Below are 144,179 nucleotides of genomic sequence, written 5' to 3'. Positions count from 1 at the left end.
AGACCAGGCAGTGATCTTTGTCATGCCCCTGACTTTTGCATTTTAGGCACCAAACTTCTTCATGCACCTCTGACAGAATTGTTCTATCATTCTTCTGACTCTAGAATTCTAGGCAAAGATTATGCAACTACATGTGAATCTGCTGAACTCCTAAATTAACATCTCGCATCAGTGTCTCATGCAATCTCATTGCATTCTCCAGGGCTTCCTCCTGGGTCCCAATCTTTTCATGTGATAATGCAACCCTTAGATGAGGTAGGAGCGAAGCTACAAACCATTCGCAGTGCTACCCATCGATAAGATTCATGTTAGCTTCACGGATCGTACATTTCAATCTCTGATCCAAGTCCTAGGCCATCTCGCCAGGCTTCATCATGATCTCTTTGAATCCCACAATTGATTATGCTTCAGACTTGGGCCTACTGAATTCCTTGTTCAACGCAGTCTGAATATCTGTTAACGCAGCTGTCGAGTTATCAATGCAGTACTTATTGTACCATGTTAGCGCGCATTCCTGCAAATCACTAACCAACGTTGCTTTCTTCATCTGATCATCTGTAATACCATGAGCTTCCCGTACAACCTTCGCGATGAACCAAAACTAGTCTGGATCCTCATTTCCCAAACCCTTGAACACAGGTAGCTTCACTGAGTTCACCATACTAAACAGTGGCAGTGGTGTAGGCGAAGGTGTATGCAGTGAAGGTGAAGATGGAGGTGGTGTGGGTGGATGGGGTATTCATGGGAACCCTTGTCTTATCAATTGAACAATGCTCTGTGGAGAAGCCTATGCTGCTTCCTCGTTGTCACTCAGAGGAGGTCCAATCAACGGGCTATATTCAGGGCCTATTTTCCCTCTATCCTTGAAGATCTTTCCACTTCGCGTAGCTCCAAACATCAAGGTAACTGCATAACCCACTTTTCACACAAGAGCATCTTAATCCAAGTATTTAAAGACCTTAAATACTTACCTCGTGGTCCCTTGAAGAAGCGACGCTCTGCTTTACTATAACTAACCGAAGTATCGACCATGAACTCTGTCACAAATCCTCCTATGATACGATCGAGCCAATGATCGACAATGCGTGCGATCTTATCTTCAGAGGCTTCTAGTCTCCGCACTAATTCTGGGGTCCATATTATCAGACCGTCAAGTCTCCACCTTCCTTGGTCGTATGTCAATTTCACGATCCACTCGTATAATTCAACCGGGAAGGAACAAAAGAAGATTTCGTGTCTCTGTGTACAGATATCTGTCCAACCACTGTTCTTTCATCAATCACAGATTCTTGTTCTCTTGCATCGCGAATTCGTGGATCTTTCTATCCATCCAGTCTTCAATCTCCTTCTTGGTTGGATTCCAGTGATGTGACATCACACATCTCTTTATGCAGATCCCGGTCCTGGCAATAGAACCATTTGTTGGCTTGATGGGCCCTAAACTAGGTTCAGCATTAGTTAGCCAAGAAAATCCCTACACTACTGGCCCTTTTGGCATCAATCCGTGGAGCACGAACTGAAGTCTCACCTGAAGCATTATGGGGGGATGCAAGAAACAAATTTTCACACCCTGAGATGGTAGTGATGTCGTTTTATACCTTAAACTACCTTCGCGCAGATCGATAAGCCTTTTAGGGCTTATCGATATACTTCTCTTAGTGTACCTCTAGACCTTCGCGAAGGTCTATGACTGGCCTTCATATACCCTAAATAGGCGAATCAACCACTTACACGCCTCTTTAATTACTCTTACTTCTATGTTTACCCAGATTAGATTAAGTATTTGATAACTTCAACATGCATTAAGATGATCTTCGCGTAATTAGATATTCTTACTTGTGTTCACATAATAAGGTAAAACATGTAGTTTCACACATCAATACAGTATTAAAACATAAATCCAATATTCATCATACATAACCGCATGCATTTATAACATAAGTAAAATAGATCATACACCGATACTTTTCAGAATAACTCTCTTTATTGATGCTTCAGATCCTCTTTACAGACTGTAGCTACCCTACACACATAACTGCAAGGGTCCGCACACTTAACTGCGGACTTCTACCCTAGGCCTCTGCGCACACAGCTACAGAGCCTCTTTCCTACACTAAGACTCTTCGCCTTTAGCTCTGACAGACCCATTACATTCATCAATGATTCATGACTATCTATCAACTGCCCTAGACTCTTCCAAGAATTCCTTTTTATATAATCCCATGATTCGCGGAAGATGGGTAGATCTTATAAATCTGACATGAATTACATAAACGAAGGGCAGAAACCCTTTATGAATCTTTACATCTTCATGCTCCATGACCAAAAAATGTGGAGACTTTACATTTTTTATACAAAAACTTTGGCTTTTAACCCCAAAATTAACTCCAGGGGATCCATTCCCAACTGTGCAACTACAGAGGAGTTATGGAGAAGTTGACTGATCACTTCCTCATACCACTGTAAAAGATGATTTTTGAGGAAGATACACCTTACATGTCCCAAGAGGCAATGGAAGAAGTAGCGGAACTTGTTGACTGGTTTGCCTCACCGGATGGCACTTACCTTAGGGTGTTTGGTGGATAGAAGTCTTCACATTTGTTTCCTAGGTATGCCACTAAAAAATTATTCATGCAAGAGGTAGCTTATCATCTTTCCATAGGTCTATCAGGAGTCTTCAAAAGGAAGAAGAAAGCACCTTGGCCCACTCTTCCATTGCAAATTGGATCATATGAGATTAAAAATCTAAAGGTTGCAGAGATCGAGGGAAAGGAGTTAGGAAAATTTAAGTTCGGTCTTATGGAATACCACCCATACGATCCTAGGAGTGTTTGCAAGCATCACTGTGAAAATATACATTTCAAGTGGCCAAGTGAGAATTTTTCAAGACCGGAGGAGGAAAAGATCAAGAATTGTTATAATGCCTCCAAGCCCCATGCCCCATTCAACTTTGTAGGTAAATTGCAGGTTACTCCTCAACAGAAAACCACTCTAGAAGCAAAACAATTAAGGTGCAACCTAGTGCGCAAAAAGGGTAAGAGGAAGGTTGTGTATAGTCCAACATAAGAACATATATGCAAATTTAAAGCAGATCCAATCATCTTGAAAGGAACTATAGCAACATAAAAGAGAAGGAAGAAGAAAAAGTAGGAGGAAGAATCAAGGAAGAAGGAAGAACTAGATAAAAAAAACTAGAAGAGAGGCGAAGACAAGAAGAAGAAAGTCGGAAGAAAGAAGAGGAACAAACAACACTGAAGCAAGTTGAAGAAGAAGAACATAATCAACTACTTGAAGAAGAAAGAAAGAAACTGCAAGATAAATAACTCTCTCGGGAAATCAAAGACTTGATAGTGATCCAAGACATGGAGGTAGAACTAGAGCAGGAAAATCAGGATGTTGATCTCATGCATTGTATGCAGCAGATCATCACTTAGTCTCCCCCTCCTCCTACAAAAGGGAAATCTTTAGGCAAGGAAGAGGAAATTTCTCCTCTTGATGAAGGTTTGGTAATGGATATCTACAGTTTAACTTTTGATGAGTTGAAGAAGAAGATTGTACATGCAAGAAAGAAACACTTCTCGGATGACCTCACACATCCTACTTTTATCAAAGAAAAGCTGATCATGATGGACACCAAGAATAATCCATAAGCTATTGCCACAACCAACTTGGCCTTTGCAGGAGCCTCCAAGTCTAACACAAAGTATTTGATGGCTGAGAACAAACAAATGGCAAAGAACATAGAGGCTACAAGGAAACAAATTGAGCAACTCTAGGAAGACGTTTAGAAATCATCTCCCGCACATGTGTATTTAGAAGAACTCAAGGCCTGCATACTTAATGAAGTATCAAAATTGGGAGAAACCATGAGGAACCTCTATGAGGAGCTAGTCACCATGCACAAAGTAGTTTTCTGCTTGCACATAATGAAACATAAATGTAAAGAGAATGCTAAAGCTCTAAAGGTTGTTCATATAGCCATCATTGCCGTGCATGAGTGGGGATCACAGTATAGAGGTGCACCACCTGAGTTGGTAAAGAAGACAAGGAAACAAGTTGAGTTGGAGAAAGTTGAAGTTCAAATGCTTATCCAAAGCAACAAACAACTCAACTCTTTCATCACCAACATTCAGTCCTCTTATGCACGATTATATAATAGTGTGGATTTCATGGTAAAGTCACATAGTATCCATTCAATATGCACACTCGCCGAAGTTAAAGGAAAAAATAAGGTCAGATAAGAAGTTGATGAATACTTGGACTAATTCATGCAGATTGCTACGAAGGGAGATCTAGAGGTTAACAAACATGATATGTAGAAGTACATTGACGACCTTGCCAAGATCAACACCATGCTTTTCTTGTTGAAGAAGGAAATAAAAACTGGCTCCAAGACCGTGTACCTAGTATGTGACCAAAAAGCTACAAGTTTAAGTGGTTGAGCTAGGGTTTCCCCAAACTCAAGCTTAGCATGATGTTTGTCTTATTAGGCTTGTTTAGTTGACTCTACCAAATTTTGTCTTATATGGGTATTTGTAATGTAAAAAAAGTCAAAGAGTCATGAGGGAAGTCAAAGATTCACAAAGGAATATAGATAGTCATCTCATGTGTTATAAATAGACTCTCATAGCTCATGTAAAGGGAATTTGGCCTAGGATTGAAAGCTATGGAGTTTTGTTGAGAGCCTACACTTCTCCTTTAGCATAGAAGGATTGTCTTTCTTTGGAGGACCAAGTGTTGGCTTCATGTTCCACTATTGGGGCTAGTGGTTGTCAATTGTATATGTATGTTTGGAACTTTTGCTTTAATAAAAGCTCAGAGCCAACACATCTTCATGCATATGTCGTGGATGCAGTAAGATTATTCTTGTTATGTTTGCGATATATGTTATTTAATTTACGCTAATGCTTATGAACTATTTCATTTGCCTTAGTATGAATATTGTTGAATGTGTGTTGTTATTTTATTTCGATCAGGGTTATCCTGTGAACTATTTTGTAGGTTAACTTATGGTTATTTTACCACTCATGTGTCTCTTTCAAGCTAAGTACTATTACAGGCTTCCAAGGGGAACACTCCCTTTTTCTTCAGTGTGATAGAACTTCTCATGCTTTGCATATGACACTCCACAAACACCATACACTTGTTTCCACCAAAGTTATGTATACATCATTTTATGCGGTTATTGTAGCTAATGCACACCCTTAAAACCTATTACTTCAGAAACCGGTCGTATTTCGGTTGGGGCTCCTACTCCAAACGGTGTGGGGTCTAATTGGGACTTCACATCGGGGAGACCCCCTACACCCGTTGGCGGTTTTCAACACCGTCAACAGTTTGCAACAAAATAAAGTTGAGACAATTAAGACCCTAAGTGTTTCATAACCACTAACCATTCCAAGTCAATTTTGGGAGGAGCTCTCAATGGATTTGATCATAAGTCTACCCAAGTCCAAAGGAAAGGGTTTCATCATGGTGGTAGTTGATAGAACTACCAAGTATGCACACTTTTGTCTACTATCTCATCCTTTCAAAGCCAATATAGTTGCTACTACATTTTTGGAAACATTTCAAAAGATACAGGGAAACCCAAAGATTATTGTAAGTGACAAAGGTCCCATTTGACTATAAATTTTTGGATAGAATTATTTTCTTGCCTTGGTGCTCAACTAACTGATAGTTCAACTTATCATCCTCAATTTGATGGGAAAACTAAGATAGTGAAGAGATGTTTGGAAGGATATCTTTGCTGCTATGTATCTAATAAACAAACACAATGGGTCAAGTGGTTACCTCGAGTAGAATGATGGTATAACATTTCCTGAAAAAAATGACCCCATTTATGGCGCTTTATGGATATCATCCACTGTCCATCACATCGTCTTTAAGAGACAATTCTAAGGTTCAAGCAGTGGAAGATCACATTGAGCATCAACAACAAGTTCTCCAACTCTTAAAGGATAACCTGACTCTGGTGTAAAATCGAATGAAACAATAGTCAAATAACATCGCAATGAAAGAAGTTTGATGTGGGCGACTGGGTATTTTTACGACAACAATCAGACAAACAAGTGTCCCTCAAGCAAGTTAAGAAGGATAATAAATCATCACCCATGTACTATGGCCCATACAAGGTGTTGTAAAAGATTTTTACTATAGCCTACAAGTTGGAGTTGCTTGCATCTTCACGAGTATACTTGGTTTGTGACGTAAATATGTACCACCTTCTTTCTTCCATACTTCAATACCCAAGAAATAATGCTACTCACTAAGATATGTCATTTTCAATTCTGCAATCATATGTTACATAAACCTTTGAAACAATCCAAAATTATTCCCTATATATATCATATCATCAACATAAAGTGCAACAATAAGATTTTTTTATCCCGAATGAAGTATATAAAGATTATGTTCAGATGAACTCTTGAATAAACTATGACCTGGGAAATACTTATCTATTCTTGAATACCAAGCCCTTGGTGCTTGCTTTAGCCCATACAAATATTTTTTTAATCTATACAAACGATCTTCTTTTCCTGAAATTTCAAAACCTTAAGGCTGATCTATATAGATTTCTTCATCTACATAACCATTTAAGAATGTTGATTTAATATCCAATTGGAAAATTATCCACTTATACAATGAAACCAACACAAGAACCATCTTGATTGTATCCATGTTGGCTACTAGAGCAAATGTCTTTATATGATCAATCCCTTCTTTTTGAGCACACCCTTTGGAAACTTAGTCTTATACACCTATTTAGTACTAATTATGTATTTTCCTTTGGGTAATTTAACTAAGTCCCAAGTATTATTCTTCACCAAAGCATTGAAATATAATTTCATGGCTTCATTCCATTCATTTTAGTGTGATGCTTTTGTGTAAATATCTAGATCATCTATCTTCAATACTTTAGTCATAAGTGGAAAATTTACATTTGAAGTTTGTGATCTAGTCATTCTTTTTTCAAGTTTTTCTCCGACATATCAATTTCAAAATGACATATAACTATCCAATTAGGATTCTTCTTATCATTGTCTTCCTTAACATTATATTCGTTACCACTTTCGACGTCATGTTTATTTGATTCTATTTGTAAATATTATAGTTGATGAAATCATTCCTCATCAAAGACAACATATTGACTTAATATGATTGTTTTGCTTGAGGATCAAGTAAACTATAGCTTTTTGTTTTAGTATTATACCCAATAAAGATATACTTCACACTTTTATCATCCAATTTTCTCTTCTTTTCCTTAGGCACATGTGCATATGTTGTGCAACCAAATATTTTCATATGTGCTACACTTGGTTTATATCTTGACCAAGCTTCTTCTAGAGTCAAATTCAACACTGCTCTCATAGGACATCTTTGCACTACTTCAACCCATAACTAATTTCCAAGAGACTAAGTGTTTAATTTTCTTCGAGCCATTTCAACTAAGGTCCTATTTTTTCTTTTGCAACTACATTTTGTTGAGGAGAGTATGAACCGATAAACTCTCGCTTTATTCCATTTCTTCTGCAGTAGTTGATAAAGTCATTTGATTTGTACTCTCTCCAATTATCTATCTTAGGGTAAGAATTTTTAAATCACTCTACTTTTCTACCATTTCCTTAAACTCAAGGAAATAAGAAAACACTCCATATTTATCCTGCAAAAAATACACCCATGTCTTCCTGGAATAATCATCAATGAAAATAAGAAACTAACGTGCCTTTCAAAAATACATTATCTCCATTGAGCCACATAAATATGAATTTATCAATGCTAGACGTTCTCTAGTCTTCCATGTTATGTTTGAAAATATTTCCCTATGTTGCTTTCCAAATATGCATCCTTCACATACTTCATCATCCAATTTGATATAAGGAAGACCATTCACCATGTTATTCTTCCTTAACAAAATCAAACTTTGAAAATTCAAGTGTTCCAACCTTAAATATTAAAAATTATTAAGCCTTTTGGGGAATCTAAATTTGTGATGGCCTTAAAAATGTGGTGTTATGTGTTAGGAGGTTCGAGGTTCAAATCCCTCGATTCCCCAAAAGTTTAAACCCCAAGGGTTAGCTAGTTGTGTTGATGATGGGTTCAACTTTCTTAGATTCCCTTGGGGAAAGGCCCCAATAATTAGGGTTGATGGTGTACCCGGTTTTCCTTCCATGAAATGTGGGGAAGTACTTCGAGGTTTCCAATGCTTTCATTCCAAGTAAAAAAAAGGCCTACTATTCACTCCCTCTATAACATTCAAACTATGTGAATTGCTTGAACCAAAAGAGATATTGAAAATTCTATATTTAGTTATCTCTCCTCTTCTTCTTGAAGTGAATTCACTTCCCTATGAATTTTGTTGATTTCTAAAAACCTTGATTAAAAAAGCATCCTCTACTTCTTCTTCCCCTATACTTTGTGGATAATGCATTTCCATGTGCTAACTTGAATAACTCTCTTTAATAACTAGCAAATATCCATTTAATTCATTAATCCTCATTACATTGAGATATTTCAAAACCATGATACTTGTGATGACTATTTCAAATTTTGGCACTAAACTCCTTAAGATCTTCTCAGTCATTCTTCTTTATGGAATTTCTTCACCCAATATCCTCATATGATTCACAAGATCCCAAGTATTTGTAGTATAATCATTCAACGATTCATTACTTTCCATATTTGTATTCTCAATCTTAGTCCTTAATGTTTGTATTTTAGTGATTGTTTCTCCTTCATATGAGTTTTTTTAATTTAGACCATGCATGATTAGACTTTTGTGCTACACAAATTCTCAAAAAAAAATTGATTCATCAATTACACAACCAATTAAGAAAAATCATATTTATTTATAATCTCCCTTAGTTTTTGTTTTCCATCGATATCTATTACTTTATATTCGACATCAAAAGGAATATCATAACCATCAAATACCAATTCCCATAGATATTTGTTGATAAAAATTGGTTGCATTCTTTTGCTCTTGTAAAAGTAATTAATACTTGTGAGTTTCAGACGTGGTATATTGCAAGTCACCATTGTAGAAATTGAATAGGATGCCAAAATAAGAAAAGAAAACACACATAATGTCCCACTTCAATTTGGGACGAGAACAATTATCCCAAAAATGAGATTCGAGCACCACCACCAAAAAAATATTTTTATTAATTTTGAATACAAAGATGGTGCTACATCTTCACACTTATAATTGATTTCTCTTTTCAAGAAAGAGAAATACAATCCAATATAGAGATGTGCACAATGTTAAAAAGGGTGCATTGGGGGTTAAGCCTGCCACTCTATGATGTGATGCGAATTAATGAGCAGGATCCGTGGCCCGCCCCCATCATGCATTTGCATGCTGACCCCCAACTCGTTGTTTATGTCTATATATTCTTGTATCTCACTGGTGTTCATGAATTTTTGGTGGAGGCTTGAAGCAAAGGCGAGGTCAAGGAGCTAACCTCCCTGTTGTTGGTGGATGCTTGAGAGGGTAAGGCCGCTAAGTTGTTTATTTGGGCACTAGGTTTTGCAGCGGAGTGGTGTGTGCATTGCATGGTGCAAGTGAAGTGGAGTTTGGAGGGATTTTTGCTCCGACGTGCAATATTCTCTCAATCAGCTCTAGATATTGCATGTCCCAGATAGCAAAGGCCCTTCTCCTATTGTTCAGGTATGGTGGTTTAGGTCGTTTCTCTATTGCTCCCACATTGTTTACTATTAGCTCTGTTTGGTGACTCAATTATAATATGTGGTTATTTGTTTGTGATTATTACTAGGTAAAGAGCGAGAGTTTGTATGGTTAATTTTCATCCTAGTTATTTCCATGTGGTGTCTAAGAAGTTGAGGGGTTTTCTAAGTTTGTGTTTGTCTCACCGCATTTCTACCTGGTGGTCTTTCATGATGAGTATATACAACTGGGTAAAGCTTTCTTGCCCTCCTGGCCTATTTTGGGTCTGTGTAAATTTGGTCACATTGAGCTTTTAGTTGGTTTGTGTCTTTGTACCAAGTTGAATTTTATAGGGATGGGGGTTTCTAGTCCAAGTGGAGCGGGCTATGGGTTGTCTGAGTGTGGGGCTCTCTCGCATAGTGTGGTATGACATATGTGGTATAGTGAATATTTTGTTTCATGTTGTCTGGTTCATACTAGTCCATTGTTTGTTCTATTCTCTTACTCATTTCCAGGTCGAGGATGATTCACTTATTGTTATAGGTGTGACCCCTACTTGGAAGCCATGCCTCCCATGCAATGAATGCATTGTAGGAGGGACGACCGGGGCAACAACCCACAAGGCCAACAAAGGGCCAAAGTCTTCACCCAGGACTCTGCTGCCACCTATTTTAATGATGTTCCTCTGGAGATATGAAGGGAAATTTGAAAATTGGAAACATAGGCAAGGGTCGAAAGATAGTCCTACTAAGTAGCAAAGATTATGGATGAGGTTTCTATTTGGGTTTTGGGTCTTGGTCATACCAAGGGACATAAAAAGAAATACCTAACCTTAGTAGCCATTCATTGACAAATGAAGACACTGCTCGACATGGTCCCGAAGGACAAATAGGTGGAGCGATATAATGCGATTGCTTCTCTAGAGGACATGAAGAGGATGTTGAGGAACAAACAATTTAGTTTGGACATGCGGGACACAAGATTGGCACATGTGGAGGGACATATTCATTGTGATTCAGTCACTGTTGCACCCCCTGGATCGAGTGTCAGGGACCCTGCTCTCATCTCCTCTGATCTGACATTATGTCTATTCTTTCTAGTGTTCTTGTCACTCTAATATGTTATTCTTATGCTTTAGTTTCCCATCCGAAAGGGCTTATTGTAATTTGGAATAGTTAAATCTGGTCTGTGTTTTTTGTTTTTGTTTTTGTTTTTGTTTTTTTTTTTTTATATATATCTTTGGCGTTAACAAAGAATTTTGGGCTATGGGTACTCTTGGTTTTATTGGGGATAACATAAATCCACTTAGTTGGATAGATGTAACAACCATGTATCTCTAGGATATTTTGATATTATAAAAACTTTAATTTACATAAGAAGAGAGAAAACACACAAGTTAATCCCTTAATGGACCTCCAACTTTTGAATCTCTTACAAACCCCTTTAAACCCTCTTACAAAACTCTTTGTAACTAGAATATTTTAATAAAACATAAAAGATAATACTTCACTTGATAACTACAAAATCATGAAAATAATTTAAAATGCAATAACAAAAGAATTAAACAAATCCAAATTACATTACCTTTCACTTCCTATCATGTGCCATATTGTAAAAAATTAATACATAATATTGTGTATTAAATTATTTCTCTTATCTCTAAAAAATAGGCCAGTCGCAATGTAAATGTTTGTAAACATTTACATGTGGGGTCACTTACAAAATAATAAAAGGTTAAAAGTAATATAGAGCCCAATATGGGGGAGATGTTGTATTGTCCCTAAATGAATGTAAACATTTTGATGTTGACTCAACTAATAGTAAAAAGTTAAAAGTAATAAAAATAATATAAATCAATTAGTTGGGTGTCTCGAGCCCAATGGTAAAGATGTAATGTAATGTTTAACATTTTCACTAAGCCAAATAACATAAAAATAAATAAATAAATAAATAAATAAAAATTAAACTAAATAAAAAAATAATGTAATGTAATGTAAACCTTTTAAATATGGAAAAAATAAAATAAAAATAAAGTAAAAATAAAAATAAAAATAGAAATAAAAATGGCCCATGGTATTCATGTGGAATATAGCCTATTTAAAGAGGGAAATTAAGTCAACTTAGATCTATCTACCAAGTTCGGGAAATTAAGTCAACGTAGATCTATCTACCAAGTTGAGGGATCAAATCTCTTTTTCACTCTAAAAGAGGTTTACATCTTAAGAGATTTGATCTCTCTCCATGCTTGGTAGATCCGAAGTTAAAATAGATCTAGGTTGATTATATAATAATTTTATTTTTATAAATAAAATTATGAATTTTTTTATAGAGAAAATAAAATCATAATATATATATATCGCATTAAAATATATCATATAAATAATATCTATGAATTAATATCCATTTTACCATATAAATTAAAATAATGATTTTGTAACCATGTTTAAATTTAATTAATAAGCACATAAAAGCTTAATACTTACAATAAACTTACAATATAACAAAAATTTTAACCATGTATATTCGACCCCACTTTGCCATGTATGCTACTAATTTGTAAATAGAATTTGTTACAATACCATGGACCAGTGCCATGGCTTAATAATACCACATGCCCAAAAATCATAACTCATTTCACTATCAAAATATTTTATAAATATTTTATTTTATTTTAATTACGTCGTAAGGTGTTCCCTCTCAGAACAACTCCAAACCTCATGCCCCTGTGTGGTTGTGCGCCATTGATTGAAATAGCCATTAGATTGAAGACTGATCTTACAGTTACAATTCAGAATAAATTATCATGAGATGATCGAAGAACAAAACCTAGTGCAACAAACTAGAGCCCCTCCGCGTTTATCATTTGTTGTGAAATTTCTCTGTTGCTCATTCCCTGTAGCACACACGAACCTCTTCCTTGCAAGGGTTGTTATCCTTCAAATTATTTAGAATTAACACAAGCTTGTTGGCATCAAATTCAGAAAAGGAGGAAATAAATTAGAAGCTTATTCTCCACTGTGCATAGAGAAAGCGACAATAATCTTTTTGTTGATGTTTCGTTGTCGTTGCAAGGAGAGGAAAGAGGATAAGCTCGATGAAGAGGATATGGTCGGCGCTGTTCTTTGGGTCCTTATTTCCATTACGCGGTGATCAATCTTTTTGTTGATGTTCTGTTGTCTTTGAAAGGAGAGGAAAGAGGATAAGCTCGACGAGGAGGATATGATTTTCGGGTCCTTATTTCCATTCTCTGCTCACTGTATTGCACTTATATTAGAATTGAAAATTAAGTGGGTCTTGATGTAGTCGCTTGCATTTGGGGAGGGACATTAACTAACTTTGGGGTTTTGTTTGAGCATGATCAATAATGTTGTTTATGAAATGGATGTAAGGTAGAATAAACAACTATCGAGAATAGGAGAGAGATATAAGTTTCTTGTAGCTGTGTTGTTGACAAGAGCTCAAGCAACGAACTATTGCATTTCTCCCTTGTAAATATTTTCCTTTGGGTTTAATGGAAATGAGCATGATTGTTCTGTATTTTATGTCGTATGTGACCTAAAGGATCTAGAAAGGATATCATGGTCCACGCCCAAAATTGTAGTTACACACTTTTGCGAATGCAGTGTTCTATTTCTTTTGGGTATATGATTAATTCTTTTGGCGTTGAATTAATTTTAAGGGAGGAATTAAAGTGACAAGATTGAGTGGGTTTTCATCAAATCCGTGCACATGGTCGTTACCAATCAAGAATGGAAAGATCAACAAAATGCTTTGAGATCATCACTACATACGTTAGCATTGACTCTTTGCTAGAGAAAACTCCCATAACCACACAATGCCGTGGAAACACCTGGTCTTGAGTCAAAGTGTAAATGGACTGTGTAGCGATCTCAGGGCAATGGTATTGATAAAGGGCGAAAGATAAAAAGTGTCAATATTGTTCGTAGAGTCAGGGTGATAACGAGCTCTAGCTGGAGAAAGCACTCGGACTAAAGCCCGCAATTGGTTATGATTCCTGTTAAATTATCCCATGAAACATCGAGTCGGGATCCATGGTTGTTTCACAAACATATATATGTGATAGGAAACCGATATCCGATTGAGATTATTAGCCACAGTCGGTATAGGCCAACCTTAAGTCGATTGCAGATTCTTCGAATATTTGGGAATCCAATAGACATGGGTGCGGTCAATTTTTTGCCCGTGCCCATGTTCGTCAGATTCCCAAATATTCAGGGAATCTGCAATTGACTTAAGCTCACCGGTCGGTATAGATGGGCTACCACCAAACTAACATGGATGCGAGTGGGCCATAGGTGACCAAAATTAGTCGGAGTTCGAAAGAAAGAAAGAATATTCAAACATGATAAAAGAGATCCCTTAGCTTCATTAGATTTTCTCCATGGCTATTGTTTTCAATTCAAAATTGACATTTAATTTGCAATCAATCTTACTAATAAGCTCCCATCCTCATACATCAACAACCAAACTAATAACATTATAGCAAGTCTTATAGGAAAAAATAACAAAGAAAATGACATTTATGATATTTGTGAAATTCAAAAACATGAAAGATATAAACTAAATACAATACAGTTCCCATATTGACGAAATGAACAATGCTCATATGAAAACTTATATGAATTCCCGTATTGACAAAATGAACAATGCTCATATGAAAACTTAGACAACGCTTTTAAGCTTTCATCAAATGAAACAAAAAAATTGTTCATACACCAACATATTGGTAAAATATTTATCTAAATGTGAGCAATATTTATAATGTGATGTGAGAGTACCAAAATAAATAAGAACTAATTAAAATAAAAATTATTTTAGTGTTTAAATATTAAATTAATGTATGGGTGATCAACCAATATTAATTAACAATCCAATATTAATATTTTTTTTCTCCGTAAAACTAATTCTATTAAGAGGACGTATGGTACAATATGAAGTTACAACCAAGAGAAGCAAGAAAACGGGCAGCTGGAAAGGATATACTATCCACCTCAGCCCCTAAGAGAAAACAAGAAGAGAGCAGTGCTAAGTAAGAAGTAACAAGAAGAACAGAGTAACAAGAGCAGAACAAAGGATTCTACCCAACGTGGGTAGAATCAACTATTCGACATTTTTTTCCTTTATTTTTACCAACTTTGACCCAACCCAGATGACTCTGCTGAGCTGGCATGATTTGCAAACTGAGCTGGGCTGACGGAGAGGTCTCCTTGTCTTAATCCGAGGGAGAGGACTCATGAGTTCTTTTCTGTGAGTTTGGTGGGACAGTATATTCCTCAGCACCAGTCGAGGGCGGATCCTGTGCCAGCTTTACGTCCATTCCTTCCGCATCCCCTTCCTCTTCATCTGAGTTGGAATCAAAATCATCCATGGGGGGAGGATCATGAGGTTTCCAGCTTTTGGATTTCGGCTTAGGATTGGCTTTCTTCTTTTGGGCAGGCATCAAGGGACAAGAGCTCTGAAGGTGCCCTGTGTGATGGCAATTTCGGCAGCGAAAGGCTGTGTTCTCATAATCCAGGGTCTGAGTCCAATGGAAGTCTCCAATTTTGAGATTAATCTGATCAGGTAGACCTTTGCTCATGTCTATTTCTGCACAGATTCTGGCGAAGGTGTATATGCCCTTTTCCCCTCTAGAGGTGTCTGTGGCTAGAAAGCGGCCTAGAGTATTGCCGATCCCTTGGAATACAACAAAGTGCCATAGATATGCCAGAAGATTAGGAAGTCTGACCCAGATGGGGAGCTTGGTGATGATAGCTGTAGAGGGATCGAAATCTGGGAACCAAGGGGTGAGGAATAAACTTGCTGAGCCCCAAAACCACGGGCCTTCAGTTAATGCTTTTTGGTAGTCCTCACTGAAAGCAAACACTACAATGAAGAAACCCTTTGAGCAGAAAAGAACCTTGCAATTGTTGGTCCAGTTAGAGTGAATCCATTGGTAGAGATCTGCTGTGCGTGGCCATAGCCCATTAAACCTGCAAATAATGGCATGCTCTGCATACTTTTGGATTTGCTCATCCAGCGTTGGATGCATTATTTCAATGGAGGGGGTTTCCTCCAGTTTGTCCACCAAAAAAGGTTTGGGAGTCTGAGATGGTGGAGCTGTTTTCTTGGGCATCTGAGCATGGACAACATCTTTGTATGAAAAAGCCGCAGCTGAAGATGACTGTCCAACAGCTCCCCCTCTCAAACGAAGGGTAAAAATGATGGAGGCATTTCTCTTAATGCTGTAAAAAGAAAGGGGATAAAGATCCTCAAGTTGTTTACCTTCGTGGAGGAGTCGTTGAGATGCAAAGGGAATCCCCAGCCTAAATTCCAGGATTTGCTTGAGGTCCTGCACTAGATCCGAAGAGCTCACCCATTGTAGCAGAGTTTTGCCAGAAAGGAGCACGATCTGGATCTGGAACGAGGCAGAGTGATCAGACTTCTGCTTTCCTCTGCAAATCTGAGACGAGAGGAAGCTGGTGCTTTGGTGGGCCACCTTTTCCTGAACTTGCCGCAGGGGCTTGTGAGAAGATGTGGTGAGAGTCCAATGGTCATTGAGTTTGTCATTTCTTTCCACCCAAAAGAGCTCCCAGGTGCTCCGTCCAGGCAAATCCAGGAAGCTGAAAGAATTCTGAATATGAAATACAGAGTATCGACTATTCTGGGGAGGCAGAAGGTGCAGGGGCTGGCTAGAAAAATCGCAGCCTTGCTCCATGACAGATATTGCGCGTGGGTTCCTGGCGATGTCGTGCTGGATCCATAAGCTATTGGGATGCAGGGTTAATCTGGAACCCTCGAAGTTTGATTTGTTTCCTGTCAAAGCATCCAAAATCTTGGCGGCCTGCAGAAGTCCCTTGAGGCCGGGCGCCGTCCTCATCCTCACTGCGAAGCTGCCAACGACCTGCAGACCGCCATATCTGCTGTAGTGCATGCGCAGCTTGCTGAGAGCCCAACCCGTGCATGTTTCTCTTTTTTCTTCGCAGGGCTGCACGCGATCTTATTCGCTGGGTTTGGCTTGAATGGAGTCGGGGCCCCTCTGAAGCTCGCGTCGCCATCTTCTGCAGGGCCGAGCAAAGGCCAGACGGCGACTGAAGGAAGGGAGGCGACGACAAAGAGATTAGGGTTCATCTTCGGTGCTCTCAGACTGATATATCGAATCAATCCAATATTAATATTAAAGACAATGATGAGGTTATTAGAAATCTATTTTTTAAAAATATTTTATGATATTTATTACAAAGATAAATTTAAAAAATATATATTTTCAAAATATTTTTTAAATGATTTTTATTGTATCTAGAAGCTTTTTCTAATCCAGTATGGTAGAGATATTGTAATATAATGTCTTGTTTAACATTTTAACTCACTCAAATTATATATATATATATAACATTTCGTTTCAGTCAAATTACATAAAAAAAGAATAATAAAATAAAATAAATATTTATAATAATAATTATTAATAAAACCAGATTAGATTCATCTTAACTCTAGATTTACTAATATAGAGGGATCAAATCTCAATCTCTTGAGGTACAAACATTTTTTAGAGAAAAGATATTTAATCTTTCTAGACATATCTAAAATTAAGATGGACCTAGTTTTATATATTTAAAAAATATTTTTGACAGCTTCCTAATCTCAATCTCAATCTCTTGAGGTACAAACATTTTTTAGAGAAAAAAGAGAAAAACGATTTAATCCTTCTAGACACTAGATAGATCTAAAATTAATATGGATCTAGTTTTATATATTTAAAGCCTTGAAAAAAAGTTGGAAAAAAATATTTTTGATAGCTCCCTAATAAATTTTTTCTTGAAAATGATAAAAATGCTACGAATTTGTCTCCTCGTGATTTGTCTTTTTTTTTCAAATCTTCCTTCAGGTTTTTAAATTTATTAGTATTGCACCAATGTGTACTTGGAGGATCCAACTCACCAACATGTAATGTTACATTTTTGAAAATTTTGGTACTCATTTATAAAATTTACAAGTGTGTAGATTTTGGAATAGTGTTTCTATAATAAATTTAATTATTAATAATTATTAGATGGAAGGTAGACATTTAACCTCCAAAGAATATTCTAAAATATTTTTAGTAATATACACAAACCAAAGGTTAATATTTGTCTCTAAAATAGTTATGTACTTTGTAAGTAATGCCAAAGAATGAAAACCAAAAAGTGGAGCAAAGAATGCTCTTCTCAATATTCAAAATAGCTAAATAGATTACATTGTAAACATCAATAATAAATGATTGGAGTAGAACAAAATAACTAAATAGATTACATTGTAAACATCAATAATAAATGACTGGAGTAGAACTTGACACCTATGGAGTAGAACTAAAGTAAAACTGAGTTATCTATGACACCTAGCAAACAACATAATCAAATGCGATAACATCTAAGAGACAATGAGACTAATATCTCAACATCTCTTCCTAATCTCAAATGTTACAAGTGGAGGCACTTACAATGCCTAATTTCTCTCTTTGAAATTCAAATACATTCTTGTCCAATGGATTTGTGAAAATATCTGCAAGCTGATCTATGGAACCATAAAAAGAAAATATTATGTCCCCATCATTGACAAGCTCACGGATGAAATGAAAACATGTGTCAACGTGCTTGCTCTTTTTGTGGAAAACATGAATTTTTTATAAGGAAATTTCTGAATTGTTATCACAGTAAATTGGAGTTGGCTCTTTCTGAACATTTGAAATATATTTCAATAATCTTCTCAACCACACTGCTTGACAAGTTGCTGAATTTGCTGCTACATATTCTACCTCTGCAGAAGATATTGAAACGATTAAATGTTTCTTGGATGCCCATGAAAATCATATTGGTTCCAAGACGATAATCATACCCTGAGGTGCTTTTGAAATCATCTAAACTCCCTACATAATTTTTGTTTATATAACCTAAAAAGTGAACAATTTTCAGAATGTGTATAGAATAAACTATAACCTATGGTCCTTGCAATATACCTTAAGATCCTTTTTGCAACCTTATAATGAGAAATCTTAGGTGATTGCATAAACCTCGAGACAAAACTTGTTGCAAACATGATATCATGTCAGTTGCAATGAGATAAAATAAACTACCAACTAGATTTTTATACAATGTGGGATCAATTGGTGGTGCTACATCTTCTTTGCTCAGCTTGGTGCCTTGAACAATTGGTATATCAACATGTTTTCAACTGGTCATTCTGAACTTTTGGATGATGTCAGTGACATATTTTTGTTAACCAACAAAAATTCCATTAGCAGATTGGTGAATTTGAATGCTTAAGAAGTATTTCATGACCCCTAGATATGTCATATCAAACATTGTTTGCATTTCAACTTTGAAGTCTTCTAACATCATATTTCCAGTATAAAGAATATCATCTACATAAAGGCATACAATAAGAATTTTACCTCATGAGATTTGGTATACAAGGTTGGCTCATGGTTGCTTATGAAGAAACCATGTTTGGTGAAATAGGCGTCGATGTGACTGTACCAAGCTCTTGGAGCTTGTTTCAAACCATACAAATATTTCTTCAATATGTATACCTTATGCTCTTGCCTTGGAACTTCAAAACGAGGAGATTGCTCTACATAAACTTCTTTTTGCAATATACCATTTAGGAAGACAAATTTTATATCAAGATGATAGACTTTCCATTTGTGTTGAGCTGTTGTGGATAAAATGGTTATGATAGTGTCTAACCTTGCTATTGGAGCAAAGGTTTCACCATAGTCGACACCAAATTGTTGAGAGAATCCTTTGGAAACCAACCTTTCCTTATGTTTCTCAATCTCTCCTTTTTCATTCAGCTTGGTCTTATATACCCATTTTACACCAATCCCAGTGTTGTCTCTTGGGAGATCAATGAATTCCCAAGTCTAGTTCTTCTCTATGGAAGCAATTTCTTGGTTCATTACACCAAACCAATGATTTTCTTTAACCACTTCTTTAAAATGAGTTGGTTGAGATGAAAGAAATGAAATCATATTCTGCTGGTAAAACTCATGTTCATGCTCATATATTTCTCTGATGCTTCTTGTTTTATGACTATCTTTTGAAGACATTGAATCACTGGTGGATTCACTACTTGGAGATGTACCATTTTCAAAATGGTATGTCTCTTATTCAACCTGCAATCTTGGTGGTTGTGGTGGATAAAAAATTGATTTGAAGCTCCATCAACATGATCAGACCAAGAATTATTTTCAAATAATTTTACATCTCTGCTTAAAACAAACTTCTTGGTAACTGGATTGTAAATTTTGTAGGCCTTTGACTGCTCACTATAGCCTACGAAAATACATATTTATCTCCTATCATCAAGCTTCTTTCTTAACTGCTCATGTACATGTGAAAATGCTACTTATCCAAAAATTCTAAAATGAGATACATTTACCTTTTTACCATCTGATGCTTCTTGGAGATTGGTTGTTGGAGATCTGTCGAGAATATACACTATTATCAAAACTACTTCAGCCCAATAGTTATTTGACAACTTTTCCTCACGAAGCATACATCTGGCCATGTTCATGGTTGATTGATTTTCCTTTTCTGCTACTCCATTCTGCTGTGGAGTATATTTTTTTGTGTTCTACATTATGATTCCTTGCTATTGACAATAAACTTTGAAGTCATTGGAGCTTTACTCTCCTCCTCTGTCAGATCTGAGTACTTTCAAGGGATTTCCACTTTGTTTTTATGCCTCTGCAACCCTGTACTCTTGAGGGGGAAATGCAAAACACTAAAATAGTTTGTTGCTAGTGTAAATACAATTCAAAATGTTTCTTTACAATTTCAGAGATTACGTTCTCATGAAACACTAGAGATATTGAACATCATCAACTGCAATGCACTAGAGTTTCCCATCAAAGTTGTAGATTTTACACCAAATTACACTAAAAGTTATGAATAACTGGGAGATGATGTCTAGCTCATTTTCATCTAATATGTGATAATATCTGAAATTTGTAAGGTTGTGATGCAAATTTAGATTTGGAAAGATAGCCATCATATTGTTCATGAATTAATATTATTTTATTTAACTTATCTAATGTCATCTACTACCTGTATTTTTTCAAAATATATCAAATATTTTCTATTGGAACTTGAAATACCATCTTTGAAGATTAATAGGCAATCTATGTTGGAAAGGTTATAGAATCTGTCATTTTGGCATAATTTAAGTGATTTCTCCTTATCTTCTAACTGTTGGACACATATTGTCATTGATGTCAATATGGCAATATTCGAGGAGCAAATGGAGCCAAGAGGAGCAGAACTCAAATATATGCCAAAATAGAGCTATCGGAGCTACAAAGGAGCCATATATGTATATGTCATATATATATATGCCAAATAAGGGGAGCACACAGAGCAAATAGAGGAAGAAGAGAAACAGGGTCATCGGAGAGCTTATATGCATGCAATTAACAGGGTCATCGGGAGCCATCGGAGGAGCAATGGAGGAGAAATGAAGGAAGCAGATGGATGTAAGATGTGTATATATATGTATTTACCCATCGGAAAAACCATATGTATATGCATCTAACGCAAACGGAGGTAGAAAGACTTGGGTATATATGCTTTAACACTATTGGCGGGCAAAACTATGCATATACAGGCAAATACACTATCGGAGGCGGATTACGGACTTGAAACCTTATACACGGGAGCGCTGAGACATATCGGGTCCGGTACCTCATATCGCATCGCTATAAAGGAGTGGTCTACGTTAAGGTCTAGACCTGGACCTTTGCGATGTGCGATCGCCGATAGCGATATCGCATCGGACCTCCACCAAGGGCAACCCCCGATTGCGATGAACGCATGCGGACCCGCCCCTACATTACAATATGACTTAATCTATGATCGCATCTGTCGCATATTGCAAGCCGTAAAGCCTTTCCACATTGGAAGCGCCGACTGCGATAGGCTGTGGACCCGACAGGCATATTAATTATGGTTTAATACCATATTGCATCCGGTCTATTGGAGCAGTGGATGATCGGCCATCGGCCATCGGCGGAGTCATGGGTCCGATATATAAAGGACCCCCGAGAGTCACGAATCACCGATTGCGATTTAAGCGCGGACCCGATACAGGAATAGAAGGCTGAATGTTAGTTAACAGGGGTGAATCATGGCGATTATGATTGCGATCGGGATGAAACATCTCCGTTTAACTGAAAGAACTCTGTGTATGCCCACAATCATTTCCAAAAGGAGCATTGTTATGGTAAACCGGGAAGATGTGTTCTTCGTGGATCGTTTGGACCTGTCTAATGAATCTACGTGTCCCCAGAGAGTCAGTGAACTTGCACAACACAGAGGAAGCCGCAGCGACCGAGGAGGAAGCCTAAGAGGCGGTGTAAGTGGAAACGAATGGACAGAGGCATGGGAATGAATAAAACAGTAAAAATAGAGAACTGTGGTAGGAGTCGTTGTGGTGAAGAACTAGAGTGTGAGGTAGCATAAGTAGCAGAGGCAGAAGAGGCAGCAGAAGCAGTGGAGGCTGTAGAGGCAGCAGAAGCAGCAGAGGTAGGAGAGTAGGAGTGAGAGAATCTCAGCTGAATAGAGTGTAGCAGCATACCAGTTTATACCAAGGTTGGGTTGGAGCCCAAGAGGTTGGAGCCTCAGAACTGAACAGGACTGAAGTCATTGGGGGTAGGTGCTCCTAAGTGCAGAACCATTGCAAAACAGAGTTGGTGCTCTGGAGGTTGGAGCCTCATTGAAGTCCAAGTTGGAGCTTGGCAACTATTCACAATCAGATATATACTTATATTGTATTTATTTCATTACACTGTCTTGAGTTTTAATAAAAGCATTAATTCCAGCTGTTGATTTCTGTGTTCTGTGTATACATATACATATCTATATATGCTTTTGGCAATCACTAGAACAATTAAAAAAAAGGGAAATACTGATTCACCCCCCTCTCAGTATTTCCAACAATTGGTATCAGAGCCGGCTTCTTCATACTAGCCTAACAGCTTGAAGAAGGATCCACAACCATGATGAGAAATCACGAAGCATCAGGAAGACCTCCTCTGTTCGATGGCACTAACTTTGGTTTCTAGAAAAAGAGAATGACCTACTACTTAATGTCCCTTGGACCTGAAGTCTAGCATTTTGTTCAAAATGAGTATCATATGCCTACCACTCTTCCAACAGATCAAGACGAGAGGAAAGCCTACATTGCAAATGCAAAGGCCTTAAACTCCATCACTAGTGGAATCACTGATTCCGAGTTCACAAAAGTCATGAACTGTGACTCTGCCAAAGAAATGTGGGACAAGCTAGTTGGCTTATACAATGGAGACTCAAAAGTCAAGAAGGCAAAGCTTCAAACTCACAAAAGACAATTTGAAAGCCCGAGGATGGAAGATGAAGAAGATATTGCAGCATACCTCCTCCGAGTAGCTGAAGTGGTCAACTCCCTTAAAGGATTGGATGAAAAAATTGAAGAAAGTACCATTGTTCAAAAAGTATTAAGATCTCTTCCAGACAGATTTGACTCCAAAATAAGCGCCATAGAAGAAGCAAAGGATCTAGATGCCCTCAAGATGGATGAACTCCATGGAATCCTCACTGCCTATGAGATGAGGAAAGGTGGCCCTAGCCCCAAAGATGCAACATTCAAGGCTTCAAAGTTAAAGAAGGGGAAAGAAAGGAATGACTGTAGTGATGAGTCCGATGTGGAATCTGAATTGGCTCAATTTGTACGAAAGCTTAAGAAAGGATCTAAGCTTAAAGGCAAGTACCCTCTTATCTGTTTTAAGTGTGGAAAAATAGGTCATTATGTAGCAAAATGTCCTCATAAACATGATAGTGATGATGAAGGAAATTCTAAAAGAATGGCACACAAAAAGAAAGGGTTCAATAAGAAGAACTTCTTCTCTAAGCAAGATGAGTCCGATGAGGATGAGTTTATGGTCATCAAAAAGAAATCAGATGTGGAAAGTGACCATGATGAAAGCCAAGAAACATTATTCATGGCATTCACAAATGATGATGACTCAGGGTTGGAAGGAAATATAGATGAACTGTTAATTAGTGCCATTGAAGAAAATGAAAAACTACGGAATAAAATCATCTCTCTCAAGGTGGAAAACGAGGAAACAAAAAGGAGAGAAGATCTCTTGGAAGCAAAGCTAAAAGAAAAAGAAGAGACTTGTGAAGAACGTGAGGCCGAAATAGTGTCTCTGAGAAAGGAGTTGGAGCAAATTAAAAAGGGTTGTAAAAGCTCTCAAATACTTGAGACTATTCTAAAAAGTCAAAAACCCCAACATGACAAGTCTGGAATAGGTTTCAAAGGAGAATCCTCAAGCACTAAGAATAGTGCAAAAAGTTATGCTGATGCACTTTCTTGCAATCCAAAAGAAGAAAAAGTATGTTATCAAAAGCCCATCCCAGATCCGAAGAATGAAGAGAGAATTACTCCAAAGAAGAATGTGGAGTCGAATCATGGATACTACAGCAAATACAAACCTGTACTCCACCAAGGGCCCATCTCAAATCCAAAGAATGAGGCAGGAGTAATTCCCAGGAAGAAAATTGACTCAAACCATGGCTACTTCAACAGGTACAAAACCATCTTTCTTGGACACTGTTTTCACTGTAAAAACTTCGGTCATCAAGCCAGACATTGCATGGCCCACAGAAGTGAAACGCCTAAGCTAAAGGACCGAATAATCAATTCATATGCCCCCAAAAGGCAGGGACAAATCAAAACCTTCAATTGATTTGATCCCTGGACCAAATTTGATCTGATTTGCTCTTTCTGCTACAATAATGGACACTATGAACAAGACTGCCCACTCAAAGGAAGAAAGACGAGTAGAAAGAACTCCAACATGGATAAATGCGGCTTGGCTCTATATGCTCAAAATAATGGAAACCACTGGTTTGTGGATAGTGGGTGCTCCAGACACATGATAGGAGACAGAAGGAAGTTTGTCTCAATGAGCAAAAAGGAAGGGAATGTGTCCTTTGGAAGCGGATCTGGCAGAATTGCAGGAAAAGGAATAGTTACTCTGATCAATGGAAAAAGAAAAGCTCAAGATGCTCTGCTAGTTGATGGACTCAAACACAATCTCTTGAGTGTCAACCAAATCTGTGATCAAGGACATAAGGTTGTCTTCAGCACCAAAGACTGTGAAATAAGGAACTATTCCTCAGGGGAACTTGTGGCGAAAGGGGTTAGAACACCAGACAACATTTAAATTCTGAACAAGATTCAGGAAAATAAATGCTACCTGAGTCAGACAGATGAAAGTTGGCTGTGGCACAGGCGGCTTGGACATACAAGCTTCGAAAATCTGGTCAATATCAACAATATTAGAGTTGTATGAGACATCCCAAGGCTATTCAAACCAAATCAAGGAGTATGTTTTCCATGTCAACATGGAAAGCAAACCAGAACTAACCACAAGACAAAGGAGCTCTCTACATCAAAGCCCTTGGAGATCATCCATGCTGATCTATGTGGACCAACTAGAAATCAGGCACTCCAAGGAGAAAGGTACTTTGTGTTATTTGTTGATGACTATACTAGAATGATGTGGATATATTTTATAAAGTATAAATCTAAAACTTTTGAATGTTTTAAGAATCTAAAAGCCCTTGTAGAAAATGAAAAAGATTCAAAAATTAAGTGCCTCAGAACAGACAGAGGGGGAGAATTCACATCAAACGAGTTTAGTAAGTTCTGTAATATTCATGGAATTAAAAGGGAATTCTCTGCTGCCAGAACACCTCAACAAAATGGGGTAGTTGAAAGAAGAAATTGAATAGTGCAAGAAATGGCAAGAACAATGTTACTAGCAGCAGACTTGCAGTCGAAATTCTGGAGAGAAGCAGTAGGGACGACTGTCTATACATTAAATCGAACTCAATTGAGACCAAACTGTGAAAAAACACCTTATGAGTTATGGAAAGGAAGACTAGCTTCAGTAAAGTACTTCAAGATCTTTGGAAGCAAGTGCTTCATAAAAATCAATGATGGCTCACCAGGAAAGTTTGATTCTCGGGTTGATGAAGGGATATTTCTTGGATACTCTACAAGGAGCAAGGCTTACAAGTGCTACAATTTTTGACTGAAGAAAATAGTGGAAAGCATTGATGTAAAGGTTGATGAAGGACTTCCAGAAAAAGAAATTGAAGAATATGAAGATGATTTTTTCATTGAAGAAGAAGGACCTAAAGAAGAAGAACCTGAAGAAGAAGAAATAGATGAGGAAGAAGAAGAGGAGAAAGAACCACCTCATACCCCTTCAAAGATGAAGTTTGTCCAAAGAGATCATCCAGAAGAGTAGATTATTGGCGACAGAGATGAAGGTGTGCAGACCCAAAGAAGGATAACAATTACACCCAAGAGAAAAGTCATTGCCCTTCTATCTATGATAGAACTAGAAACATTTGCAGAAGCAAGTAAGGATCCTCATTGGGTAAAAGCCATGGAAGAAGAAATGTCCCAAATTGAGAAGAACAAGACATGGGAGCTGGTACCTCGTCCAAAGGACAAAAACATAATAGGAACCAAATGGGTGTTTAAAAATAAAATGAATGAGGAAGGACAGGTTATCAGAAACAAGGCAAGGCTTGTCTGCAAAGGCTATTCACAAATTGAAGGAATTGATTTTGAAGAGACATTTGCACCAGTAGCCCGTATGGAAGCTATCAGGATGTTCTTGGCATTTGCTTGCTCAAAAGGATTCAAAATCTTTCAAATGGACGTGAAATCAACATTTCTAAATGGAGAACTCAAGGAAGAAGTCTACATGGAGCAGCCAGAAGGTTTTGATCTAACAGAAGGAAAGAACTTAGTCTGTAAGTTGAAAAAGGATTTATATGGGTTGAAACAAGCTCCTAGAGCTTGGTATGCAAGATTGGATCACTATCTACAACAACAAGGCTTCAAAAAGGGAGTGGTTGGAAGTAATCTATACATAAAGACAGATGAAGGTAAGTTATTAGTTACTCTTGTTTATGTCGATGATCTGATCTTTGCTAGCAATAATGATGAAATGAGCCATGAATTTTCTCAAAAAGAGTTTGAGATGTCAACGATAGGAGAGCTGTCTCACTTCCTTGGACTTCAAGTATCTCAAACTAGAGCAGGACTGTATATATCTCAAACCAAATATCTAAAAGACATGCTCAAAAGATATGGAATGGAGGACTGTGCACCCATGAGCACACCTATGACCACAAACTGCAAATTGAGAAAAGATGATGACTCCCCTCTAGTAGATGCAACTCATTACAGGTCAATGATTGGAGCCCTTCTATACTTAACAGCTACAAGACTAGACATAATGCAGGCAATAGAAATGGTGGGAAGATTTCAATCTCCTCCCAAACAATCCCATTTATTAGCTATAAAAAGAATTCTCAGATATTTGAAAGGAACTTCTGATTTCAGTCTTTGGTACCCAAAGAGCTCAACACTAATTGTAACTGCATACACTGATGCTGATTGGGCTAGAAGTATAGATGATCGGAAAAGTACTAGTGGAAATGCGTTCTTCCTAGGAGATTGTTTAGTATCCTGGCTCAGCAAAAAACAATCATCGATATCATTATCCACAGCCAAAGCCAAGTATATTGCTACAATAGACTATTGTACTCAGATACTATGGATGAAGGAAGCTCTAAAAGATGTCGACATATGTACAGATCAACCGATTACCGTCTATTGTGACAACACAAGTGCTATCAGTCTCAGCAAAAATCCAGTGATGCACTCAAGAACCAAACACATACCAATCAAGTATCATTTCCTCCGTGAGCAAGTAGCTGAACAAAACATCGTTCTGGAATATATCAGTACTAAGGAATAGATAGCTGATATTTTCACAAAACCTCTTCCTCGAGAAGCATTCGAACATTTGCGTCAAAATATGGGGGTTATCTCTTTATCATCCCTCAAGTTCATTCATAAAGATGTAGCAGGACAGGGGGAGTCCGTATGCATTCCTTTTCCATTGATGTCAAAGGGGGAGAGCAGAAGAATATTGCCATCAATAACAAAGGGGGAGATTGTTGGACACAGATTGTCATTGATGTCAATATGGAAATATTCGAGGAGCAAACGGAGCCAAGAGGAGCCAAGAGGAGCATAACTCAAATATATGCCAAAATAGAGCTATCAGAGCTACAGAGGAGCCATATATGTATATGTCATATATATATGCCAAAGAAGAGGAGCACACAGAGCAAACAGAGGAAGCAGAGAAACAGGGTCATCAGAGAGCTTATATGCATGCAATTAACAGGGTCATCGGGAGCCATCAGAGGAGCAATGGAGGAGAAATGAAGGAAGCAGATGGATGCAAGACATGTATATATATGTATTTACCCATCGAAAAAACCATATGTATATGCATCTAATGCAAACGGAGGCAGAAAGACTTGGGTATATATGCTTTAACACTATTGGCGGGCAAAACTATGCATATACAGGCAAATACACTATCGGAGGTGGATTGCAGACTTGAAACCTTATACATGGGAGTGCTGAGACATATCGGGTCCGGTACCTCATATCGCATCGCTATAAAGGAGTGGTCTATGTTAAGGTCTAGACCTGGACCTTTGCGATGTGCAATCGCCAATAGCGATATCGCATCAAACCTCCACCAAGGGCAACCCCCGATTGCGATGAACGCATGCGGACCCGCCGCTACATTACAATATGACTTAATATATGATCGCATCTGTCACATATTGCAAGTTGTAAAGCCTTGCCACGTTGGAAGCGCCGACTGCGATAGGCTGTGGACCCGACGAGCATATTAACTATGGTTTAATACCATATCGCATCCGGTCCATCGGAGTAGTGGAGGATCGGCCGTCGGCCATTGACGGAAGCATGGGTCCAATATATAAAGGACCCCCAGGAGTCATGAACCGCCGATTGCGATTTAAGCACGGACCTGATATAGGAATAGAAGGCTGAGCGTCAGTTAATAGGGGTGAATCATGGCGATTATGATTGCGATCGGGACGAAACCTCTTCGTTTAACTGAAAGAACTCCGTGTATGCCCACAATCATTGCCAAAAGGAGCACTGTTATGGTAAATCGGGAAGATGTGTTCTCCATGGATCGTTTGGACCTATCTAATGAATCTACGCGTCCCCAGAGAGTCAGTGAACTTGCACAGCGCAGAGGAAGCCGTAGCGACTGAGGAGGAAGCCTAAGAGGCGGTGTAAGCAGAAACAAATGGATAGAGGCATGGGAATGAATAAAATAGTAAAAACAGAGAACTGTGGTAGGAGTCGTTGTGGTGAAGAACCAAAGTGTGAGGTAGCATAAGCAACAGAGGCAGAAGAGGCAGTAGAAGCAACAGAGGCTATAGAGGCAGCAGAAGCAACAGAGGCAGGAGAGTAGGAGTGAGAGAACCTCAGCTGAATAGAGTGTAGCAGCATACCAGTTTATACCAAGGTTGGGTTGGAGCCCAAGAGGTTGGAGCCTCAGAACTGAACAGGACTGAAGTCATTGGGGGTAGGTGCTCCTAAGTGCAGAACCACTACAAAACAGAGTTGGTGCTTTGGAGGTTGGAGCCTCACTAAAGTCCAAGTTGGAGCTTGGCAACTATTCACAATCAGATATATACTTATATTGTATTTATTTCATTGCACTGTCTTGAGTTTTAATAAAAGCATTAATTCCAGCTGTTGATTTCTGTGTTCTGTGTATACATATACATATCTATATATGCTTTTGGCAATCACTAGAACAATTAAAAAAGAAGAAGGGAAATACTGATTCACCCCCCCTCAGTATTTCCAACACTAACTTTGAATGGAATTTTGTTTACTAATTTTTATCTTCAATGATTTTTTATATGTGATGATTCTTCTCGAATTTATGCCTTACGACTTTTCCTTTGCAACATCTGGTGCAATTGCTAGTTTTATAACATTTTTTTAGCTACATATCTTGAAGCACTGGAAGGGAACACAAAGAGGAAGAGGTTAAATTTTTATTATGATTAAATTATGATTATATGTGAATATATTGAATGTAAAATTTACAATTCATTTAAAATAAGTGTTGTAGGGCAACTTAATGACTACCACTCAAGTTAGGAATAATGCTCTAGAAAAAAATACATAAACCATTATAACTTGCATTGAGCAATATTAATTTAACAATGGTTAATAGGAAATAACATTTATGGCATACAATAGTCCATGGTTATCATATTCACTTGAAGACCCTGAATCAGAGACGACATGCTAGACTATATGAGATAGAAGAACATATTTATTCAACAATTATATCACAATACACTGCATGATATTAATATTTATATATTCACTTGAAGGCCCTAAATCAGAGATGACATGTCAGACTATATGAGATAGAAGAACAAATTTATTCAAAAATTATATCACAATATACTGCATGATATTAAGATTTATATTGAACATTTATTTCTCTGTATAATGCATGATATTACAATTATGACAAGCATTAATGTATTCCTTTTTTATATCCCTTATTTCTTATCATAAACACACCATAATAATTTCTAAAATCATAAAATCAGAATATCCATACCATAATCCTAACTCAATACCTTAACTCATAAGTATTTATTGGGGGGACTTCCTATTAAAAACACTTACAATACATATTACAATTTTACTAACATAGATCATTATAACTCAACAAACTAACACAACAAAAGTGTGAGAAACACGTTCTTTAAAATTATAGTTTTTCTTTGTAGTATTTTGCAATGTGGAACTTAAATTATATACATATATATAATAAAAACAAACGATATTTATAATTAAAATATCTTTCATCGATGATATGTGCACATACATCCAACTGCATTGGCCAATGCTACTGAAGCATATGCCAAAGCCACCATCTTGAGTGTTAGATTCTTGATAACTAAGAATGAGCGCATGGTGAAGGAGTTACAAGTGGCCAAGCAAGGAGGAGAACAGGTTACAACATCCGCCAGAGCAGAGTTGAGGAAAGTGATACTGGATGAAGTATCGTCTCTCGAGATAGTCATGCAGAAGTTGTACTTCAGATTCGTCACCGTGCATAAGTCAGTTGTCCATCTCAACGGTTGGTAGCAGCGTTGTGCTAGGAGAGCACGCATCTTGTTAGATCTACACACTGTTGTCGATCACATGAAAATATGGACAATGAGGTACAAGGGAGCCCCATTTCACTTGCCAAAGATGATGAAGCCAAAGGTGGTAGAGTTGAAGGCATGCATCCGGAGTCAGATCCAGAACTATGAGGAACTCTCGCAGTTCATCACTAGTTTGCAGGATTCACATGCATGGGTGTTCAGGAGCATGGATGTCATTGTGCGCACGCATGTGATCCCATCCATTGGCACACTCACCAAGGAAAAGTCAAAGAACCAAGTCCGACTGGAGTTGGACATGTACTTTGATCAGTTGATGCGCGTAGCCACCAGTGCAGACTTGCAGATGAGCGCAGACACCATGCATCAATATGTTGCTGGTCCGACTGCACTCAAGACTATGATGCACATGTTATCTGACGAGTTGGAAAGAGGTGCCAAATCAGTGTACCCAGATGAAACAGAGGAAAGAGTTCGCTTTCAGAAGGATGTCACCACAGAGTATGCGGACACCATAATAGACTACCAAGCTTGGCATCAGTTCGCCACCGTCGATCATCACGAGGATGTCGAAGAGTTAGTCTTCCCACAATTGTCCGAGTCTTAGTGATGTCTTGCATGGCTTACTCAAGCCTATTTTTGTCTCACATGGGTACATGTGCAGATTGTAATGTAAACATGTTGTAAAAGTGAAAGACCAAGTGTCAATAGTAGAATGTAACAGTCATGTAGTAGTTGAAGAGTCATGAGAGTAGGTGAAGAGTCACAAAGGGGAATGTCAAGGGTCACCCCACCCTTTGCTATTTATAGAACCTCATAACTCATTGTACAAGCTTTTGGGAGCCAAGCTTCCTATAGGTGTAACTTAGAGAAAGCTTGGAGTGTATTGTAACGAGCCTTTTGTTCTCCACAGTACAGAGCTAGTACATCTCTTTGGAGGAGCAGGAGGAAGTGACTGTAATGTTTTGACATCGGGGCTAGTGGAAGTCTTGGTTGTATGTATGATTGGATCTTTCAATTTTTTAATATAACAAAGTCAACACGTTTCATGCATAAGTTGTTTTTGTAGTTCAGTTATCCTGGTTTCTCTAATGATGTATGTAGTTGTTATTTATGCATGTATGTGTGGACTATTCCGTATGTGTTTGTATGAATCTTATCGAAGAGTGTTGTTGATATAACCCATCACTTTGGATCGTCGACTATCCTATTTTCCATCTCGTGATGTCTTTCTGCTTGAGTGTTCCCTTTCAATTTGTGTGCTATCAAAGGTTTCTAATTGGCGCACTCATCCCCCATTTCAGGTGTTAGAGCCTTTCATGCACCTTCCTTGACTTTTTGCAAGGTCACACCCTTGCTACCAACAAGGACATCTTACTTACCTCTGCGCACAACCGCAGTCAAGGCGATACCATACTACCCACTACTGGGACTCATACTCCAAACGGTCTGAGGTCTAGTTGGGACTTCTTATAGGTGAGATCCCCTGACATGTTGGTGGGTCCAACACCGTCAACAAATTCACTCATAAATAACTCATGCATGACAGAACTGAGAGTTACCCAGTTGAGATTGGAGTTCAAGGGAAATGTACTATCAGTTGTATAATCATCCAAATTGTACAGGTGTTGCATGTAGTCAGAGGAAGGCCTATGAGGATTTCAAAATTCCAATTGAGGAATTTCCCTAATTAATAGGGGCTAATTCCCAAGGAAACAACGCAAGGAAATAGGGACTTGGGCAAGTAGAAAGTTGGTTAAGTATTGACCTAGGCTTGTCTAGGAAGCTATGAGACATATAGAGATAGTGCAGAGGTTGCTCGGACTTGAGCAAAGCATTGTAATCTTCTCATATTTTCTGATTAATGTAATATACAGATAGCAAGGGTTTTTAGCTGTGACTTTCCCAAGGAAATCATTGTGTAATATGTTGATTGAATTCTTTCTCTTGTATGCTTCGTGATTTTGTGATTGTTTAATTGTTTCCGCTGATGGGTAAAGTAGATTCAAGTCTATTGTTTTAATAAATTACAATTAGCAGTTTGAATCTACAAGGAATTTCTACATGGTATCAGAGCAGAAATCACACTAGAAGAGGAGAATACGAGTTTGTCTTTGCAGGTGAAATCGAATTTTCAGGATTATTCTTTAGAGCCAGTAGGATGTCATTCTACAGATTGAGACTCGAATATTCCCTTGAGGGTAGTTCAAATTATATTGCTTGGATGGACATGATGGAGGCAGTGTTGAAAGACAATGGGCTGAAGGAATTCATAGACAATGATATTCCTAAGCCTCCAACAATAGATGCTCAAGATCTAGAAGAGTGGAAGAAATGTGTTGCAAAGGCAAGAATGATCATACTAGAAGGAGTTTGATATCATATTTCTTCGAACCTCCATGGGAAGGATACACCATGTGCAATGTGGAAAGCCTTGATTGACTTGTTTTAGAACAATAATGACCACAAGAAGCATGCAATCAAGGACAAGCTTCGAAACATCAAGATGGAGAAAGGTGACACAATACCTCAGTACTTGAGAAGGTTCACTCAATGTTGGGATGTGTTTGGGAGCGTTGGTATTATAGTTGCTAAAGATGATCTGGTTAGCCTAGCACTTCTAGGCCTTTCCAAGAGTTGGCACAACTACCAAGGTTGAAAAAATGAGAGAGAGCATTTACCAAAGTGGGAGCATTTGTGGTATGACTTGGTGCAATAGGAGATAAGGCAGAGCACTAGAGATGGAACATCATCCAAGCATGATGATTGTTGAATTTCCACGACCTTGGGTCTAGGTTAAAGTCTTAAAATAATTGACGCTACCAAACCAAGAATCTCAACCATAAACTACATTTCACCGTGGGAATACTATCCCAAACTTCGTTATATTAAACCAAATCAGAATAATACAACAATATATGGTATACAAGATACAATGACAAACTTCGTTGCAGCTTCTATGTCGTATCTTGTCCTGTCGGTCCCTCACTTCCGTACTGCTCACTAGTAGCGCCTTAGTCCATCAAGGCTACTACACATCGAGATTCCAGGAGGGCTGCCACCTAACAATGTTGCATGCCACTTCTACTACATGTACACGGGCTACATGTAGCCTCTTTCATCCATCAAAGAGCTACTCATAAGGCTGCAAACTTCACCCAATCACACAACAAACAATTTCCTTCTTGTATGCTGCTCTAGGGCTACTTTGGGTAGCCAACACACTTCTCTCCAATCATATTGATGGCACCCAACACAACCACTGTGGAATATGCACCAATGAAGTCACACGATCACCTAATCTCACCTCCAAATTGGCTCCCATAGGATGCACAAACAATCTGATCCAATTTGGTCAAAAAAATTTAACCCAACACCTCTCCAAAACAATGTTGTAATAATGTTTTCACCTTGTTGTTCGTGACACCTGGTTAGGGCACTTACTAAAACCCTAAATCCTCCCAACAATCACCAAATAGGCCCTTAAAGGGTTGCGACACACCTTAAGAGGCCTCCTCCTCACCCACGGTGCTTCTTTAGGGCATATGTCAACCCTTGAAAACCCTTAAACAAACCCAGCTATGTGCTATGGCCTGTGGCCTAGCACAACAACCCTCCAACAATGAGATAGTCCCCAAAACAGTGCCCAAACATACTCCAAAAAACAATGTTTTTCTCCTTAGGAAGTTAGCCTAATAGTCCGCCTCCTCGACCCTCATAAAAAAAACCTAGGCCCCTATTCCAGCCCAAAAAAATCCTCGACTTCCCTGTGGTGTCTTTCTCTTGCTGTGACTAGGGCTTCTTCTTGCGTCCTATTTTCAGAGCTCGTTTTCCTTGAGAAGATGTTGCACAATGGATTGCTAAAACAACATGACTTCACCCTTTATTTATATCCATTAAATGGGATCCACGAATTAGTGAATAGACACATCTATTGGACAAATTTTACTTCAAGCCTAGATGACTTGAAAACCAATAATTACTTGCCAACTTCAAAAATTCATAACTTCGTTTCTAGAGCTCTGATTTGAGTGATCTTTGGAGCGTTGGAATCAACTCGCCAAGCTCTATCACCTCAAATTTTCTCAAGCTAAAATTCATCATGGTTTTGACCCAAATCCTGAAGGGTGACAAACAACATCCTTGGGTTCCAAGCCCACAAGTGACCCTTGTGGCGCTTTACCCTCCAAACCCTGAACGCTAGGGCTTGGAGTACCTCCCAAGCTACACAAATCAACACTCCCTCTTAGCGAGGGAGGTACTTCTAAGACTAGGAAGTACTTCGTCATCATCATCATTTCTCGCAACACTTGCCCAACTCTTGACACTCACAATTGCAACAATCCCTGTACGGTGAACTACACCCTTCTCTGAAGTGTCGTTGTCACTGCTGGAAGCACCTTGCTTCTTCTTCTTATCTTGTTGTTGTACCTCTAAGATAATAATGGTCAGATATTATGCCAGATCATCTAAGATAATTGTTTTGGGGGTTTTGTTTTAATTTGGGAGACCAATGGATGAAACAGATATAGAACTAGAGTGCCTAACATTTTGAATAATATCAATATCTCAGGAGAGGGCTGCTATAAATATTTACACAGTGAAATAACTTTTATGATGATGAGCAAAAACATAAAAGTAATATGATTGCCACAGTTTTCAAATTGAAAGCTAAATAATCATAAGTATGAAAACCTTTAAACTATGTTTAAGGGTTTGAGAAAATACACATGAGCTTACAAAAGATGCTGATGATTTATTAATTTTGAGGGAATTAATTAAACAAATAGTCCATTAATTCATTCTCTTTATAGATTATCACTTCAGAAAGCTTATAGGAATAGATTGAAATACAATTATTCCTACCTAGTTATCTCTGCAAGACACAAGTATATGAAGAAAAAACATAATGAATGACATTGGAAAAATTTACAGGAAACACAAACTGTGCAAAACAGGATTCAGAATCCTTCACTTTGTATTAATGATACAGAAAGATTAAATACATCAGATGTCTAGAAATGCTTCTTCAAGGGTGCAATCCTTAATAACTCATGAAGAGAGTTATTTATACAACAGTAGGATGAAAAATATCCTAAACTGCTTTTACAAAAATAGATTATTTACACAATCAAAAATAAAACTGTCTAATGATCTGGCACTGCTTTGGTGCTACGCTGTTTGATGACTATCACTGAAAAAGTTGAAAAGTGGTTGAAGCTAGCTGACTGTTCCCTCAAAAACTGAATGCTATTCAATAATCCTTAATAAAGTAAATCTGTTAATTCTTCCCAGCATTTCTTATCTGGGATAGAAATCTTTGTTACCCTCTTGTAGATTTCATCCATCTCAGTATATTTAGTAAAAGTGGGTTTTACCAAAAATATATGCTTGATTTCATCCAGGATGAAGAAAGAATCCCCGAGTGTTTTTACTATGAGAGATGGTGTTGCTGATCCTTTGATATTGGCTACTGAAGCTGCATGGGTGCCCACCTCTGTTAAAATTTTGACATAATCCTCAATTGGCATCAATTTATCATTAATAACCATCATAGAAGGTAAACCTTTGCTGATCAAAGGTTCAATTTTGTTGAAGAATCTTTGAACCATGTTGTTAACATTGCTGCACTTTTCTTGTAGCTGAAGGTTGAGATTTCTCTTAGTGATAATCTTCTTTACTTCTAATATTGTTGCAATTTTGTCACTTATCCTTAACTCCTCAAGCTCATAGTCATCCTTGGAATTCAGAAATTTGATTATATCAGAGGCAGTCTCTGGCATATCCTCGAGCTGCCTAGTTATGGATTCCACTGCTTCCTGAGCTTTCTCCAAGAGATCTTTTTGATTGAATATTATCTTAATGGAGGGTCAAATCTCCTTGATTGCCTCTATGATTTCTTCCCACAGAATTTCTTTTGCTAAACCCAACTTGTTTCCTATGAAAGAATCCATGAGTTCTTTATTCAACATTTCCACTTGGCCTTTGAGTCTATTTGTTTCAATTGCGTGTGAACTGTTTGATATAGACTTCATAAGCCGTAACTCTTTGAGTTCATCCTTTAGTTTATTTATTTCTCCTGTCTGGATAGACAGGTTCTGAACAACTTCAGTAAGTTGTTCAGCTCCTTCTGCTATACCTGTTGCTGATGTAGTGGCTGTAGTAGAAACTGTAGTGATGGGAACTGCTGCAAGAGAGACTACATCCACTGAAGTTTGAATGTTCTTGATAGCTTCCTCCTTCTCCTTAACCAATTTCTCCATCTGCTCCTCCATTTGTTTTATTTGCAAATTCTGTTCTATGATGAGTTTCATCATATCTGACTTTTGAGTCTCTGTCTCCTCGATTTCTTTGGCCATTGGATCCTCAGATGCTGGTAGTTTCATTTGTTCCTTTAATGCTGCAACCTCAGTGTTCTTTTTCTTAATGAGCTCCTCTGTGACATTTATGTTTGAGGGATCATATCCCATCCTTAGCACTAGATTTTCCAAATACTGAATCTTGGTATCCTTTGCTAATGAGGAGACCTTCTCCAGCTTTAATTATGATTGAATGTTGGCCAATGTAACCTGCATCTTTGACAAACTCATAGCAGTGTTTGTCAAGGTTGAAGTAATCACCTGTCCAGTTTGTTTGTGCATCTCAATTTGATCAATTGAATGCACATCCTTAACATCAAATTCAAAATAAGTGTGTTTCTGGTATTGTGTTGCAGTCCTGGGCTGAGGAACTTGGGCCTGCAAGAAATCCATTTGCATCTTTCCCTTCTCAGAATCGAAGGCTGAAAGAAGCCTGGCTTGAGAACTGGAAGAATGCTTCCAGAACTGGGTGTCAGTATCCAACTTCAATTCGTCATTCTTTCTTTTTATTTCACTAAAGACATGGAAGATGTCTTCCTCTTTATTCTCTGGAGTGCTTCCAACAATTTGGACTATCTGCTATTCATGAGAAGTGGTAGATTGAGTTGGAGATTGTATAGACTGTTCACCAGACTGTGAATCAATATTCATAGAGACCCTTTGTTTCTTTTTCCTGTGAAAAACCTTGAAGCCTTGGCTTGTTGCCTCTATTACAGGTGAAGATTGTTCTTCCCTCCCTCTCTTGGTTGTCTTTTCCTGTGCAATTGGAGTTTGCATATTTGATGTAGAGATTGCCTGCTCCTCAACCTCTTGGAGGGTATTCTCTGTCCATTCCAACTGGTTCTTGAATTGTTCTATCTCAGGCCTAGCTGTATGATGATATGGTGTGAATTTATTTTCCACCCTGAGTTTGGAGATGACTCCCAATGGGTCATATGACCAAGAGAAACTGAGAGCAAATTTCATTTCCTTTAGCAGCTTATCAGCTTCCTCCCCTGCTTCCTTGGTATTACAAATGAAGGGACCAACTTGAGCTTTGAGCGTAAATTGCGATTTCTTTTTGGTAGCTACAAAATGTACTTCATCTGCATTTAGTCTTTGCCTCAAGTACTCCAGTGCAAAGATTCTAACAGAAAGGTACTTTGACAGTTTGTAGGGTGGAAGATCACAACCAAAAACCCTGATTTCTGTGTAGTTCTGGTATCAATACCAATCTCCTGTTGCAGCTTGATCTATGAACTGAAATTCTTTGACAATCTCTTCACCGATCGTCAGTAATGGAGTGCTGCTCATAAGGCTGAGGGCTAGATGAATAAACAGTTCTATGAACTACTTATATGTGAATTCTTCTTTCTCCTTCATCCCCATTGAAATCCAGAAAATCACTGACTTTGGCGATCCTTCTTCATCAAGTTTCTGCAAAGAAAATGGGAATTTGTCTCCCTGAAAATATATAAAAAGATATACAAGTACTGAAGCATACTTGAATACTTCTTTAGTGTTAAATTTGACAAACTGCTCATGTATGGTTTCAGCTATGAAATCACTGAAATCATAAATAATAGTAAGCTTAGAATCAGAAGAAAATATGGATAAGAAGCCAAGGATGGATTCATTGATAGACTAATCAGAGTGATAACCCAACAAATAGGACAGGATAGTAGTAATATGCCTGGTTCTATCAGGAAACATAGATGAATCATAAGGGGGATTTCTCTTTGGTAGAGGACTACCAATTGCTAAAAATAGTTCCAGGGTCTGGGATCTCTTGGTAAAGTCCAATTTGTTATAAGCTTCTATAAGGTTTTCATGAGAAAAAGGATGAGTTGGTGTAGTGGCAGGGGCCTGCAACATTTTCTCAATTGAATCAACGCTAATAGGACAAAGGATTTTTCCAGTAGGTGAGATAATGGCTCTCTAACAGGGATCATAGGATTCATGGCATTTTCTCAAGAAATCTGGAGCTCTGTGTATTTGTGGAAAAATATAGTGAGGTAATTGGGATTCCCAGAGCCCAATTTCATCACTCTGGTTAATTAGCTGCTCTTCCCACCAACAATAAATTTCAAATAAATCAAATTGAGAAGAAGTCTCAATGATTTTGCAATCCTTGTCAACTAATGGAGTATGGTGGAAATCAATCTGTGGTTGAATTAGAGGATTTGAAACTTCTGCAATTGCTTTTCCCTTGGGAGGCATTTTGTCAAATGAAACTACGGACTGTAAATGACAAAATGGTAAAAGGAGTTACCAGAGTGGAGACAGGTAACTGACAAGTGGACCTGGAAGATGTGCTTGCGAACAGGACAAGTGGTTGAGCTGTATGAGCAGGCGGGCTTGAAGAATAATCTTGGTCGCAGATGTTAACTGTGTAACCTTTGGAATGCATGACACAATGCTTATAAAGAGAAAAATGGAGTGGGAGGGTGGTGCCGAACGTTTAAAAATGCATTAATTATCCAGCGGGTTAATTAATGGACATTTGGTTATAAATGCGTGGGAGCGGAAATGAATGGGAAATGGATAGGTGGCAGATGATTGGACGAGAGACATGAAGTGAAACATGACATGGGGTGGCAGTAACGACTATGAAGGATACCGCGTTCGGGGGTAAGACAAAGCGGTTTGTGGTTTTGGGATTTTTAGTCCCGAAAGACTAAAAGGTACTTTTGTGGTTTATATAGGCGGTATTAAAGACTGCCCATTTCGGCCCCCCCCGCCCACCAATAAACTTCGGACGACGAATGAGGGCCGAAAGGGAGTGTGGGCCGTATGATTGCGGAGGAGTGTGCGGGATGAGAGGTGAGGTGGAGGGAGTTTAACGTGTGAGTGGGGAATGAATGGTGGGGTCGCGATATGATAGGCAGATGCGGCGGCTGTGGGTCTGGGTGTTTTAATGAATGAAGTGATAACATATGAATGAAATAACATAAAGTCTGAACTTTGGTTATTCGAAAAATGACGCAGGAGGTCAATTGAACAACAACTGAACAACAATTGAACAGCAACTGAACAACAATTGAATAGCAACCAGTCCCACGTTGACTTCCCTTTAGAACAACACTTCACTCTACGCCGTTGATCTCCTCTCTCTAGATCTAATGGTTGACAGTGACATCGCAAATCGCACTTTCTTCCGCCCAAGGTTCATTCACTCATGAATGATGCGATGCGATATTGATCCCACGGTCAGCAATCAACAGTCATCCAATGGTTGACAACGGTATCGCACAGGGAACTTGCGTGACGCTTACCCGCCTTCAATGTTTTGATCTTTAGGAAATAACCATTTCAGCATCTCAAACTTTCACATTTCTACCTACCCTTCTATTCCTAACATTTTTACTTATCCTTCCGGAGTTCATTTGAACTAACAACCCAATATTTTTTTTTTTTTTATTATTATTATTATTATTATTATTATTATTTATGAACAATCTATCTCTATACCTTATTTCTTCCATTGGCTGAGATTAAACCGTTGAGCCAATTTATTTTCTACCTATGAGAATTAATTTAAAACAAATACAATTATGATGCAACTGAATATTTGGATAAAATAACCTAGTGTGGCATCTAAACAAACTGAACACAACTATTATTTTTCAAACTGAATTTAGAACAAAGTAGTGGCATTTAGATTTGCAACACTTTCAGAGTTGATTTCTTTTTCTTTTTAGTCTAACCTAACATTTTTTTTTTCCTTCATTTTTTAGGGCATCTACCCTAAGATTTTCTTTGATATGGACATATTTATAAAAATATTTTCCTAACATTTTTTTATTCAATATTCTTTTTGTCCATATCCTATCTTAAAATTTTGTAAATACATTTTCATTTTTTGTTTAATTTATTCTAACTTATCAAAGCCAAAAAATGCTACAACATTGTCTCCAACTGGGGACTGCTTTCTCCTGTAGAATGCAGAGAACCTGTAGATCCATGTGCCTTCTCCTTGAGCTATGGAGTCTTTTGTTGTAAAAAATCTCACTGACAGCTTAAAAATTAAAAGAAACCAGAGTTTTTACAATGAAATGTATTCCAACTTCTCAGTATTGAATGAAAATTTTGAGAAACCTTCCATTTACATGATAAGTGGAATATAGTCCCTCAAGATTTTGTAGCACAAAAGTGTTGCTACCCTTTACTTCAGCAATTGCTAAAAGACCAAACCATAAGTTATCAAACTTACCATGCTTTCCCTTTTCCTCCCTCCTGGAGTCCCTGTAGAAATTTTGAATAATATGACACTTATTCACAGAGATTATCCCGATTATACACTATTGCGGAATACATGCATAATACATAAGCTCCTCTACGTTGATCATCAATTTAGCAGCACTAAAAAAACAATGAAACATCAATCGCATGAGCACATAGAAGCATCAATCGCACATATCAACACAGTATGTACCCGGGGAAAGCTTACAGTTGAAAACCCCCAACTATCTGTATATTATAATGATTGAGAACATGTAACAATACATAGTACAATACTCCTCACAAGTACTCATTACTATCTCCATCTGTTACACACAAAACTAGCTCAGATCCGAACAAGTCACAGGTTCAAATCTCCTCCGCTGCTTTGCCTGCCTCCACTGCACAATACAAAGTGAAAATCACGTGAGCACAAGCTACAATTACCTTGTTATTGGCCGACACTGCGCAATCCTCGTTGGGACAACTCAATCCCATTGATTGTGTAAGATCTCATGCACAACTATAGTCACAACTGATAGCAATCTCAACCTCTAACGCCTGTCTCCACTGAACTGTACATGCACTGAGTTAAATGATGTATTCTTCAGTTTCTTTATGAGTTAATAATTAGTGAATTAATTAATAATTAATTCACACAACTCATCACTAGTGTATTCTGCAGTTAGACTAAATACAACTAGTTCAACTGAACACAACTCCATCAACTCCACAATCAACTCCACCAAACTCAACCACATGAGTTCTAACTGAAGTCATGCATGCAATAGCTCAACTGACTCACAAGAAAAGCGTATTTCCTTCTGACAGCTGCATGTGCCACATCTGTAGCTCAAACTGAAGTGCTCCAAGAGGATAAGATAATGTTTATAGTCCAAATATTATTATGAGCTAATAATATTCGACTGTTTCTATTTTTAGCCCGACAGTCTAAAAATAGACTCCGCCCATATGTCTAAAAATAGAAGTCCATCTATTTTTACCAACATGACCAATCATCCATAAACAACATCCTGCAACTCATAGACCATGATCCATATGTCTAAAAATAGACATAGTCTAAAAATAGACTTTGCGCCAAAAATAGCCTGCGGGCTCACTTAGTGAAGGCAACTCCTTTTCACTAAGTTCCATCATCTTGTTGCATTTTCAACACTCCCTCTCAACAAGATATGGATTATCTGCAACCCCTATCCTGTAACTCTGTAATGTTCTGCATGCAACACATTTGCCGGGTCCACTTGCTCCAACAACACTTGGAACAAAAAACACTCCCAACTGACCACTCTGTTGGGCTAGGAACATACTCTGATGCTGAAGCTCTACCTGCTACTGACAAGTACTCCCTCTCTGACATCTGTGCTACTGCAACATCTCTATGCATCTCGCACCATTGCATACCTCTCAGTGCCACCTAGCACTGTGCAAAACACTTGTGCCTCTCGCATTGCTGCAGCCTGCTAGCTATGCGCTGTCCTGGGATTCCCTGCACTGTCGCTCTCTCTGCCTCTCCATCTGCATATGTCTCTACCCAATAAGTCAGTTCCTGCTACTCCACATCAGGGCTCCTGTAGCAAGGTCTCATCCAAGAGGTTGGGTACCTCAAGGATCGTGCCCCTCCTCCTTGGGACGATCACCCTATATAGCCCCACCTCCTACCTGGAGGTATAGATGCATGTGATCCCTCAGCCCACCTGGCTCGAAGTTTCCCCCTACTGGAGGTATCTGCATGAGTAGATGTCTCTACTCTATCTCCACTCAGCTTCCCTTGTTGTGGCTGCTCCACAACCTCCTGAAGCTGCTGCACCAATCGTGGCTCCTCCATAATCGTCTGAGACTTCTTCTGGCTCTGCATGTTGAGAAGTAATATATGCTCCCTCTCAACCACCAAGTCTCCATCAGTTGCCTCGCTGCTCAAGGCTTTGCATGCATCTTGAACCTCAAGAGCATACAGGTTCTTGACCCGTGAACCAATCTGCTTCACCTGTCTAGTGATGATGTGTCTAAGGAAAACCTTTCCCTTACTGAAGACTACATCATAGCCTCTGTCTTCTAGCATCGTGATCGACACCAAGTTTCTCTTTAGTCCTGGTACATGCTTGACATCGGTCAAGGTAAGGCGAGCTCCATGCTCCCTCTAAAAAATAATTGTGCCTACACCTGAGACACTATACTTCTCATCATTACCCATCCCTGTGAGTATCTGGAGATCTTTCTCCTCCAAAGTACTGAACAAACTTTTGTCACCAGTCATGTGGAAAGAAGCTCCACTGTCAAGAAACCAACTACTTCCCACCATGGATGAAACCATGCATGCGAAGAGTGTGAAATCCAACTCAAACTGTGAAGCAAGTGCCTCACCTTCAGATCCTTCCCCAGATCCCTTCTTGGATTTCTTCTTTGGGCAATTAGTAGCATAATGGCCCAACTCATGACAACGAAAGCATCTCACCTTCGACTTGTCAACCTTATTCCCATCATTGGAAGAACTGGATTTGGAAAGAGAACCCTTCTCCTTCCCCTTCTTCACCTTACTTGCTAAGGCACAGTTCTCCTCATCATGCATGGATGAAGAACTGTCTCTGGTGCTCCGTTTCATCTCCTCCTTGCACAGGATCCGACCAAAGTCTCTCCCATCCTGGAAATCTCTCCCGACCATTGACAGAGTCTTGATAGGAATGCCAACTCTTCAGAAGACCAAGGAGAGCCAAGCTCACCAACATCGACAGTCACCCCCACACTTCCCAGCTCATCCCGGTATTGGGTGAAATTCGTGAGATACTGGGGCATACTGTCTCCATTCTGACACTTAATGTTTCTGAGTTTTATCCTTGAGCGCCATTCCGCCAGCTCAAAACTCAATCGCTTCTGATCTAAAATTTGTCAGAACAAAGTATTTCTCGTACAGAGATTGACTGTATGGGCATTCACCAGATATCTCACCTTCCAAAAGAAGGATAAATCTAGAGGCTACCTAGCCCGATTATAGACTCTGCCTGAAGAAATAAAATGTAAACACTTTCTGAATAATAGATCTGATGATCAACAGCTACGATACCATGTAGAAATTTTGAATAATATGACACTTATTCATAGAGATTATCCCGATTATACACTATTGCGGAATACATGCATAATACATAAGCTCCTCTATGCTGATCATCAATTTAGCAGCATTAAAAAAACAATGAAACATCAATCGCATGAGCACATAGAAGCACCAATCACACATATCAACACAGTATGTACTCGAGGAAAGCTTACAGCTGAAAACCCCCAACTATCTGTATATTATAATGATTGAGAACATGTAACAATACATAGTACAATACTCCTCACAAGTACTCAGTACTATCTCCACCTGTTACACACAAAACTAGCTCAGATCCGAACAAGTCACAAGTTCAAATCTCCCCTGCCTCCACTGCACAATACAAAGTGAAAATCACATGAGCACAAGCTAAAATTGCCTTGTTATTGGCCCACACTGCGCAATCCTCATTGGCATAACTCAATCCCATTGATTGTGCAAGATCTCATGCACAACTATAGTCACAACTGATAGCAATCTCAACCTCTAACACCTGTCTCCACTGAACTGTACATGCACTGAGTTAACTGATGTATTCTTCAGTTTCTTTATGAGTTAATAATTAGTGAATTAATTAATAATTAATTCACACAACTCATCACTAGTGTATTCTGCAGTTAGACTAAATACAACTAGTTTAAATGAACACAACTCCATCAACTCCACAATCAACTCCACCAAACTCATCCACATGAGTTCTAACTGAAGTCATGCATGCAATAGCTCAACTGACTCACAAGAAAAGCGTATTTCCTTCTGACAGCTGCATGTGACAGCTTGAATTTCTTTCTTGTTTCTAGGTAAGGTTAATGTTTCAATGGAAGACACACGCTTGGGATAAATTACCACTCCTTCCTTTGAGATTATATGTCCCAATAGTTTTCCTTCTTTGATAGCAAACAAAGACTTTTTAGGGTTCAATGATATCCCAAATTTCCTACACCTGTCAAAAACCTTCATTAAGTGATTTAGATGTTTCTAATCAGATTCAAAAAAAACAGTGATGTCATCAAGATAAATAACCACAAATTTGTTTACCTGACCAATAAAAGCCACATCCATAGCTCTCTGAAATGTTGTTCCAGCATTTGATAAGCCAAATGGCATTCTAGCGTACATAAATGTACCCCAGGGTGTAGTGAAGGTTGTCTTTTCCCTATTTGCTAGATCAACATTCACTTGATTATAACCTGAAAAACCATCAAGCATAGAAAGTCTTTGTGCTCTTGAAACCATTTGAAGTAACTGATCCATTTTGGGCAAAGGGTAATTATCCTTTAATGATGCTTTGTTCAAATTTCTAAAGTCCACACAAAGTCTGATTTCTCCATTCTTTTTCCTGACAGGAACTAAATTTGCAACCCAATTAGAATATCTAAGAGGGAGAATGATCTGGGCATCTAGCATTTTCTTAATTTCCTTTTCGACAGTTGGTAGAAGGGCTGGATTAATCCTCCTAAGTTTTTGTTGATAAGGTACTGCTTCTGGCTTCAAAAGGATCTTATGCTGTATTAATGAAGTATCATAAGTTTTTAGATCAGCATAGGTCCAAGCAAAAACATCCTTATAATTTTGAAGTAACTTAAGATATTGAGTTTTAATCTCAGGGTCTAGAGATGCACAAATTTTGATGCTTTTGACATCATCATTTGTTCCAATGTTAATTTCTTCTATGTCCTCTTTCGAAGAAATGGACTGAGGATTTCAGAGGACATCATTTTGATCAAACAATTTTTCTAAAGGTATCAAGCCTTTGGGAATAAAATTGTTAGACAATTGAATAATATCATGATCAACAATTTTTGAACTGAAATCTGAAGTATCATTCTCACTTGTATTTTCATTTATTTCAGATCTATCTTCATCAATTTGTAGAACATAAAATTGATCTACAACTTGCAGAAAATATTTCAAGTGTTCATCATCTTCAAATATCTGCCAGTGTTTTAGATTGTCTGGGATAGATGGTCTATACTTGACTTGTATTTGGTAGAGTAAATTAGTCTGATCAGGAATTTTAAATGAACTAGCAGAAATATCTAAGGCATCTGCATGAATATTCTGATCTCTTGGAATATAAGTCAAGTTAAAAGCATCAAATTAGTTTTCAACTGAATCCCATACTTCATTTCGGTAAGACCTAAGTCTAGGGTGTTTAGTCTGGCAAATATTTCTCACTTGTTTGACAATAAGTTCTGAATCAGTAAAAACACTTAAGTTTTGAGCCTTTAAGCTTTTGGCTAATTGCAACCCCAAAAGGAAAGCTTCATATTCAACCACATTATTTGTAACTTTGAAGTCGAGCTTACATGATTGGGTAATGTTTTTTTGTTTTTTTTTTGTTTTGTTTTTTTTTTTGGTGATATTAAAACTACTCCAAATCCTGATCCATCTTTTATACAGGAGCCATCAAAGAATAATTTCCATATATCAGTTTGATTTGGTATTGGACTTTCAAATACATCTTCAATTTTAACTTGATTTTCATGCACTTGGTTTGAAGAGAGTTGAAAGCAACCAATATCTTGGTCAATTGCATAAATGGGATGGTTCCTTGGCTGGTCTATTTTGCAAACAGTGTGCACAAATCTCACCTCCCTATATAATCTTAGTTGTTCTCCCCCATAAATTGGAATAGTAGCATAAGACATTTCCATCTAAAGAGTTCCCCCTAATTTGGCACAACAAGACCTTGAAAGGAGCATTCCAAATTTGGGAGGGATATCTGTGACAACTATATCAAGTACTACACTTTTCACTGGAATTTGGGCAAAGGTGACTACTCAATCCTTAATCAATCCTAATCAATGCACCCTTTTAGAATCAAAGGTGTACAAGTCATGATAGGATCTAGTTATGTCAAGTTTCAAATGATCCATGATATTTTTTGGCATGAAGTTATGTGATGCTTCAGAATCAAGCATACAATTATACAACATGGAATCATTTGTCTTAAGAGTTACATAGAAAGGAGTCACTATTTCATCTATCATATCTGAGCTTGGGCCAAAGACAACTGCTGGTTTTTCATCTTGCAGACTGATGATATCACCTTCAACATCAACCGAGGTATTTTGTATCGATTTGGAGACCTGATTTTTATACCTAGGGTTTTTAGAAAGTTCTGAAAGAGGAATTGGGATTTTAACTCTTTCTAACTCTTTTTCAACATTAAATGTAGTCAATGCATTTTTGTCATTTTGAGGAGTATCAATTGATTGATCTAATGGTTGAATAAAAGTTGTTTGATTTTGAGGAGTTTTGGCACGAGGTTCAATTACTGGAGTTTCCTTAGGAGGTCTTCCAGGGCTAGGCCTAGGCCTAAGGTCATATCTTTTGTTCAAATCTGTAATTAAAAATTCAGAGAAGGCATGGTATTTAGAAACCTGTGAAGATTCTTGATCTTCTTGAACCTGATTTTGTTGTGTAAGAGGAATAATAACTGTTTGATCAGAGGAAGTATCCATATTATTTATATCTTCAGTGATGGTCATAGTATTATCATCAGGTTGCTGATCATATATCAACAAAGGAGTGGGAATCTACTGATCATTACTAGGTCTCTGAAGAATTTGTAATTGTGGATTTCTTTTATATTGACCTTGATTTTGATTTTGGGGTTTGGAAACTGTTTGTTGAATTGTCCTAGGTTGAGTCTCAATCTTGGAAATTCTATTAGATAGATTTCTAAGAAGAGAAGTTATTTCATCTATTTTAGAATCTTCAGTTTTAGTCTTAGAGGAACTAGAAGCCTCTGGTGTCGATTTGAGTTTTCTTTGGGCCTTTTCCTCTTTAGATTTCAAAGAAGTTGAAGTAGCCCTGTTTTCTTCTACCTCAATAGCATTTGTTTGCATATCTTCAAGATTTCTTGAAGTTCTCTCTCTCAGCATAACAACAAAATCATCATCAAAGGCTTTAGAAAATCTAGACTTTGCTGCTGCTACAGGGGGTTTACAATCAGGGGGAATTTTATGATAAAGCTTATTGAATCTTTTGATAAAGTCTGATACAGGTTCACCAAAATTTCTTTTAAGTTCATCAAACTTAGTGAGAAAGTAAAGAGGATATTTTTTCACACCCCACTGGTTTTTAAATATATTTGTAAGTTCTTCCCAATTTCTAATGGAATTTGCAGGTAACTGCCTAAACCAAATTCTTACATTTCCTTCAAGTGATTGTACAAACAACCTCATGTAAACATTTTCTTGTTCAATATTCATGTTATCTACAAAGTCTAAAAAGGCTTGAAGATGGTCTTCAACAGAAGGACCAGTTTCTCCATTATACCTGGGAAGGTATTTCAAGTATCCAGCTGGGAATGCATCGAGATTAGGAGGTAAGACTAAAGTTGCGTATCTAGCCTGTACAATAGGTCGGAAAGCCATAGTGGGAGGTGGTGTATGAGGTGTTTGTGTGGATGAAGAAGTTGAAGAAGTTGAAGAAGGGGTCGAAGAAGATGACTGAGGGGGTGAAGAACTAGTTGGAGGTGAAGAAGGAGGGGATCTCCTGAATGATTTCAAAGGAGTCTTAAGAACTAACTTCTGGACCTGTGGATGACTACCCTCCTTTGTTTCAAAGAGTGGATTTGAATACACAGAGAAGGTCTCTTCAGGATGTTCAGAAGTAGAAGCTTCAGGTTGTCCAGAAGTGGGGGGAAATGAATAAGTGGTAGGGGATATGAAATCTGTTGGTTTGTATTCTGGTAAATTAACACCCAAGTCAGACTCAGTTTTAGGTGATCCTGGTGGTAGTGAGGGTTTTGGATGAGATTCAAATGAATGAATGAGGAATGCTGATTTAAAATGAACTCCCCTGTTTAAGAGTTCAACAACCCTAGGTGATAGGTGGGAGTAATCTGGATTGGATGGAATGTTACTATAAGGATCAAATGATGCTAAATCTTCAGACTGCAAGACTGAAGAAGAAGAAGAAGAGGGTTGATGTCCCCTTTTAGAACTGGCTTTTCTCAGAATTTTTTCAGGGTCTGACAGAGGATCAACTAAGTCAGCCTCTGAATGAGATCTGGTGTGCTTAAAAGGTGTTAGTTTGGGAGAGTGGAGTTGCCAGGTGAAGGATTTTAACCTTTCTAGACCTTTAATCACCTTAAAGGAATAGAATACATATCGTTGCCCCAGGAAAACTTAATGAAATTCGAGTCCCCGGCAGTGGCGCCAGTTTGATGTTGTACCTTTGAGATAATAATGGTCAGCTATTATGCCAGAGCATCTAAGATAATTGTTTTGGGGGTTTTGTTTTAATTTGGGAGACCAATGGATGAAACAGATATAGAACTGATGTGCCTAACCTCTTGAATAATATCAATATCTCAGTAGAGGGCTGCTATAAATATTTACACAGTGAAATAGCTTTTATGATGATGAGCAGAAACAGAAAAGTAATATGATTGCCACAATTTTCAAATTGAAAGCTAAATAATCATAAGTATGAAAACCTTTAAACTATGTTTAAAGGTTTGAGAAAATACACATGAGCTTACAAAAGATGCTGATGATTTATTAATTTTGAGGGAATTAATTAAAAAAATAGTCCATTAATTCATTCTCTTTATATATTATCACATTAGAAAGCTTATAGGAATAGATTGAAATACAATTATTCCTACCTAGTTATCTCTGCAAGACACAAGTATGTGAAGAAAAAACATAATGAATGACACTGGAAAAGCTTACAGGAAACACAAACTGTGTAAAACAGGATTCAGAATCCTTCACTTTGTATTAATGATCCACAAAGATTAATTACATCAGATGTCTAGAAATGATTCTTCAAGGGTGTTAAGGGAATAAGTCCCCTAGGGCTTTGGGTCAGAACCCTATTAGAGCATGAGTAATCTATAGCAAGAAACAAGAATTCAACTCACGCAACATGCGTAAACAAACTAATGATCTTCAACTAATTCCTTCGTTTGGGTAGTTACAGCCAGGGTTCAAACCCTCTGCAACTCCTAATGATCTTCGAACCTGCAAATCAACCAATTCGAATACACATAACAACATATAGATAAAGCATTTTAGTGAAATCAACTTTATATCATATAAGTAGATGGTTAGTTATACATTGAAATAGTCATTCATATATAAACCATAACAATAACATCTGATGCATAAACAAAGTCGATATCAGGAACAAGACAACGTTTCTTTTTATTGTAGAAAACTATAATAAAACATGGAAAGAGTTCACCTGAGTCTTCCTCTTCCGGCTCCAAGCGGAACCGTCCTCCAGGTTCGTCCAGTCCCAGTCTTCAACAACCTCCTTCCATAACCAATACCATGATATCTCCAAGCATGTGAGAGAATATCAACACTCAAGGAAACAAGGGTTTCCTGAACTTGGGGAAGTGCTTGAAGCACATGGATACTTCAGACTTGATCAGGGGATAATCTCAGTATAGTAATTCTATCATTTCTCTCCTCCCTAAGGCCTTCCCATTGAAGTATTTTTATACTTTTCCCATATTAGTTTTTTAGTTGGGAAATAGTTGGGAACAGTTGGGCCACGGGCACTAGTAGGTAATCAACAGGTAAAACCCATGATCTCCGCCCATAATTAAGGAAATTTAATTTTTTAAAGTGTTTTAACACATATACGTGGGTTGGGTATAGACTGACTCGTGTGTACACACTTTTAACACAGGGAAAAGTAGTGTACAGGGAGTAAAACACTGTTTTTAAAATATTTGGACCAAGTCTAGAAGGAGGGGTTGCCCTAGGCCATAAACCAAGCATCACAAATACAAAGGGTGATATTTGGAGCTATAACAGATGCCCCCTAATATATGAGGTCAGAAGGGGTACATGATGGCCGAAATGTATTAAGTATATGGAAAGGAAACCTGTCAAAAACTGAGAAGGACTTCACCAGATTTCAGCCTGCCAAGCCAGCAAAAGAAGATTAGAAAGAAACAACTGTCTGAGGCGGGCATACCCATGCTCAGAGAAAGTAAAGCATGTCCGCATATCAAGTACAAGTGGATCCACTATGTATACAAGTATAAAGAACTGAAAGTACATAATGGATCATCTGATCATGATCGAACAAGTACATGTCTGAATATCACATATAAGAAGATGATCAATGAAGCTGATCACTGATGTCAAAAACTGATCCCAATAGTACCAAATGAACATGATGGAATAAGATGATACTACATCGCAACTCGGATGCTAGCATATAGGATGTTGCTGTGAAGGACTGCAACATATAATGTGGAATGGTGTCAACTAGCAGCAACAGGAGCAACTGACAAGTGAACCAAAGAATGCTGATGCAACCCGAGGTCTTCACCAACCGCCGTGGTACATTTCTACACAATGGGAATAAATGATCTGAAGTCGACCATGTGAGAAATCGTTTGATTACCGGTCATTGATGTATACCGTTAACAAACGCGAGACTACTCACTGATAATGATAATGAGAGTCAAGGTACCCAGTACAATCTAACAAGTGCGAATAGATGAGCTGAAGTCGAACACCTGGAAGAATCTATCAATTAAGAGACAATGATGGTTTCCCACTGTCGATAGCGAAGGATCTACCATTGATGACTGCAAACCCCAAGGTACTGCCAAATGGACTCTAGATCTTTGCCCTAGAGTAATGAGTCATAGTTGATAGGAAAAGATCTGCTAGAAGGAAGGCATTAAGGTATCCTTCATCAATCTAGCATGAGTGTAACCCATAGGCCAATAATGTGGAAGGAATCAGACGAAAAAAGATGTAGTAACCCGACCGAAGCACGTTTCCAGTGTACACAAGATGTAGCTAGCACACGATAGAAACCCTCTGAACCAACCAATAATGAAAGATGACACAGAGGCGAGGAATCCAACAATAGGGTCAAATGGAAACCAAGGCATTGCACGAATCCCAATGTGTGATAATGAAAGCTGATGTCGAACACAAGGGAAACCACTCAGTCAAAGACCCATGATACTGATTGATGCTGAGTACAAGGTGACCTATCAATAATGAAAATAGGGCCAGGGTGCGGCTCTAGGCTTGTCCTCAGAGCAATATGTCGTCTTCGATAAGGACAAGACCCGCCAGCAAGAAGTCAATGGAGACCTTCTCAAACCGACATGAGTAAAGGACCAATATAACTAATGTGATGACAAACAAGACACTGACAACCAGGGATGCCCAACTAAAAAATAGGTGAAGGGACACCGTAGAGAGGCTGCCTCAGGCTTACTTCCCTTGAACAAAAACACGACTCAATGATGACTATGTGGTAGCATATGATAACTCTGTATAAGTTCATCATGCAGGAGGCACGAACAAACTCTCCATATGATTGGAAGAGATAACCAATCAAAGGAGAACTGACTCAATAACAAGGTGAAGGCATACCTAAGTCAAACTAAATCCCGCCCAAATGGAGGAGAGACTTTCTTTTGAGTGCTTTGTTCAAGGGTGACATGACTCACTCTAGCTGCCAACAATATATGGAAATGTTGTCCCGTTCCTGCTCTTTTTGGAATATATAATTCTTTTGTCTTTTTCTTTAAGCTGGAAAAAGAATAAAAGAATGTTATAGTATAGTGGAAAGAACGAGTGTCAGTGAAACAGATGATCTAGTTCCTGGGATGGGAACATTCCTATGCTCAATGCAGGGAGGTGAAGCTGGTCAAGGACACTCAAAGGGATGTTCCTTCCACAGGTCTGAGGGTGTGTCAAGTTGCAGAAGCTAAGGGATTGCAAGTTTGAGTTTGCAGAAGACATGGTCAAAAAGTGGCTTAAACACGAGTCCAAGTGAAGCCGGCTCAAGGCCAAAAGGTGCAAATGGTCAAAATGCAATGTAGTAGTACAACTCAACACAAAGGAGCCTCTAGGGTATAAGGCCAGAACGAAGCGAAGAAGCAAAGAGGAATGAGTCTTCAACGCACAAGTCATGGCGGGACTAGAGAGGACTCCCGAGCCTACTCAATAAAACAACATGGGCAACCAATGTTAGTGAGGTGCTAACTACGATGCCCATGTAAAGGATGGCTCTACCATCGTGTCATGATTTAAAAATCGGTGAGTGAACATGGTTTACTAACCATAACACGATGGGATCGACCCTATGGAAAGTGTATCGACAAATGGAGGCTAGTATGAAAAATGCAACAGAAAAAATGGTTTCCCTAACCTATATTCCAGTGAGTAAACGATACCTGCCATGACGGGTCAGCAGTCATGGAACCACTGTGAAATTTCTGAAGAAGCGTCCAAAATGTCCTGAAAAAAACAACCTATTCCCGACAATCCAAGCTCACAAGTTAAAAGATTCATGAGACGAAAAAAATCAAGTTTTGAAAAAATTTGACATTTTCAAAGCTTATAAAATGACTTTTTGACTCACCATTTGTACCATTTGTGTTGAGAGCAAAAGCTGTGGAGAAAAAAGAGCAAACTTGCCCCCCAAAGAATTGGACCGTTCAAATTGGATCAAAATCATCAGGTAACCCCCAATTCAAGCTTGCATTACTTTATGATTGTTTTTAGAAATTTTAATTGAGATTTGACCGTAGGAATTTATGTTAAAAATTTCAATGCGGTGTATACGCGGGTTGGATATTATAAACCCGTGTACACGCAGGCCCTACATGCGACTGTGTATGAAAGGGACCCGCGTATACGCGGTTTGAAACTTAAACACAAAAATATAACGGTTGAAACTTAATTTTCTTTCAGGATGACAATCACATGGAGAGAGAGGGAGCATACTACCATTGATAATGAAGTTATGAATGATCAACAGGCCTTAGATGCATTGAGGGGATGCGGCTTATTGAAATTTTTCAAAATGCCAAATATGAAGGCCAACACCCGCTTGCTTGAAATGTTAATCCACTATTGGAGTATCGAAGATGATGCTTTTATGATTGATCAAATGCCTTTGAGGATAGAGGTAGAAGATATTTACTTTATCACTAGTCTCTCTTGGAGAGGAGAAGTTGTACATTTGACTGGCCGGACACGAGGCAGTCTTTCAATGGAAGACTACGTACATATATATTGTCCAGGGCATCCGGAGAAAATTGGAAGCCAGATTCCAATAAAACATGTAGAGAGCTTGTCCCTGAGGATCTTACTGTTCACCATAGCCAGGATAAACGAATCAGCCTCATTGCACCAAGCGTCACGACTATCCATGAGCTTGGTCGTGGAGTGTCTCACTACTGTTTTTGATTGGTGTACACCTCTTCTTACCAATATGAAGAGCCAATTGTCCTCCATTCAGAAAGGACAGACCAAAATTTTTGGATATGGGACCATTTTGTGCTCCTTCTTCAAGAAGGTTCCTGGGCTACGTCCCAGAGTATCAGTAGCCCCCGAGATCCTCGGATGGGAAGGTGGGTCGACCTGATGAAACGCCTTGGAGGCGGGGACGTGCCGAGGACTGCATTCGATGATGAGTTCTTCTCCTGGTGGGAACAACAAATCATCGCTGTGGACGACTATCCCTATGCTGGCATGGATTTCAGAGGAGATCCGGATTTGGTGCTGCCACCAAATGCAGCATGGGGAGAGATAGGTAACCATTTTTTAAGTTTTATCAATTTTAAGATATTTTTTTTTTTTATGTTTTTTAAATATGAAAATGAACTTAAAGATATTTTTGATGGGATTAAAATACTGATATAATGATCATGTTCTAGATGTGGGTCCGGTACGACCAGACAGATTTCCACGGCATAGGCATCGCAGAAGAGGTGCCGAAGAGGCGGCTGCAGAGACAGAGAGGGTCTTATACGCAGTCCAAAGAAACTTGGTGAGATTGACTCACCTGGTACTAATGGTGGCCGTAGAAGACCTACCTGAGGAGATGCAGCGCCGCATGGTAGGAGTACCACGAGACTGGGTTCGCATTCTTCGGCGTGTGGCCAACATAGTGGTCACCTTCTTAGCCGCTCATCTTGGGCTGGGTCATAGATAGACTGGACCTGATTATGGGCATTTAGTCCCGATTTTGTATATTATTTTTGAAACACTTTATGTACACACAGGTGGTTTTATGATATATATATACAGTTCCAAATTCTTGATGTTTGTTTTTATCTTGATGAATGATTGATATCACAAAAATTCCTGACAAAATTTGCACAAAAATATAATATATACAAAGAAGTAATTGCTCAGCCGAAACCTAAGCAAAATGCCTCTTAAGGTAGAGCCCATCAGGGGGCTCCGCCAGCTTGTTCCTAGAGATGTTTATAGGTACAGTCATACCTTCGGCAGATAACTGTGTTGGAGCCAAAGGAACCATACAAACATCGCTAGTAGGCAGATTGGAGGACCTAGATTCAACTTCACGCAAAGGAGGACAAAAATATGAACGATGATGTAAATCTTCCAATGGTCGATCTACAACCATCATTGCTTCAAAAATTTCTTCGTCAGATGGAAAAACTGTATCGAAGTAATCCAAAGCGGAAGTGGAGTCTATGGTCCAAGCAGGAGCCACATCACCATTTATCTCTTTTTCCGAAGAAGGAGTGGGATGGCAGTCTGTAGAGTTATCGATAGATTCATATATAAGACTTGCTGCAGAGATAGGAGATTCTATTCCACCCACCTTCCCGTCATCTGATGTGGTTGCAGATGAAGGTAAGGTCCCAGGATTCGAAAAATAATGAGTTCGAACAAACTCTTTCTGTAAAGGCTCCTTGGAGGATGAAATTGTATCGATTCTAGCTGTAGGAGGGGGAAGATCAAATACACCCATCAAGGAAGAATACATCCCAACTCCTAAATTCTCTATAGGTTGACGAGGATTATCCACCATTGGGATGGTAGAATCTGAAGTTGCATGAGGATCACCTGGAGAATAATCCAATTGATCAACTTTAACAATTCTCCCCTCGTGAGGAAAACAAAGGATGCGAAACAGAGTCGAAACTACGACATCCATTTCATAAATCCAATTCCGTCCTAAGAGGAGATTGTAATCGAGGTTGGCATCAACGATTTCTACTTCAACATTAACGACCTTTCCTCCAACACATATAGGAAAGGTCAGGATAATCCCGTGTGGCCTATGAGAATGTCCGTCAAATGCTGTCAAGAGAGTGGGTGAAGGAACAGCTGTAGGTGATCCAATTGCCTTCCAACATGACATAGACATTACGCATGTGGAAGCTCCCTCATCTATAACTGTTCGAAAAATATTAGTTTTCCAGTAAGTAGACTTTATTTGGAAAGCCATATGATGAGGAAGTCTCTTTTTGACATTATGCATATCAAAAGTGAGAGCTAAAGAATTATTTGGATCTACTGCCCCCATTGCTGAAAGCAAAACAATTCTTTGAGCTGGACACGACTGGAGTACCTGTAAAGCAGACATTGCACAAGGACTCTGAACCAGATCTTCTACAATGGAGTAACTCCGGGCTGCCCTAGCATTAGGGTTGATAGTCATCCCAGACTGAGTTTATATCAGTTCTAACTGCTGAGCGCGAAAGATAGCCTGCTCTTAGGAATAAACTTCGGACATAGAAACATCCTTGGAGATCTCGGGTTGTAATGATTTTAAAAACCATTCGAGACAGAATTTGGGTGGAATTTTGGCTTTAATGAGCCTCTTTCTCCATCTCCATTCCTGGATATGATCTGAAATGTGAGTAGCTGTGTCCTGATGAAAATTGGCCAGAAGTTCAGTTTCGGCTTCGTAACGGACAGGCAACTGAAAATGGTTTAAGAAAATGTTAGCCAAATCGGCGAAAGATGTAAAGGTGCCCCCTGGCAACTCTATATACCACTTAGTCGCATTCCCAGTTAAAGTGCGCTGAAATAGTCTCAACCTAATTGAATCATTGATTAGGGAGTTAGATGAGCACCATAAATGGAAGGTGGTTACATGGTCGCCCGAGTCTTCACCACTCTTCCCTTCGAATTTTGGAATATTCGATGGAAGTTTGGTTGGGACCAAAGGCCAAGTCGGATTGTATCTGATTGGATCGTTTGTCAACTTAGTTAAGTCTGACAGATTAAGCATGGCCAGAAAAGGAAGTCGTGGAGGACCTTGGGGATTCCACCCAGGTTAGGTGGGGTTTCCAAAAGTCTGAAAAGAATGACCTAGATTTTGAAAGGCACCAGGTTGCCTGAAGTAACTGGTAGAACCTACTGAACCAAAAGGTGAACCTTGTGGTCTAGCAAAACTCAGAGTTTGACCAACTCCAGCCGAAAAACCTCCGTAACCGGCAAAGTTTCCCCCTAACGAATTATTGTAAGGAGCTGACAGCCCCTGGTAAGGGTTCCAAGCATTAGCTAAGGGTGGAAAACTTTGAAATGAATTGACTGAGGAATACGACACATTCCCTTGTTGGCCGAAAAACTGATTCCCAGTTCCTATCCCACTAACCGCAGGGTTTGTCCAACTCTGAAAAGGATTAGTACCTTGACCTGTGAAAGGAAAAGGCATAGACCCTACCGTCGGATTGGAATGTGGTATATGACCACTTCCAAAGGGGAAACCCTGAAAAGAAGCTGATCCACTCATCATGGACGTGGAGGCAATTAATGGTACACTTAATGGAACTGAAGGAATACCTTGAGAGGGCATTCCAAAAGGGAAGAATCCAAAACTGGATGCATTGGCTTGAGAACTTCCACTCATTGATGGAATGGAAGTAAACCCAAATAAGGACGTGCTAGCAGTAGACCCAAATAATGATGTAGAGGGGATGGAAATAGTTCCTCCCCCTTGCACTGACATGAGAGTCTGCATACTTGCAGCACTCATGGTGGATGCCATGCTTCCAACAGTGGTCATCAAAGGGATAGATGTGTGTGGACCTGGGCTTGAAGGCCTGTGTGTCGGAGTTCCAACGTATAACAATACGTCTGGATGATCAGAAGGGAGAGGAGAATTCGGAGCCGCAATCGACTCTGAGAGCTCTTCTACCTCAATATTATCTTCCGACTGGAAGAGCACTCGAGAAAGAACTGGTGTGTTCCTCTCTAGCTCTGTAGTAGTACCAGGTCTATCTTGTACACTGATGCCCCCAAGCGGAGGATCAATCTCCGATGCGCCAGCTGCCACTAGTTGAAAACCACTGGCAGAATCGCTCCTACGCCTTCTAGGAGAAGGCTCTGGACTCGCAGGTGAAAGCCCATGAAGTCTACGGGACTGTCTAAGTGATCGGTCAGCCACTTTGAATTATTTTAATAAGATCTACTTAAAGACTCAAGAAAATTGAAAGCTAGGCTGACTAGGAGCACAGAACACACACTAAAAATGTCCCTAAATAATTCAGCAGTCAAACAACTTCCAAGTATTTCCGCTCCGGGTGATTAGGACCGGACACCAAAATACAAGAAAGTGAATAATAAGGGCCTTCCGAAAATAGACTGGGGTAATTACGCCCCAGGTCTACTAGCGAAGGTATCAGAGGTAGTTACGCTGACCTCTAGACAACAGCCTTTGCCGGTGCAAGCCCCCAAGCTTCGCAAGGGTGCCCTCCAGAAGTACCACTGAACATGATGCAACGTCAACCTCAGGTGCCACGGGATTCCCCTCCACAGCCACCTGTGTAGATCCCTAGGATTGGCAACTAAAGACACCAACTCGTATCAGAAGCCGAGCGGAACAGTCGTGAGGTAAGATCCGACAAGTAAGAGAGGGGGTATCTCTCGTCCTTATCTTCACAAACCCTCGTGCTTAACTCCCAGTCATGGAGCTTTCCCGGTCTCCCTAACGCTATTGGATTTCACTCTTTATTCAGACTTCTATGTTTTACAATTTAGAGTGGCCTTGGAGAGTTTACTCTCCTCTCGCCTAATCCAAGGCCCTAAATAAACCTAAAACTTGTTGGTGTATACTGATTGACAATATAAAAAGTTCTAGTTTATTTTATTAAGCACTTGATTTTAAGTGGCTGTTCTTTTTAAGTCAAAGGGACAATATGGAAATGAAACCAATGGTGTTTTTTATGACACAAAAGAAATTAATGAAAAACTAACTTATATGCAATGCACTTGTTTGTTCTTCGATGAAAAGCAACTTCTACTTGGGTTCTAAGAAACTTCTATAAAGCAATATTTTTTATTTTATTTTATCTATCTATTTTTTTTTTTTTTTTAAGCAGACTTCACACTCACAAAAACTAAAAGACTATCGATGCTTTAATAATGCAAAACTACCCTAATGCAAGGTGTACATGATAATGCAAAATTCTAGATTACTCTAAAAAGAGATGAAAGCAATTGTTTAAAACTTTTTAATAAGCCAACTTAAATGTTTGAAGAGAATGCAAGTTTCACATACAAATTTTCCTCCAAATAAGCAAGGAAAATCTCGAAAAATCACAATTCACTTTCACAAAACCAAAGAAACCAAAATCAAATTCTATAAAAGAAAGTAAAAACAATGTTTTTGAAGAACTTTTCTTTTTCAAAAAGAAATAAAAACAACTTTTCAAAAGCACTCAAAATGCTACCAAAGACTCAAAGACCGAAAGCAAATCACAAGGAAACTTTGTAAGTTACCAATTCAAAACAAATGAAAACTTGAACAAAATAGGTGTTTCAACTTGCACTAAACGATCCAAAAGCAGCAAAAGAGCTTGGAGAAACTGATCAAGAAATCAAGAAAGACACACTTTCAAATTCAACAACAAGAAACTTTTGAAAAGCAAGAAAAAGTGTATGGCCACAAAAATGACGGGAAGCAAAGCAAGCAGACCAATAATGAAGTTTGACACAAAGATCACAAACAATCTTCTGTCCCGGAAGACCAGAACAATCAAGAACCTCTATAAGAAGCCTTGTGTGTTCAAACACAAATCATAAAACTCACTCAAAAGCAAACTGAGGCCAAAAACTTTTCAAAGCAGGAGAGAATTCAAAATAGTAAGCTCACTGAACAATTAAAATCTGAAGACAGAAACTGACCACTCAGAAACCACACAGGCCAAGAAACAAATCTTTCTGGGCAGAAAGATTTGAAAAAAGCATGCAAAAAATTGTATACGCGACTGTGTCCCTACACAGGTGTGTGTACACACGCTTCTGCCAAAAGAAACTCGCGTATACGCGGTTTCAGTTCACAGAAACAAGCGTGTGTACGCTTCTGTAAACAAACAAAGGTGCGTATATGAAGTTTTACAAGAAAAATAAAAAATGAGGCCTGATGAAAAAGATCAGACTTGAAGTCTGAGTTCCTACAGGAGTAGGCAATATAGTCACAACAAGCAAACTAAGAACTGAGCCCTGATTGGCACTGAATAACCCAAACTAGGAATAACAAGATTGTTATCCCCAGCGGAGTTGCCAATTCTGTTAAGGGAATAAGTCCCCTAGGGCTTTGGGTCAAAACCCTATCAGAGCAGGAGTAATCTACAGCAAGAAACAAGCATTCAACTCAGGCAACATGCTTAAACAAACTAACTATGCGAGGATGAACATACCCGGATGTCCTTCGTTTGGGTAGTTCTAGCCAGGGTTCAAACCCTCTGCAACTCCTAATGATCTTCGAACCTGCAAATCAACCAATTCGAATACACATAGCAGCATATAGATAAAGCATTTTAGTGAAATCAACTTTATATCATATAAGTAGATGGTTAGTTATACATTGAAATAGTCATTCATATATAAACCATAACAATAACATCTGATGCATAAACAAAGTCGATATCAGGAACAAGACAACGTTTCTTTTTATTGTAGAAAACTATAATAAAACATGGAAAGAGTTCACCTGAGTCTTCCTCTTCCGGCTCCAAGCGGAACCGTCCTCCAGGTCCATCCAGTCCCAGTCTTCAACAGCCTCCTTCCATAACCAATACCATGATATCTCCAAGCATGTGAGAGAATATCAACACTCAAGGAAACAAGGGTTTCCTGAACTTGGGGAAGTGCTTGAAGCACAGGGATACTTCAGACTTGATCAGGGGATAATCTCAGTATAGTAATTCTATCATTTCTCTCCTCCCTAAGGCCTTCCCATTGAAGTCTTTTTATACTTCTCCCAAATTAGTTTTTTCGTTGGGCAACAGTTGGGAACAATTAGGCCACAGGCACTAGTAGGTAATCAACAGGTAAAACCCGTGATCTCCGCCCATAATTAAGCAAATTTATTTTTTTAAGTGTTTTAACACATATAAATGGGTTGGGTATAGATTGACCCGCGTGTACACGCTTTTAACATAGGGAAAAGTAGCGTACAGGGAGTAAAACACTATTTTTAAAATATTTGGACCAAGTCTGGAAGGAGGGGTTGCCCTAGGCCATAAACCAAGCATCACAAATACAAAGGGTGATATTTGGAGCTATAAAAAAGGGTGCAACCCTTAATAACTTGTGAAGAGAGTTATTTATACAACAATAGGACGAAAAATATCCTTAACTGCTTTTACAAAAATAGATTATTTACACAATAAAAAATAAAACTATTTAATGATCTCGCACTGCTTTGGTGCTGCGCTGTTTGATGACTATCACTGAAAAAGTTGAAAAGTGGTTGAAGCTAGCTGACTGTTCCCTCAAAAACTGAATGTTGTTCAATAATCCTTAATCAAGTAAATATGTTAATTCTTCCCAGCATTTCTTATATGGGATAGAAATCTTTGTTACCCTCCTGTAGATTTCATCCATCTTGGTATATTTAGTAAAAGTGGGTTTTACCAAAAATATATGCTTGATTTCATCCAGGATGAAGAAAGAATCCCTAAGTGTTTTTACTATGAGAGCTGGTGTTGTTGATCCTTTGATATTGGCTACTGAAGCTGCATGGGTGCCCACCTCTGTTAACTTTTTGACATAATCCTCAATTGGCATCAATTTATCATTAATAACCATCATAGAAGGTAAAACTTTGCTGATCAAAGGTTCAATTTTGTTGAAGAATCTCTGAACCATGTTGTTAGCATTGCTGCTTTTGTCTTGTAGCTGAAGGTTGAGATTTCTCTTAGTGATAATCTTCTTCACTTCTAATATTGTTGCAGTTCTGTCACTTATCCTTAACTCCTCAAGCTCATAGTCATCCTTGGAATTCAGAAATTTGATTATATTAGAGGCAGTCTTTGGCATATCCTCCAACTACCTAGTTATGGATTTCGCTACTTCTTGAGCTTTCTCCAAGAGATATTTTTGATTGAATATTACCTTAATGGAGGGCAAAATCTCCTTGATTGCCTTTGTGATTTATTCCCACATAATTTCTTTTGCTAAACCCAACTTGTTCCTATGAAAGAATCTGTGAGTTCTTTCTTCAACATTTCCACTTGGCCTTTGAGTCTGTTTGTTTCAATTGTGTGTGAACTATCTGATATAGACTTCATAAGCCATAACTCTTTGAGTTCATCCTTTAGTTTATTGATTTCTCCTGTCTAGATAGATATGTTCTGAATAGCTTCAGTAAGCTGTTCAGCTCCTCTGCTGTACCTGTTGCTGATGTAGTGGCTGTAGTAGAAACTGTAGTGATGGGAACTGTTGCAAGAGAGACTACATCCACTGAAGTTTGAATGTTCATGATAGATTCCTCCTTCCCCTTAACCAATTTCTCCATCTTCTCCTCCATTTGTTTTATTTTCAAATTCTGTTCTATGGTGAGTTTCATCATATCTGACTTTTGAATCTGTGTCTCCTCGATTTCTTTGGCCATTGGATCCTCAGATGCTGGTAGTTTCAGCTGTTTATTTAATGTTGCAACCTCAGTGTTCTTTTTCTTAATGAGCTCCTCTGTAACATTTATGTTTGAGGGATCATATCCCATCCTTAGCACTAGATTTTCCAAAGACTGAATCTTGGTATCCTTTGCTAATGAGGAGACCTTCTCCAACTTTAATTGTGACTGAATGTTGGCCAATGTAACTTGCATCTTTGACAAACTCATAGCAATGTTTGTCAAGGTTGAAGCAATCATATGTCCAGCTTGTTTGTGCATCTCAATTTGATCAATTGGATGCACATCCTTAACATTAAATTAAAAAGAAGTGTGCTTCTGGTATTGTGCTGCAGTCCTAGACTGAGGAACTTGGGCCTGCAAGAAAGCCATTTGCATCTTCCCCTTCTCAGAATCGAAGGCTGAAAGAAGCTTGGCTTGAGAGTTGGAAGAATGCTTCCAGAACTGGGTGTAAGTATTCAACTTCAATTCCTCTTTCTTTCTTTTGATTTCACTTAAGACATGGAAGATGTCTTCCTCTTTATTCTCTGGAGTGCTTCCAACAATTTGGACTATCTGCTGTTCATGAGAAGTGGTAGATTGAGTTGGAGATTGTATAGACTGTTCACCAGATTGTGAATCAATATTCATAGAGACCCTTTGTTTCTTTTTCCTGTGAAAAACCTTAAAGCCTTGGCTTGTTGCCTCTGTTACAGGTGAAGATTGTTCTTCCCTCCCTCTCTTGGTTGTCTTTTCCTGTGCAATTGGAGTTTGCATATTTTATGTAGAGGCTGTCTGCTCCTCAACCTCTTGGAGGGTATTCTCTGTCCATTCCAACTGGTTCTTGAACTGTTCTATCTCAGGCCTAGCTGTATAATGATATGGTGTGAATTTATTTTCCACCCTGAGTTTGGAGATGACTCCCAATGGGTCATATGACTAAGAGAAACTGAGAGCAAATTTCATTTCCTTTAGCAGCTTATCAGCTTCCTCCCCTGCTGCCCTGGTATTACAAATGAAGGGACCAACTTGAGCTTTGAGCTTAAATTGCGATTTCTTTTTGGCAGCTACAAAATGCACTTCATCTGCATTCAATCTTTGCCTCAAGTACTCTAGTGCAAAGATTATAACAGGGAGGTACTTTGGCAGTTTGTAGGGTGGAAGCTCACAACCAAAAACCCTGATTTTTGTGTAGTTCTGGTAGAAATACCAATCTCCTGTTGCAACTTGATCTATGAACTGAAGTTCTTTGACAATCTCTTCATTGATCCTTGGTAATGGAGTGCTTCTCATAAGGCTGAGGGCTGGATGAATAAACAGTTCTATGAACTGCTTATATGTGAATTCTTCTTTCTCCTTCATCCCCATTGAAGTCCAGAAAATCATTGACTGTGGCAATCCTTCTTCATCAAGTTTCTGCAAAAAAAAATGGGAATTTGTCTCCCTGAAAATATATAAAAAGATACACGAGTACTGAAGCATACTTGAATACTTCTTCAATGTTAAATTTGACAAACTGCTCATGTATGGTTTCAGCTATGAAATGACTGCAATCATAAATAACAATAGACTTAGAATTAGAAGAAAATATGGATAAGAAACCAAGGATGGCTTCTTTGATAGACTGATCAGAGTGATAACCCCGCAAATAGGACAGGATAGTAGTAATATGCTTGGTTCTGTCAAGAAACATAGATGAATCATAAGGGGGATTTCTCTTTGGTAGAGGACTACCAATTGCTAAAAATAGTTCCAGGGTCTGGGATCTCTTGGTAAAGTCCAATTTGTTATAAGCTTCTATCAGGTTTTCATGAGAAAAATGATGACTTGGTGTAGTGGTAGGGCCCTGCAACATTTTCTCAATTGAATCAGTGTTAATAGGACAGAGGATTTCTCCAGTAGGTGAAATAATGGCGCCCTGACTGGGATCATAGGATTCATGGCATTTTCTCATGAATTCTGGAGCTCTGTGTATTTGTAGAAAATTATAGTGAGGTAATTGGGATTCCCAGAGCCCAATTTCATCACTCTGGTCAATTAGCTGCTCTTCCCACCAACAATAAAATTCAAATAAATCAAATTGAGAAGAAGTCTCAATGATTTTTCAATCCTTGTCAACTAATGGAGTATGGTGGAAACCAATCTGTGGTTGAATTAGAGGATTTGAAACTTTTGCAATTTCTTTTCCCTTGGGAGGCATTTCATCAAACGAAAGTGCGGACTGTAAGTGAAAAAATGGTAAAAGGAGTTACTAGAGTGGAGATAGGTAACTGACAAGTGGACTTGGAAGATGTGCTTGCGAACAGGACAAGTGGCTGAGCTGTATGAGCAGGCGGGCTTGAAGAATAATCTTGGTCGCAAAAGTTAACAATGTAACCTTTGGAATGCATGACACAGTGTTTATAAAGAGAAAAATGTAGTGGGAGGGTGGTGCCGAACGTTTAAAAATGCATTAATTATCGAGTGGGCTAATTAACAGACATTTGGTTATAAATGCAGGGGAGCGGAAATGAATGGGCAACAGATAGGCGGTAGATGATTGGACGACAGACATGAAGTGAAACGTGACGTGGGGTGGCAGTAATGGTTATGAAGGATACCGCGTTCGGGGGTAAGATGGAGTGGTTTGTGGTTTTGGGATTTTTAGTCTCGAAATACTAAAAGGTACTTTTGTGGTTTATATAGGCGGTATTAAAGAATACCCATTTCGGCCCCCCGATAAACTTCGAACGACGAATGAGGGCCGAAAGGGAGTGTGGGCCATATGATTGCGGAGAAGTGTGCGGGATGATAGGTGAGGCAGAGGGAGTTTAATGTGTGAGCGGGGAATGAACGGTGGGGTCGCGATATGATAGGTGGACACGATGGCTGTGGGTCCGGGTGTTTTAATGAATGAAATAACATAAAGTCTGAACTTTTGTTATTCAAAATATGATGCAGGAGATCAATTGAACAACAACTGAACAACAATTGAATAGCGACTGAACAACAATTGAATAGAAATTGAACAACAACCAGTCCCATGTTGACTTCGCTTTAGAACAACACTTCACTCTACCCAGTTGATCTCCTCTCTCCAGATCTAATGGTCGGTAGTCACATCACAAATCGCACTTTCTTCTGCCCAAGGTTCATTCACTCATGAATGATGTGATGCGATATTGATCCCACGGCCAGCAATCAGCAGTCATCCAACGGTTGACAGCGATATCGCATAGGGAACTTGCGCGACGCTTACCCGCCCTCAATGTTTTGATCTTTAGGAAATAACCATTTCAACATCTCAAACTTTCACATTTCTACCTACCCTTCTATTCCTAACATTTTTACTTATCCTTGCAGAGTGCATTTGAACTAGCAACCCAATATTTTATTTTTATGAACAATCTATCTCTATACCTTATTTCTTCCATTGGCTCAGATTAAACTATTGAGCCAATTTATTTTCTACCTATAAGAATTAATTTAAAACAAATCCAATTATGATGCAATTGTATAATTGGATAAAATAACCTAGTGTGGCATCTAAACAAACTGCACACAACTATTATTTTTCAAACTGAATTTAGAACAAAGTAGTGGCATTTAGATTTGCAACACTTTCAGAGTTTATTTCTTTTTCTTTTCTATCTAACCTAACATTTTATTTTGCCTTCATTTTTTAGGGCATCTACCCTAACATTTTCTTTGATATGGACATATTTATCAAAATATTTTCCTAACATTTTTTATTCAATATTCTTTTTGTCCATATCCTATCTTAAAATTTTGTAAATACATTTTCATTTTTTGTCTAATTTATTCTAACTTATCAAAACCAAAAAATTCTACAACACTTGTAACGTCGTCCACTCTCTCCATGATTCCTTCTTGGTATTTGTAGGAGGACCCTTGCTTCGTACTGACCACGCGCTCTTCTTGGGTTGTAGAGTCTCCCTCTGAATCTGAAAGCTCCCTCTCGGACTAGACTCCCTCTGAGTCTTTGGAACTTGGACCTTCTCGGGAAGGTGTACCTTCTTCTCGGGAACGTGTACCTACTCCTATGAAGCTGCACTTGCGCCTGCACCTCTAGAACCTGCACTTGCTCGACCTGCTTCTTTCCATAATCCACAGGCTTTCCCCTCAACATGTAGAGACCATGGTCTCTAAATCTGAGTACAATCCCATCAAACTTAGAGCCTTTGGGTCCGAGTCTTGCCTTCCCATCTTGGAACAAGACATCAAACCCCTTCCTCTCGATCATAGAGACAGAAATCACACTATATCTGAGTCTTGGTACAAACATTACATCTTGGACCCAAATCACATGTCATGTCTTCATCCTAAATGGCACAACTTCTGATCCTTGTATCTCCAACTGACTCTTGTTGCCCAACACCATGTGTAACTTCGATTCCAATTCAACTAGAGTCTCAAAAACCTCCTGTGATCCTATCATATGCTTCGTTGTACCACTGTCTAGTACCATCCATCCTTATTGGCATTACCCTGCGAGAAATGAGAAATCATATCAAAGAAGTCCTCTTCCAATCTCCACAAGAGATCATCTATCTCAGCTGAAGTGGCAACACCAATGACCTGCTTTCTTTTCCTTTTCTCATCATCTCTCTTTTTATTCATTGAACATCTCAACGAATAATGACCCATCTCGTCATAGTTGAAACACTTGACTTTAATCAAGTCCTTCTTTTTCTTACCCTTCACTCACGCAACAAGTTCCACGTCATCATCGAAAAACTTCTTCTTTGGATGAAGATCCTCGTCTCGCAACTCTTCCTGAATGAAGTCATCCCACAACTTATCCGAGTCTGGCATCTTCTCCCTAGAAACGATTCCTTTGATGAAGGGCTTCCATTCCTCAGTAAACCCTTTCAAGGAAATCCTTACCATATCTCCATCTAATATAGTCACACCGATGGCATCAAGCTCATATTTGACTTGGGACAATCTCTTCAGATACGAGGTCATGCTTTCACCCTTTATCTGTGGGTGTGTAGCATGATTATTTAAAGGTATTTTGTTTCAACCGGATGTATACCCCAAGAAGTTTGTACACCCCTCCACGTGGGGGGGTGCGGGGGGGACTTGTCCCCCCTGTGGGGGTTCAAGGGCAGCGGTCCCCCAGCGGGGGTTTCGGGGGCAGCACCCCGAAGCTAAAAACATATATAAAATTGCCTTGTAAAAGTATAGTAATTTCTAGTCAATCTGGGCCGTTCATTAGGCAGATGATCTGACGGTAGAATTTATGTTTAGTTTAGGGTTTTTTGCCCTAGAAGGAAACCCCTCTCTTTGTATGAGGGCATTGTATTGAGGCTGTGATATAGATGTGTATTCTCCGAGTGAGAAACAGAGAGGCGAGACTGTGAGAGAAAACAGAGGATATTACAGTGGATCTGCTGTAGGTTGTGTCTATTCATTTTGCTAGATAATAAAAAGGATAGACTGGTTGTTCGAGGTGGACGTAGCCCAAACTGGGTGAACCACATATATCTGTGTCTCTCTGGTTTTATGCGTTTTCTATGTTTATATTTCTGCTATATTCTATGTGTTCCATTGCTCTGTAATTTATAATTTTCTAACATTATCATCTTGGTGGACTTCAACTTATCCTCCAATACCAATACCCGGTTCTCGTTCTTATTCTAGAAAAAATTCTGAAGAGCCATGCACATATCATGTGCATTGTTCTTCCAAGACAAATGAGGAATTAGGGCATATTTCACACCATCTAGGATGATCAATCTCTCCCTCACATCCAAATCATCCCATTTTTCCAACTCCTTAGGGTCGATTGGCTTCTTGATCTCTTTCTCTGAAAAATCCCAGATCCTGTTGACCTGCAATACCAACTTGATCATTTCCTTCCACAGAGTTGTTGTATTGTTCAACAAACCCCATTTTAATATATTATAAATTTACTATGAAATTTATTATATTAAAATAGGGACCCTTAAATTTTAGAAAATCTTATAATCAAAGTTTAATACTAATGTTTTTTTAAAACCCAAGTATTAAACCTTGATTATCCCAAAAACCAAATTAAATAGCCCCCAGAACCAAGACTTATACTTAGGCATTAAAAAAAAACCTTAAGTATTAAAAATAAGGGTTATTTGATTAGAAAACAAAATAAATCGGAGTTTTTGATGAAACCTTTACAAACTCCGACACTCTGCTATACACTACATCACAAATAATAAAAGTTCATAAAGGCAAAAACTTTCCTGCTCTACTCCATAATTGCGAATGCGATTAGACAAGACCCGACGGGAAAATATACATCTCAATTCATAATTCCCTATGTTTGTGACTATCGGAAGTTGCAAAGGCTTAAGTCCATGCCCCATTACCTTAGCTGAATTGCGATTGCGATTAGGCCAACCGAATGCGATTGCGACGAAGCCCAAACTTGATGGGATAATTAAAACAATTCATACATTCCCCACACCCACGGCTCTCACAATAAACCACAAAAGCTTAAGTCCTACCTCCTGCCTATTGCGATTAGACTAGACCCGATGGGAAAATCAACTGCAATCTATAAAATCCCGCATCCGCAAGCCATCGCAAATTTCATTAGACCAAGCACTCTGCCCCTTCCCAATTGCGATATGTGATATAGATGGACCCGTCGTGATTATAAAACACGTTTAAATTAAATCTGCGCAATCGCAAAATTCCAAGAGTCATGCCTCATTTGAATTACGATTATTATATGATCCCAATTTCCGATTGCGATATGACGTCAGCAGTGACGTCAGTTCCACGTCATCTTCCACATCATCTGTCGCGTCACCTGCCACATCACTTGTCACTTGCCATCTAACACCTTCCACATCACCATTCCACATCATAGTGACATCACCATGATGTCATCCCTAATGTCATCCCGCATATCGCAAATCGCAAGTCTTTCGGCCACCTCTTATAGTCTGCAACTCCGAACGCCGATTGCGATAATCCTGTGTATTGCGATATGCGATAAAGCCCTGGACCTGATAGAATTATACACTGCAATTCATTTAATCCTCGCATCTACGACTATCCCAAATAACAAAGGATCACCTTATCACTGCCTCCTGCCGTATCCCGATTGCAATATGCAATTACACCCGGACCCGACGGGATTATAAAATTCATACCATAAAACCTTGCATCCAGAGCTATCGCAGTTACCAAAGGGTCCTGCCTCATGCCAATTGCGATTGTGATAAAGCCTTGGACCTGATGGGATTATTCACTCCAATTCATAAATCCCCCGCGTCGGCGCAATCGCCAGAATCATTGTCTTAAACTTTTCGCATGCTGATTGCGATTTGCGATAAGCCCTGGACCCGATAAAAATGATATTTCGATTCATAAAAATATCACATCTGCGGATATCGTAGTTCTTTTAGCCATACCGATTGTTCCAAAGACTCCTGCTAAAAGTTATTGCGATATGCGATCAAGCCCAAGGACACCATGACATCATTCCTTACATCATCTCGCATATCGCAAATAAAAAATCTTTCAAAATTGTTGGTGTTGTACCGCTCCGATTGCAATATGCGATATAGCCAGACCCGATGGATTATACAATGCAATCCATAAATTATCGTGTTAGCGCAATCAAAAAAGTCACGGACCTTAAGCCATTCCTCCTCTGCCAATTCCGATTGCGATTTGATGTTATTCGAATTTTCGTCTATTTCAATAGGGATTCTCCTTGCTTGAAATATGAAGATAATTCAACCCTCAATTTAAAAGCAATTGTGATTTTGCGATAAAACCATAAAAGTCCGATTTGTCTTACCACAAACCTCACTTTGCATGACTCTCCATGATGACTGTGTTCGGAATTTATTACGACTCTATGTTTTTCCTGATTTCCCGCAAAAGTGATTTGTTTCAAATAAAACTTGCTTATTAGTTTCATTTATTTCCAGCTTATCAATTCATGTTTTTCTTGTCCAGGTTCATGACAGAGGAAGATAGTTATGTTGATAAGTGGCCGATTAGTTCAAATAGGCAGACAAACATCCAAAGAATTCGATGGAACAAACGAAGCTGATGAAGACAACAAATCACTTTCAGAAACATCTACCAAAATATTGTTTTCCTTTAAGCGTTGTTAAAGGGATCTATTTAAATGCCACCAGGTTCTGCACAATAGATTCAGTGGCTTTATGTTATTTAAGCTTACTTGTTGTATTAAATAAGGGTCCGAAATTTTATGAAGAAAGGCTTACGAAAGCTCGCACTATTGTACTTTCACACTTTTCTCAATAAAACGATTGGAACATTGTTTTAGGAATTTTCATAAAGAATTTTGAGAAGTTGCACTACTGTACTCCTAGAATCATCTTTGTGAGAAAGACTAAATTGCTGCTATTTATTTTATGAGCCTAGAAATGTGCATTTGGTATTTCTATCTTTGTGCCTCTGTTTTGTTCATAAATAAATAGTGAATTTATCTTTTTAGATTGCTTATTACATGGTATTTCTACTCTTCTCTGCAATTCACGAATTCTTGAAGGCACTATTGTATAAAGGATTTAGAGTTGTGGGATAGAGGAGAAAACTCAGATCTAAAGGATTATTGAGGATTTTTCTTTTTCACTCTGAATTATGTTTTGATGAGAAAAGTTCGTACTATTACAGCTCTAGTTTTAAAAGCAGAAGTTCAAGTATTGTAAAAGACTGTTGGAGACCAGAGCCTGAGAATTGCATTTAATAAATTAGTATTTTTAATACTATTGTTTTAAATACTAGTTTCATTTTATAATGGCAGGGATGTGTCATTTTATTCATATTTGTGCACTATTTTCGGTATGAGTAATTTGTCTCAATCATATGTTATTATTTATCTCTGCTCTTATGCGTTGAATTCTGATTTATGAGTAACTATTTACTCATAAATTTGTCTTTTAATATCGATTTAACAGATAATGATATGCTGTGAAATATTTCCTCATATTCTTGTTTAATTATTCGAATTATTGGTTTAACAATCAATATCATTTTGTGAACTGCTTCCTAAATGTTGTCGGTTGATTATTTCAATTAAGAGGTCTCTGAATAGAATATGTTTTGGTATTCATAATGTTAGTTAATTGAACTATTTCGTTAGCTTGATATTCATTATAAGCCAAACATATTTAAATCCCAAATCATTTAAATATCTTGCTCTCAGTTGGGTTAGATCTATATCTGCCTAATTGAGATAGGATTAGGATTTAGTTCCTTTTTCTTGCATTTTAGAATTAGTTTGCATTTAGATTAATTCTACATTTCTAGAAGTCCTCTTTTGAGGAAAAACTTTAGATTGGTTTGGTTGTTCCACAAAAACAACTTAAGGATCATTCTTCTTGCCTGATCAACTTGAAGAATTGATCTGATAGCCCTAGCTATTAGCAATTAGAGATATATTTAAAGTTGATAGCAGTTGGGAGAAGGTAATTGGACCTAATTGAACTAGTTGGAGCCACTACTCCAAACGAAAAAGGAGTTGTTTTAAGGTCCGGACCGGGTGGTTATCCCCAATGTTGTGGCAACGATTTTCGAGGCCTCAACATTTTTGGCGCTAGAAGGAGGGCCCTGAATTAGTTATTTGTTTAAATTTTGTTATATCATTTTTAACTAATCATGGCTCCCATATGCATTCCTACACTTGGTCATGCATTCAGTTCACCTAAGCCTACACGAGGCATGCCCAAGAAGCAGATTGAGTCCTTGTCACAGTTAAAGTTCGATGGTGAGAGTAATATTTCTGCATTAAATCATATTGCTGGTTTTGTTAATAGATGTAAATCTTTTAATATAATTGTTGATAATGAGATATGCAGGCTTTTCACTCTCACATTCAGAGGACGGATCCACAAATGGTTCTTGGTGCTTCTCGAGAAGTCGATTCATTCATGGAAACATTTTTGCCAGGTATTTCTCAAAGCACATCAAAATTACAGTTACAATAGTTTGTGTTTAGAATTAGATAATATTTACATGTATGATAATGAATCTTTAGATGATTTTTATAATATATTTTGGTCATTTTGTTATATATTTCATTTAGATGATTTTCCTTCAACTGAAGATTTAATTGAACGTTTCACTTCTCTTGTTTCTTCCCATACTGAAAATAATGAATCAATTAATGAAGAACAAGACACATCTAATTCATTAACTAGTCTTGAATCACTAAATGATTTTATGGAACCCAAACCTGAAACTATAATTGAATCACAACGTTCTTCTTTAGAAAATTTCAATTCTCATTTTCTTTTTGAAGATGCAATTGAAACAAATTTTAATAACGTATGTGATCAATTAGTAGGTCCAATAAAATCCAATCTACAAGACTTGAAAAATGAACACATCAATTTATTTTCTTTGAAGGCAACTTTAGAAAATTCAGAACATGTAACTACAATTGAAAGAATTTCCTTAAACCTATATTATAATATGACAAGTTCTATAAACGATTCATTTGAGTCGTCATTATATTCTAGAATGCATTATTTTCTTTATCTCGATGTCTTTTCAAATCAGAGTATAGTTAATGATGATCGCGCTAATCTTTCAGTTGATAATTTTCCTAGTTCTTGTTTTGAAAGTTCTGCATCTAGCAATCATTTGAATAATAATCCTTTAATTGCAAAATATTCTTCTTTTGTATTTTCCGATTCTGTTATTTCATATCAGTCATTTGATTTTCATCAGAAGAAGGTAATTTATGACGATGATAACAAAGAATCACATCTTTTACAAACTGCGCCAATTTTAAAACATGATTTATTTCGTGAAGATTCACATGCTTTAATTTTGTCTCCTGAACACAAACTTAGTTGTAAGAATTTTGATGAGTTAACCATGTTATTTTCTAATGTATTTCATTCTGATTCTCTTTTAGAAATTCACATTTTTAAAATTTTCAAGGAATGTCGTTTTACTGACAATTCATTGACTGAAATCCACGATAGGTTCCAGAATTTCCTTGTAAAATTATTTTGTAAGTTTAGCTTTCATAACAATTTAATTGTTTTTCCATCTTTTTATTTTATTTTATTTTCTTTTCTTTTTGCAAGCATGTTAAATCTCTCAATTCTGAATATCATCGAGATTTATTAAGTGAAAATGATGAATTGGTTTCTTATAATCCTGAATATCAAAAACTATTTCGTTTCCAATTTAATTCGACATTCAGAAATTCATTCCAATCATTTCATCATCAGTCAAATTTAAATCTTGAGAGTGTTCTTCCTTCACAACATGCTTTGCCATCATCTCCTTTGGAAAATTTTCATTCTCTAACAAATATTCATCCATTCTTTGATGATCCCATTGATATTTGTTTAGAGCATGCTTTCCAAAAAAGATGGTTTACTAACAGGTTAATTGTAAATAAACTTGTTTTTGTACATAATTTTACATTAGATGTAAATAATAAATTTTGTTTCATTTTGATTGTTTTTGTTATCTGGTTACTAATGTTTGACTTGTACATATAGGTAGCTGATAAAATGAGAGAATGGTTACATTAGAAGTATGATTATACATAGTCATATTTCCTTCATTAAGCTAGAATTAGGAGTAGATTAGATTCAATAAATAATGATTTTGAGTTAATTGCCTTGCATTGGAGAAAGTCACATCTTTCTGGTAAGATTAAATAAAATTCCTCAATGGTAAGTCTCATATACTCACCTTCATAGATTTCTTTACTTTTTAGATTTAGTTTTGTTTTCTTATTTTCTGCTGATATGTAACTCTATTTTGCAGCTCTTCACAAGCATTTTCACACCTTCACCGGATCAAATTGCGAGTTCAAAGAAGAAGTAACGATTTTCATCGAATCAACCAAAATGGGGAAGTTATAAACCTTATTTTATTTCTTCAAAATCATTACTCTGATTAGAAAATGGTTAAAAGACCTTTTTCAAATTTCTTCTTTTAAAAAAGATAAATAAATATCAAATTTCCTCATTCAAACTGAATATTACTAAATGCTTTTAACTTTGCAAATTCGATTTATCTAGATTTCGACATAAGAATGAATGTTTTCTTCATTATCTTTTTCCTCTTTTGTTAAGAAATTTGCATAAACAATTTTGTAAATTTTTCCTTTTAGATTTGGTTTTGAGTGATTTCATCATCATACTTGTGAATGGTTATATCTTGAGAATTCAATTATCATATCATCACATTTACTTTTTCTTTTAAATAACATACTCTTGGCCTTTCATTAACATCTCATGAAAACCATTTTATGATTTTTTCAATTTGAAAGTAGGAATTTTTCAGGAAGTGGTTATGAAAATTGAAAATTAGATAAAAATGATCAACTCTGACTTTTTTCATTAAGTTGTAAAATCTTTAAAAACCTAAAAAATTATATCATTTTACTCTAGTTTCAGTAAAAAAAGGTTATCCTTAAAAAGTAAAGACTGTCTTACGACTAAAACACTTTCAACTCGGATTTGTCATCCAAAACCCTTAAGGAGTCAACAATCCTCCCCATCCATTAAAAAGGAAATTTTTAGAGTGTAATTCTAAAATATAAAAAAACTAAAAAGATAAGAGGTCTCATCACGAGCCTGCTTACCATGTTCATAGGGAACCAATTAAACTGACATTACCACACTAAACACCAAATCAGGGTAATGGCTTACGATTTTTAATTGTAAGACAAGGGGTCTCATCATGAGCTAGCTTGTTCAGTTTGATTGTTACCGGTGAATGACATTGTCATTATCTGGCCACCAAACCAGGACAATGACTTTTTAGCATTAAAAAAAGAAAAAGAAAAATTACCTCTAATTATTTCACTATTAAATGGATGGGATACTGGATTGTTGTTGGTTAAAAGGTAACCTTGTCGAGGCTATGAACGCCTGCTGGCAGCAGTGGCTCTACCTATGACAAACAAGTACATTACAAACTGAGTCGTAAAGGCCCCCTACTTTATTTTCACAACTGATTAATGAATGATACAAGTAAATATGTGTTTTTCATTCAAAAAATGTTTTAAAATAAATTACAATTTAATGAGTTTTATAATCAAAGTAATTTGATTTATCTAAATGTTTCAAAAAATAGTTTTCACTTCTTAGATTCTTTTTACTGAATCTTTGAAGAAATTCATTATTTATTCATCAGAGATAACTGGTTCTTTCAGTGAATCACCAATTGTTGTACTGTTCAACAAACTCCATTTTAATATATTATAAATTTCTTATGAAATTTATTATATTAAAATAAGGACCCTTCAAGTTTAGAAAAATCTTATAATCAAAGTTTAATACTTAGGTTTTTTTTTTAAACCCAAGTATTAAACCTTGATTATCCCAAAAACCAAATTAAATAGCCCCCAGAACCAAGACTTATACTTGGGCCTTAAAAAAAAAACCATAAGTATTAAAAATAAGAGTTATTTGATTAAAAAACAAAATAAATCAGAGTTTTTGATGAAATCTTTACAAACTTCGACACTCCGCTCTACACCGCATTGTAAATAACAAAAGTTCCTAAAGGCAAAGACTTCCCCGCTCTACTCCATAATTGCAATTAGACCGGACTCGGAGGGAAAATATACATCTCAATTCATAGTTCCCTGCATCTGTGACTATCACGGAAATTGCAAAGGCTTAATTCCATGCCCCATTAACTTAACTGAATTGCGATTGTGATTATGCCAAATGAATGCGATTGCGACGAATCCCGGACCTGACGGGATAATTAAAACAATTCATACATTCCCTGCGTCTGCAGCTATCGCAATAAACCACAAAAGCTTAAGTCATGCTTCCTGCCTATTACAATTAGACCAGACCCGACGGAAAAATCAACTGCAATCTATAAATTCCTACATCCACTGGCCATCACAAATTTCATTAGACCAAGCACTCTGCCCCTTCCCAATTGTGATATGCGATATAGTTGGACTCGTCGTGATTATAAAAGACATTTAAAGTAAATATCTCGTGCACGCAATCGCAAAATTCAAAAGTAATGCCTCATTGGAATTGCAATTGCGATATGATCCTGATTGCCGATTGCGATATGACGTTAGCTCCATGTCATCTGTTATGTCACCTGCCACGTTCCACGTCCCCATTCCACGTCATCGTCCATGCCATAGTGACGTCACCATGATATCATCCCTGACTTCATCCCACATATCACAAATCGCAAGTCTTTCAGCCACCTCTCATAGTCTGAAACTTCGAACGACGATTGCGATAATCCTCTGCGTTGCGATATGCGAAAAAACCCCAGACCCGATAGAATTATACACTACAATTCATTTAATCCTCGCATCTGCGACTACCACAAATAACAAAGGATCACCTTATCACTACCTCCTGCCGTATCTCGATTGTGATATGCAATTAGGCCCGGACCCGATGGGATTATAAAATGCATACCATAAAACCCTACATCCGGAGCTATCGCAGTTACCAAAGGGTCCTGCCTCATGCCGATTGTGATTGCAATAAACCCTAGACATGACAGGATTATTCACTCCAATTCATAAATCCCCCACATCCGTGCAATCACAAGAATCATAGTCTTAAAATTTTCGCATGCCGATTGCGATAAGCCACGGACCCGATAAAAATTATATTTCGATTCATTAAAATATTGCATCCGCGGCTATCATTGTTTTTTTAGCCATAACGCTTGTTCCAAAGACTTTTGCTAAAAGTGATTTCGATATGTGATATGGCCCAAGCCATCTTCCACATCATAGTGGCATCACCATGATGTCATCCCTTACATCATCCCACATATCGCAAATCACAAATATTTCAAGACTGTTGGTGTTGTACCGCTCTGATTGCGATATGCGATATCGCTGGACTCGACGAGATTATGCAATGCAATCCATAAATTCCCATGTCCGTGCAATTGCAAAAGTCATGAACCTTAAGCCATTCCTCCTCTGCCCATTCCGATTGTGATTTGGTCTTATTCAAATTTTTGTCTATTTCAATAGGCATACTCCTTGCTTGAAATATGACGATAATTCAACCCTTGGTCTAAAATTGATTGTGGTTTTTCGATAAAATCATAAAAGTCAGACTTGTCTTACCATTGACCTCACTCTGCGTGACTCTCCATGATGGTTGTGTTAAGAATTTATTACAATTCTACATTTTTCCTAATTTTCGGCAAAAGTGATTTGTTTCAAATAAAACTTGCTTATCAGTTTCATTTATTTCCAGCTTATCGATTCTTGTTTTTCTTGTTCAAGTTCATGGCAAAGGAAGACAGTTGTACTGATAAGTGGCAGATCAGTTCAAATAGACGGACAAACATCCAAAGAATTCGATGGAACAAACGAAGCTTATGAAGACAACAAATCACTTTCAGAAACTTCTACAAAAATATTGTTTTCCTTTAAGTGTTGTTAAAGGGATCTGTTTAAATGCCACCGGGCTCTCCACAATAGATTCAATGGATTTCTGCTATTTAAGCTTACGTGTTGTATCAAATAAGGGTCCTGAATTTTATCAATAAAGGCTTACGAAAGCTCGCACTATTGTACTTTCACACTTTTCTCAATAGAACGACTGGAACATTGTTTTAGGAATTTTCATAAATAATTTTGAGAAGTTGCACTACTGTACTCCTGGAATCATCTTTGTGAGAAAGACTAAACTACTGCTATTTATTTTATGAGCTGAGCAACGTGCATCTGGTATTTCTATCTTTGTGCCTCTGTTTTGTTCATAAATAAATAGTGAATTTATCTTTTCAGATTGCTTATTACATGGTATTTCTACTCTTCTCTACAATTCACGAATTCTTGAAGGCACTATTGTATAAAGGATTTAGAGTTGTAGGATAGAGGAGAAAACTTAGATCTGAAGGATTATTGAGGATTTTTCTTTTGCACTCTGAATTATGTTTTGATGGGCAGAGTTCGTACTATTACAACTCTAGTTTTAAAAGCATAAGTTCAAGCATTGTAAAAGACTGTTGGAGACCAGAGCTAGAGAAATGCATTTAATAAATTGATATTTTTAATACTATTGTTTTAAATACTAGTTTCATTTTATAATGGCAGGAATGTGTCATTTTATTCATATTTGTGCACTATTGTCGGTATGAGTAATTTGTCTCAATCATATGTTATTATTTATCTCTGCTCTTATGTGTTGAATTCTGATTTCTAAGTAACTATTTACTCATAAATTTGTCTTTTAATATCAATTTAACAAATAATGATATGCTGTGAACTATTTCCTCATATTCTTGTTTAATTATTCGAATTATTGATTTAACAATCAATATCATTTTGTGAACTACTTCCTAAATGTTATCGGTTGATTATTTCAATTAAGAGGTCTCTGAATAGAATATGTTTTGGTATTCATAATGTCAGTTAATTGAACTATTTCGTTAGCTTGATATTCATTATAAGCCAAACATATTTAAATCCCAAATCATTTAAATATCTTGCTCTCGGTTGGGTTAGATCTATATCTGCCTAATTGAGATAGGATTAGGATTTAGTTCCTTTTTCTTGCATTTTAGAATTAGTTTGCATTTAGATTAATTCTACATTTCTAGAAGTCCTCTTTTGAGGCAAAACTTTAGATTGGTTTGGTTGTTCCACAAAAACAACTTAAGGATCATTCTTCTTGCCTAATCAACTCGAAGAATTGATCTGATGGCCCTAGCTATTAGCAATTAGAGATATATTTAAAGTTGATAGTGGTTGGGAGAAGGTAATTGGACCTAATTGAACCAGTTGGAGCCACTACCCCAAATGGAAAAGGCATTGTTTTAAGGTCTCGTCCGGGTGGTTATCCCCAATATTGTGGCAGAGATTTTTGAGGCCTCAACAGGATTATAGTTGGATAACCCTTCCAACCTGTCCTCATACCTGAGAGCTGCCTGCAACTACGACATTGTAGTGAGCCCTTCACTTACAATGTGACCAACTCCCTTTCACGCTGTACTTCGTTGCACACAAATTTGATTTTCTTCTAAAGTAGCTCAGATACACTCCGATACCATGTTGAATTTCCACGAACTTGGGTCTATGTTAGAGTCTTAAAATCATTGATGCTACCAAACCAAGAATCTCAACCGTAAACTACTTTTCACAACGAAAATATAAAGCAGTAAATCACATATGCACAAATATACACACTTTTTAACAAAATTGTACAATCCCAATCTTCGTTATATTAAACCAAATCTGAATAATAAAACAGTCTATGGTATACAAGATACAATGACAAACTTCGTTGCAGCTTCTATGTCATATCTTGTCCTATCAGTCCTTCTCTTCCGTATTGCTCACTAGTAGTGCCTTAGTCTATAAAGGCTACTACACATTGAGACTCCAGGAGGGTTGCCACCTAACAATGTTTCATGTCACTTCTGTTGCATGTACACGGGCTCATAAATATGCTCTCTGGGAAGGCCTAATTCACGAGCTCCAACCTTCCTTCTAGTAGCCTCTTTCATCTATCAAAGAGCTACTCATAAGGCTGCAAACTTCACTCAATCACGCACCAAACAACATCCTTGTATGCTACTCTAGGGCTACTTTGGTTAGCCAACACACTACCCTCCAATAAAATCAATGGCACCCAATCCAACCACTACGGAATCTTCACCGATGAAGACACACGATCACCCAATCTTGCCTCCGAATTGGCTCCCATAGGCCGCCCAAACAATCTGATCTAATCTAGTCAACAAACTTTAACCCAACACCTCTCCAAAACACTGTTGTAATAATGTTTGCACCTTGCTGTTCGTGACACCTGGGTAGGGCACTTGCTACAACCATAAATCCTCCCAACAGTCACCAAACAAGCCCTTAAAGAGTTGCAATAGAACTTAAGAGGCCTCCTCCTCACCCACGCTGCTTCTTTAGGGCATATGTCAACCCTTGACAACCCTTAAACAAGCCCAGCTGTGTGCTATGGCTTACAGCCTAGCACAACAACCCTCTAACAGTGACACTGTCCTTAAAACAATGCCCAAACACACTCCAAACATCAGTGGTTTGCTCCTTAGGAACTCGGCCTAATAGTCAACCTTCTCGGCCCTCATCACATTAAATTCAGACCCCTGTTCTAGCCCAAAAACAATCCTTGACCTCCCTATGGTGTCCTCCTCTTGCTGCGGCTAGGGCTTCTTCCTTCGTCCTAATTTCAGAGCTCCTTTTCCTTGAGAAGATGTTGCACAATGGATTGCTAAAACAACATGACTTCACCCTTTATTTATATCCATTAAAGGGGCTCCACGAATTAGTGAAGAGACACATCTATTGGACAAATTTTACTTCAAACCTACATGAATTGAAAACCAATAAATACTTGTCAATTTCAAAAATTCATAACTTCGTTTCTAGAGCTCCGATTTGAGTGATATTTGGAGCATTGGAATCGATTCTCCAAGCTCTATCACCTCAAATTTTCTCAAGCTCAAATTCATCATGGCTTTGACCCAAATCCTAATGGGTGAAAAACCCCATCCTTGGGTTCCAAGCCCACAAGTGACCCATGTGGCACTTTACCCTCCAAACCCTGAACTCTAGGGCTTGGAGTACCTCCCAAACTACACAAATCAACACCCCCTCTTAGCGAGGGAGGTACTTCCAAGACTAGGAAGTACTTCGTCATCATTATCACTGTTCACAACACTTTCCCAATTCCTGACGCTCACAATCACAACAATCCCTGGACGGTGAACTACACCCTTCTCGGAAGTGTCATTGTCACTGCTCGAAGCACCATGTTTCTTCTTCTTATCATGTAACGTCTTCCGCTCTCCCCATGATTCCTTCTTGGTAGTTGTAGGAGCACCCTTGATCCCTACTAACCACGCGCTCTTCTTGGGTTGCAGAGTCTCCCTTTGAATCTACAAGCTCCCTCTCGAACTAGACTCCCTTTGAGTCTTTGGAACTTGGACCTTCTTAGGAAGGTGTACCTTCTTCTTGGGAAACTGTACCAACTCCTATGAAGCCTTCACCTGCACCTGCACTTGCTCCTACTGTTATAGCTCCAAATCTCACTCTTATGGCTACGCGCTTACCATCGATGACCACTACTGGAAGCATGGCTTTTACAAGTGCTACGACTATGCAAACTCCAACATCGGTGCAAGGGGGAGGAACGATTTCCATCTCCTCTGCTTCCTTGTTCGGATCTTTTGCTAGCACATCTTTAGTTGGGTCTACCTCCATTCCGTCCACGAGTGGAAATGCCCAAACCAATGCTTTTGGTACTGGATTCTTCCCATTTGGCACCCACTCACAGGGTATTCCATCGGTTCCATTTAGTGCCGCTACGTCCATGATGGGCGGATCGGCTTCATTCCAGGGTTTTCCTTTCGGAAGTGGTCATATACCACATTCCAACCCGACGGTAGGATCCATGCCTTTTTCTTCTATAGGACAAAGCAACAATCCTTTCCAAGGTTGGAATAACCCTGGGGTTAGTGGCACAGGAACAGGGAATCCGTCTTTCGGCCAACAAGGGAATAGGCCGTACTCCACGATTAGCTTGTTTCAAGGTATTCCTCCCTTAGCTTCGGCTTGGAACCCGTATCAGGGGTTATCAACTCTGTATATTCCTTTAGGAGGAAACTTTGCTGTTTATGGAGGCTATACGGTTGGAGTTGCTCAAACTCCGAATTTTGCTGGATCACAAGGCTTGGCTTTTGGTTCAACCGGTTCTACTGGTTACTTCAGGCAGCCTGGTGCCTTTCAAAATCCAGGACAATCTTTTTAGAACTTTGGGAGTTCTGCCCAGTCTGGGTGGAATCCCCAAGGTCCTCCTAGGCTTCCGTTTCTGGCAACGTTGAACTTGCCAGATCTCACTAAGTTAACAAATGACCCAATCAAATACAATCCGGCCTGGCCTCTGGTCCCAACCAAACTCCCTTCCGACATTCCAAAGTTTGAAGGGAAGAGCGGTGAAGACCTAGGCAACCATGTAACCACATTCCATTTGTGGTGCTCATCTAACTCCCTTATCGATGACTCGATTAGGTTAAGACTCTTTCAACACACCTTGACTGGTAATGCGGCCAAATGGTATATAGAGTTGCCAGGGGGAAGCTTTACATCTTTCGCTGACTTAGCCAATATTTTCTTAAATCATTTCCAGTTTCCTGTCCGTTATGATGCCGAAACTGAACTTCTGGCCACTTTTCGTCAGGATAAGGCAACTCACATTTCTAACCATATTCAGGAATGGAGACGGAGAAAGAGGCTCATTAAAGCCGAAATCCCTCCAAAGTACCGTCTCGAGTGGTTTTTGAAATCTTTACAACCCGAGATCTCCAAGGATGTCTCCATCTCTGGAGTCTATTCTGAGGAGCAAGCCATTTTTAGGGCCCAGAAATTAGAATTGATCTACTCTCAGTCTGGGATCCTACAAAAATACTTGCCAGATGCTCTTGGGTCTAAGGTTGACGTAGCTAAGCCAGGTCCCCACGCGGATGGTATCGTTGGGTCAGTAGACACAACTACCATGAACTTGTTAAACCAATTGTAGCAGTTGTCCCTACAAACTGCTTCTAACAACCAAGTCACATCGTCTAATCCCTCGGCTTCCCAAACTTCTTCAATTAATGCCGTCCAATCTGATAACCCCAAAGGAAATCAAAATTCCAATGGGAAAAAGAAAGGACGAGGTAAGAAAAAGAACCAGGATGGGAAGCCTGATGCAAATAAATCCGGCAACAACGCTGGTGGTGGTGGAAATGAGTCTAGAAAGAAAGTCAAGTTTCCATGCAAGTTATGCAGTGGAGACCATTTAACTCATCTCTGCCCCAAGATTCAAGACGCTCAGCGCTTGTTAGGGCAGCAAGGGACTTCTAGTTCTCAAGCTGTGTTAACCAACCCTTTTCCCCAAGGGCAACAACTTCTTGCTGGCGCGAGTTCAAACCCTGGTACCTCCGCAAGGGGGCAACCAGGAAGGGGACAAGTCATCAAACGTTTTCATGATGGGTTCTCACGCTAATGTGACCACACGGTCACACGATTATGGTGAAGGTGAAACTTCCAAGGGGAAATTAGTTCCCGAAACTAACAACCCAATTCATATTGAGCGACCTTCTGTCGAGACTATACCTCGGGTACCGAAAGGTTCCGCTAAACACGCGACTATCAACCCTAATATTAGGGCAGCCTAGAATTACTCCATTTTTGAGGATCTGGCTTAGAGTCCATGTGCTATGTCCGCTTTAGAGGTTCTCCAGTCATGTCCTGCTCAAAGAAGTGCCTTGATATCGGCAATGGGGGCAGTGGATCCAAGTAATTCCTTAGCTCTCACTTTTGATATGAATAATGTCAAAAAGAGACTTCCTCATCACATGGCTTTCCAGATAAAGTCTACCTACCAGAAAACGAATATTTTCCGGACGGTTATAGATGAGGGAGCTTCCACGTGTGTCATGTCTATGTCATGCTGGAAGGCCATTGGATCACCGTCGGTAGTTCCTTCACCTACCCTCTTGACAGCATTTGATGGTCATTCTCATAGGCCATACGGGATTATCCCGACCTTTCCTATATGTTTTGGAGGGAAGGTCGTTAATATTGAAGTAGAAGTCATAGATGCTAACCTAGACTATAATCTCCTATTAGGAAGGAACTGGGTATATGAAATGGATGCCGTTGTTTCGACTCTGTTTCGTGTCATTTGCTTTCCTCATGAGGGGAAAATCGTTAAGGTTGATCAATTGGATTATTTTCCAGTCGATCCTCAAGCAAGCTCTGACTCTACTATTCCTTTAGTGGGTAACCCCCATCCGCCTACTGAGAATCTAGGAGTCGGGATGTACTCTTCATTGATGGGTACGTTTAATCTTCCCCCTCCTACAGCTGGAATAGATACAATTTCATCCTCCAGGGACCCTTTACGGAGAGAGTTTGTTCAAACTCCTTATTCTTCGGATCCTGGAACCTTAGCTTCATCTGTGACCACATTAGGTGACGACAAGGTGGGTGGAATAGAATCTCTTATGTCTGCAGTAGAGCTTAGATGTGAATCTATCGATAACTCTGCAGATAACCATTCTACTCCTTCCTCTGGGAAAGAGATAGATGGTGATGTGGCTCATTTTCGGATCCTTGATTCCACCTCTGCATCGGATTGCTCGGATATTGTTTTTCCATCGGATGAAGCGATATTCAAAGCAATGACGGCTGTAGATCGACCTTTGGAAGATTTACATCGTCGGTCACACTTTCATTCCCCTGTGCATGAAGTCGAATCTCGGTCCTCCAGTTCGACTAGTGATGTTTGTGTGGCTCCTCTGGCTCCAACACAGTTATTCGCCGAAGGAAGTATATTGATTGGTTCGATCATAGTACCTATAAACATCCCTAGGAGCAAGTTGGCAGAGCCTCGTAACGGGCTCTACCTAAAGAAGTACTTTTCTTAGGTTTGGCCAGGGAATGGCTTCTTTGTACTTTATGTATATTTGTACATATATCGTCGAGAGTTTTCTGATATCAGCACTTTTTGGTCTGCTGTGGTAGGTGTTGATGGATGACTTGGTCTATTTTGGGTTCGCCGATGGTGCTAGTCGGCACACTCGGAATCTCGCTTCCGCAGCTTGGGTACTCTATTATCCAACTGGTCAATTGATGGCATCAAGAGGCGTGTGTATCGGTCTTGCTTCAAACAATATGGCCAAGTATACTGCCGTTATTAATTTATTATCCGAGGCAATCTCTCATGGGATCGACTCGTTGGTAGTGTATCTTGATTCTCAATTGATAGTGTCACAATTAAACAACATTTATCGGGTAAGGGATCCATGTTTATATTGCCAGTATTTAAGGGTGAGGTTGTTGCAAAGATCATTTACCTATATTAATTATTTGCACATTCCAAGATCTCATAATTGGTTAGCAGATTCTATCGCTAATCAAGCATTAGACTGGCACATCAATAATTCATCACAATAAAATCAAGCATCAAAAAGTCAAATTGTATGTATATCTATATATATATATATATATATATATATATATATATCATAGAGCGTCTCGAGTGTACATATGTGTGTCCAAAAATATACAAAATTGGGACTCAAATGCCCATAATCATGTCCGGCATATCTAACGCCTCGGCTCAGGATGAGCGGCTAAGTAGGTAACTATCGCATTGGCCACACGCCGAAAAGTGCGAACCCAGTCACGTGGCATGCCAACCACATGACGCTGCATATCCTCAGGAAGGTCCTATATGGCAGCCATCGGTACTTGGTAGCTCAGTCTCGCCAAGTGTCGCTGGACGTTATGTAGAGTCCGCTTCGTATTAGCAGCTGCCTCTTCGGCTCCTCGGCTGCGCCGTCCATGCCGCAGGAACCCATCTGGTCGTACCGGCCCAATGTCTGGAACATGATCATCATATCAGTCATTTGAATCTCATCAAAAATATTTTTCAAAATGCATCATTATATTTGAAAAATCCAAAAAAAATCATAAAATCAAAAAATTCTTACCAATCTCGCCCCATGCTGCGTTCGGTGGTAACGCTAGATTAGGATCTCCTCGGAAATCCAGCCCAGCATAGGGGTAGTCATCCATGGCGATGATCTGCTGATCCCACCAGGTGAAGAAATCATCGTCGAAGGCAGTCCTTGGGACCTCCCCACCCCCCAGACGTTTCATCAGATCAGCCCACCGGCCCATGCGTGGATCGCGTGGGGTGCTGATGGAAACTGCTACCCTGGGGCGGAGTGCGGGAACCTTCTCGAAAAAGAAAGTACACAGGATAGTCCCATATCCAAAGTTTTTGGTTTGTCCCCTCCTCATAGAAGTGAGCTGGCTCTTCATGTTGGCCGGAAGAGGAGTACACCAGTCGAACACGGTAGTGAGACAGTCAACTGCCACGCTCATGGTCAGTCGTGATGCCTGATGCAGAGAGGACGATCCGTTCACTCGAGCTATGGTGAACAGGATTATCCTCAGTGATAAACTTGCCACATGTGTGACGGAAATCTAGCTCCCAACTTTCTTGGGATGTCCCGGGCAATATATCTGTACATAGTCTTCTATCGTGAGACTGCTCCGTGTCTTGCCCCGGGAATGTACTACCTCTCCCCTTCGGGAAAGGCCCGTGATAAAATAGATATCCTCCACTTCTACCCTGAGTGGCATCTGATCGATCATAAAGGCTTCCTCCTCGATGTCCCAATAATCAATGAGCATCTCAAGCAGACGCGTATTTGCTTTCATATTCGGCAATTTGAAGAATTTAAGCAAACCGCATCCCCGTAGGGCATCTAAAGCTTCTGGACTGTTCATAACTTCATTATCCATCGCTGCGTGCTCTCTTTCACGCCACGTGACAGGCATTCTGAGAAAAAAATGATTTATAACCATTAGTTTTTGTTTAAAAATGGTTCGCGGCATATACGCGGGTCCCTGTGCACACAGTCGCGTATAGGGCCCGCGTGTACGCGGGTTCAATATTACCAACCCGCGTATACGCCGCGGGGAAATTTTTGACAAAAATTCAACGGTGAAACATTAATCAAAAATCTTAAAACCAGTCACAATCAATTGCAAGCTAAGTATAAGAGTTACCTGGAGGTTTTTGACGAATTTGAACGGTTGAATCTGGCTATGGGAAGTTTGCTCCTTTTGCTCCAAATCCTTTGCTCTCAAACTCAAATGGTAAAAATGGTGAGTCCAAAATTCTTTTTATAAGTTTTGAAAATGCAAAATTTTTTCAAAATTTTATTTTGTTTGGCCTCATGTGACTTTTTAACTTGGGAGCTTGGAACGTCGAGAATGGTTTGTCTTTTCAGGACATTTTGGACGTTTTTCAATTTCGAGACGGTTCCATGACTGCTGACCCGTCATGGCAGGTATCGTTTTCTCACTGGCATATAGGTTAGGGACACCATTTTTTCCGTTGCATTATGCATACTAGCCTCCATTTGACCGATACATCTGCCATAGGGTTGATCCCATCGTGTTATGGTTCGTAAGCCATCTTCACTCGCCGATTCTTTAAAATCATGACACGATGGTAGAGCCATCCTTTACATGGGCATCGTAGTTAGCACCTCACTGACATTTGTTGCCCATGTTGCTCCGATTTGAGTAGGCTCAGGAGTCCTCTGTAGTCCCGCCATGACTTATGCGTTGAAGACTCGTTCCTCTTAGCTTCTTTGCTTTGTTCTGGCCTTATACCCTAGAGGCTCCTTTGTGTTGAGTTGTACTACTGCATTGCATGTTGACCACTTTCACCTTTTGGCCTAGAGCCGGCTTCACTTGGACTCGTGTTTAAGCCAACTTTTGACCATGACATTTGCAAAATCAACCTTGCATACCTTTGAATTCTGCAGCTTGACACACCTTGACCCGTGGAAGGAACGTACCTTTGAGTGTCACTGACCAGTTTTCACCTCCCTGCATTGAGCATAGGAACCTTCCTTTCCCAGGAACTAGATCATCTGTTTCACCGACACTCGTTCTTTCCACTGTACCATAGCATTCTTTTATTCTTTTTCTAGCTTAACAGAAAAAGACAAAAAAATTAAATATTCCAAAAAAGAGCGGGAACGGGACAGTATTTCCATTTGTTTTTGGCAGCTAGAGTTAGTCGTGTCGCCCTTGAACAAAGCACCCAAAACAAAGTCGCCTCCATTTGGGCGGGATTTAGTTTGACTTAGGTACGCCTTAACCTTGTTATTGAGTAAGTTCTCCCCCGATTAGTTATCTCTTCCAATCATATGGAGGGTTCGTTCATGCCTCCTGCATGGCGAACTTATACAGAGTCATCATATGCTGCCACATAGTCACATTGAGTCGTGATTTTGTTCAAGGGAAGTTAGCCCGAGTCGGCCTCTCTGCGGTGTCTCTTGACTCATTTTTCAGTCAGCCATCCCTGGTTGTTAGTGTCATGTCTATCATCACATCAGCTATATTGGTCCTTTACTCGTGCCAGTTTGAGAAGGTCCCCATTGAATTCTTGTTGGCGGGTCTTGTCCTTATCGACGACGACGTCTTGCTCTAAGGATAGGCCTAGAGCCGCACCCTGGCCCTATTTTCATTATTGATAGGTCACCTTGTGCTCATCATCGATCAGTATCATGGGTCTTTGACTGAGTGGTTTCCCTTGTGTTTGACATCAGCTTACATTATCACACATTGGGATTCGTGCAGTACCTTGGTTTCCATTTGACCCTATTGGTGGATACCTCGCCTCTGTGTCAGCTTTCATTATTGGTTGGTTCAGAGGGTTTCTGTCATGCGCTAGCCACATCTTGTGTACGCCGGAAACATACTTCAGTTGGGTTACTACATCTCTTTCGTCCGATTCCTTCCACATTATTGGCCTACGGGTTACACGCGCTAGATTGATGAAGGATGCCTTAATGCCTTCCTTCTGGCGGATCTTTCCCTATCGACTCTGAATCATTGCTCTGGGGCAAAGATCTAGAGTCCATTTGGCAGTACCTTGGGGTTTTTTGTCATTAGTGGCAGATCCTTTGCTATCGACAGTGGGAAACCATCATTGTCTCCTGATCGATAGATTCTTACAGGTGTTCGACTCTAGCTCATCTATTCACACTTGTTAGATTGTACTGGGTACCTTGACGCTCATTATCATTATCGGTGAGTAGTCTCGCGTTTGTTAACGGTATACATCAATGACCAGTAATCAAACGATTTCTCACATGGTCGACTTCAGATCATTTATTCCCATGGTGTAGAAATGTACCACGGCGGTCGGTGAAGACCTCAGGTTGTATCAACATTCATTGGTTCACTTGACAGTTGCTCCTGTTGCTGCTAGTTGATACCACCCCACTTTATATGTTGCAGTCAATCATGGCGACATTCTATATGCTGGCACCTGAGTTTGCAGTGTAGGACCATCCTATTCCATCATGTTCAGTTGGTACCTTTTGGGATCAGCCTTTGATATCAGTGATCCATTTCATCTTTCAGCATCATTGACAGTTTTATATGTGATATTTAGACATGTACTTGTTCATTATGATCAGATGATCCATTATGTATCTTTCAGTCATTTATACTTGTATACTTAGTGGATCTGCTTGTACTTGATAAGTGGACATGCTTTACTTTTTCTGAGCATGGGTATGCCCACCTCAGACAGTGTTTCTTTCTGATCTCCTTTGGTGGCTTGGCAGGCTGAATTCTGGTGAAGTCCTCCTCGGTTTTTGACAGATTTCCTTTCCATGTACTTGCATAATACATTTCGGCCATCATGTACCCCTTCTGACCTCATATATTAGGGGGCATCTGTTATAGCTCCAAATCTCACTCTTATGGTTTGTGATGCTGCACTCATGGCCTAGGGCAACCCCTCCTTCCAGACCTGGTCCTAAAATTTAAAAAACAATGTTTTATCCCTTATACGCGACATTGCCCTGAGTTAAACGCGTGTATACGCGAGTAGGTATATACCCAACCCACATATATGTATTAAAACACTTAAAAAAATATAAAACTCCTTATTTTCAGGCGGAGATCGCAGGTTTTACCTGCTGATCACCTGTTAATGCCCGTGGCCCAACTGTTCCCAACCAACTCCCAACTAAAAAACTACTTTGGGAGAGGTATCAAGAGACCTCAAAGGGAAGGCCTAAGGGAGGAGATAAGAGAGAGAAAGGTTATTATGCTGAGATTTTTCTCCTGACCAGGTCTGAAGATCCTTGTGCCTTCTGCACTTCCCCCATTTGTACAGGAAACCCTTGTTTCCTTGTGTGTTGATGTTCATCCATTACTTGTGACATCATGGAGAGAGTCATGGAAGGAGTTTGTTAAAGGCTTGAGGCTGGAACGGATCTAGAAGGAAGCTTTGCTTGGAGCCTGCTGAAGGTGACTCAGGTGAAATTATTCCTTTTTATGTACTTTATTTGTCTATAATAAAAGAAACACATGTCTTGGTTCCCGAAATGAATCTTCTTTATGTTAATGATATTCATGTTAGAATTCATATGTGAATGGTTGTTTATATTTCATAACTAACTACCTTTCTTTATAACATAAAGATGGTTTCTTTTTAAGTTTTTGTTCATATACTGCTGTGTTCTTTGAATTGGTTGTTTTGTAGGACAAAGAAGCAAGAGGAACTTGAAGAAGGGTTTGGACCCTTGAGGACCTTCTCAAACGTAGGACCGAAGGTATGTACCCTTATCATAGAATTTGCTTATAATAGCATAATTGCTGCATGAATGTGTGTTTCTCTATATAGACAACTTTCAGTCTGCTAGGTTTCAACCCAAAAGCCCTAGGGGAACATTTCCCTTCAACACCTACTTCTCTGGAACCTGCACCTGCTCCACCTATTTCTTCCCATTATCCACAGGCTTGCCCGTCAACCTGTAGAGACCATGCTCTCTAACTTTGAGTACAATCCCATCGGAATTAGAGCCTCTGGGCTTGAGTCTTGCCTTCCCATCCTAGAACAAGACCTCAAACCCCTTCCTCTTGATCATCGAGACGGAAATCATGCTATATCTGAGTCCTGGTACAAATAGTACATCCTGGACCCACATCACACGTCCTGTCTCCATCCTGAATGGCACAACTCCCGATCCTTGGATCTCCAACTGACTCTTGTCGCCCAACACCATGTGCAACTTTGAGTCCCATTCAACTAGAGTCTCGAAAACCTCCTATGACCTTGTCATATGATTTTCCGTACAACTTTCCATGTACAGTCCATCCTCATTGACAATACCCTGCGAGAAATGAGAAATCATAATAAAGTCCTCCTCTTCCAATTTCCTGGAGAGATCATCTATCTCAGCGGAAGTGGCAACACTAGCGGCTTGATTTCCTTTCCTTTTATCATAAAATCCTTTCTTCTTCATCGGACATCTCAACCAATAATGACCCATCTCACCACATTTGAAACACTTGAATTTACTCAAGTCCTTCTTTTGCTTACCTTCCACTCGTGCTGCAAGTGCCACATCATCATCGAAAAACTTCTTCTTTGGATGAAGATCCTCGTCTCACAACTCTTCTTGAATGAAGTCATCCCACAACATATCCCATTTTGGCAGCTTCTCCATGACAATGTTTCCTTTGATGAAGGGCTTCCATTCCTCGGTAAACCCTTTCAAGGAAATCCTTAACATATCTCCATCTGAGATAGTCACACTAATCGCAGCAAGCTCATCTTTGACCTGAGACAATCTCGTCAGATACAAGGTCAAGCTTTCACCCTTTATCATCTTGGTCGACTTCAACTTATCCTCCAATACCAATACCCGATTCTCATTCTTATTCTGGAAAAAATTATGAGGAGCCATCCACATCTCATGTGCATTGTTCTTCCTAGACAAATGAGGTATTAATGCATCCTTCACACCATCTAGGATGATAAATCTCGCCCTCGCATCCAAATCATCCCATATTTCTAACTCCTTAGGGTCGGTTGGCTTCTTGATCTCTTTCTTGGCAAAATCCCAGATCTTATTGACCTGCAAGACCAACTTGATCCTTTCCTTCCAAGGAGTATAGTTGGACAACCCTTCCAACCTATCCTCATACTGGAGACCTACCTGCAACTTTGACATTGTAGTGAGCCCTTCACTTACAATGTGACCAACTCCCTCTCATGTTGTACTTCGCTGCACACAACTCTGATTTACTTACTTCCAAAGTAGCTCAGACACGCTCTAATACCATGTTGAATTTCCATGACCTTGGGTCTAGGTTAGAGTCTTAAAATCACTGATGCTACCAAACCAAGAATATCAACCATAAACTACTTTGCACAACGGAAATATAAAGCAGTAAATCACATATGCACAAATATACACACTTTTTAACAAAATTGTACAATCCCAATCTTCATTATATTAAACCAAATATGAATAATACAATAGTATGTGGTATACAAGATACAATGACAAACTTCACCGCAACTTCTATGTCGTATCTTTTCCTATCAGACCTTCGCTTCCATACTGCTCACTAGTAGTGCCTTAGTCCATCAAGGCTACTACACATCGAGACTCGAGGAGGGCTTGCACCTAACAATGATTCATGTCACTTCTGCTACATTTACACGGGCTCATAAATCTGCTCTCTGGGTAGGCCTAATTCCTGAGCTCCAATCTGCCTTCTAGTAGCCTCTTTCTCCATCAAAATGCTACTCATAAGGCTGCAAACTTCACCCAATAACGCAACAAACAATGTCCTTCTTTTATGTTGATCTAGGGCTACTTTAGGTAGCCATCACACTGCCCTCCAATCACATCAATGGCACCCAATCCAACCACTACGGAATATGCACCAATGAAGACACACGATCACCCAATCTCACCTCCAAATTGGCTCCCACAGGTTGCCCAAACAATTTGATCCAATATGGTCAACAAACTTTGACCAACACCTCTCAAAAACACTGTTATAATAATGTTTACACCTGGCTGTTCGTGATACCTGGTTAGGGCACTTGTTGCGGCCTTAAATCCTCCCAACAGTCACCAAACATGCCTTTAAAGGGTTGTGGCACAACTTAAGAGGCCTTATCCTCACCCAAGATGCTTCTTTAGGGCATATGTCAACCCTTGACAACCCTTAAACAAGCCTAGTTGTGTGCTATGGCCTGCGGCCTAGCACAACAACCCTCCAATAATGAGACAATCCTCAAAATGGTGCCCAAACACACTCCAAACAAAACTTTTTTCTCCTTAGGAACTCAACCTAATAGTTAGGCTACTCATCCGTCATCATAAAAAACGTGGACCCATGTTCCAACCCAAAAACAATCCTCAACCTCCCTATGGTGTCCTTCTCTTGCAGTGGCTAGGGCTTCTTCCTGCGTCCCAATTTCAGAGTTCTTTTTCCTTGAGAAGATGTTGCACAATGGATTGCTAAAACAACATGAATTCACCATTTATTTATATCCATTAAAGGGGCTCCACAAATTAGTGAAGAGACACATCTATTGGACAAATTTTACTTCAAGCTTGCATGACTTGAAAACCAATAATTGCTTGTCAACTTAAAAAATTCATAACTTCTTTTCTAGAGCTTTGAATTGAGTGATCTTTGGAGCGTTGGAGTTGGCTCGCCAAGCTCTATCACCTCAAATTTTCTGAAGAGCAAATTCATCATGGTTTTGACCCAAATCTCGATGGGTGCAAAACCCCATCCTTGGGTTCCAAGCCCACAAGTGACCCTTGTGGCGCTTTACCCTCAAAACCCTGAACCCTAGGGCTTGGAGTACCTTCCAAGAGACACAAATCGATAATGATGAGGATAATTGTGCCTTAGTTGGAAAGGCAAAGAAAGGGAAAGGAAATCAATTCCAATCCAAAGGAGATTCCAATCAGGGCGGAAAAAAGAAGGACTTGTCGAAGATTAAATGTTTTCACTTTCATGAGGTTGGACACTATGCCACAAAGTGTCCGCACAAGAAGGCCGACAAGAAGCCCTCAGGAGGAGTGGTACGTGAAGCTCTTGCTTCACAATTTGAGTTGGATTTCACCCTCATTGTGCATGGTGATGTCAGTGATGGGTAGTGTGTGGTATATGGATAGTGGAGCCTCATTCCATATGACCAGCAACAAAGATTTTTTCAACGACTTGGAGGAGAAGGACATCCAGATGCACATCAAGATGGGAGATGATGGAAGGTATAGCGCGATCAACATCGATACTGTTACTTTTCAGAGGGAGTATGGTTCTCCTCTCACATTAAAAGATGTCATGTATGTTCTGGGTTTGAAGAAGAATTTTGTTTCAATGGCTATGTTGGAAGACCGTGGCTATGATGTGATATTTAGCAAAGGAAAGGATTTCTTTCATCACATAGCCACAGGACAAGTGAAGTAGATCGGGGTTTGGGTGAATAACCTCCACAAATTGGATGTAGAAGACTGTGTTGCTTTGAGCACAAAATCAGAGAAGGTGCAGAGTCGAGACATCAGTGAATTATGGCATAGAAGATTGGGCCACTTACACCATGGAGCTTTGAAGATCATGCAACAAATTTCTACAAGACTTCCCAAGGGTGCACTAGTGAAGAGAGATGATGCAAAGGGTGTACATTGGGGAAGTACACCAAAGCCACCTTTCATGATAAGGACAATCGAGTGCAAACGATCCTTGAAATAGTTCATTCAGATGTGTGTGGACCATTCTCGACAGCCTCCATGACCAAGCACAATTATTATGTAATATTTGTAGATGATTTCTCACGTAAGTGTTGGATTTTCTTTATGCAAAATAAAGTTCAGGCGTTCTCTAAATTTTGTGAATTTAAAGCACTTGTTGAGAAAGACACTGGTAGGAAAGTGAAGGCTCTCAGGAGCGATAATGGTGGAGAATGTTTCGAATGAATTCAAGAACATCTGTGCCTCATAAGGAATTCAACGGGAGTTAATAGCACCCCATAACCCACAACAGAATGGGGTGGCTAAAAGGAAGAACAAAACTATTGTGGGAGTTGCATGGGCGATGTTACATGATCAGGGCCTACCGTTGCACTTGTGGGTTGAAGCATGCAACGAAGATGTATATGTGCAAAACAAGAGTTTTCATTGGATTCTTGGGATGAGTACACCAAAAGAATTTTTTTCAGGTAAGAAACCAGATGTGGCACACTTTAGGATCTTTGGTTTATCAATTTATTGTCATGTTACCAAGGATGCAAGGAAAAAGCTAGAGACAACAGGTGAGTTGGGCATATTTGTGGGGTACACTGATAACCCTCACAACTATCGGGTATACCTTCCATCTCACAGGATGACAGTGGTTCGTATATATGTGAAGTTCGATGAAGAGAAGGCCATGAGATGTTCCCTTGAGAGGGAGATTCAATTACATGTAGATGAGGAGCTTTTAGCTCCAAAGGAAGAACCTCAGGATGATGTGGAGCAACCACATGCAGAGGAGCAGAGAGTGGAATCACCCACTCATGCAGAGACATCCAGAGATGGAAGGAATCACACCAGAGAAGCTGAAAGATTGATACATGATGCTAGAGAGAATGTGGGAGCACCCACATCACAACGCAGGAAGAAGAGGTCACCAAATCGGTACACTAGATACATGGCTCTGATGAGCGAGAGTATATATATTGAACCATCCTCATTTGAGGAAGCAGTGCAACAACTAGTATGGTTTGATGCCATGGTAGAGGAGTATGACTCCATTATCAGAAACAGTGTTTGGGAAGTGGTCCCAAGACCAATAAACAAGTTAGTGGTGAGTTCCAGATGACTTTACAAGGTAAAGTAAGCATCGGATGGGAGTTTTGAGAAACACAAGGCCATATTTGTGGCTAGAGGGTTCTCTCAGGTGGAGGGAATTGATTACGAGGAGACCTTTGCTCCAGCAGCAAGGTACTCTTCAATCAGATCTATTTTAGTACTTTCAGCACAAATGGGATGGAAAATACATCAGATGGATGTGAAGAAAACCTTCCTCAACAAAGTGATTGAGGAAGAGGTGTGCATTGAGAAGCCTGGTGGATTTGAGACCTTGAATAGAGAGTCACATGTGTGTAGACTCAAGCGAGCGCTGTATGGATTGAAACAAGCACCCCGTGCTTTGTAGACCAGAATCGACAACTATTTCACCAGGTTGGGATTCACCAAACGTGAAGGAGATGCAAACCTTTACCATATTGTGGTTGAAAATAAATTATTGATTATAATATTATATGTCGATGATTTAATTCGAACAAGTGATGAGAAGTTGGTAAAATCTTGCAAAGAGGATCTTGCAATAGAATTCAAGATGAAGGACCTGAGGCTCATGCATTATTTTCTTGGTATGAAAGTATGGCAAGGAGATGAGGAATTGTTTGTATCTCAGGGCAAGTATGCCAACGAGATACTGAAGAAGTTCCATATGGAGAGCAACAAACCCATGGAGACTCCTCTAACAGGGAATTGGAGGAAGGAAGATGCTACTTCAGGTGAAGTAGTGGAGGCTACTATTTATAGGCATTTTGTGGGTTCACTTATGTATTTGGTGAATACACGACCAAAAATATGTTTTGCAATTAACTAACTTATTCAAGCAATGGTTAAGCCAACAAAACTCTATTGGAAGGCAACTAAACATGTGTTGAGATACCTCAAAGGCACCACTCAATTTGGTCTTTGGTACAAATAGATAGAGGGAGTGAAGCTTCAAGGCTTCACAGATGCAGATTGGGTAGGGAGTCCATCAGACAGGAAGAGCACATTAGGGGGAATCTTCAATATTGGGTCAACAACAATTTCTTGGTACAATAGGAAGCAGAGATCAGTTGCACTCAGTTCGGCAGAAGCATAGTACATGGATGCTAGTCAAGCAATTTGTGAAGCTATCTGGATGAGGAAGATCATTGTTGGGTTATTTGGCCAGCAAATGGATCCTACAATGATTTACTATGACATTTAGAGTTGTATCAAACTCTCTAAGAATCTCATTTTTCATGATCGGTCCAAGCATATCGACATCTGATATCACCATCTACGAGATTGTGTGCATAGGAGAATCATGTTGTTGGAGTACATTCCTATAGAGGAACAAGATGCAAACATCTTGACTAAGGAACTGTCAAGAGGAAAATTTGAGTTCCATAGAGGCAGGATTGGGGTATCTGATAATCCATTTCTTATTGAGAGGGAGTGTTGAAAATGCAACAAGAAAATCCTAATTTAATTTTGTCCTTGAATTAAATTAGAAATAAAATTGTAATTCCACATCACAAGACAACTTGTACGAGTTAACTAAGTTAATTTGACTTAGTTGGCTCAGTTAATTCAAGTTGAGGGTCTAACTTGAGTCATGTAGAGTGTCTCCTACTTTATAGGAGCCCTGGTTGAGTTTATTTTGAGTTGTAATTAATTAATTCAATTTAACTGAGTTAAAGTTAGTTAAACTAGTTCCAACTAATGGAGGAACTAGTAGGAGGTCAGACAGTGGGGTGTTGCTTCATGTGTTCAACCAATTAATTGATGATTCACTCATAAATAACTCATGCATGTCAGATCTGAGAGTTACCCAGTTGAGATTGGAGTTCAAGGGCAGTGTATTATTAGTTGTATAATCATCCAAATTGTACAGGTGGTGCATGCAGTCAGAGGAAGGCCTATGAGGATTGTGCAATTCAAATTGAGGAATTTCCCTAATTAATAGGGGTTAATTCCCAAGGAAACAACGCAAGGAAATAGGGACTTGGGTAAGCAGAAAATTGGTTAAGTATTGGCCTAAGCTTGTCTAGGAAGTTGTGAGACAGATAGAGATAGTGCATAGGTTGCTTAGGCTTAAGAAAATCATTGTAATCTTCTCATATTTTCTTCCTAATGCAATATATAGATAGCAGGGGTTTTTAGTTGTGGCTTTCCCCAAGAAATCATTGTGTAATGTGTTGATTGAATTCTCTCTTGTATGCTTAGTGATTTCACGATCATTTAATTGTTTCCGCTTGATTAGTAGATTAGATTCAAGTCTATTGTTTTAGTAAATTACAATTCGTAGTTTGAATCTACACAAAATTTCTACATTTTAGTCTTCTTGTATGTTTTTAGATGATATGTAGTGCTCATGTTCAATTGAATCCCTAATAAAGACTGCAAACTTATACAAAACCTGGACATAAATCTAGTGTCTCTATCATAAATGATCTTTGTGGGTAAACCATGTAGTTAGATAACTTCACTTATAAACACTCATGCCACATTAGTGACATCATAAGTGTCTTTGACTGGGATTAAATGGGCACTTTTGGTCAACTTATCAACTATGACTAGGATGGAATTGTGCCTTTATGACATGAGTTGCAACCCCACAACAAAATCCATAGAGATGGCTTCCCATTTAGACAAAGAAATGACATGTTATTGTAGGAATCCTACTAGGTGGTGTGGTCAACCTTCACTCGCCGACATTCAAGACACTTAGCAACAAACTAGACTACATCACACTTCATGCTTGCCCAGAATAATTTTTTCTTCATGTTTGCATACATATTCTTCACACTAGGATGCACATACTAAAGTGCTCTATGGAATTCCTTGAGGTTGGTTCTTCATATATCTCCTTTCTCAAGGATATACACCCTTCCTTCAAATCAAAATAGGCCATCTAGTTCAAGGACATAGCCCTCAAAATTTGGTTTTAATTGCTTCTTGTTATGGAGTTTTGATGTAACCTTCAAATACCAATTATCTCGGTAGAGTTTTTCTACCACACGCTCCCTCAAATTCACCCTTAAGGGTACTAGGGGAAAGATCCATGGTCTTCTATTTAGTGCATTAGCCATCATGTTCTCCTTTCCCTTGATGTATGAAATCCTATAATCGTAATCACTAATGAATTCACTCTATCACCTATGTCTAGCATTTAGATCCATTTGAGTGAAGAGATGCTTCATCCTTTCATGATCTGTCTTTAGCTCAAAGCTTCTCTTGGGGAGGTAATGCCTCCAAAGCTTCAGAGATAACATCATTAGTACTAACTCTAAATCATGTGTAGCATAAATTTCCTCTTGATGTTTCAACTTCCTAGATGCATATGCTATTACTCCTCCTTATTGCATTAACACAACCCATAACCCTTGCTTCAAGGCCTATGTGAAGATTGTGAATTCTTTATCCATGTTGGGCACTCGAAGGATTGGTGCATTGGTTAGAGATCTTTAGCTAGATTAATGCATGTTGCATTCTTTTGCCCCTCGCACCTAACCCCTTTGCACTATAATGTAGTAACAAGTTTCTCAATATTTGAGAACCCTTCCACAAACCTTTGTTAATAACCCACTTGTCCCACGAAGCTTCACACTTCATACACATTTTTCGACATTAAACAATCCTTGATGTTCTTCACTTTTTCTAGGTCCACCGAAATCCCCTCTCCCAAAATGATGTAGCCAAGATAAATAATTCTACAATATGCCATTCATGAGGCTCATGAAAAATGTTGGTGCATTGGTTAAACCAAACAACATCATTATGAATTTGTAGTGCCCAAACCAAGTTCAGAAGGTGGTCTTAGGAATGCCACCTTCCTTAATCCTTAATTTTTGATATCCTGATTGTAGATCAACATTTGAGAAAACCATTGCTCCCTTCATTTGATCAAAGATATCATCTATTCGAGATATCAGATACCTATTCTTCACTGTGGCTCAATTTAAATCCTTGTAATTGATCTGAAAATGGGAGAACAACTCCCTACCAAAAAAAAAAACTTGATCATCCTCTGACACTTTGCAAGTTAACAAATTGGTCTTTAAAGGTAAAATAAGTTTCACAAACTCTTCAAAGATGAACTTATAAAAAAAACAAAATCATATGCAACTAAAGATGATAAACATCAAGAGAAGAAACCAATATTTGATAACGGAGTTCACCCATCCTTGGCTACGGCATCGAGCCTTGCTCCAATGACTAGGCCTGCTATATTAATTTCAACAGCAAATGAGTACATCACAAATTGTTGACACAAGGGTGGAAACATTCTCCTACAAATATTTCTCACTCAAAAATATGACTCCCTACTGTAAGTCATGATGGCCAACAAAGAAAAAGGACACTCTCACAACAGGTCCTTGTACTCCACTTGAAATCCAAGCACAAAAAGATACAAAAACTCCACAATGAAGTGCTGAAAAGAGCTTCTCTCATTATCACATTGAAAAAGCCTAAATAGTTTCTCTATTGAAGTAACAACTGTTGCAGATGAAACTAAAGGTTGGAAAACCTCTAACTAGGCTCTTTCCATGCTCAAATATGCCTCCATACTGCTTCAAAAATGTCTCTTCCTCTAGCACTAAAAGTCTTGATTCTGCAAAAATTCCATTAAAAAGTGCTCAAATCAGAAATATGAGGCTGCCATTGTGTTCAGGACACTAAAAAAAAAACCCATATCTAGGTGCTTCTTGAGCTCAAAAGGTTAAAAATTGAGCAAGATATGTTTCTCCAAGCTAAGCTCTGTTAATTATCCTTTAAATTGGCAAAATCTGCTAATTTCGTGATGATTTTACCCTTTACACAGTCCGTCGAGCGACAATTTCACCTGGGACCAATGAGATTCCTGCCATAAAAGGTGCATTTTGTCACGTGTTTAATTTCGCCAATAACCCTTAAAGCACCAAAATAGGGTCATATTATTTCCATGTGGCCAAGGGCTAGGGCTAATCACCCACCCACGCCGGCCAAGCTCCTTCCAGTTTGGGATAAGGTCATATGTGGCACGATATGGCTAGGAGTCAGGGCCAACTGCCCGCCCCCATCGCCTTTGGCTCCGCTGGTGGTTACATGGGTTCCGATGGAACCAGGGGATAGGGCTTATCTGCCTGGCTCCTCCGCTCAACCTTCCACTCTAGTCACATGTAACGCATAAAACTCCTGGCTAGGGCCAAGTGCCTCGCCCCTCCACCATAATGCCTTCTGCAATTGCCATGGGTCATATGGTGTGCACCGAAACCAAGGATTGGAGCTTCCCGCTCGCCCCTCTCTACTCCGCCTACGGTTCTGTGTTGCCGTCATGACCAGGGGCCAAGACTCACCGCCTGGCCCCTCCTCCCAAACTGTTGAATGTTCGACTTTAAGTATAACTGCCACCCTATACGTTTAAGAATCAACTGTGTGGCGCAATGATTAGACGTTGGATTATTGTGTGGAGGTCTAGAGGTCAAACCCTGTCGAGGCCCTTGGGCCCATTATAAAATTTTTGTCCAACCATAGAGGGCCATGTGGTGCCCTCCGATTAGGCCACGTGGCAGCCTCTTATTAGGCCATCTCAAACCAAAACCACCAATCAAAATAAGCCACCTGCAACCTGTACGGTGATGCCACATGCCAAGACCAGATTAGTCCATCGCTAATCGTACCCTGCACAGTCAGTTGATGACATCAGTTATATGGATTGCCCAGTCAGCAGCCCAGTCAACCCTATTGTTGACTTTTGTGTTGTTGGTCAAAAGCTTCAAACACCATAACTTCTTCATACAATGTTATATGAGGCGATTCAAGCGTCATTGGAATCAGGACGAAGAACACTACAACTTGATGCTAGTTTCGAGAGATTCTAAGCACTTTCATTTTTTAGCCTATTTTTGATCTCTGGATCATACCTCCCCACTAGGAACTTTTGGACCTCCAAAATTCTATCTTCAATCAACAAATAAGTGAGGAAAAAACTCATTTACTTTCCCGATCTCAATCCTTCTTGTTATGTTTGAATTGGTGCCTTTGAGCTCCATTCAAGGTACTCCACCTTGCCTCTACATGAAGTCCTTATCTTCCTGTCAAGAATTGTGGCTTGCTACAATTCTTCTAAACATGCAGGAACAAAAACTTCGATGGATGGAATTTGAGCATTCTCTCCAAAACCATCTTTCTTTGACTCAAACAAACTTCACCTTGAAGTCTCTCTTTTGTTGAACCCAAACTTGATTTTCCACTTGGAAATCATAAGCAACTCAATGCTTGCCATGCATTGCTTTGTACTTTGCTTTGTTGTCCTCAAGCTGCACTTGTACTCTTAGATGCACTAGCTGCATTTGTTCAATGACATGCTTAGCTTTGTCCACATTACCATGGTCATCTTTTGCACAATCTTTACCAAAGATCAAATTCACAAACAAGCTTCACATTGAAATACTTGTATAAGTGAGTGCTTGACACAACTGTAGATACATTGGATGACATGTAAATGCTCATCCCAAAAGTCCCAAACAAATGGACTCATCATCAAGCCAAAATAACATAACATGCCAAAGTAAACACACTTGTTGCAGATAAGTGATTGTACATGACTTCACTTTACAAAGTACCCAAACGGGAATATACAACAAGTAATTACAATTTTACAAAGCCAACAAATGTACAAAATAATCTACCCATTCTTTGCTTAACCAGACTTATCGGTTCTCTTTTTGCACCCACTTTGCTTCGAAGGCTACTTCAGGAACTACATCAGTTTCCATTTTTCCACTTGTCGTTTTCCTTGCAAGGGATCGCATGACCTATTTGTCCTTCTTGGGATGAAGTTCTGGATGGAGTTTCCAACACTTTTGAATCTGGTGCCCATTTGTGCTACAATGGGTACAAAAATTCTCACGCTTTCCCATCGATAAGGAAGTCTTCATAATTGGGATAGATTCCTCATATCTTGTCCCAAGGATTTGTTCCATTCTTTTTACCATCGCCTTACGTTGCTCACAATCAACCACACAATAGTCAACTGCATCACAAAATGTGCAAGGAAACATTTTCCATAAATAATCAAAATCACCAACATTTCTGGAATCCCCGTGACACTTATACCTGTCTTTTGGGCTGTGACTTTGATGAGAAGAATTGGACTTTACATGTCCCTTGGAACATTCATCTCTCTTTGGAGACAATTTTCCATTATCACTACCATCATGGTGTGACATATCATCACTTGATGATTTCTTTGCCTCAACAATTTTAGAACATGCTCCAATTTCTCCATGGCCATAACCCAATCCTTCATATCATGGTCGTTCCTTCACCTCAATAGGATTAATAATACCTTGGCCATTGACTCTAAGGCCTCTTCCATCATAACCCATCTGAGTTAAAAGCTTCATACCAATCCCCTTGGTATGATTTTCAAAAGTTGCAAAAGATGTGTTATCAACATTAGCTGAAGGAGTAGAACTAGAAATATTAATTACCTCCTTTGGCCTATCACCCATATTTTATGTTTCAGATGTTGATGACGAAGTGGATGATGACTCTAGCCAACCACTTTTACCAACTGGCACATAGGGAGAATCTTTCAGATGCTGACAAAACTTGCAAGCATCATTCTCAACATAGGGTCCATATCTTGTGTTCGGACCATGCCCACAAATTGGCTTCATCTTGGAACAATTCTTTGCTACTTTTGGGATGGAACACTCACCTGTTTGTTCCTTCATTACATGCTGCAACTCTAGGTGCATTTGCGTTTTCTTCTCCTCTACAATTTCAAGCAATCTCCTCAGCTCAACCTTCTCCATTTGAAGAGATAGATTAATCTCCAACTCTTGGAGTCTTTCACATTTCAATTTCTTTCCATACTTGCAATTTGGTCAAAACCTGCTTTGATACCACACGATTTGAAAATGGGAGGACAACTCCCTACAAAACAAAAAAAACCCGATTGTCCTCTAACACTTTGCAAGTTAAAAAATGGGTCTTTAAAGGTAAAATAAGTTTCACAACCTGTTCAAAGATGGTGAGTTAAGTCTTCACATGAACTTAAAAAAAAAACAAATTCATATGCAACTTAAGATGATAAACATGAAGAGAAGAAACCAACATTTGATAACGGAGTTCACCCCTCCTGGGCTACGTCTTTGGGCCCTGCTCCAATGACTAGGCCTGCTATATTGATTTTAGCAGCAAATGAGTACATCACAAATTGTTGACACAAGAGTGGCTTGTTTCTCCTACAAAGAAACATTCTCCTACAAAGAATTCTCACTCAAAATATGACTCCCTACAGTAAGTCATGATGGCCAACAGAAAAAGGACACTCTCACAACAAGTCCTTGTACTCCACTTGAAATCCAAGCACAAAAACATACAACAACTCCACAATGAAGTGTTGAAAAGAGCTTCTCTCATGAGCACATTGAGAAAATACTGAAAATAGTTGCTTTGCTGAAGTAACAACTATTGCAGATGAAACTAGAAGGTTGGAAAACCTCTAACTAGGCTCTTTCCATGCTCAAATATGCCTCCATACTGCTTCAAAATTGTCTCTGCCTCTAGCACTAAAAGACTTGATTCTACAAAAAGTCCATCATAAAGTGCTCAAATCAGAAATCTGAGGCTGCCATTGAGTTTAGGACACTAAAAAACCCCTATTTAGACTCTTCTTGAGCTAAAAAAGGTTAAAAATTAAGCAAGATATGCTTCTCCAAGCCAAGCTCTGCTATATGTCCTGCAAATTGGCAAAACCTGCTAACTGCACAATGATTTTTCCGTTTACATAGTCCGTCAAGTGAAAATTTTTCCTGGAATCAACAGGATTCCCACCGTAAAAGGTGCATTTTGTTGCTTATTTAATTTCGCCAATAACTCTTGAAGCGCCAAAATAGGGTCATATTATTGCCATGTGGCCAGGGGCCGGGGCTAACCACCGGCCAAGCTCCTTCCACACCGGGATAAGGTCATATGTGGCATGATATGGCTGAGGTTTGGGGTCAACTGCCTACCCTCGTCGACTTTCGCTCCGTTGGTGGTTACATAGGTACCAATGGAACTGGGGGTAGGGATTATCTACCCAACTCCTTCGCCCAACCTTCCACTCCGGTCACGTGTAACACAAAATTCGAGGCTAGGGCCAAGTGCCCCGCCCCTACACCATAGTGCCTTTTGCATTTTCCATGGGTCATGTGGTGTGCATCGAAACCAAGGGTTGGAGCTTTCTGCTCACCCCTCTCCACTCCGCCTCGGTTCTGTGGTGCCGTCGTGACTAGGGGCCAGGAGTCACCACCCAACCCCCCCTCCCAAACTGCCGACCATTCGACTTTAAGTATAACCGCCACCCTATACGATTAAGAACCAACCATGTGGCACAATGGTTAGACATTGGATTGTTGTGTGGGAGGATTAGGGGTCAAAACCCGCCAAGGCCCTTGGGCCCATTATAATTTTATCCAACCATAGAGGGCCACGTGGCACCCTCTGATTGGGCCACGTGGCAGCCTCTTATTGGGCCACCTCAAACCAAACCACCAATCAAAACGAGCCACTTACAACTTGTACGGTGATGCCATGTGTCAAGACCAAATTGGTCCATCGCCAATCGTACCCTGCATAGTCAGCTGATGATGTCAGTTGTACAAATTGCTCAGTCAGCAGCCCAGTCAACCCTATTGTTGACATTTTAGTTATTGGTCAAAAACTTCAGAATGCCATAACTTCTTCATACAACGTCGAATTGAGGCGATTCAAGCGTCATTGGAATCAGGACGACAAACATTACGACTTGACACCAATTTCAGGAAATTCTGAGTACCTTCATTTTTTAGCCTATTTTTTATCTCTGGATTAGTAATATATGCACAATCTCTAGGTACCATAATTTTTCTTGAAAATAATCATTGGTGTGCCCCAAGGTGAAATATTGGGTCTAATATGTCCCAAGTTTAGAAATTTTTTCAACTAAATCTGCAACTCACAAAGTTATGGAGCCTTCATCCTATATGGTGTCTTGGATATGGGATTTGTGCCAAGTTTTAGCTCAATTATAAAGTCAATCTCCCTTTTAGGGGATAACCCTAGCAACTCCTTGAGAGAAACATCCTCAAATTCTAACATAACTGGGTGTTGATTTAAAGAGGGTCCCTTCCTGTCACTCATTATCTCAACCACGTAGAATTTACACCCCTGCATGAGGCAACATTTAACCTTCATTATTGAGATGAATCACAAAGACTTTGCCTTCTTAATACCATAAATCTCAATTGATCTTTCTTCATCATTTAAATGCATCACTTTCTTTTCAAAGGAGTCCATGAAAGCTTAATGAGCTTCAAGCCAATCCATTTTGATGAGTAAATCGTATGTCCCTAGGTAGTGACATATACCTTCAAATTAGTTTTACACACCCTTAGGTCTACCAAACATTGGTCAACTGTAGGCCCTATTGTTTGTTTTACCTGAAAGCCATCTCAACTTGTTTAAAGTCATCATGCTCATACGCTGCCAACCCACATTTTTCTAATGCGTATGGTGAAAGAAACTATTTGTTGCACCAAAATCAAATAAAATTTTAATTTTTAGATGATTTTTTATACACCAAGTCTCCACCACTATGTATTAATGTTCATCTTGATGGTTATCAATCGCTGCATAAATTTGATGGTTACTACCTACTCTTCCCATTAGTGTCTTTCCTTCTCTATGTGTTGTGTCATGTTGTTACTTAGGGCAATCAAGTCGGTAATGAGGTCCTCCACACCCTCAACAATTTATACAAGGTGAATTCTGAATAGAGTTTTGCGGAGCCCTTTAGAAAGAGCTCCTCCTAAAACCTCTACCCTTGCTAACAACTCCATGCAGTTGTCTTAGATTCACATGAGTCTTTGAAGATATTGGTGAACCTACTTTGGAACCCATTTGTTACACAAAAATATCGTCACCATGATTATTTGCAGTCAGTATGGGTCTATCATCACTTGTAATGTCCTCCTAAGCAAGTCTCAGACCTCAGCTCTTCAAGTCAAGCTTTGAAAATGAGAGAAAGACATTGAAAATCAATGAAACTCTGGTTCTGCACTTTCTCTCACTATTACCTGCGGTCCCGCACCTTCTGTTTACAAAAACTGCGGACCTGCCCACTCTGTCCCTAAAGGTGTGGGTGCGGACCCCTGTGAAAGTAAAAAAGGCGCAAGTTTATTCTAAAAAACTCACTTTGGGTTAATTCTAGATGATTCTAGAAGGAATTTTGACGTGGATTTGCCGCTCTTAGGTGGTTCATGCATCCCAAAAGAGAAGGAGCTAATCCCTTGATGAGAGGAGCTATCCCTTTGAAGGAGGGCTTTATCCCTTTGAAGGAGGACCTAGTAACTTCCCTCCATTGCACTATAAATTCAGGCATTGGGCTGGTTGCTGGGGAGGTTAGAAGCTGAACATTTTTGAGGGTAAATGCTGGTGAAATTAAGACTTCCTAATTGAGCTTAAGAGGAGAGATCACATACCTTTTTGGATTCATTGGGAAGAGAGTGAAACTTGTCAAAGTAGAGGAGACTTCTTGCTGGACCTTGGGAGGAGCTTGTACAGCGTCAAGGCACAGTTTGTAAAGTTCTTCTTCTTTTGAATTAATACAATCAAACTCATTTTTCTCAACAAATGGTCTCATGTTATTTGTTTCATGAATTCCTTGACTTTCATGTTAAATATGTTTTATGACATTGGCTTTTCAGGTGCTATTTAATTTGTTTGCTTGTTTGTGTTTGCAGATTCGCGACAAGGGAGCTCATTTGGATTGAAGGAGCGAGGGCATCCACAAACTTGCGTTGGACCTAAGGTAGGCCTAAAACATTTGTTTGCCTTTGTTTATAAAAGCATATTTAGAGAAAGATAGTGTGTGATTGGTTTGCTTGTCATTAGGTCTTCTTTAGATCCTAGGAAGGTCTATCTTGTCCGCAAGATCGACCTATTCCGTGTGACAAAATGGCGACCATACTGGGGACTTGATTTTTTCCTTGTTTTTACTTTGACCCGAGAAACTGTGTTTTTGTTTCTGTTTTTGGCTTGTTGTGTGTAAAATTGAGTAGAGTTTGTAGATCCAGGGTTATTTTTCGTTTTTCATAGCTTTGGGAGAGGACCGCACCCTAGCCTTTTGACACAATGCGTACTTATCCGCACTTTTTCTTTTAGCACAGAGCGTTACCACACCTGTGTTAACTGTGGGCCTGCGGACCCTGTCAAAATTTTGAAAAACCTAAGATTTCCTCTGTTAGTCAGCTTAGTTTTTGTTTAGAAGTTATTGTCTACTGCCCAGACCTGCATATAACCTATCAGAAGCTTTCCTTAGGTTGATTTCAATGGTGTTAGGGTTTTAGGTGAAATTCTTAGGAGTTTTGCTTGTTGGGTTTGTTTTTCATTTTGGTTTTGTAGTAGCTCTGAGCTTAGAAGCTGTAGGGACCTCAAATAACATTGGTTGCTGCTAGCCTTCTTATGAATCTGACCATTTATGAAATCTCCCCTTGTTGAGAAATCCGCTTTGTGTTTTCTCTTTACAAAACTTCGAAAAACTTGTGTTTAAAAGTTTGGATTTTCATTTTTAAAAAAGAAAACAAAATTGGTTGTTTTTTGACTGATTTGTGATTCTGCATAAATTGGTCCTTAGCTTATATCTAGCTAAGTAAAACATCCTTAAAAACACATCTTGTAGGCTTTGACTTCAAATAGGTTTTTATAGTTTATAGATCTCAAAGTTAGTTGTTTGCATAGTTTTGAGTGTTTTATAAAAAATAAAAAAAATCTCTTTTGGAAAAAGGTTGTTTTTGTAGTGGTTGATTGCTTTGAAAAGAAAAGGGAAATTTTTGTGAAATAATTAGTTGTCTCGTTTTGAGTGCATTGGAAAGGACAAAAGCTCTTCTTTTAATTTGTGTGTTAAGAAAGATTTGTGTTTGCAAAGTATTTTGCATTCTCAAACTCTTTCCTAGCTAGAAGCTCATCGAAGAGAAAAGATTGTTTAAATCATCTTAGGTGCATTTTTAGTGATTTTGAGTCAAGTCTTCATACCACGAGTTTCATCTCCGCACCTTTTGACTTAAACAAAGACCAATAAAAATAACGCTTAAAGTAAAATTCAACTAGTAACATTTTTATTCCTAGGGCTCTGATACACCAACATAGCTTAGGCTAGTGTCTTGGAGTAGGAGAGTAATTAACTCTCCAAGACAGTAAAAACAAACAAGTAGCTGTATCTTGTGGTAGGGAAGAAATCCAATTGTTGCATTTATGCTCTGGGAAAGCTCCTCTTAAAGGAGAAGCACGAGATCGTGTCCGAACTAGTGTGGGAATCAATCCTTCCTCATTGGGAACGACGCCAGATATTCACGTATTAAAAACGGTAAACCTCAGATTAACCATTGTCGAGGAGCCTGGGGTCACTTGTTGGTAAACCTTGGATTATGTCACGGAGCCTTCAAGGGGATTGAGCTTGTTACTCTGCCCTTGCGTGCGTATCGGATCGTAGACTTTTCCCCCAAGTATATTTGTTTCAGTTGGTAACCTTAGTGGCCATATTCTTTAGGATTCTTCCTAAGGTGACAGTGGTGGGAAGATCCCACTGTACCTGGAACAGACGTCGACTAGACTCACTTGGATTTTCTGGGGGTTCTCTTCACTCGAGACGGTTAAGTGGAGGAACTTGTGCCAGTCTATTCATTAAGCAGGTTGCCGGGGTAACTGTTCCAACCGCCATTTCTGTATTGAACTCTGCGACGTTGGATTTCATCACCAACTAGTGTTTTCAGTACGGAAAGTTACTGTTTGTGTGTGTTTGATCTCCTAGATTATTTAGGCGTGTGATTCAAATTTGTTTGGTTCTTTAGAGGCTTTAGGTGGTTTTCACTAAGATTTTACTTTGTTTGCGTGTGAAGTAGTTAAAAGTTTTTTAACCGTGGCTGAATTACCGAGGAAGTCCCGTAGACTTCGGGGCCAACCTCCTGAGTTTTCACCGAGCCAGCTTGAAGGTTTGAAAGTCCTCGTAACTCCTAGAGACAGTAGAGTTGGGTCACCTGAAGAAGGAGAGTCTTCTTTGGTGGTACATCCTGATTTTCAAGCTTTAGTAGCAGATTATAATCCACAATCAGTGTCTGTTTCCGAAGTTACTGGTAGCTTTTCGTCTACTAGTGATATAGGTGAGGAACCTAAAATATCTGAACCTGAAAGTGAATTTGCTGCTACTCCGACATCGGGGTTTGCTTCTCCAGCTTCTAGTGGTCCTAGTTCACCTAGGGTAGAAAGAGTAATCACCCAAGATCTTCCTTCTGGACTCATAGCTATTGAAGAACTTGCTACTCCGGAAGAAGAAGTAGGCATCCCTATCCCTGAAAATCAACCTGTTATTGAGCTAAGGGAGCGTGAATCAATTTTTTACAGTCCACCTAGGAGCAGTACTTGGTATCTTTCTTTGACTAATTTCTTAGAAAACCCAGGGTTAAGTTTTTCACCACCTCGTGTTCCTTATCACCCAACACCTAGAGGTTATTATCCTCCGTTAAATATGTCAAGATAGTCGTCCATGTTTACTCAATCGCCTAAATCCTTTTTGTACGGCGGTCCTTCTGTTCCCTCTGGGTATCAGTCACTCTCTGGTACTTTTTCAGGAGCATCTTCTCAACCCATTGAACAAGGGTTATTAACTGGAAGCAATGGTACTAATCCGTTGAGCGTAGAAGATATTCTCATGATGTTAGGTTCTATTCCCAATCCTCAACCTCAAGGTGGCCAGTTACCGCCTGGGGGGCAGCCTCAATTATCGCCTGGGGGGCAACCTCAAGGTACCCAATTTGCGCCTGGGGGGCAACCTCAAGGACAGTACATACCTACGGGGCAGTACGTTCCTCAAGGTCAACCCCAGACTCAATATGTACCCCAAGGTCAACCCCATTATCAATTTATACCTCAAGGTCAACCCCAGTATCAGTACGTGCCTCAAGGGTATCAACCCCAAGGTCAGTACTCAAACCAAGGTTTCCAACCACCCTCCGGTCAATCATATGTTCAAGAAACGGGAAATGTACCTTTGAATTATCAATCTTACCCTCAACCCGGTTATGGTCCTCAATATTCTCAACCTGTTATGGGTCCGTACCCCGGAATGAATATAGTGTGGGATCCATCGCAAACTCAACAGGTGTTGCAGCCAAATGTACAGTTGTCATCTCAAACTGGACAACCCTTAGTTTCTGGTACACCCCAGCAACCAGTCCAGTCTAATATTCAAATTTCTTTACCTTCGGTAGTTTCTCAGCCTGGGCCTAGTACGCCTCGTACTCTGCCTCAAACGACTGCTGCAACTGCCGCAACATCTGTTCAATCTACCCCACCTACTTCTGGAGTATCGACAACTCTGGTTTCTACTGTTCCTGTATCTACTCCTCAGACATCTTTACCACCATGTAGATCCACAATTCAAACTTTGGTTTAGATGCCTGTAGGACAACCTGGTTCAAGTACGGTTGTCACAAGTCAACCAAAATTCACTTATCAACCGTACCAGGGACAGTACCAATTCAGTCCTGCTGTGCAACAGCGAGTCTATCAGTATCAACCGTACCCTGGGTACACTTATCAACAACCTCAACAACCCCAGTACGGTCTGGTTAATCCTGGTTTTCCGGGAGGATACAATATCCCAAATGCAATTCCTATTCCTAGTTATCCTGGATATCCTCCTCCTGGGGCTGGTCTCATGACCTAGAGTTTTAGGGACCCTAATCGTCAGTTACCATTTATCACAACTTCAGACTTTCCTGACTTGTCGCGCCTAATGAACGATCCCATTAATTATCTTCCGTTTTGGCCGCCAACGCTGAATAAGTTGCCTAGTGATATTCCTAAGTTCGAAGGCAAATCAGGAGAGGACCTGTCGAACCATGTGATGACTTATCACCTTTGGTGTGCGTCTAACTCCATTTTAGATGATTCAATCCATCTAAGACTTTTCCAGTGCACTCTAATTGGTCTTGCGGCCAAGTGGTATATTGAGTTACCACGAAGCACTTTTTATAATTTTAGTCAGTTAGCTACCCCGTTTTTAACTCATTTTCAGTTGCCATTCCGATATGACAATGGCATGGAATTGTTAACTTCGTTAAAGCAATCAACGTCCACTTACATTTCAGATCATATTCATGAGTGGAGACATCGACGGCGTTTAGTGAAGGTTTTTATTCCGGATCAGATCTTAGCTGAATGGTTTGTAAAGTCTTTGTTGCCAAAGATCACTGAAGATGTAGCTAAAGCCGGAGTAGTTACTGAGGAGCAAGTAATTGCTCAAGCACAGTACCTTGACTTGGTCTACACTCAGTAAGGTACGTTACACGAGAAAATCCTCGATCTTCCCAAGCAAAATCAAATTGCTGCAGCGCCTTCGGGATCTCATGCCGCTGATGGCATGATTGGTGCGGTTAACACTAAGAGTAAGAAGAAGTCTTCCAAGAATTTTTCTCCTATCATAACCTTGCCTGATTCCCTGAAAGGAGATTCTTCCACGGAGATTTCCGCCGACATTCATGTTGTAGAGTCATCTACAGCCAAATCAAAATCCGGTGGAAAGAAGAAAGGAAAGAAGAAGAATAAAACAGACAAAAATTCAAAGGCGAAACCTGAAAAATCAGAATCCAATGATGAAAAACGCAAACCTCGTTATCCTTGTCTCATTTGCAAGGATGAACATTTTACAAGAGACTGCCCTCATCGTGCAGAGGTTGCGAAGATTGTCAAAGGTTCCCAAACGCCTGCTGTTTTGAAGGATCCTTTTTCAGCTCAAGACAGTAAGATGATAGGTTCTTCCTCGAGTGCCAATGAAGAACCCATACTGATGATGTCCCATGTTAGGATTGCGACTCGATCGCATGATTATGGTAGTAAAAGTCCTGTTGATGGTAAAGAAGCAGGATCTTCTCATTCTAATCCATCAACCTCAGCTCTCGGTTCCAATCCACTACAGATCGAAAAACCTAATCCAGACTTGGTAATCAAACCGCCCGCCAAGGGTATACTTCGAAAGTCAGCTTTCAATCCACATGCGAGAGCGAATCAGAACTATAACATTGTTGAGGATTTAGATGTTTCACCCTCAGCAATGTCGGCTTTGGAAGTGCTGCAATGATGTCCAGCACAGCGTAAATTACTTTTGTCGGCTATAGGAGCTGTTGACGTTTAGGACTCAAACCTAATAATTTTCGATCTAGAAAATAGTACACCGCGTTTACCTCATCAAATGGCTTTCCAGATTCCAGTGATAGTAAAAAACAGGCCTATTCATCGGACTGTGATTGATGAGGGAGCTTCAACGTGTATTATGTCGATACAATGTTGGATATCGCTTGGTTCTCCTTCGCTAAATCAATCCCCGACAATTCTAAAGACCTTTGATGGCCGTGGGTTTCATCCTTTTGGCATTCTACAGGAGTTGCCTATAGGGGTTGAAGGAAAAACCATTAATCTAGATGTGGAGGTGGTTGATGCCCCTCTAGATTACAACCTTCTCTTGGGTCGAAGTTGGTCCTACGCTATGACAGCGGTCGTTTCATCGGTCTTTCGGGTTATAAAGTTTCCTCATAATGGAAAGATCGTCACAATAGACCAGCTGGCTTACTTTTCATCCGACCCAGCCTCTTCTGAAAGTATTCAGCATGTCGGTAAAACGACTATCCCGTATAAGGATGTTGGAGTAGGACTAGTTAAAGATGCTGGTTTACTGGGAACTTTTCATTTTCCTCCGATAAACGCATCGTCTTCATTTGCAACCATTCATATGATTACGTCAGACACCATTGTTTATGATGATCCTTGGATCATTCCTTCTGAATTTGAGATAGACTCATTTGGTGATGTCATGCCTTTGAGTCCATATGAAATTGCGTATGAGGTTGTGCAATCGTTTACCGACCCATTTTTAACCGAAATTGACCTAATGAATGTGGTCCGTGAAGAATCACTTTTCACATCAAGCTCGGATTCTATCACATTTTCTGAACTTGTTCACTCTGATGAAAAAATTTGTGAAATCCTATGTGTAGATGATTTACCATGGGAAGATCTCCATCACAGATCTTTGTTTTTACCCGAGAATGATCGTTTTGAAAATGATTTTTCATCAATTTTTACGACTGAATATGTCAAGGAACTTCAGAATCCAATGAAACATCCCGATTCAGAGTTAAATTTGGGAAACATCTCTGGAACTATTCCTATTGACATTTTGGTTAAGCCTGGAATTCTTGAGAACATTCATATAGGTGCCTCGTGTACAGATGACGAAATTCAAATATATAAGGCCCTATTTCAAGAATTCCGCGACGTGTTTGCCTGGTCCTATGAGGAAATGCCAGGAATTGATCCCGCGATTGTTGTTCATGAGATCAAGACTTACCCGGACGCTAAACCCATCCGACAACGTTTGCGTTAGATTCACCCAAGAAAAGCTGCTGCAATTAAAGCAGAAGTTGAAAATTTACTCAAAGCAGGTTTCATTTATCCGATCCCATTAACGGATTGGGTATCGAATATCGTTCCGGTTAGCAAAAAGCAAGGGACAATAAGAATATGTATCGATTATAGGGACATTAATCGAGCCTGTCCAAAGGACAATTACCCAACTCCCTATATCGATCAAATCATTGATGATTGTGGCGGCAGCGAAATATTCTCCTTCATGGATGGTTTTTCCGGTTACAATCAAATCAATATTCTACCTACCGATCAACCAAAAACGGCTTTCATTTGTCCATGGGGGACATTTGCTTACTGTAAGTTACCTTTTGGGCTCAAAAATGCCGGAGAAACTTTTCAAAGGGCCATGTCTTATGCGTTTCATGACATCAAGCACATTGTGCAACCCTATCTCGATGATTTGCCCGCTAATTCATTACATCGAGCTGATCACCTCGTCCATTTACGAGCAATCTTTATGAGATGTAGGCATTATCGGATTCGGTTGAACCCACACAAATGTGTCTTCTGTATAGAAACGGGTTGATTGCTGGGGTTTGTAGTTTCGAAAGCCGGCATTCGCGTCGATCCCTCAAAGGTTGAAGCTATTTTCAAATTGCCTCGTCCTTCGAGTCTTCGCCAACTCCAAAGTTTGCAAGGGAAAGCAAACTTTTTACGACGATTCATTCCTAACTACGCCAAGGTTACAAAGGGTTTTACCCAGTTGTTGAAACAGAATACTCCATTTTATTGGGATGAGATAGCTCAGAAATCTTTTGATGCACTTAAAAACGCGTTGACCCATGCACCATTATTGCATCCTCCCAACTACAACCGGGATTACTTCTTGTATCTCGTCGCCTCTCATTCCACCATTGGAATGGTTTTAGTTCAAGAAGATGAATTCAGAACTGAACATGTGATATATTACCTTAGTCGAACTTTAAATCCAACTGAGCTAAAATACTCACATGTGGAGAAATTGGCATTGGCAGCTGTTCAAGCTGTCCAACGTTTTCGTCAATATATTTTACTACGTAAAACTATAGTAATTTCGGATTGCAACCCTATGATCTACATTTTGACCAAGCAATTGCTAGGGGGCAAGTACTCTAAATGGATTGTTATCCTGCAGGAGTTCGACTTGGAATTTGAAAAATCTAAGTCTAAGAAATCTTTAGTTTTTGCAGAATTAATGTGTGATCTCTCGCGTGCTGACACGGAAACTGTGGCGGAAGAGCCCATTGCGGATGAATCCTTGTTTCTAATCAGAACTTTAGATCCATGGTATGGGGATATCATTGTTTATCTCCAGACCCAATCCTTTCGGCCAGAAATTTCAAGGTCAGAACGTCGGAAAATACGATTCTAGTCCCAACAATTCAAGATTATTGGAGATACTCTTTATCGCCGTGGGGTGGAATCTGTTTTTCGACGTTGCTTAACACACGAGGAAGCTGAAAGGGTTCTAAATGACTGTCACTCTGGAGTGTGTGGCGGTCATATGTCTGGGTATGCCACAGCCCAAAAGATATTGCGCGCTGGCTATTTCTGGCCGTCTTTGTTTAAAGATTGTATTACTGCGGTCCGAAAATGCCACAACTGCCAAATTTTTGATCGAAAGATGCGCGCTCCACGTGCTCCTCTCCACCCTATAATTGCCGTTGTTCCTTTTTCCAAATGGGGTGTCGATTTTATTACATGTAACCCTCACTCAGCTGGGGGGCATGCGTATATCATCCTTGCGGTAGATTATTTTACCAAGTGGGCTGAGGCGATGCCTACATTTGAGGCAGACGGCAAGATAGCTGCAATTTTCGTGTTCAATCATATAATTGCTAGGTTTGGTGTCCCACAAGTGATAATCACTGATCATGGGTGCCATTTTCGAAACGTTATGATGACCGAACTTACAGGCCAGCTTGGGTTGCATCACGATAGTTCAACTCCTTATTATCCACAAGCTAATGGTCTGGTTGAATCCATCAACAAAGTCTTAGTCATCATGATCCGCCGAATCATTGGGATTCATTGGTCGAATTGGCATAACATGCTATTTTCAGCGCTTTGGGCATACCGAACTTCAGTAAAAACATCAACAGGGTTCACTCCTTTCCAACTAGTTTATGGTCTGGAAGCTGTGTTACCCATTGAATGCGAAATCCCGTCACTGCAAATGGCCATCGAGTTACTTCCAGCCACTTCCGAAGAGGAAAAGCGTTTGTTATACTTTGCTCAATTAGATGAGAATCGATGTGATGCTGCATTGGCGATCGAGACTCACGCAAAACGTATAAAAGCTCAGTATGATCGAAATGTGACCCCTCGAAATTTTTCGGAACGAGATCTAGTCTTAGTTTACGATCAAGCTAATGATAAATTAGGCGCTGGAAAATTCGTTCCTATGTGGCATGGTCCCTATGTTGTCAAGCGAAAGCTAGCAAAAGGGGCCTATGAATTGCTAGACTTTGACGGGGACTCTTTGGGTAAACCCATAAATGGTCTTTACCTGAAAAGGTATTATGCTTAAAGAATGGGTATGGAGATTTTTAGTTAGGATAGTTTTTCTTTCTAGCTGGTGTGTTTTAGTTTAAACAGTGTGCTTAGCTTAGAGAGTGTTTTTTCGTCATTATTCCTGCTTATCTTGGTTTTACTCTTGATATTGCAGATGTTGATGCCTCTCCAAACATATATTGGTTTCACTGATGGTGCTTGTCGTAATACACGGAACATTTCTTCCGCAGCTTGGGTTATCTATTCGCCCTCTGACAAGTTAGTATCTATGCATGGGGTAAGCCTCGGTCAAACAACGAACAAAATTGCCAAGTATAGTGGAGTGATTGAGTTATTATCTGAATCTATTTCATTTGGGATTCAGAGTTTGATAGTGAGGTTAGATTCTGAACTCGTTGTATTACAGCTTAATAGAGTGTATGGCATTAGAAATCCAGTGTTATTAAGATTATTTTTGAGGGTGCATCTCTTGGAACGTGAATTTGATTATATTGAATATCAGCATATTCCAAGATCTTTAAATACATTAGCAGATGCAATTGCTTCTCGAATGTTAAGTAGACATTTGCAATAATCATACATGTAAATTTAAAACCATTCCATAACATGATTTACAAGATAAGCTAGTAATAGTGATATATATATATATATATATATATATATATATATATATATATATATATATATATATATATATATATATATATAGATATAGGAGTGTGTCAAAAAATACATCGTCCTCGATCATAGGTTGAAAAACACCTTATGATCGACAAAAATGATAAGTACAAAAAACCAAAATGTCATATGTGCCCACAATAGGCGATCATCCTATCACTGGTGATGATCTCGATAAAAAACCACTGCACGGGCCACCTTGCAAAGGAACCTCCTAAAAGGTCCTAGGACCCCAATCACATAGCGCTGAAGTCGACGAGGAATGTCATCTATAGTGGTCTCCGGAATATCTCCTGTCAAGCGCTCGAGATGACCCTCCAACTCGGCCAAAACCTCTGCTGATTCGTCCTATGGGGCTGGCGCGACTAAAACTGGTTGTTTCCTCTCGTAAGACCGGAGAGCGGCTGGTCGTTGTGGACCCACATCTGCATTTGAAACTTTTACTATCAGTTTTGGGATGATGGCAAAAAAAAAAAAAATTAAAATAGGAAAAATGTTGAAAATAATTTTACCTGAGTCATCCCACTACTCTCCTGGTGGAAGAGCCATGTCTGGGTCACCACAAAAATCTACCCCAGCGTAAGGGAAGTCCTGAATAGAAAAAAACTGGTTTTCCAACCATTGGAAATACTCAGGTTTGAATCGAGCAACCTCTATCCTCTCGTCCAGATGACAGGCCATAACTGCGACCCATCGCATCAGTTTGGGCTCTCGAGGAAGCCCAGCTCCAACAGTAAGGTGCTGCGGGATCAACATGGGAACCCTCTCCAGACCAAAGCTCACAACCAAAGCCCCATAACCAAAGGTCTTTAGTTGTCCGTTCTTGGCTCTGGTCAGTTGGCCTTTCACATTGGCCAACACAGCATCGCACCAGTTGAAGATGGTGCCTCGAAAGCAATCAACTGCCATACGCATCTGGGATCTGGTGGCAATATGTAATGTGACACTCCCGCAAAGTCTGGTGACAGTAAACGTGATCACCATGAGTTCAGGAAGGGATATGGTTTTTATGTCTATCCCTTTGTCTCTAGCCTGGCTGTTGCAGAACTCTAGCCAGAGGCTATCGACTGACTGGCCACCTGGCCTAGCCCCGAATAGAGTCAAATCTTCGCCTCTCTTAGGCAAACTAGTCAAGAAATATATGTCTGCTGGCTCGATTTCGAGCCGGTGGCCACCAATGAAGAAGCACTAGTCCTGTATGCTGCATCTATCAACCAGCCACTGTAAGAAATCCACCTGGGCCTTCATAACAGGTATGGCCCAGAATTTGTACAAGCCACACGCCTTCAAAGCATCAAGCGAAGGTTGATGATTCCATGCGGCAGCATCCACGTCCTCATGCTCTTGTTCACGCCAATCTAGCATGATGTACTCTCTGCATCAAGTAAAAAGATAAATTAGAATGCTAGAAATTATTTTGTTTGGGCCAATTTTGAGAAATTTTGGGTTAAAAACCCTTGCGACGGGGATCGCACCCTCCGGGTTAGACAAAGTGCGTGGGTCTGCACCTTTCCTACATGGAAGGTGCGAACCCCTGACTTTTTCCGCATTGTGAAAAAGTCAGGGTCCGCGGGCTGGCAGTAGTACACCTGCGGGCCCTCGCGCGCTGGTTTTAAGCCTAAAAACCCTCCAAAAAATGAAATGAAAGCCTAAAACAAGAAATGAAATAGTTAAAAATGAAGAGCAGGATGATGTGGATTACTTGGAGAAGGCGGCGTTCGATTCCGACGGTTGGATTTTCCGCAATCTTCATGGGAAGTTTTATGAACAAAAGCACTATTTTCTCACCCAAAACTCAAACGGTAAAAATGAATTGACGAAAGCCCTTTTTATAAGTTTTTTGAGTAAATAAATTGCAAATTTGTTTATGTTTCACTTTGGAGAGGTATTTTTGCAACATTTTTATCCATTTCAAATAGGTATGAGTAATGTTTGCGTTTTTGTTCAGGATAACGGATTATTCAGGCAAAATGTATCATTTTCGACGAAAAAAATTTAGAGACACCTTTAAGCTCTTTTCTGACTCTTGAAACATGAAAAGATTGCCAAGTTTTTCTTTTAAACTCGTTAAAACAGAACTAAAAGACGGTCCACTTATAGCTCTTTTCCGACCGTAAAAACATGAAAAGATTGCCGGATTTTTGTCGTTTCAAATTCGATATTGGTTATAAAACGACGTGTCGCTGATCGCTTTTTTACCTTTTCGGATCAAGGGCACTAATTACGAAAAGTACTCCTTGGTCGTAAAGATCAAGCAGTTCTCTCAAGTATTATTTTATATTTTTTTGGGCTTGGGAGACACAAACTTACGAAAAAGGTCAACCCTGAAGTCTTCTTAAGTTTTTTCAGACTCTCTAAAATTGAAAAACGCTGAGTTTCTCCTATACTGGACTCGTTAAAATTTCACAGTAAAGGACCTGTTCAATTACAAACAGGAACGAACCACTCCTTCTTAGGGTTCGAATTTAAACTAAGTTGGACTCATCCGAAGGATGAGCTTATAATCAAGCAAATGTTATCCTCCTCAAGCTTGTCAAAAATAAATAGGTACTTGCCAGAAATGGTGGGGAAAAGAGAGAAAAATGAGCCTGTTTGTCATACTTTGTAACCAATCTTGAACACGACACTATTATTCACCTGGGTTGGGAAATCCTTTGCCTAACAGTTGATCAAACCACATTGAAAGTCTTCAGCCGGTTTCTGGGTATTAACTTTGGGTCAATTGTCACCAAGCCATCTATTGTGTCGTTATGTGTTCAAGAGGTCACTGCCAATAAGCCATTCATCTGCAAAATATCTATCATCCATCTTGACCATCCCTGAGTCAGTCCTTGCAACTAAATTTCTTCAACTTGATCTATGATTTCGTGTTGTGGGCTAGCCTGCGACGGATCGCTTTCTATCGACTTCATCTCATTATCTAGAAAGATGATCTAGAAATCGTCAGTACCTTGGGATCTGCATGCCTCAATGGTAGGTTTCTCGCCTTCGGCGACAGGTTGCATCATTGACCTTCGATCAAAGGATTTCGTGACATGTTCGACATCAACACATTTATTCACATCTCATGGATTGTACCGGGTACTTTGAGAGCCATTGACATCATTGGTGGTTTCTCTCACACTTGTTAACAGTTTACATCATTGACTAGTAATCAAGTGGTTTCTACCATGTTCGACTTCAACACATTTATTCGCATGAATAGAATCGTACTATTTCGAGAAGTAGAAATGAAGACCCTGGATCTAGTTTCCACAATCCAGGCTGCGAGGAATTTTGTATTCATTATATAATGGACTATTCATAAACAGATGGCTGCGCCCATACTGTGTCCACATGAGTATATACTTGTGATGTAGTACAAGATCATTCCTGTATCAGAGCAGTAGTTAGTTTTCTAAGTCAGTTTTGATCTGAGTATGGGAATGCCTACCTCAACGATGATATGATCTCATATATATATCTTGCATTGAATGTTTTTACAGGTTCCAACCGGGCTCTCCACAAGATGATCCTCGAAATGATAAAGTACTTCACTCTTCCTAAATGATAAATGAAATCCTCATCTACTACAGACTTCGCACTTTAGGGGGCAATCTGTTACACAAAAATATCATCACCATGATTATTTGCAGTCAGTATGGGTCTATCATCACTTGTACTGTCCTCCTAAGCAAGTCTCAGACCTCAGCTCTTCAAGTCAAGCTTTGAAAATGAGAGAAAGACATTGAAAATCAATGAAACTCTGGTTCCGTACTTTCTCTCACTGTTACCTGCGGTTCCGCACCTTCTGTTTACAAAAACTACGGACCTGCCTGCTCTGTCCCTAAATGTGTGGGTGCGGACCCCCGTGAAAGTCAAAAAGGCGCAAGTTTATTCTAAAAAACTCACTTTGGGTTAATTCTAGATGATTCTAGAAGGAATTTTGACGTGGATTTGCCGCTCTTAGGTGGTTCATGCATCCCAAAAGAGAAGGAGCTAATCCATTGATGAGAGGAGCTATCCCTTTGAAGGAGGGCTTTATCCCTTTGAAGGAGGACCTAGTAAATTCCCTCCATTGCACTATAAATTCAGGCATTGGGCTGGTTGCTGGGAGGTTAGAAGCTGAACATTTTTGAGGGTAAATGCTGGTGAAATTAAGACTTCCTAGTTGAGCTTAAGAGGAGAGATCACATACCTTTTTGGCTTCATTGGGAAGAGAGTGAAACTTGTCAAAGTAGAGGAGACTTCTTGCTGGACCTTGGGAGGAGCTTGTACAGCGTCAAGGCACAGTTTGTAAAGTTCTTCTTCTTTTGAATTAATACAATCAAACTCATTTTTCTCAACAAATGGTCTCATGTTATTTGTTTCATGAATTCCTTGACTTTCATGTTAAATATGTTTTATGACATTGGCTTTTCAGGTGCTATTTAATTTGTTTTCTTGTTTGTGTTTGCAGATTCGCGACAAGGGAGCTCATTTGGATCGAAGGAGCGAGGGCATCCACAAACTTGCGTTGGACCTAAGGTAGGCCTAAAACACTTGTTTGCCTTTGTTTATAAAAGCATATTTAGAGAAAGATAGTGTGTGATTGGTTTGCTTGTCATTAGGTCTTCTTTAGATCCTAGGAAGGTCTATCTTGTCCGCAAGATCGACCTATTCCGTGTGACATGATTGAAATCCTTACTACCACTGTTCTAAGCACAACCTTGTTTCCATACAATGGTGGCTTAGAACTTCCTTCCCTAGAGAAGGTCAGAGGGGCATTCCCCACAAATCTTGGCTGTTGTGGAAAGATAACCCTTGTTCCCCTTTTTAAGTCCATGTGTTCTTCTATGTAACAACATTTTCACCTACCTCAACAACCAAAGATGGCTTCCACATTCATACCATTTCCCCGACCTTAAGATTCAATATGTATACAAACTGATTTCCCTGTCACTAATTAGTGTCCATGTATATTTGACTAGCTGCATGAATCTTATTTCATACTCCTCCACTGTTCATTTCCCCTGTAATAGAGAATGGAAATCTCCTCATAGTATGCTGGTAGATACTTGTTCCTATATCTTTCCTCAAACAACTCCCGAGAGTGTTGGAAATACTGAGAGGGGGGGGTGAATCAGTATTTATTATTTTTTTTGTTCTAGTGATTGCCAGAAGCATATATAGATATGTATATGTATACACAGAACATAAAAATCAACAATTGGAATAAATGCTTTTATTAAAACTCAAGACAGTGCAATGAAATAAATACAATATAAGTATAAATCTGATTGTGAATGGTTGCCAAGCTCCAACTTGGACTTCAGTGAGGCTCCAACCTCCAGAGCACCAACTCTGTTTTTGCAGTGGTTCTGCACTTAGGAGCACCTACCCCCAATGACTTCAGTCCTGTTCAATTCTGAGGCTCCAACCTCTTGGGCTCCAACCCAACTTTGGTATACACTGGTGTGCTGCTGCACTCTATTCAGCTTCCGCTGCTTCTGCTGCCCCCTTTGCCTCTACTGCTTCCACTATCTCATACTCAGGTTATTCCACACAACAACAACCACACAGTTCTCTGTTTTTTTTTTGTTTTTATACATTCTCATTCCTTTGTCCATTCGTTTCCGCTAGCTCGCTGGCTCTTTGGCTTCCTCCTCGCTCACTTGAGCTTCGGCTTCCTCAACACTCGCTCGACCTTCTGGCTTCCCTTCTCCATTCGCTTTAGCTTCCTCTGCACTCGAATTAACCAATGCTTCACGGGACACGTTCAAGAGGAAGAGGGGCCAAATTACAATAGAAATGATGCTTATTGAAAAAATATCAGAGAGGTCCCTCTTTTTTTCAAGTTCACGAGTCGTGAACTGTTATTTGTTTGTAATATAGATGCCCGAGATCAATTCCAGAAATGAGGCATTTCAACATATATACACACACATATCTGTATCTATATATATATATATATATATATATATCTATATATATATATATATATATATATATATATATATATATATATATATATATATATATATCTAGATATATATATGACTTCTTTTATTCACAGATTTATTACTTCACGGAAACCATATGAACGAGGCTATAGCCATATAGAGGTCCCACATGCCACGTCATCCTTTTATCGCAATCGCCGCTTCCGGAGGTTCGCACATAACACAGTCGATTGCCGATGGCCGATTCCCCTGCTGGACGCGATATTATATAAACTGCAGTTGATATTCTCGTCGGGTCCGCAACCGTTCATCGCAATCGGGGTTTGCCCTTGGCCGAGGTCCAATGCGATATCGCTATCGGCGATCGCAAGTCGCATATGGTCAGGGCCTTACCTCCGCTCCGATTTCCCGATGCGATAATCGCTATTGGCGATCGCAAAGCGGCCACTTTGATAGACTATAACGCCCGCTTCCGAAGTGCCGATGCGATGTGCTGGACCCGATAGGATCCCAAATCTCCTGTGCATATATTTTCAAGTCCGGTTTCCGCTTGCGATAGTGTAACGACATATATACGTGAGTTTTGCCGCCAATAGTGTAAATACATATAGATACAAGTCTTTCTGCCTCTGTTTGCTTTAAATGCATATTTATATGGTTTTTGGCCTCCGATAGTATATTTGTATGCATATAACTCTTTTGTGGACTATACGGCTCCCGATGGCTCTGTCTTGGCATTGTTTGTTGTTAAATGCATCCATTGCTCCTCCGATGACTCTGTGTGCTCCTCTCGTCTCCATTGTGGCTCCTCTAGCTTGGTCTGCTCCTCTTGGCTCCATTTGCTCCTCTTGCTCCGTCTGCTCCTCTGGTGGCTCTGTCTCCTCCTCTTGAATATTGCCATATTGACATCAATGACAATCTGTGTCCAACAATCTCCCCCTTTTTTATTGATGGCAATATTCTTCTGCTCTCTCCCCCTTTGACATCAATGGAAAAGGAATGCATACGAACTCCCCCTGTCAAACTTCTCCCCCTGTCCTGCTGCGTCTTTATGAATGAACTTGAGTGATGATAAAGAAATAACCCCCATCTTTTGACGCAGATGTTCGAATGCTTCTTGAGGAAGAGGTTTTGTGAAAATATCAGCTATCTGGTCCTTAGTACTGATATATTCCAGGATGATATTTTGTTCAGCTACTTGCTCACAGAGGAAATGATACTTGATCGGTATGTGTTTGGTTCTTGAGTGCATCAGTGGATTTTTGCTGAGACTGATAGCAGTTGTGTTGTCACAATAAACGGTAATTGGTTGATCTGTACATATGTCGACATCTTTTAGAGCTTCCTTCATCCATAGTATCTGAGTACAACAGTCTGTTGTAGCAATATACTTGGCTTCGGCTGTGGATAATGATATGGATGACTGTTTTTTGCTGAGCCAGGATACCAAACAGTCTCCTAGGAAGAATGCATTTCCACTAGTACTTTTCCAATCATCTATACTTCCAGCCCAATCAACATCAGTGTATGCATTTATAGTCAGTGTTGAGTACTTTGGGTACCAAAGACCGAAATCAAAGGTTCCCTTCAGATATCTGAGAATTCTTTTTACAACTAATAAATGGGATTGTTTGGGAGCAGATTGAAATCTTCCCACCATTCCTACTGCTTGCATTATGTATGGTCGTGTAGCTGTTAAGTATAGAAGGGCTCCAATCATTGACCTGTAATGAGTTGCATATACTAGAGGGGAATCATCATCTTTGCTCAATTTTCAGTTTGTGGTCATAGGTGTGCTCACGGGTGCACAGTCCTCCATTCCATATTTTTTGAGCATGTCTCTTAGATATTTGGCTTGAGATATACACAATCCTGCTCTGGTTTGAGATACTTGAAGTCCAAGGAAGTGGGACAACTCTCCTATCATTGACATCTAAAACTCGTTTACCATGCTTTGAGAAAATTCATGGCTCATTTCATTATTATTACTAGCAAAAATTAGATCATCGACATAAACAAGAGCAACTAGTAACTTACCTTGATCTGTCTTTATGTATAGATTGCTTCCAGCCACTCGTTTTTTGAAGCCTTGTTGTTGTAGATAGTTATCCAGTCTTGCATACCAAGCTCTAGGAGCTTGTTTCAACCCATATAAAGCCTTTTTCAATTTACAGACTAAGTCCTTTCCTGCTGTTAGATCAAAACCTTCTAGCTGCTCCATGTAGACTTCCTCCTTGAGTTCCCCATTTAGAAATGCTGATTTCATGTCCATTTGATAGATTTTGAATCCTTTTGAGCAAGCAAATGCCAAGAACATCCTGATAGCTTCCATACGGGCCACTGGTGCAAATGTCTCTTCAAAGTCAACTCCTTCAATTTGTGAATAGCCTTTGCAGACAAGTCTTGCCTTGTTTCTGATAACCTGTCCTTCCTCATTCATTTTATTTTTGAACACCCATTTGGTTCCTATTATGTTTTTGTCCTTTGGACGAGGTACCAGCTCCCAAGTCTTGTTCTTCTCAATTTGGGACATTTCTTCTTCCATGGCTTTTACCCAATGAGGATCCTTACTTGCTTCTGCAAATGTTTCTGGTTCTGTCATAGATAGGAGGGCAATGACTTTTCTCTTGGGTGTGATTGATATCCTTCTTCGGGTCTGCACACCTTCATCTTTATCTCCAATGATCTGCTCTTCTGGATGATGTCTTTGGACATACTTCATCTTTGAAGGGGTATTAGGTGGTTCTCCTTCCTCCTCTTCTTCTTCTTCTTCCTCATCTATTTCTTCTTCTTTAGGTTCTTCTTCTTCAATGAGAGAGTCATCTTCATGTTCTTCAATTTCCCTTTCTGGAATATCTTCATCAACCTTTACATCAATGCTTTCCACTATTTTCTTTAGTCGATAATTGTAGCACTTGTAAGCCTTGCTCTGTGTAGAGTATCCAAGAAATATCCCTTCATCAACCCGAGAATCAAACTTTCCGGGTGAGCCATCATTTATTTTTATGAAGCACTTGCTTCCAAAGATCTTGAAGTACTTCACCGAAGCAGGTCTTCCTTTCCATAGCTCATAAGGGGTTTTTTCACAATTTGGTCTTAATTGAGTTCGATTCAGTGTATAGACAGCTGTCCCTACTGCTTCTCTCCAGAATTTAGGTTGTAAGTCTGCTGCTAATAACATTGTTCTTGCCATTTCTTGGACTGTTCGATTTCTTCTTTCAACTACCCCATTTTGCTGAGGTGTTCTGGCAGCCGAGAATTCCCTTTTAATTCCATGAATATTACAGAACTCACTAAACTCGTTTGATGTGAATTCTCCTCCTTTGTCTGTTCTGAGGCACTTAATTTTTGAATCTTTTTCATTTTCTACAAGGGCTTTTAGATTCTTAAAACACTCAAAAGTTTCAGATTTATACTTTATGAAATATATCCACATCATTCTAGTATAATCATCAACAAATAACACAAAGTACCTTTCTCCTTGGAGTGCTTGATTTCTAGTTGGCCCACACACATCAGCATGGATGATCTCCAAGGGCTTCGATGTACAATGTTCCTTTATCTTGTGGCTGGTTCTGGTTTGCTTTCCATGTTGACATGGACCACACACTGCTCGATTTGGTTTGAACAGCCTTGGGATGTCTTGTACAGCTTTGATCTTGTTGATATTGATCAGATTTTCAAAGCTTGTATGTCCAAGTCGCTTGTGCCACAACCAACTCTCATCTGTCTGACTCAAGTAGCATTTATTTTCATGAATCTGGTTCAGAATGTAAATGTTGTCTGGTGTTCTCACCCCTTTTGCCACAAGTTTCCCTGAGGCAGAGTTCCTTATTTCACAGTCTTTGGTGTTGAAAACAACCTTATGTCCTTGATCACAGATTTGGCTGACACTCAGAAGGTTGTGTTTGAGTCCGTCAACCAGCAGAGCATATTGAGCTTTTCCTTTTCCATTGATCAGAGTAACTGTTCCTTTTCCTACAATTCTGCTAGTTTCGCTTCCAAAGGACACATTCCCTTCCTTTTTGCTCAGTGAGACAAACTTCCTTTTGTCTCCTGTCATGTGTCTGGAGCACCCACTATCCATAAACCACTGGTTTCCATTATTTTGAGCAAATAGAGCCAGGCCGCATTTGTCCATGTTGGAGTTCTTGCTACTTGTCTTTCTTCCTTTGAGTGGGCAGTCTTGTTCATAGTGTCCATTATTGTAGCAGAAAGAGCAAATAAGATCAAATTTGGTCAAGGGATCAAATGAATTGAAGGTTTTGATTTGTCCCTGCCTTTTGGGGGCATATGAGTTGATTACTCGGTCCTTTAGCGTTGTCTTTTCACTTCTGCGAGCCATACAATGTCTGGCTTGATGACCGAAGTTTTTACAGTGAAAGCAGTGTCCAAGAAAGATAGTTTTGAAGCAACCACGGTTTGAGTCGATTTCCTTCCTGGGAATTACTCCTCCCTAGTTCTTTGGATTTGCGATGGGCCCTTGGTGGAGTACAGGTTTGTATTTGCTGTAATGTCCATGATTCGACTCCACATTCTTCTTTGGAGTAATTCTCTCTTCATTCTTGGGATCTGGGATGCACTTTTGATAACATACTTTTTCATCTTTTGGATTGTAGGAGAGTGCATCGGCATAGCTTTTTGCACTATTCTTAGTGCTTGAGGATTCTCCTTTGAAACCTATTCCAGACTTGTCATGTTGAGGTTTTTGATTTTTCAGAATAGTCTCAAGTATTTGAGAGCTTTTACAGCCCTTTTTAATTTGCTCCAGCTCCTTTCTTAGAGACACTATTTCGGCCTCACGTTCCTCACAAGTCTCTTCTTTTTCTTTAAGCCTTGCTTCCAAGAGATCTTCTCTCCTTCTTATTTCCTCGTTTTCCACTTTGAGAGAAATGATTTTGTTCCATAGTTTCTCATTTTCTTCAATGGCACTTATTAACAGTTCATCTACATTTCCTTCCAGCCCTGAGTCATCATCATTTGCGAGTGCCATGAATAATGCTTCTTGGCTTTCATCATGATCACTTTCCTCATCTGATTTCTTTTTGATGACCATAAACTCATCCTCATCAGACTCATCTTGCTTGGAGAAGAAGTTTTTCTTATTGAACCCTTTCTTTTTGTGTGCCATTCTTTTAGAATTTCCTTCATCATCACTGTCATGTTTATGAGGACATTTTGCTGCATAATGTCCTATTTTACCACATTTAAAACAGATAAGAGGATACTTGCCTTTAAGCTTAGATCCTCTCTTCAGCTTTCATACAAATTGGGCCAATTCGGATTCCACATCTGACTCATCACTACAGTCATTCCTTTCTTTCCCTTTCTTTGACTTTGAGGCCTTGAATGCTACATCTTTGGAGCTTGGGCCACCTTTCCTCATTTCATAGGCAGTGATAATTCCATGGAGTTCATCCATTTTGAGGGTATCTAGATCCTTTGCTTCTTCTATAGTGCTTATTTTGGAGTCAAATCTATCTGGAAGAGACCTTAATACCTTTTGAACAATGGTACTTTCTTCCACTTTTTCGTCCAATCCTTTCAGGGAATTTACCACTTCAGCTACTCGGAGGAGGTATGCTGCAATATCTTCTTCATCTTCCATCCTCAAACTTTCAAATTGTCTTCTGTGAGTTTGAAGCTTTGCCTTTTTTACTTTTGAGTCTCCATCGTACAAGCCAACTAGCTTCTCCCACATTTCTTTGGCAGAGGTACAGTGCATGATTTTTGTAAACTCGAAATCAGTGATTCCACTAGTGATGGAGTTCATGGCCTTTGCATTTGCGATGTAGGATTTCCTGTCGTCTTGGTCTGTTGGAAGAGTGGAAGTCGTTTGGTATTCATTTTGACAAAAATTCCAAACTTCAGGTCCAAGGGACATTAAGTAGTAGGTCATTCTTTTCTTCCAGAAACCAAAGTTAGTGCCATCGAACAAAGGAGGTTTTCCTGATGCTTCGTGATTTCTCATCATGGTTGCGGATCCTTCTTCAAGCTGTTAGGCTAGTATGAAGAACTTGGCTCTGATACCAATTGTTGGAAATACTGAGAGGGGGGTGAATCAGTATTTCTTATTATTTTTGTTCTAGTGATTGCCAGAAGCATATATAGATATGTATATGTATACACAGAACATAAAAATAAAAAATTGGAATAAATGCTTTTATTAAGACTCAAGACAGTGCAATGAAATAAATACAATATAAGTATAAATCTGATTGTGAATGGTTGCCAAGCTCCAACTTGGACTTCAGTGAGGCTCCAACCTCCAGAGCACCAACTCTGTTTTTGCAGTGGTTCTGCACTTAGGAGCACCTACCCCCAATGACTTCAGTCCTGTTCAATTCTGAGGCTCCAACCTCTTGGGCTCCAACCCAACTTTGGTATACACTGGTGTGCTGCTGCACTCTATTTAGCTTTCGCTGCTTCTACAGCTTCTGCTGCCCCCTTTGCCTCTACTGCTTCCACTATATCATACTCAGGTTTTTCCACACAACAACAACCACGCAGTTCTCTGTTTTTTTTTTGTTTTTATACATTCTCATTCCTTTGTCCATTCGTTTTCACTAGCTCGCTGGCTCTTTGGCTTCCTCCTCGCTCGCTTGAGCTTCGGCTTCCTCAACACTCGCTCGACCTTCTGGCTTCCCTTCTCCATTCGCTTTAGCTTCCTCTACGCTCGAATTAACCAATGCTTCACGGGACACGTTCAAGAGGAAGAGGGGCTGAATTACAATAGAAATGATGCTTATTGAAAAAATATCAGAGAGGTCCCTCTTTTTTTCAAGTTCACGAGTCGTGAACTGTTATTTGTTTGTAATATAGATGCCCGAGATCAATTCCAGAAATGAGGCGTTTCAACATATATATATATATATATATATATATATATATATATATATATATCTATATATATATATATATCTATATATATATATATATATATATATATATATATATATATATATATATATATATATATATGACTTCTTTTATTCACAGATTTATTACTTCACGGAAACCATATGAACGAGGCTATAGCCATATAGAGGTCCCACATGCCACGTCATCCTTTTATCACAATCGCCGCTTCCGGAGGTTCGCACATAACACAGTCGATTGCTGATGGCCGATTCCCCTGCTGGACGCGATATTATATAAACTGCAGTTGATATTCTTGTCGGGTCTGCAACCGTTCATCACAATTGGGGTTTGCCCTTGGCCGAGGTCCAATGCGATATCGCTATCGGCGATCACAAGTCGCATATGGTCAGGGCCTTACCTCCGCTCCGATCTCCTGATGTGATAATCGCTATCGGCGATCGCAAAGGGGCCACTTTGACAGATTGTAACGCCCACTTCCAAAGTGCCGATGTGATGTGCCGGACCCGATAGGATCCCAAATCTCCTGTGCATATATTTTCAAGTCTGGTTTCCGCCTGCGATAGTGTAACGACATATATACGTGAGTTTTGCCGCTGATAGTGTAAATACATATAGATACAAGTCTTTCTGCCTCTGTTTGCGTTAAATGCATATTTATATGGTTTTTGGCCTCCGATAGTATATTTGTATGCATATAACTCTTTTGTGGACTATACGGCTCCCGATGGCTCTGTCTTGGCATTGTTTGATGTTAAATGCATCCATTGCTCCTCCGATGACTCTGTGTGCTCCTCTCATCTCCATTGTGGCTCCTCTGGCTTGGTCTGCTCCTCTTGGCTCCCTTTGCTCCTCTTGCTCCATCTGCTCCTTTGGTGGCTCTGTCTCCTCCTCTTGAATATTGCCATATTGACATCAATGACAATCTGTGTCCAACAGAGAGATGGTGTCTGGAGTGAGGTGTAACTGCCTTTCCAAGTTACCATACTCGTTTAAGGCATTGTCCCTTAGTTGAAAAATCTATTTTAGCCTTAGAGTTAGATACATAATCCATTGATGCAAAACACATTGTATTTCCTTCTAACCCTGCCTACACATGTTCACTTGCACGACCCCCGAAAAACTTTGGGAGCTTGCTGTTTTGAAGCTCTCAGGTTATGTACCCGGGTCAAGGTCCTTGTTCTAAGTTCCTTGACCCTTCAGAATTTCCAACCTTAGATGTAGGGGGCTCCACCTCCACCTCAATTGCTTAGTGCCCCTTTAAATTTCATTTATTGCTTCAAGGAAGCACAAGATGAGGGATAGCTCATTTGATGGCATTGGTGGTTTCGGTGGAGGTTGTCGTTGCAATGACACTCCTAGGCCCTGATTTCCTTGTGTCCTTACCATTTTGAATCACACAAAATGTTTATTAGCAATGTTTAGCACATATCTAGCTCTTAGTTAACTCACCCACAGATACATAGGGGTAGTTGTAAGTTTTCTTTTTATACACGCTTGTAAACAAGTGTTACTGTTACTAGGTGTGTGAGCCTTAGGTAACTAATAAAATTTCTCTCATTGCTAGCTAGATTAGCACTACAATGTATCTGCCAATTACCCTTGGTTGTCTTCCCAGCGAGTCAAATATCCCCCTTCTAAACTATTTAATTAATATCACACCTGTATTAGTTGTATAAGATCAATTGAATTTTTAATTTAATCAACATTAATTAATTATCCCAATATGTTTATAATATTATTTAAGTCTCTAACTTAATTAAATGATTAACTAATTAAGCTAATTAGTTATTAATTATTATTATTTTAAACTTAATAATTATAGCTTTGATGTTAATTAATAAAAAATACCAAACATTAAAATTATATATGATTTTTTTAATGAACTAATAAAATTTAAAAATGGAAAGGGGTTATGGTAAAAATAAAATAAAGAATAATAAAAAATTAAAGAAAGCAAAATACAAGAAAAGAAGGGTTGAATATTAAAGCCCTTATATATGGAAGCGAAAAGTAAAGTGCTGTCTTGCGAGAGGCCCATGTGCCTCACCCTCTCTTCCTCGAACTGATATCCTACATGGGCCAAAACCATACTCTTATGTCTTATTCCCAATTCGGCCATACCAGACTTCTTTTCTGGCAATGGAGGACGATGTAACAGTACATTATCGACAAGCACTGTTATGTACTTGGTCCATTTCAATTTACTGGAAACTATAACTATGGAGAAGCAATGTTGTGATTTTGCAATAGGTGGATCAATGAATATCAATTATAAGCCTATGGAGCGATGTAAAGGATGAAAGGAAGTCCACAAAAAGGGAATGTCTTCAATGCAATAATTGTCCTAGAACAAGGGCAATGAAGGAGTTTTAAATCTGTCCAATCTAACTCATCTTCAAAAATTTAACGTAGAGATGGATCTAGGTTGTCCTAAGTGGAAGTAAGCAAGGGAAGCATGTTTTAGTGGCTTCTGGGTATGTTTCTCTAGAACACGTTCAAGCTGGCAGAATCAATCAAAATAATATTAATCTCTTTCTCACTCACCCTTTTTATTTGTGGTTGAATGATTTCAATATGAATTTTGTAGCATGCTGATATCATTGGCTATTGATAGCATGTGGGAATATTTATGGTGGACACATCAAAATCAAACAACCGTCATCTCCCAGCAAGAAACACGTAGCAAGCTGGGAAAGGCACAATCAAACAAGCCTCCCTCGAAAATATCAATAGGGATTGGCTAAAAGAAAATATCAGCAAGCGTCCATAGAAAAGGTTTGTAATTTGGGAACATTTCCACGGGATGAGTCTTCCATGGAACACTCAATCTGGTGTAGAAGCCAAAAAGGTGGAATCAAAACAACTTCGAGTAGTAGGTATAAAATTTCCCATGCCTCCATTCACACCTTACATGGCCAAGCTACCTTGACATAGAGGTCCCAGAGCATTTCTTTCACAATTGTTTCCTTGTTATGGTAACTATTGTGGGCCAAATTGGTCAAGTGGGAAGGACCGAGGTGGTCTTCTTTGGGACAAGAAACCAATTGATTGGTTGGACTATTGTTGTTATTGCCATGATATCGGTTATGATACACATGATCAAGTTGAGATGTTGAAAGAAAATATTGCTTTCCTTGAATGCTTGGAGAAAACTCAGATGAAGACAAAAGGAAATCCTCTCATTGCTAAAGCTGAACATCCTTATACCTTATCTGAAACATCTTTTGAAGCCAATGAAAGCGCTGAAATATTTGGCTAGTAAAATTAGTGGCTTGAATAGCAGAAACATCGTTGTACAGTATCTCCTTAGCAGTGCATTCTGATGTCTTATGATGCAGCATTTGTAGAAGAATCACTCTTAAGAAAGCTATCTCTTCGTATTTTATGTTGAAAAGTTTTGAATAATGTAAAGGTCAGAGGATTTTTGTCAAGTAAGCTATTTCTTTGGGTTGTGTATTGTATTTATTGGAGCATCATTCGAAGTGCTAGTTAATGACCCCTCTCTTTGTACTGAATGCAAGTGAAATAGAAGAGAAAGAAGGGAGGATATCTCCTAGAGAGATCCTCTCCTAATTAGACGTCAAGAAGGATAACAAGGTCCACAGATCGAGTTTCAATTGCATTACTATTGCCTATGTGCAACCCGAATGACCCTTTCCTCTCTAGTCAAGCATCCACAGCCTCTCCCCTCAAACAAATCCCCACTCGCATGACACACCTCTGTACCTCGGTCACCCCCTAGCTGATGGCAGGCCTTGCTTAGATTGAACATGTGTCTTACAATGATCACAGGCCCAAAGAGGCCCCTCTGCCAGGCCTGCCTTGATTGCTTCTCAACAGTCAAATTGTCTTCATAGGCATGCCTTTGGTTCCAACTGTCATAGAGATTATTATTATTTTAATCATTGGATCCAAGACAACCATCTTATGTGGACATCAACTCCACTGGAACATCAAGTGAGAATGGTGAGATGGTTGCCTTGGAAACTGAAGGTTTTTCATTTATGATACAATGACGTAGATGAAAAATGAGATCCACACAGTGGCGTTTGGAGCAGCTGTTGGCTAGGTTTGCTTGCTGCTGGCTATAGGAAAGAAGGGGACGCGGTGTATGTTGCCTTGTGCCCAATTTATGCTTCAATGGCCACATTTACCATCAACTAGACAAATGCCAATAATTGATGTTCACATTAGACTAAGGATGTTAGTACTATTCTTGTAATAGGTATTTCATTTACTTATTTTGCAGTTGTTTCAACAAAATAACTAGCATTTCGGTTTTTTCTTTTTCTTTTAATAAACAGTTGCATGACTGAGCCAACAACTATGTTTCTTGTAGAGTTGACCTAGTTTTGCTGAGTCGACCCATATTAATTTTCTTGAAACTATGCAACCACTTAGATGAATTTACTGAAAAATCAAGGCAACTAAAAAAATGAAACCAAGTTTAACTTTCACCAAGATACAGAGTTTCTTAACATTCAACATGCAGCGGAAAATAATTGAAATAAAAGCCCATGCACACATAAATTCAACACCCATGTTTTACCTAGGAAACTCAAATGGGAAAACCTGCTTTCTGTGTTTTGGTCTTCTTATTGATTGTTCTTTGAGCAAATAAATCTTTTGCAATTCAGTGTGCTGCTACTGCAGCCAAAAATAGCCTCTGAGAAAGTTCTCAGTTTCTTCTCACTAACATCAACTCCAAAAGTTGTTCTTAGCCTGTCACTGCTCTTGGCCCTGACTCTTGATCTCAGCCCTCACACAATCGTTTCCTGCTGAACCTAGTCTCGACTTGCTCTTTGAATTCTTGATCATCGCTCCTCAATCAATGTGCTATACCATCAACAAAGAATCATCAAATCTTTGTGCCTTCGTCCTTCTCTACCTTAATATATTTTTGATGCATGAAAGAGGCCAAGTCAAATGGTTGTTCACACTAGTGCAACGAGTTGCTTTTTCCAGTTAACTAGAGCAAGTCCCAATTACACCTAGACTGGCTCTCAGTTAACTAGCTCGAGTTGCTCCTTGATTTTCTCTAGTTGTGAACCAAGTTAACTGAGGACTTAACTTGTCCCATCTTCACTTGTCTCTGAAGTCTTAACTCGTCCTAACTGAACTTGTCTTGTCCCACTCATCCTGTAGTTTAACTAAAGAAGACTCCAACGCACTGAAGCTCCAACACTACGCATGCAGTTTACTGATGACCATTCCAGTGAACTGAAAATCAACTCATCACAACTGAAGTCTATCTCATGATCTCGCATGTATGCTAAAGAAAGACAGATCGAAGTCTTCACTGGCTAAGGCACAAGCCAGAAGACCTTACTTCACTACATTTTCAACACTCCCTCTTAGCAAGGAAGGGATTCTGTACAACTCCCAACTTTTAAAGAATCTGTGGAAAAACCTGTTATTAGTTTTTTGGAAAACCAACGTTTCAGACTAGCTTAGTGAGTCCATCATCAGGGCAATGTGATCTGCATTTTGAGAAGAGAAAGCGTGAAAGTATGGAGCAATTAATAGTTAGATTAATTATTTATCTCTTGAAATTCTCAGCTTCTCAAAATTTAGAGCATTGTTCATTATGTCGCTTCCATGGTGGGAATTAATGGTGTTAAAGAGAGAGTCCATACAAGTTGGTAGAATTTTAAAGTATCTATGGAAAAACCTGTTATCAGTTTTTTGGAAAACCAACGTTTCAGACTAGCTTAGTGAGTCCATCATCAGGGTGTGATCTGCCTTTTGAGAAGAGAGAGCGTGAAAGCATGGAGCAATTAATAGATTTAGCTCTTGAAATTCTCAGCTTCTCAAAATTTAGAGCATTGTTCATTATGTCCCTTCCATGGTGGGACTTAATGGTGTTAAAGAGAGAGTCCATACAGGTTGGTAGAGTTTTAAAGAATCTGTGGAAAAATCTGTTATCAGTTTTTTGGAAAACCAACGTTTCGGACTAGCTTAGTGAGTCCATCATCAGGGCAATGTGATCTGCATTTTGAGAAGAGAGGGCGTGAAAGTATGGAGCAATTAACAGTTAGATAAATTATTTAGCTCTTGAAATTCTCAGCTTCTCAAAATATAGATCATTTTTCATTATGTCCCTTCCATGGTGGGACTTAATGGTGTTAAAGAGAGATTCCATACAGGTTGGTAGAGTTTTAAAGAATCTATGGAAAAACCTGTTATCAGTTTTTTGGAAAACCAACGTTTTGGACTAGTTTAGTGAGTCCATCATCAGGGCAATGTGATCTGCATTTTGAGAAGAGAGAGCGTGAAAGTATGGAACAACTAATAGATTTAGCTCTTGAAATTCTCAGCTTCTCAAAATTTAGAGCATTGTTCATTATGTCCCTTCCATGGTGGGACTTAATGGTGTTAAAGAGAGAGTCCATATAGGTTGGTAGAATTTTAAAGTATCTGTGGAAAAAACCTATTATCAGTTTTTTGGAAAACCAATGTTACGGACTAGCTTAGTGAGTCCATCATCAGGGTGTGATCTGCCTTTTGAGAAGAGAGAGCGTGAAAGCATGGAGCAATTAATAGATTTAGCTCTTGAAATTCTCAGCTTCTCAAAATTTAGAGCATTGTTCATTATGTCCCTTCCATGGTGGGACTTAATGGTGTTAAAGAGAGAGTCCATACAGATTGGTAGAGTTTTAAAGAATCGGTGGAAAAACCTGTTATCAGTTTTTGGGAAAACCAACGTTTCAGACTAGCTTAGTGAGTCCATCATTAGGGCAATGTGATCTTCATTTTGAGAAGAGAGAGCGTGAAAGTATGGAGCAATTAATAGTTAGATAAATTATTTAGCTCTTGAAATACTCAGCTTCTCAAAATTTAGAGCATTGTTCATTATGTCCCTTCCATGGTGGGACTTAATGGTGTTAAAGAGAGAGTCCATACAGATTCGTAGAATTTTAAAGAATCTGTGGAAAAACCTATTATCATTTTTTTGGAAAACCAATGTTTCGGACTAGCTTAGTGAGTCCATCATCAAGGCAATGTGATCTGCATTTTGAGAAGAGAGAGCATGAAAGTATGGAGCAATTAATAGTTAGATAAATTATTTAGGTCTTGAAATTCTCAGCTTCTCAAAATTTAGAGCATTGTTCATTATGTCCCTTCCATGGTGGGACTTAATGGTGTTAAAGAGAGAGTCCATACAGGTTGGTAGAGTTTTAAAGAATCTGTGGAAAAACTGTTGGACACAGATTGTCATTGATGTCAATATGGCAATATTCAAGGAAGGAGACAGAGCCAAAGAAGAGGAGAAAACAGCCATTGGAGCAACAAAGCAAGCATAACAGAGCCACCAGAGGAGCAAATGGAGATGAGGGGAGCAGACAGAGCTAAAGAAGAGGAGAAGACGGAGCCAAGAAGAACCGAGAGGAAGAATTAAAGGAGCCACATAGAACCTCTAGAAAGGAAACAACGGAGCAATATATAAACAGAGTTAAAGGAGCGGAGCAATAAACACTATCGGAGGCGGAGCAGTATATAATATCGGAGACATCATATCGGCGGGTTCTATTAAGTGTCACCCCCGAAACCTTCGATTGCAATAATGTACACGGACCCGATGCGGAATTGTGTTATGGTTGAATTTTTTATCGCATCCGCCCATCGCAACAATACACAAAGGAATTACACTGTCCCGAGCGCCAATTGCGATATATACACATGGACCGGAAGGGTATATCAACTACTGCTTAATATCATATCGCATCCACAACGATCGCAAGTCCTAAAGGGATGGCGCTATAATCTGCCGATTGCGATAGAGGTATGGACCCGATGGACTCATTAAAAACAGTTCATATATAATATCGCGTCTAGTGGGGGAATCAGCCATCGGCGATATCATGAGGCTGATGTATAAAGGACCCCTGAAAGCCTCATCTCACCGATTGCGATTGCGACTGCCGATTGCGATGGAGCTATGGACTCGATACAGGAATAGAAGCGGGTAAACTAAATTTGAAATCCACCGTTAGTGTTTCTCGCCTGTTTTTCATATATTTTCCTGTGTAACCATGTTTTTTCTTGCGGGGTGGTTTTAAGCCGAAAGGCTTACGATGGCTGTGTCCGATGGTTTTAGAAGGCTGAACGTCAGGTAAATGGGGTGATTCATGGCGAAATCGATTGCGATTGGACGTGGCTATCCGTTAAATGAAGCTGAACTCTAGGTATGCCCGTAATCATTGTTAAAGGAGCGTTGTTACAGTGGTAACCAGTAAGATGTGTTCTCCGTGGATTATTTGGCACTCTCTTATGAATTAACGTGTCCTGTGAGCACAATGAGACAGAGGAAGCTACAACGACAGACAAGCCAGTGGTGAGGAAGCTGAAGCAGGCGAGGAGGAAGCCAAAGAGCCAGCGAGTAAGTGGAAACGAATGGACAAAGGCATGAGAATGTATAAAATAGTAAAAACAGAGAACTGTTGGTGTTGTTGTTGTGGTGAAGAACCAGAGCGTGAGGTAGCAGAAGCAGCAGAGGCAGAAGAGGCAGCAGAAGCAGCGGAGGCTGTAGAAGCAGCAGAGGCAGGAGAGTAGGAGTGAGAGAACCTCAGCTGAATAGAGTGTAGCAGCATACTAGTTTATACCAAGGTTGGGTTGGAGCCTCAGAACTGAACAAGACTAAAGTCATTAGGGGTAGGTGCTCCTAAGTGCAGAACCACTGCAAAATAGAGTTGGTGCTCTGGAGGTTGGAGCCTCACTGAAGTCCAAGTTGGAGCTTGGCAACTACTCACAGTCAGATATACTTATATTGTATTTATTTCATTGCACTATCTTGAGTTTTAATAAAAGCATTTATTCCAGCTGTTGATTTCTATGTTCTGTGTATACATATACATATCTATATATGCTTTTGGCAATCACTAGAACAAAAAATAATAAATACTGATTCACCCCCCCTCTCAGTGTTTCCAACAATTGGTATCAGAGCAGGCTTCTTCATACTAGCCTAACAGCTTGAAGAAGGATCCGCAGCCATGATGAGAAATCACGAAGCATCAGGAAGACCTCATTTGTTCGATGGCACTAACTTTGGTTTCTGGAAGAAAAGAATGACCTACTACTTAATGTCCCTTGGACCTGAAGTCTGGCATTTTGTTCAAAATGAATACCAAACGACTTCCACTCTTCCAACGGACCCATATGATAGGAAAGCCTACATCGCAAATGCAAAGGCCATGAACTCCATCACTAGTGGAATCACTGATTCCGAGTTTACAAAAATCACGCACTGTACCTTTGCCAAAGAAATGTGGGAGAAGCTAGTTGGCTTGTACGATGGAGACTCAAAAGTAAAAAAGGCAAAGCTTCAAACTCACAGAAGACAATTTGAAAGTTTGAGGATGGAAGATGAAGAAGATATTGCAGCATACCTCCTCCAAGTAGCTGAAGTGGTAAATTCTCTGAAGGGATTGGAAGAAAAAGTTGAAGAAAGTACCATTGTTCAAAAGGTATTAAGGTATCTTCCAGACAGATTTGACTCCAAAATAAGTGCTATTGAAAAAGCAAAGGATCTAGATACCCTCAAAATGGATGAACTCCATGGAATTCTCACTGCCTATGAAATGAGGAAAGGTGGCCCAAGCTCCAAAGATGCAGCATTCAAGGCCTCAAAGTCAAAGAAGGGGAAAGAAAGGAATGACTGTAGTGATGAGTCAGATGTGGAATCCGAATTGGCTCAATCTGTACGAAAGCTGAAGAGAGGATCTAAGCTTAAAGGCAAGTATCCTCTTATCTATTTTAAATGTGGTAAAATAGGTCATTATGCAGCAAGATGTCCTCATAAACATGATAGTGATGATGAAGGAAATTCTAAAAGAATGGCACACAAAAAGAAAGGGTTCAATAAGAAAAACTTCCTCTCCAAGCAAGATGAGTCTGATGAGGATGAGTTTATGGTCATCATAAAGAAATCAGATGAGGAAAGTGATCATGATGAAAGCCAAGAAACATTATTCATGGCACTCACAGATGATGATGACTCAGGGCTGGAAGGAAATGTAGATGAACTGTTAATAAGCGCCATTGAAGAAAATGAGGATCTACAGAACAAAATCATTTCTCTCAAAGTGGAAAATGAGGAAATAAGAAGGAGAGAAGATCTATTGGAAGCAAAGCTTAAAGAAAAAGAAGAGACTTGTGAAGAACGTGAGGCCGAAATAGTGTCTCTGAGAAAGGAGTTGGAGCAAATTAAAAAGGGCTATAAAAGCTCTCAAATACTTGAGACTATTCTGAAAAATCAAAAACCTCAACATGACAAGTCTGGAATAGGTTTCAAAGGAGAATCCTCAAGCACTAAGAATAGTGTGAAAAGCTATGTCGATGCACTTTCCTACAATCCAAAAGATGAAAAAGTATGTTATCAAAAGTGCATCCTAGATCCCCAGAATGAAGAGAGAATTACTCCAAAGAAGAATGTGGAGTCGAATCATGGACACTACAGCAAATACAAACCTGTACTCCACCAAGGGTCCATCACAAATCCAAAGAACAAGGGAGGAGTAATTCCCAGGAAGGAAATCGACTCAAATCGTGGTTGCTTCAACAAGTACAAAACCATATTTCTTGGACACTGCTTTCACTGTAAAAACTTCGGTCATCAAGCCAGAGATTGTATGGCTCGTAGAAGTGAAAAGACAAAGCCAAAGGATCGAATAATCAACTCATATGACCCCAAAAGGCAGGGACAAATCAAAACCTTCAATTCATTTGATCCCTTGACCAAATTTGATCTGATTTGCTCTTTCTGCTACAAAAATGGACACTACGAACAAGACTGCCCACTCAAAGGAAGAAAGACGAGTAGCAAGAACTCCAACATGGACAAATGCGGCCTGGCTCTATATGCTCAAAATAATGGAAACTAGTGGTTTGTAGATAGTGGGTGCTCCAGACACATGATAGGAGATAGAAGGAAGTTTGTCTCACTGAGCAAAAAGGAAGGGAATGTGTCCTTTGGAAGCGGATCTGGCAGAATTGTAGGAAAAGGAACAGTTACTCTGATCAATGGAAAAGGAAAAGCTCAAGATGCTCTGCTAGTTGACGGACTCAAACAAAACCTCCTGAGTGTCAGCCAAATCTGTGATCAAGGACATAAGGTTGTTTTCAGCACCAAAGACTGTGAAATAAGGAACTCTGCCTCAGGGAAACTTGTGGCAAAAGGGGTGAGAACACCAGACAACATTTACATTCTGAACAAGATTTAGGAAAATAAATGCTACTTGAGTTAGACAGATGAGAGTTGGCTGTGGCACAAGCGACTTGGACATACAAGCTTCGAAAATCTGATCAATATCAGCAAGATCAAAGCTGTACGAGACATCCCAAGGCTGTTCAAACCAAATCAAGCAGTATGTGGTCCATGTCAACATGGAAAGCAGACCAGAATCAACCACAAGACAAAGGAGCTCTCTACATCGAAGCCCTTGGAGATCATCCATGCTGATGTGTGTGGGCCAACTAGAAATCAAGCACTCCAAGGAGAAAGGTACTTTGTGCTATTTGTTGATGATTATAATAGAATGATGTGGATATATTTCATAAAGTATAAATCTGAAACTTTTGAGTGTTTTAAGAATCTAAAATCCCTTGTAGAAAATGAAAAATATTTAAAAATTAAGTGCCTCAGAACAGACAGAGGAGGAGAGTTCACATCAAACGAGTTTAGTGAGTTCTGTAATATTCATGGAATTAAAAGGGAATTCCCGGCTACCAGAACACCTCAGCAAAATGGGGTAGTTGAAAGAAGAAATCGAACAGTCCAAGAAATGGCAAGAACAATGTTATTAGCAGCAGACTTATAGCCTAGATTCTGGAGAGAAGCAGTAGGGTCAGCTATCTATACATTAAATCGAACTCAGTTAAGAACAAATTGTGGAAAAACTCCTTATGAGCTATGGAAAGGAAGATGTGCTTCGGTGAAGTACTTCAAGATCTTTGGAAGCAAGTGCTTTGTAAAAATAAATGATGGCTCACCCGGAAAGTTTGATTCTCGGGTTGATGAAGGGATATTTCTTGGATACTCCACACAGAGTAAGGCTTACAAGTGCTACAATTATCGACTGAAGAAAATAGTGGAAAGCATTGATGTAAAAGTTGATGAAGATCTTCCAGAAAATGAAATTGAAGAACATGAAGATGACTGTCTCATTGAAGAAGAAGAATCTAAAGAAGAAGAAATAGATGAGGAAGAAGAAGAAGAAGAGGAGGAAAGAGAACCACCTAATACCCCTTCAAAGATGAAGTATGTCCAAATACATCATCCAAAAGAGTAGATCATTGGAGATAAAGATGAAGGTGTGCAGATCCGAAGAAGGATAACAATCACACCCAAGAGAAAAGTCATTGCCCTCCTATCTATGATAGAACCAGAAACATTTGCAGAAGCAAGTAGGGATCCTCATTGGGTAAAATCCATGGAAGAAGAAATGTCCCAAATTGAGAAGAACAAGACATGGGAGTTGGTACCTCGTCCAAAGGAGAAAAACATAATAGGAACCAAATGGGTGTTCAAAAATAAAATGAATGAGGAAGGATAGGTTATGAGAAACAAGGCAAGACTTGTCTGCAAAGGCTATTCACAAATTGAAGGAGTTGACTTTGAAGAGACATTTGCACCAGTGGCTCGTATGGAAGCTATCAGGATGTTCTTGGCATTTGCTTGCTCAAAAGGATTCAAAATCTATCATATGGACGTGAAATCAGCATTTCTAAATGGGGAACTCAAGGAGGAAGTCTACATGGAGCAGCCGGAAGGTTTTGATCTAACAGGAGGAAAGCACTTAGTTTGTAAGTTGAAAAAGGCTTTATATGGGTTGAAACAAGCTCCTAGATCTTGGTATGAAAGACTGGATCACTATCTACAACAACAAGGCTTCAAAAAGGGAGTGGCTGGAAGTAATCTATACATAAAGACAGATGAAGGTAAGTTACTAGTTGCTCTTGTTTATGTCGATGATCTAATTTTTGCTAGTAATAATGATGAAATGAGCCATGAATTTTCTCAAAGTATGTCAAAAGAGTTTGAGATGTCAATGACAGGAGAGCTGTCCCACTTCCTTGGACTTCAAGTATCTCAAGCCAGAGCAGGATTGTGTATATCTCAAACCAAATATCTAAAAGACATGCTCAAAAAATATGGAATGGAGGACTCTGCACTCGTGAGCACACTTATGACCACAAACTGCAAATTGAGCAAAGATGATGACTCCCCTCTAGTAGATGCAACTCATTACAGGTCAATGATTGGAGCCCTTCTATACTTAACGGCTACATGACCAGACATAATGCAAGAAGTAGGAATGGTGGGAAGATTTCAATCTGCTCCCAAACAATCCCATTTATTAGCTGTAAAAAGAATTCTCAGATATCTGAAGGGAACTTCTGATTTTGGTCTTTGGTACCCAAAGAACTTAACACTGACTGTAACTGCATACACTGATGCCGATTGGGCTGGAA

General features: G+C 39.4%; 1 pseudogene; it reads left to right on the top strand.

Annotated features, from left to right (window-relative positions):
- Nucleotides 1–72,720: 72,720 nt before the first annotated feature.
- LOC149186471 (ATP-dependent Clp protease proteolytic subunit-related protein 3, chloroplastic pseudogene) lies at nucleotides 72,721–134,928 on the top strand (annotated as a pseudogene).
- Nucleotides 134,929–144,179: the final 9,251 nt, after the last annotated feature.

This window comes from Pinus tabuliformis, chromosome 3_1, assembly GCF_031772625.1.
Source record: "Pinus tabuliformis cultivar Carrire ecotype Pingquan chromosome 3_1, CPIR1, whole genome shotgun sequence".
NCBI classification, from domain to species: Eukaryota; Viridiplantae; Streptophyta; class Pinopsida; order Pinales; family Pinaceae; genus Pinus; species Pinus tabuliformis.
Note: the sequence above shows the minus strand (reverse complement) of the source record. Positions and strands in the feature narration are given on the sequence as shown.